The following is a 136336-nucleotide window of genomic DNA, read 5'->3' on the forward strand; positions in this document are numbered from 1 at the left end:
AGCATTCTTCCAAGGAGCAGACAGGTTGGACAAGAAACTCTCTGATGAAGTTTCACTCAAGATAATGTTTTTAAATTGATTTCACGTAAAACTGGGGAAAGTGCTGGTGCAGAAACAGGACACGGGACAGAAGTGACTAGGCCCTGTCTGAGAGAACAGCTTGCTGGGAGCGGGGTCCTCCAACACCAGTGCAGAGAATGATGTTATTTGATCTAAGTGTCCTGACGACCCAGACTCTTCTGGAGAGAGCCCGAGAAGTTGTGCCGGGAGCACGGAGGAACCCTGAGCAAGCAGCCGGGAGAGCCTTTGGGGTCTTGGAGGAGGCGCAGGGCGAAGACACGTGGCTTGGCCATTGGCTCAGGAGCGTGGGGGGAGGGCCAGGCAGGGGTGGGCCTCAAAGGGGATTTTGGCCTGACTTGTCGGTTTTGCTTTTTCACAAGCAGAATCTACTCGCGTATTACTTATGTCATTAAAAGTTAACTTTAGAGAGGAGGCTGAGGGGTACCTCCCCGGATGTGTGCCTGGGAGTTAGAGGAGGCAGGACCAGGCAGAGCGGCTCTCCAGGAACAGCAGAGCAGGAGACACTTGGACCCTTGCAGAGGCTGGGGAGGTAGCCAGGCCTGTGCTCAGAAGGGAAGGTGGGGCAGGGAGTGAGAGGGAGTCTGGTCAGGGGCCTAGCTGGGTCCTGGGAGAGGCCAGGGAGGAGGGGCCTCAGTCTAACCCTGCCAGCACCCACCACTCTGGCAACAGACACCAGCCCCCTACCCTGACCTTTCAGAGAGTCCTTTCTCATCCTGTGTTAAAACCTCCGAAAGAGTTTACCTTACAGGCCGGGAACCTGGGGCCTCACAGCTGCTCAAGGCCCTCTCTGCCTCAAGCCGGAGATTTTCCCAGGAAAAGGGTTGCAAATTAATAACAGAGGAATTTTACAGACAAATGCCAGGGGCTCCCTTCCAGGCAGCTGTCACCTCAGCCTGGAGGGGGGCTGGTGGCAATTCAGGGGCAGGAGGGGGAGCTTGGGCAGGTGTGAGTGTAGGCAGGTGAGAGGGGAGAGGGCTGGGGGCTCAAGACTGAGGTCAGAGTCTCCGAGGTCATGGCTCTGCCCAGGGGACAAGTGTCCAACTGGGAAGCGAAGGACTATGTCCCGCGGCTGCAAACAGGGATGCAGCTTGGCGTCTGGTGGTCGTGGAGATCCCCTGGGTTGGTGGCCTATGAGGACCTTCCTTCTCAGAAGACCCTTCCTCAAGAAGCCCAGTGGGAAGGGGCAACTCCCCAGGAGGGGGCTTGGGAGTGAGGCCTGCGCTGTCGTCTGGTTGCAAGTCAGAGGGGACGGCATGGTGGGTGGGGAACTGGCAAATTTGGAGACAGTGAGCAGGGGGCAGCCTGCACCGGGGTTGGAGATCAGGGCTGGGCCCAGCCACATGCAAGACGGGAGGGTACGCCTGTATTTTCAGAGCCGGAGGGGCTTAAAGTTCCTCTCATTGCAGAGCGAAGAGGTGGAGGCCCAGACCTCTCCACAGACATAGCTCCAGCCAGGAAGTGGGGCCTCGAGGCACGCCCTCCCTTTTCTCTTCTCGCCAGGACCCTCTCTTCCGTCCCCATCACTGACTTAAGAAAGTCATTAAAAACAAATCTCCACCGTGAACTGGATTGCTTTGATCCCCCTTCATAGTAAATGTTACACATGCAAAAGTGCATATTGGCCTGTTGGATGATTACATCTCAGAAGAGCAAGAGTTAGAAGGCACCAGGTCAGCCTAGGGCACCTGGTGACAACAGTAATCGTGCCCAAGGGGGATGGGGTGGGCACACCACACCCTTCCTCCGAACTGACTCTCAAGACCAGCCAGCCCAGGCAGACACCCTCATCAGCCTCATTTCTACAGAGGAGAAGGAGGTGCAGAGAGGGCAAGTGGCACCCCCAAAGTCACACAGCATGCCAGGATGGCAGCCCTGTCACGAGCCCAGGCCTCTGCACTTTCCTGTTGGGAGCCTCATGGTGGGTGGGTGGGGGGTCTTCCAGAACTAGGAGGGAAGGGGGCCCACAGATTCCCGCTCACCCCTAAAAGGGCCCTGGAGGCTGCTGCTAACTGCCTCCTGACAGATAGAGCTTGTTGCCGCCCAGGCTGCCCCTCTCTCACTTGTCAGTCTCCTCCCTCAGTGTCGGGAGCCCAGCATGGCAGGAGTTGACAGCAGCATTCACCTTTCTCTGGGAAAGGTGGCTGCAACAGTCATGCTGCCTGGCGTGGACTGGGCACTCACCTCTTGCCAGGCCCCGGGCCAAGCACTGTTTCCTGAAATAGCTATTTCAACCCTCAGAACAAGCCTAGGGGAGGTGCTGTCACTATCACAGTCACCCCGATGGGGAGATTGAGCCCTTGAGCAGCGAGGTAGCAGGTGCAAGGCCTTGCAGCTTGCCAGAGTTGCATAAGGGGATGAACATGAGCGAGTCTACAAAAGTGCCTGAAGAGCTGAGCACCTGGGAAGGACACCAAGACGCAGTGTCCTCAGAACGCGGCCCACCAGGAGGCACTCAAGGGCGAGGCAGGGGCAAAGCTTTCCAATCTATGCACGAAGATGAGGCTAAGAGCAATCCTGCAGCGGCCACAGACCAGAGCAGAGGTGACACTTCAAGGCCACTGAGGCACGAAAGTCTGCTCCAATCAAAGATGTGTTTTCAGAGAGAAGCCATAGCTGGTTCACTTACACCAATTTTGGCCACAGTTATCGGCGCTGTCACGTAGCCACTTTTGGGCCAGACCTCTCTCCTATCAAACTGTTATGGCCGGGAGAAGCTGCAGGTGAGCACAGGTGTGTGTACACACGGGCTGCACTCTATAGAGGGCAGTGCTGATGACAGAACATGAAAGGCCCAGCCCCATGTGATGTCAGCTATGAGCAGTTCTCCAGCTGGTACTGCAGTATGTCTTTGCTGGCCATGCTGGACAAAACTGACCAATGGCACTCATGGTCTCCTTCTTTCTTTTTTCTTTAAAAAAAAATTTTTTTTTTTGGCTGCTTTGGGTCTTTGCTGTTGCACGCGGGCTTTCTCTAGTTGCTGCGAGTAAGGGCCACTCGTCGTTGCAGTGCACAGGCTTCTCATCATTGCGGTGGCTTCTCTTGTTGCAGAGCACGGGCTCTAGGCACGCGGGCTTCAGTAGTTGTGGCATGTGGGCTCAGTAGTTGTGGCGCACGGGCTTAGTTGCTCCGCGGCATGTGGGATCTTCCCGGACCAGGGATCGAACCCGTGTCTCCTGCACTGGCAGGTGGATTCTTAACCACTGTGCCACCAGGGAAGTCCCATGGTCTCCTTCTTGACACCAGGGGTAACTTGGACACCCAGAACAATCCTGGGAAAAAGCATGGGTCAGCAGTGCCCCAAAGTCTGGCCAAGAAGAGGGTCTGGTGCCAGGAAACTCTGAGGTCGGAGGGTCTGGGCCCAAGCCCTGATGGCCATCGATGGTGTGGCTTCGTCTGCGTCCCTCCAGCGCCTAACCTCAGTCTGCTCATGTCAGAAGGATGAGAAGGAGGCCTGTGCAGGGGTTTTACCAACGAGGTGAAAAGCTGATAAATGCTCTCAGAAGTGGCTGCCCACTGTCCCCCAGCTCAGGCACAGATGGTGAATGAGGACGCACAGACCTGCCCCAGTGTGGGACAGGGGCCGCACTGGCCACCCTCACCTGCTGGTCCCAGTATCTCTGGGGATGTCAGGGAGAGGGCAGGGGGCGTATGAAGTCCAGATGGATAAGACCCCCAGATGGATGTGGGGGTGGTGGTGAGTGACGCACGTGGTCCTCTGCCAGGCTCCTGCAGAAGTCACTGGGGGCCAGAACCGCCGGCCCTGAGGGGCGGGGTCAGGGCATTGCACACGTGGGTGGGCGGAGCTCTGGCGCCTCAGACAGAAGCGGGCGCTGCGGACAGAGTCGAACTAGCTGGGGAGAGGGGATTGCAGAGAGCCGCCCCCAGGGCGGACGGAAGGGTGGGCGAGGTGACGGGGTGGAGGTGGGGGCCGCCCGCCCGCCTAGCCATCTCGGGCACCGAGTGCAAAGGTGAAGCCGGTCCTGGGAAAGCCAGACTGGGCAGAGCGTTCCTGAGGAGAGCGACCCCCGCGTCCTTGCCCCGGGGGTCGCCTGGCAGCACTCCCGCGTCCAGTATGTGACCCGCGTTTCCCGCCTCGCCCGGTGCCCGCCCCTCCGCGGCAGCTCCGCGCCTGCTGCAGGCCCGGGAGGAGAGGGTCGTTGCCGTTGAGGGCGGTGGGTCTGCAGCTGGGGAGGTGGAGCGGCGGGGGAGGGAGGGGCAGACGCCCCCATCCTAGAAAGGCTCGGAAACAGCGGCAGCCCATCCCCCATCCAAACCCGCAGCGTAAAGGGCCGTGGCTTTTTCGACCGGGGCGGGTGGCACCGTGTCACAGAGGGTGGTCCCGAGCCCGCAGCGGCGAGGGGATGGGCGGCGACGCGAGGTGCGGGCGCGGCTCGGCTCAGGTTTCCGTTTCCCGTCTTCTCGCAGCGCCCCCTCCCGTCCCCCGGCCCCTCTGTTGGCGCAGGGAGAGCCCGGGCCCCGCCCGCCCCGGGCTGGGACTCCTGCAAAGGGTCCCGCGCTCCTCCCTCTGACCCCCGAGAAGGCGCGGTCCGACCCGGGTCTGGGGTCCCCGGGCGCCTCCAGGGACCCTGCCCGCATCCCGCGAGCGCGCCCACCCACCCATGGGTCTCGGAGCCATCCTGAGGCAGTCGCTCCCGGCTTGGCACAGCAGCGCCCCCCGCACCGATGCCCCCACCCCGAGCGGAGCCGCTGCTCTGCGGCCCAAGTCCGTTAGGCTGGCGCCGCAATCCCCGCCTTATGGGCACCGGGTCTCCCCACCCGGCGGCCCTGAACCCCGTCTCCTGCGGGTTCCGCCCGGAGAGCGCCCGCGCCCTTGCAGAACGTGGGGTCCGAGATGGGAAAACACTCCGTAATCGGCCCAGCGGTGGGCGAGGCCAGACAATAGCCTCTGCTCAGATCCGCCGCCCCAGGACTCCCGATGCCCCGGTGCCTACCGGACACGGTGCTGGCCATGGTGCTGGCGGCGGTGGGGTTGCGGAGGCCGGAGAGGCGCGGGCGGTGGCTGGAGCTGCAGTCGGCGAATGCTGCAGTGTCGGGGAGGGGAGGGGGCAAGGGAGGGCAGGAGGCGGGAGCAGCGGGGAGAGGGAGGGAGGGAGGGAGAGAGAGAGAGAGAGAGAGAGAGAGAGAGAGAGAAAGCGCCTGGCTGTTGCACGGGCTGCAGCCGTCAGAGGGAGGGGATGATGGGAGGGGAGAGATCAGCCTGGGACGCAGAGCTGAGCGCTGCAACCCGTTGCCCATCCTCCCACCGCTCACCACTTGAAGCTGGTGCCCCCCCAACCTGGCTTTGTGCACTCCCCGGGGGGGTGGCGGAAACAGCCCCCAATTCCCCAGGGTGGGTGCAGCAGGAGACGATGGGCCTCAACATCAGAGTGGGGTAGGAGAGCTCTTCACTGAGGCCGGTGGAGGCTGGGAGGTGCCTTCTGTGCGCCCAGGCTTGTGCTGAGGGCTAAGCGAGTCATGGATGGTGAGGGTGGGGGCTGGTCTGGAAGGCCTCCAGGGGCATCCGAGAGCAGCTCCTGAGGCAGAGAAGAGGGTAAATTGATGTGAAGAGGCCTAGAACAAAGGCTTTGGAGAGAGACGGAGACTGGAGCCAATCCCAGCTCTGACATCTACTTGCTGTGTGACTGAGGGTGAGTTTCTGACCTCTCTGGGCCTCCATTTCTCGGGTGTGAGATGAGACAATGGTGTCAGTGCCCAGGTGGTGTAGGAGAGATGTGCACACTTGGTGGCGTCCTGCCCCTCCCCCTGCCAGACTCAGGGGTTTGGTTGATACCCCCAAAGGCAGAGCTGTTCCCGCAGTGACCATGTCACCTCTTTGGTGGTGGGGATGGGAAGTCAGGCAGATGGAGCGTCATTCCCGTTTTAGGGATGGAGCCGCTGAGGCCAAGAGAAGTGCTGACTCCACAAGCAATGAAGTCCTAGAGCCAGAGCTAGATCTCTGGGAAACCTCGGGAACACACAGAGAGATGAGGAGGGCCCAGGACCTCTGTGTGCACACACAGCAAGCATGTGACTGGTTAACATCTGTCCTGTGGTCCACATGGGGTCTGGTCCACCGTGGGAGTCCCACAGAGCCTGGCAGAGCAGACACTCAGTGCGAGTTGGTTGACTTGCTCGAGATCGCAGTGCCTGCTGAGTGGGCTTGCTATGGCCAGCCTTCTTCTCCCCTTCTGCTCACCTCTCAGGACTCAGTACCACAGTATTTACGTGTTATAATTAATAGGAGCCTGGGCAGGAGTCCCTATGCACAATGTGTGACCAGGGTCCTCAGCTCCCTTTCTGGCCCAGGAGTTTGCCAAGTCTCTGGGTCCTGGACTTCCCTTCCTTGGACTTCTGTGGGGGAAATGCCATTACTCTCAGAAGATGGGGGGTGTGGAGGTGAAGAGTGGGACTCCTGGCTCTGGGACTTGCTGCCGTCTTCAGGAAATCTACTAACCACCCACCCCGTGCTTCCTTTCCTCACCTGTAAGGAGTGGGTCATAAAAGCACTTATCTCAGGGGTCGTTGGAAGGACAACCGTGTTAATGCCTGCATGGATGGTACTGAAATGTGTGCCTAGTGAGCATTCAGCAAGTGTGTGGCCGGGTCTCCTCTTCTCCAAGCTCCCTGCTGAGATAGACACTCTACTGTCCCCTCACTGGAACAAGTGGGTGTGTGTGGATGCCAGTGTGCGCCAGGGGCTTCCCCAAGCATGATCTCACACACATCAGCCTAGACACTCATGTGGCATTAAGGTGCCATCAGTGGGAAAACATCTGGACATTAAACAGCCCACGAGACCCTCTAAAATCAGCCTTGCCACCTGACTGTGGGCTGTCACTTCAGCGTCAGTTTCTTCCTGGTGCTCTTTGAGGCATGCTGGGGTCACCTAGACAAACACTTCTTTTTTTTTAATATTTATTTATTTGGTTGCGCTGGGTCTTAGTTGCGGCTCATGGGCTCCTTAGTTGTGGAATGTGAACTCTTAGTTGCAGCATGCATGTGGGTTCTAGTTCCCTGGATCAGGGATGGAACCTGGGCCCCCTGCATTGGGATTGCAGAGTCTCAACCACTGCGGCACCAGGGACGTCCATAGACAAACACTTCTGACCACACAGAGCTGTGCAGACCCCTGGAACCTCCCTGTTGACTGCCAGCTGGTGCTGGGTGCTGGGGGTTCAAAGGTCCCGCCCTGACCAGTGGGGGACATTGACCGTTAAAGCGGCTGGACCTAGAGGACAGTAAGGAGAGGAACTGGTGAGGCTCTCAGGAGCCGAGTCACGGGCAAGGGGCAACCATTTGCGAAATTTAAGGAGCGTGATCAGCTCAGACTCGAGTCTTTAAAAGACCTCTGGGTCTTTTGAGAAAAGGGAAGCCACAGGAAACCTGTTAGAAGGCTTGTGCTGTTGTCCGGGCAGTTGTCCAAGGGGGCTTGGCCCGGGGGGAAGTGGAATGGAGACCCTGGTGGGGAGGGAGGAGACGGCGGGACCCCAGGTTCGTGCCCGCGGGCGAGGAGGTGCCGGTCACCGGGCTCAGGGTCAACTGAAGGGGCGGGTGGGACGTGGAACGCTGCGCGCCAGCAGAGCGCGGACCCCGAGGGAGGGGACCAGTTTCCGGCCGGAGCACTGCGCAGCGGACCGGAATTGGGGGCGGAAGTGCGGCGCGTTCACGCATGACTGCGCGCCTCAGCCCGCAAGGTCGGACCGGCTGCCTGCTGAGGACGCGGTGGTGGTGAGTCGGACGGACTGGGGGGAAGTCCTGGAGATCCCGGTCGTGGAAGGCTCCCCGCCGAGACCCTGGCACTGGAACCTGTGCCCAAGCGGGGGCTTCCGCAACTGCAACTCCCGGCAGGCCCCGCGCAGCCCTCGGGCCGCGCGCTGGCGATTTTGGCGCGCTGCATTGTGGGGCGCGTAGTGCCCGGCTCCGCGCTCGTGGAGGGCGCCGGGTCCGCGGGAAGGGCGGCCCGGCGGGGTTTAGGAGCGCGGGCTGTTAGTCCGAGTGTCCATGCGAAACCAGGCCTCGGGGGGCTGAGTGGTTTGCTGGACGCCGCACGGATTCGCGTCCCAGGTCAGAGCAGCACACGTGCTCTTTCGCTGCCCACCTGGGAGGGATGGGGCTGGTCCGTGGAGCGGAGAGTTGGGAGCCGCAGGGGCGGGGGGTCCCGACCGGCCCAGGCTGGGGGCGCTCCGCTGGGAACTGGCCCCTCAAGCTCTGGCGGAGGTCAATGCAGTGTTATTGCGGGTGGAGCACGTGGAGCTGCATCTGGCCCCTCTCCTGTCGCCTCTCCCGGAGCACGGTGGAGCTGCCTGGGGCGGGAGAACAAGACAGGGCCGACACCTGTCCGAGCTCCTTGTGACAGGATGTCACAGGCTCGCCTTCGGACCTGTCTGCGGAGGCACTGCCTGAGGGGACTGGTGAAGTGGCCTGGCGCTCGGGAAAGGGTCGCTACAAACAGTCTTGTCATTGCAGTCTCTGCCATAGGGGCTCCCGTGGAGAACGTGTCCCAGCGGCACAGGCTGGCATAACTTACCTGGAGCGTCCGAGACCCTGAGATGTTCGGAGAGGGGTTTGTCTCGCAGACCCACACAGCCTGCGTTTCAGCCAGCTTCTGTGTCCGCCCGAGACAGAGAGTAGGCCAGTATGCCCAAGATAACCCTGAATGGTGTGACAGTGGATTTCCCTTTCCAGCCATACAAATGCCAGGAGGAGTACATGAGCAAGGTCTTGGAGTGTCTGCAGAAGGTGAGGCTGCAGACTGAGGGGCTTGTACCCGGGGGATGGGTCAGAGTGGGTAGAGCCTCAGTAAGACCCAATGTACACGCACTGTTCTATGTACACCGGCCAGGTCCTCCTGGAGAAGCTACCCTTCTGGACGTGGGAGTCGACCATAAATAGGGCTCATGTTTTAGGTGGGGTAGGAGAGATGCTAAACAAATAAACAAAAAGGATAATTCTAGACCGTGAGGAGTGCTGTAAAGAAAAGACATAAGGTGATAGACTTCAAAGCGCCTTGGGGGGGGCCTCTCTGCGCAGGTGGAATGTGAGTGAGGCCAAGCGATGAGGGCGTCCAGCTGAGGGCCTGGAGGAAGTATTTGCACACAGAGGGACAGGTGGCGCCCAGCCCTCATTAGGGGAGGTCGTTAAACCTCAGGGGGTGCAGCCTGCTTTCTGCTGGGTTTCTGGGCATGCTCTCTTGTACCTGCCCGAGCCCCCAGCCCTTGAGGGCTGCCTCTGTAGCTGGGCCCATGTTCCCACTCCTGCGGCAGCTGGGGGCAGCTTTGCAGACATGGCTGTGTCGGCCCAGGTTTCCACTCAGGCTACCGGCCGAGAGCTATGTGGACTGTCAGGCTCCATGCAGGTAGTGTAACTGCTTGGATCCAGAATCAGAGTCAAACTCCCATTCTGGGGCTTGACCGAATTCGTCATCTTCCTGTTTATATTAGGCTGAAAAGTACCGTGGTATTTTGGGTAATGCTCTGTAAATTGTTTGCTAATGAGACCTGGTTTGGTCTACAGCTTTTGGTTTGAGAGTGGAGAGGTCCTGCGGCATTTTACGTCCCCCGCTGAGTGGGGGCAGAGCTGCCCCAGGGGCTGCAGGGCTTGTCTCAGGTGGGCTGTGTGGTCTGCGGAGCCTGCCCCTGCTCCCCCGTGACCCTGTTCCCCACCCCATTTAGAAAGTGAACGGCGTTCTGGAGAGCCCCACGGGCACGGGGAAGACGCTGTGTCTCCTCTGCAGCACGCTGGCCTGGCGGGAGCAGCTCCGAGACGCTGTCTCTGCCCGCAAGATTGCCGAGAGGGTGTCAGGGGAGCTCTTCCTTGACCGCGCCTTGGCGTCCTGGGGGAACGCTGCCCTGGAAGGAGATGTCCCAGGTGCTGCCCCTTTTTGCCCCTTTCCTGGTCCCGGGCTGGGAGACGGGGAAGGAAGGGGGGTTGTAGCTGCCACGTCATTTCTCGCCATCCTGGCTGTAAACCTAGGGTCAGAGCCTTATGGCCAAATGAGGACCCTGCAGAGACCCGCTGCACTCCTTCCTGTAGCGAGTATTGGGCATCGATGCTTAGCTGTCCCCGGGCCGAGTTAGCTGAGTGCCCCGGGTTAACTGCACACGTGGGCCGTGACCTGTCCTGTTCCCTTGTGCCGGGCAGTGTGCTACGCGGACGTCCCAAAGATCATTTACGCCTCCAGGACCCACTCGCAGCTCACTCAGGTCATCAGTGAGCTCCGGAATACCTCCTACCGGTAGGTCAGGCGGCGTCCACCCCTGCCTTGGGGTCATGGGGGTGTTCTGCCTGGACCCCACCCTGGGGTCGCGCCGTGCTCTGGCTGTGGGGCTGCCGCCCTGAGCTCCTCGCAGCCATCAGGGTGTCAGCTGTGGGCGTGGGTCAGGGCAGCTGCGCGGGGGAGGCCCTGCCCCGTGTTGGAGCCCCCAGCACTGCTGCAGGAGGGTTGGTGTCCCCTCCCCGCCGGCCTCCCACGAGAGGGAGGATGCAGGTGGCAAGGTCTCCCCGAGGCCTGCCCCAGTCTCTCGGCCTCGCCTTGGATGCTGACTCAGAGCAGGCAGTGCCATGGTGAAAGCCCCTCTCGAGCCTGGGGCGGATTTCCGCCCCAGCCACTCCCTCTGGCTGCCCGGGCGTGTGAGCCAAGCTTCCCTGGGCTCCCGGTGCAGCCCACGTGGCTCCTGCCGCTGGACAGCACTGGGGCCCCCGCCCTCTGATCCTTGGGCCCCCCAACCGTCTCCTCCACCAGGCCCCGAGTGTGTGTGCTGGGCTCCCGGGAGCAGCTGTGTATCCATCCTGAGGTGAAGAAGCAGGAGAGTAACCACATGCAGGTGGGCTCCTGGGGCTCCCAGCCTGGCCTTGGTGGGTCTGCTGCTGTTGCGTGGGTGCTGCCCCTGGGGGACGGAGGGGTAAAGAGCTGGCGGGGGTGGAGCTGGCAGGGGGTGCCTGGCTGGGGCAGGGCTCGGCCGTCACACGAGCCCAGACCTCATGTTCACCCAGGTCCACTTGTGCCGCAAGAAGGTGGCAAGTCGCTCCTGTCACTTCTACAACAACGTGGAAGGTGAGAAGGCTCGAGGTGGTGCGTCCTGCCCACGGAGAGCTGCAGGGGGCGTGGAGTCTGGGCGCCTCTGAGGGCTGGGCTTAGCGGCCTCCTGGGCTGCTGGCTGCTGCCCCTCAGCGCCCCGCCCTGGGCTGTCGAGGTGCCTGAGCTCTGTCTCCTGACGACCAGCATTGGCGTGCGTGCAGAGGAGCTCACGCGGTGGGGCCGAGGAAGGGCCTGAACCGTGCCAACAGCATGCTTTGTGCAGAGTGCGTGCTCCCTTCTGGAGGGCTGGAAATCGGGTGCCTGCCAGTCGGGGGTGCCCACGTGAGCGGCCCCCAGTGCCCCCTGGGCGCTGGGTCTCTGGAGAGCATTTCACTCGTGGTCTCAGCTGTTCTGGGGGAGTCGGCCAGGGAGGGGGTACTGGAAGCTCCTCCACGTGTTTTTCCCTTTGCTGATTCTGTGGTGCATCCTGTCACTGCCGCCTGTAACTTGGCGGGTGTGACGTGCCCTGAGCCCCTGGGGTCCTCCTAGTGACTCCTCCAGCCTCATCCAGAAACGGATGAGAGTGGAAAGCGCAGTGTTTGTGACAACGGCCGGCCCAGGTGCGGCGTGGTTGTGTGACCGCAGGTGCCCAGGGCCCTGTGAAGGGGACCCTTTGTCTCCTGTCACTGGCTTTCTTGGGGCCCAGAGTGGAGGGGCGGCACTGGTGCCCTTGCCTCCGAATTCCTGCTTTTCCGCCTGTGGCTGCCCTTTGTGTCTGTCAGGACTTCTGGAGCCAGAGGTGATGGCAGAGAGGCTTCTCTGTGGTGTGGCCTGGGGGCGGGGTCACGCTCCTGTGGGGTCAGGGTTCCCTCTGTTTCCTGCCTCAGGGTTGGGACTCAGACCCTGCAGTGAGCCGGGCCCCAGAGAGTTCACATCGGTGATTCTCAGGGCACCAGCGGGCTAGGCCTGTGCTAGGCAGTGGGTCAGGACAGCAGTAGGTCCCAGAGGCCTGAGCTGGGAGTCCCAGCGCCCTTGGAGAGAGGGAGGGGGGTTGCCTGATGCAGGCTTGGGCTCTGGCGGGCCGGCTGTGGGGAGGGCTGCACGGCTTGGCCTCTGGGGTGATGACCCAGGGTCCCAGGCTCATTCCTCACTGCCTTCCCCTTGGCGGTGTCCCTTGGTCTGGTGGCGCCGAGGACCCTCAGGACAGCAGTGAAGTGTAAGGCTGAGGATGGCCTGTGGCAGCTGTCGTGGCCCCGGGCTGGAGACTGCTGGCCGCCAGCTCTGCTGTCCCGTCGGCGTCAGGCCTGTGGGTGTTGGGTCGCCTGAAGGCTGCTCTCTTGTCCTCGTCCCCCAGCTGCTCGGCCCTCTGCCCTCAGTCCTGCCTTCCCACGGGCCCTGGTGTCAGGCCCGTGATGCTCGACGGAGCCGTCCCCCCTTTGCTGCACTGTGGCTGCCTCCCCTGTCCTTGTCTCTGGCAAAGGGGGTTCCAGGTGTCCTGTTGGCCACAGGCCAGAGCCGTTAGGGTGTGAACCGCTCCAGCCACCTTTCCACAGCAGCTTGGAGTGGCCAGCTTGCCCACTCTGCTGGATCAGCCCTCACCTGCAGGGTCCTGTCCCTCACCTGCAGCACCCCTCACCTCATCTGGAGGGTCCTTGAGGAGGGAGGGGCCGGGAGGCCAGGGGACGGGTGGGAGCTGGGGGGAGCTTCCCATCCACGGTGGAGGCACCCTTGGAGCTGCTGCGTGTTGGGCCCCTGGCTGCAGGCCCCTCCCCGCTGCCCCAGGCCCTGTGTGGCAGAGCAGGGGCTGTCCCAGCTGGCCTGCTGGCTCCGGCCTCTCTGTCCCCTCCCCAGTCCCTGCCCCTGCTCTGCTGTACTCTTTCTGCCTGTTCATCGAGGGCATCCACTCACCATAAACCGGTGCCCCCCGGCTGTCTCAGCCTCCTTTGCCAGCTGACGCACGGGATGCAGTGGGGTGTCTCCAGCAGGGGCCCAGGCCTTGGAGGGGGAGAGGAGTGGGCAGAGACCCCAGGAGGGGTCTGAGAGGCGTGCAGAGCGGAGCCCTGCCTGGCTGCGTCCCGCGGGGAGCAAGCAGTGTGGCCCGGCCAGGCCCCCCCCCCACTGTCCCTTCCTCTTCACTGCCCGCTCTTCCTCGCCCCCCCTCCCCAGCCCCCCTCGCCCCAGCTAGGTGACTGAGCTGTGGGGCCGGCCTGCTGCAGAGCGTGTCGATTGGCTGGTCTGTTGCTATGGTGCTGCTGAGTGGATGACTCTTCTTCCTTCCCCTGCCTGCTGTCTGGTGGGGGCACCCTGGGGGCGGTCACTGCAGAGGGCCTGTGTGTTCTGGTCTGTGCAGTTAAGGGCTGGGCCTGGTACCTGCCCCAGTGGAACTGGGAGCCGGGGACCTGTGTCCACATGGGGCTGCCCTGAGACTCGGGGTGCTTATTAGAGGAGACCTTTGCTCCCATCTGCTGGGACAGGCCTGGGTGTCGCTGGGTTATAGTACTTGCCTGGCCGATTCCTACGGGCCCAACTGGGGGGCCTGTGTCCCTTCTTGAGGCCCGTCCCGCCCAGGGACACACAGCCAGCAGGGAGTGGGGCCTGTCTGGGCTGCATCCTGAGGAAGGGGCCCCAGGGCCGCAGGGCTTCAGGTGGGCTCTGCGCCTCCCGCCCGGGCAGCACAGGCAGTGACAGCAAGTTGTTTCTGCTGCTGGCTGTGTGGAGCCTGGCTTCCTTAAGAGGGAGACTCTGGGCTTGTTCTTGGGGGGGTGCGGTGAAGCGAGAGGAAGGGACTTGCTGCCAGACTGAAGCCTGATTGCAGGGCAGGTGCCGCGGGGCTCATGGGAGCCGCCCCGGCCTGGAGAGGGTCTGGTGGTGACAGGCTGAGGGCCGGCCCCCACCCCACCCCACCCCACCCTGGGGTCTCCTCTTGGTGTTCAGCCTCAGGCCTGCATCTGCCCAAGGCACAGAGCAGGGCTCCCTTGGGACTCGCTTTAGGCTTGGCGCCCTCCCCAGGGGCTGCCTGTTGCCAGGAGCCATTCCATCCCGGGTGCCTCCCGCGGTCTGGGTACTCTGGACCAGAGAGCCTGTGTTTACGCCCGCCCGTGTCCCCAGAGAAGAGCCTGGAGCCGGAGCTGGCCAGCCGCATCCTGGACATCGAGGACCTGGTCAGCAGTGGGACGAGGCACAGGTAACCTGCCAGGGCTGGGCTCCCTCCACGCGCACAGGCAGGCACGTTTCTCTCCTGAAGCATCGGAAGAAATGAGACGCTCCTTCCCAGCCCCCAGCCCCCTGCCCCCGCCCACTGGGCCTTTGTTCCTGGGACATCCAGCTCGTCCTCCACCTGACACTGCCCCTCCTCTCTGAAGCTGGCTACGACCTTGTAGCTTCAGGGCTCCTGTTGGGTGACACATGCCCGACTGCCCTGCTTCTCACCATCTCATCCACCTGCCCAGGATCAGGCTTGGTCTTTTTGTTTTTGTAGATTTTTAAATGAGTGACCCACTCACACGGTTGAAAACTGATGGTGTGAGGGGTGGCCGGCAAGCCTTCCCGCTGCCCCAGGCCGTGGCTCTCTCGCGCCCCGGGGAACCCTCCCAGCCTGCACTGTGTCCCAGCACCTCCTCTCCCTCCAGAGTGTGCCCCTACTACCTGTCTCGGAACCTGAAGCAGCAGGCCGACATCATCTTCATGCCCTACAACTACCTGCTGGACGCCAAGGTGAGGCCTCGGCCTGCGTAGCTGACGGTGCCTGATGGCAGGGCATGTCCCAGGCTCAGGAGGGGCCGGCGGAGCCCGTGCTGGGATCAGACCTTCGCTCGGAGCCAGCGCTCGGAGCCACAGCCCCTCACCAGCCCGAGGCTGTGACTCGTTCTGAGCTCTGGGAGTGTGTGGCCTGGTAGGAGTGAGGGGACCCCGTGCAGCCGGGGTCCCTGTCCCTCTCTCCAGCTGGACCCCGCGAGACCGCCTGGGAGCATCGGCCCCAGCCTGGCGTCCTCCTCTCTTGCTGTAGAGCCGCCGTGCATATGGCATCGACCTGAAGGGGGCGGTCGTCGTCTTTGACGAAGCTCACAACGTGGTGAGTGTCTGGGTGGCCTTCCCGACACCCCCTTCCTCCAGCCCACTTTCTTGTGCACAACAGCTGGGCCTTTCTGTCCAGACCCCCGCGTCCCACTGTCAGGACCAAGCAAAACTGGGCAAGGTGGGCTGCCGACCTGTGCCTGCCATTTGCACGCAAGACCCCCAGACCCTTCCTGCCATCTCATTCCTTCTCTTCCCTGTTGTCCCTGGTGGCTGCCTCCCTGCTGCCTGCCCGCCCTGCCCCTCCTGTCCTGTGGCCTGTGTCAGGGCCCAAGGACCGTGTCTCCAGGAGTGGTGGACCTTGACCAGAGCACTGGAGGAAGGCCACCTGGGGAGCCTGGAGGGGTCCACAAGAGCCTGGCATCCTCAGCCTCACGGGGTTCCAGGCAGTTGTTGGCATGGGGACGGTGGGCCCATGGGCCAGACTCGGCTTTCGAGAGAAGCTAGAAGCTAGAGTTTAGTGGGAAATTTTCTAGCTATAAAATGTAGGCAGCTCAAGTAAAATTGTTTTCAAACACTGTCTGGGCCAGACATCCATCTCTCAGTTTGAGACCCGGCCTTGAGAACACAAGGGGCCTCTTGCTTCCCCTCCCTCTGCCCCCCGTCACCTCTGCCTCATCGAGCCCCGTGACGGGTGTGCTCGGGCTCACAGGAGAAGATGTGTGAGGAGGCCGCGTCCTTCGACCTGACGCCCCACGACGTGGCTTCGGGACTGGACGTGATAGACCAGGTGCTGGAGGAGCAGGCCAAGGTGGCGCGGCAGGCGCTCCTCCCGGAGTTCAGCGCGGACTCGGCCAGCTCAGGTGCGCTCGCGGGCAGGGACCGCAGACCAGACGAGGGGCCAGTCTGCCCAGGGCCCTTCTTTCAAGTCTGCCTCAGGGGCAGCGCCAGCCTCTGTAAGAGTCTTCTTGGCCTCACAGATGGACGTGGGGAGGTGGGTACCGCCCAACCTGTCAGCACTCTCTCAAGTCCTTTTCACCGTTTCCCCGGGGGTGTGAACTTGCCTCTACTGCATAGAAGTGAAAACCAAGGGTGTCAGCCGTAATGACGTTTTGTAAGGACCCGCAAGCGTCGTCCACAGGAACGGCGCTCAGCGAGTCATATCCCGCATTTCCCTTTTGCAGCAGTGATTGCAGCGTGTGTAGAAATACTTGGTGGACGCAGTTGGTTTGTCCAGACATTCTGCGTGGCCTTTGTTAGTGTTAGGAATCCACCTTTTGCTCGCCAGACCACTTTGTAGCAAGCGTTCCTACTGTCGAGTTGCTGCAGGTTCATAGCATTTGCACCCGGCCCTTTGGACGTCACCCACGTCCCGTCGTGTCCTTCACGCGAGTGTGGGGCGGGGCGTGAACAGCCTCAGCTTCCCGGTCCCTTTACAGTCACACACATGGGCAGACTCCAGAGGGCGCAGAGGCCCCTTCTCCCGCCAGGCCACCTGCTTCAGCCCCCTCTGCGAGGGTCTCCGGGCCTCCTTTGACACACTCACAGGCTGTGTTGGGGGAGAGAAGGTTTGTAAACGGCTTTGTGTGTTTAGCACAGAAGTTCTCAAACGTGTTGGCCTCAGGACCCTTTATGTCTTAAACTTTACGTTCTTTTTTTTTTTTGCCGTACACGGGCCTCTCACTGCTGTGGCCTCTCCTGTTGCGGAGCACAGGCTCCGGACGCGCAGGCTCAGCGGCCGTGGCTCACGGGCTTAGTTGCTCCACGGCATGTGGGATCTTCCTGGACCGGGGCACGAACCCGTGTCCCCTGCATGAGCAGGCGGACTCTCAACCACTGCGCCACCAGGGAAGCCCAAACTTTACGTTCTTGAAACATACTGAGCTTTGTTTATGTGAGTTACATCTATGGATAATTAGCGTATTAGAAGGAAAAACTAAATAACAAACTGTTACGTGGCAATTTCCTAGGGCTGCCTTAACGAAGTACCACAAGCTGGGAGGCTTCAACAACAGAAGTTTATCCTCTCAATTCTGGGGCTAGACGTCCACGTGTTGGGTGTCAGCCAAGGTGGCTCCTTCTGTGAGTTCCCGGGGCATGTGCTCCAGGCCTCTCTGTCCCAGCTCTGGCAACTACTGGCAGACCTGGGCTTGTAGACGCCTCACTCCAGTCTCACTCCCATCTTCACATGGTGTCCTCTCTCATAGGGACGCCTGTCACTGGTTGAGGGCCCAACCCAGTTCTCTAGGACCTTATCCTAACTGACCATATCTGCAAATAAGGTCACATTCACAGGGGTCAGGGTTTAGGATTTGAACATAGCTTTCTGGAGGACACGATTCAATCCATGACATGTTAACATAAATAACACTTTTTTGGAAAAATAACTATATTTTAAAAATTAGAAGAGTGGCATTATTTCAGTTTTGCAAATCTCTTTAATATCTGGCTTAATGCAAGGTAATTGGATCTTGTAACTTCCTGCTTTGGCTGACGTGATACTACGCGCCATGGCTGTATTCATTTCCTAGTGCTGCTAAAAGAAATTTCCAGACTTAGCTTAAGGCAACTCAAATGTACTACCTCATGGTGCCCAGAAGCCCAGGATGGGCCAGCAGCGCTCTTCCTTCTGGAGTCTGCAGACGGGGATCCGTTTCCTGGTCTTTTACAGCTTCTAGAGGTGCCACGTTGTTTGGCTTGTGGCCCCACGTCTCCGACCTCTGCTTCCTCGGTCTCCTCTGATTCCGTAAGGACCCTGCTGTTCCATTTTGGGCCACCCCAGATGATCCAGGGTTATCGCCCCATCTCGAGGTCCTCAACTTCATTGCATCTGCAGGTCCCTTTTGCTGCGAAGTTGACCTATTCATGGGTTCCAGGGATTAGAACGCAGACACGTGTGGGGACCAGTATCAGCCTCTGGGAAACTACACTGTATATTTGTGAGAGAAAGAAGGAAAAAGGCAAATCGTGTACCCATAGGAAGAGCAGTAGTGGCAGTAGCAGCACCACGGAAATAGGTTGGCCCTGCGGCCGTCCTGGGCAGGTCTCGGGCCAGGTCCCTTGGCCTGCTGTGCTCTGCTGCTTAGGTATCCTCGTGGACGCATGGTCCTTGCTTCACCGTCTTTACCTGCGATGGGAATTTCTAAGTCAGCTGCTTTCGACCCCGAATGCATGTACATGAGTAAATAGGTCAGCGTTTCTCCAGGGACGTATCTAGGAATGGATTTTCTGATTGACAGTCACGTGCATCATAAACCTTGCTGTTTTAAAATTGTCTTTTACTTTTAAAGTTGGATGTTGTTTTAGGACTTTTTTTTCTTTTGAAAGCCCAGTAATTTTGCTGCAGTTTGTCTCAGTGTTGATTTTCCGGATCGACGTATGATGACCTCTTTCAGCCTGTAGTTCCAAGTCTCCTCTTACCTGGGGGGATGTTGTCCCACACGGCAGCGCTCACGGCCCGGCCTTGGCTTCGGTTTCTGCTCCAGGAATCATGTCGTGTCTCTTCCACCTGAGTTCAGAACCTGTTACTCTCTCAGATCCTTTTGTCTCTATTTTTCTTTTTTTTTTTTTTTTTTTTTTTTTTTGCAGTACACGGGCCTCTCACTGTTGTGGCCTCTCCCGCTGCGGAGCACAGGCTCTGGACGTGCAGGCTCAGCGGCCATGGCTCACAGGCTTAGCTGCTCCATGGCATGTGGGATCTTCCCGGACCGGGGCACGAACCCGTGTCCCCTGCATCGGCAGGTGGACTCTCAACCACTGCGCCACCAAGGAAGCCCTCTATTTTTCTTTGACTTATAAAAATTCCCCTTTTTCACTATCTGTTTCTTTTAAGACGATGTGGCTTGTATCTACTTTTGTGTTCTTCTAATTTAATCTTTATTTCTCAAGTGTTTTTTTCTCCTAGTTGTCTCTGAGTTCTGTTGCTTCATTTCTGAGCTTTAGAAAACCTGGCTCGTGTCGTCGTTTCATGTCTTTTTTTCTTTTTAATTAATTAATTATTTATTTATTTTTGGCTGTGTTGGGTCTTCGTTGATGCGCGCGGGCTTTCTCTAGTTGTGTCTAGTGGGGGCTACTCTTCGTTGCGGTGCGCTGGCTTCTCATTGCAGTGGCTTCTCTTGTTTCAGAGCACGGGCTCTAGGCACGCGAACTTCAGTAGTTGAGGCACACAGGCGCTAAGCACAGGCTCAGTAGTTGTGGCGCACTGGCTTAGTTGCTCCGCAGCATGTGGGATCTTCCCGGACCAGGGCTCGAACCCATGTCCCCTGTGTTGGCAGGCGGATTCTTAACCACTGTGCCACCAGGGAAGTCCCCGTTTCATGTCTTCTATCCTGTTCCGACACCGTCATTTTCTGTTTTCTCACCAGCTCACAGATAACTTGCTACAGCTGCTGCGCGCCTTCCCCAAACCCCGCAGCTGATCCTCTGCCCCATCTGACCAGCCCCCCACTGAGCGGACAGGTTCCCTGTTTCTCTGCCTCCTTCAGGGCGGTTGCCGGCCTGACACCTTTACTCTGTGTCTTAGCGTGTGTTTCCTGAGAACAAGGACATTCTCTTTGATGATCCGATCATAAAACCAGCATCCGTACTGCACGCTCGTCTAATCGGCAGCCGCATTAGAATTTTCCCAGCTGTCCTCGGTAAGGCCCGAAACACAGCCACCCCTCTGCCCGGTGCCGTGGTCTCCGGGCCCGTGAAGAGAAAGGCTAGTTACTTTGTCGACTGTCCTACAGTTTGGATTTGTCTGCTGTGTTCTTGTGGTTGGATTCAGGTTTTGCATTTTGGTGGGAATACCGCGGACTTGCGTCGTCTCGCAGGTGATGTTGGTGGCGTTAACTTCAGTCTGGTTACGTGACGGCTGCTGGGTGTTTCTGCTGTGCGGTCGCTGCTTTTCCATTTGTGATTCTGAAGTCACTTGTGGCATCCATTAATGAGTCGTCCCTGAAGTCATGATTTCCATGATGTTTGCAGAATGATGAGTCTTCTTATCCTCTCGTCTTCTGCGTGAGGTCTTATACTAACCTCCGCATCCGTGTCAGCATGTGAGTCCACGTGCTTAGGCACTCACCCCACGCCCGTGTGCGTAGAACTGTGAGTTCACGCTCTCCCCCACCCCAGTTTTAGTCCAGAACCACGCAGTTACTCTTTTCTCCTCCCTTTCCACGTTTGTAACGCCTTTTGTGAGGAAACGAGCTTTCATTTTTTCTCAGTATCGTACTTAACTTGTTTGATCCTAGAACCCACAGACAGTTGTTTGAGAATTGCCAGCCCACCCACGATAAATGAACATCTACTCACTAGGTTTAACGTTTGTTCACGTCCTTTTCGTCATTGGTCTGCGACCACAGAGTGAAAACGCTCACTCAGAGGCTCCTTGGGTGGTTTCTTGCCGCTTCACTGGGGTCATATTATTCATTTTAAGCTCCTTTGTAATGTTTATATTTCATACTCCATTTTTTGCCGTTTATGTTGATCTTGTTTATTTATTTTTGGCTGTGTTGGGTCTCCGTTGCACGTGGGCTTTTCTCTAGTTGTGGCGAGTGGACTACTCTTCATTGCGGTACACGGGCTTCTCATTGCAGTGGCTTCTCTTGTGGAGCACTGGCTCTAGGCGCACGGGCTGCAGTAGTTGTGGCACGTGGGCTCAGTAGTTGTGGCACACGGGCTTAGCTGCTCCGCGGCATGTGGGATCCTCCCAGACCGGGGCTCGAACCCATGCCCCCTGCATCGGCAGGCGGACCCTCAACCACTGCGCCGCCAGGGGAGCCCTCCTTTGCCTTGTCCAGGACAGCTTCTCAGGCCCCCCTTGGTGGTTTGGAGGAGCGCTGCTCTGGCGTTGTGTAGAATGCCCCTTCATTGGGGTTTGGATTTGTGTGACGTTTCTCCCCTGGACGTACAGGGCTGTGGGATTTGGGGAGGAAGGGCTCAGATGCGCAGGGCCCGCCTCATTGTATCTCATCCAGGTCCCTGCGGTCAACTCCGCATGACTTATGACCTTGATTGCCAGCTGAAATCGGCTTTGTCAGGGGCTCCAAGTTACTCGTTCCCCTCCTTTCCACACTGTTCTCTTTGGACGGAGGTCACTCTGCACAGCCCACACCTAAGGAGTGGGGTTATTCAGGTGTCAATCTCCATGACCCTGCGTTAGGCGGCAGCTTCTTAGAAGTAACACCAACAGCACAAGCACCCAGAGAAAAAATAGATAAACAGGACTTAACAAAACCAAAAACGTTTGTGCGCCAGAGGCCACCATCAAGAAAGCAGAGACACCCCACGGAACAGGAAGAATTTTTTGCAAATAACATATCTGATAAAGGATTTGTATCTAAAATAGGGAGGAAACCTTTTAACGACTCAACAAAAAGACAACCCAACCCAGTTGAAAAATGGGCGAAAGTTATGAATAGACGCTTCTTGAGAGGCACACAGATGGCCAGTGTGCACGTGGAAAACGGAGCCCATTGGTCACCAGGAAAACGTAGCTCAGAACCATGTCCATGTGCATAGCCACAGGGTCTCTCTGAAGGTGACCGCCCCCCTCAGCTCAGGCTGCTGCTTCCAGGTCAAGTTCCAGCCGTGTGGGTTCAGAGCCTCTTCTGTCAGTGTCTTGCCCTCCACACCAGCATCCTGGCTCCTTAGGACAGGGTGGTGGAATTAGAAGGATGCAGACTTGTGCATTTGCGCTTTCCTTTGCCCAGGGCTGAACTTGGAGCTGGAGGACCTCGCGAAGCTGAAGAGTAGGTGCCCCTCCCCCCACCTGCCGTGGCCTGCCCCCCACAGCCCCGCCCTGAGAGCCTCTAACCCCACAGCGATCCTGCTTCGTCTGGAGGGGGCCATCGACGCCGTGGAGCTGCCTGGAGGTGACGGCGGCGTCACCAAGCCTGGGAGGTGAGAGACCTAGCAGGCGGCTGTGCTGGGCTCTGTCCCTGCAGCATTCCACCCCACGTGGCCTGGAATGTCACTGGGTCAAAATCCAGAGAGTCTTTCCGTCTTGGAGGTCCGGGAGGGTTTGGTCATTGAGAGTGTTGGCACCGCCACCCTCTCCTCTGGTTCACCTCTCTGTCTGCACTGCAGTTGCCTTTTAGAACGAGGCACCTGCCTCCGTGCCACCTTCTGTTAGGACGAAAAGTCACCTGGAACGTCTGAACGTCCCACAGGCCTCCGAGCCGCAGGGTTTGTTCCCCATGGGATGGTGGCCTGGGGCAGGTGTCACTCTCCTCGGTGCACCACTGCCAGCTGCGCTGGGACCCAGGCCCAGGTCTGTCGAGGCAGGGAATGTTCTGGAGCGCTGGGCCGCCTGCCTTGTCCCTGAGCCCCATCTGCTCCGCTCTGCTCAGGCCCTCACAGGGCCCGGTTGCTTCCCAAATGGCCCTGACGCCTCCCTGGCTCCCACACCCACAGGGCTTCCTCTGCAGCTTCCACTGCCCACCCTCCCTCCCGACTCTCCAGAACTGCCTTTTGGGTGCCCTGCCCAGAGCCACCACCTCAGGGAGGCCCTGATGACCTCCTCCTGGCCCCCATGCGGAGCCCGAGCCCCGAGCCCAGGCCTTGTTCTGGGTACGCCAGTCTCCTGCAGGCCACTGTCCTCCCCGCTGAGGCTCCTGAGGGGAGAGGCCTTTCACCTCCAGGTTTGGGCCTCCCTGGAGGCCCAGAGCTTGTTTCTGGATGAAGGAAACTTAAAATGCTTTTGGCTGTTAGGTTCCCAAAGTGCAGCCTCATCTCCTGCCAGGCCTGAGCTGCCTCTTTCCTCGTAGCTACATCTTTGAGCTGTTTGCCGAAGCCCAGATCACGTTTCACACCAAGGGCTGCATCCTTGACTCCCTGGACCAGATCATCCAACACCTGGCAGGACGTGAGTCCCCGGCCACCGTGTGCCCTGTGGCTGACTCCTTACTCAAGGGCGCAGCCTGACAGGAATTTGGCCCATGGAACTGCCTTTCTGATTCGGATGTTGAGATCTTAGCATGTTTGGTGGCGTGTGTCCTGTAAAGAGCGGCCTTCCCTGTTCAGCCCCTTTTAGGAAAGAGCGGTGAGGGGCGTGGGTGGGGCAGTGAGCTGTGGGCCCCACCATCCTCTCCCCCAAACCTCCTGCGCTCTGTTTCTGCCCAGAGGGCTTCCATGGGCCCGCTTTCCAGAGGCTGTGCCACGGAGCCCTCTGGTCTGACCGGGGGCGCCCAGCCTTGCCAGGCTCCTGGGCTCTGGGCAGCCCCAGCCTTATCTGGCTGCAGAGCCGCGCTTGTCCCACTGACCCGCGGGAGACCCACTGGGAAGACAGGGAGAGGCTGCCCTCTGAGGGCCCCTCAGCTGGAGAGAGCCCAGTGGACGGTCAGCACCCGCTGCCCCTACAGGTGCGGGGCTGTTCACCAACACGGCAGGGCTGCAGAAGCTGGCAGACATCATCCAGGTGGGGACCGCCGCCACGAGGATGTGGTACCTCCTTTCCTTTCCCGGTGGAAGCTGGCGGGGCTTCCTTCTGCAGAGCTGCGGAAGATTCTAGACGCGGGGAAGGATGAGGCTCCCCCAGCACACGCTTCAAGTCCGCGCTGCAGGGCTGGTTTCCTCTCGCCCCAGCACCGCCGCAGGCCTTGAGGGCGGGGCCAGGCGGGGGGTGGGGGGGGGCCAGGCGGGGGCGGGGCGCCTAGGGTGAGAGTCTGGCAGGTCCCTCCAGTTTTCAGACAGGCCCAGCGGCTCCTGCCCAGCCAGCTGCCGCCTGTTCTCCAGTTTCTCGCTGACACAGCGTTTCAGGGGAAAGTTAATGCAGAAGCCCGTACTGGAGCGGGGGGCGTGGACTCTGTCCCCCAGCCCCTGTTGCGTTGCTGGGCCCGCCTCGCCCAGCGGGTGTTGAGACGAGGGGTGAGTGTGTCCCGTCGACGCCCACTAGGTGGGGCCTGGGGCTGGTGTTTGGAGTCAGTGGGTGGTCTGCAGGTCCTCTGGGCCAGGCCGGCCTCAATCTGGGCTTTGGGATCCGCTTGGGGGTAGGGGCAGCCTCCAGGGCTCACCGAGCCCCTCCTCTGCCACGTGCAGACCCCACTTTCCCCAGGCCAGGCGACCAGGGGAGCTGTCACACGCCTCAGGGCCTCTGGATGTGACCACTTCCTGCCCCTGACGTGCCGTCCCGTGTGTCCAGCTGTCCTCCTCGGGCCCAGCTGAGCCGCTTCCTCAGCTCAAGTGGACAGGCCAGGGCCTGCCTGCCTTTGGCTGCGTGGCTGCCCAGCTGGCCGCTGAGCGCCAGTCTGAAGGTTCCGGGCACTCCAGCCCCTCCTGCGCCTCGCGGGGCCTCCTCGCTGGGCCTTTCTGCAGAGGCCCCTCGGCGGCTCTTGGTCCTGGGGAAACCGGGGCACCCGAGGCCCCGTGTGGCACGTGCGTGGCTGCGCACGCTGCACGGGGTTACAGTGGGGTGCTCCTGGCTGCAGACAGGCTCAGTGGGCTCGAGGCCCTGGGTGACCTGCCCTGCAGCGCGTCACTCTGTCGCCCCCTCCTTGTCTCTCCCCACCCCTCGCGGTGCTTCCACGGCTACATGACACCTTCCACACTGCCCGCCAGGCCTGCGGTCGGCCTGTGCAGGGCGGCATCCCCGGGGCCCCTGACCGCACTCACAGGTGCTCATCATGATGGGATGTGGGGTGAGCACCTGCTGGGTCACACTTCCTCCAGCTGGAGGGAACATGACAGGCTGGTGCGCAAATATGGCCCGTAGGCAGCTTGGGCAGCAGAGGAAGCTGAGTCACCCGCCAGGGGCTGCTTAGAGCAGCTGCTAAGGGAAATTCCAACCCAATGGGGTTAGTGGTGTTCGGGTTCCAGAGAGTATGGAGCAGGGAGGGACCGTGCAGGCCCGGAAGCGAGGGTGCCCCGCCCTGCCGGCCTGTTCAGCTGCAGGGACCCTTGAGGAGGGCGGGAGGACGGGCAGAGGGCGCCACAGAGGGAGGGCCCGCCTGGAAGGGACAGGGCCTCCAGGGCAGGGCCGGGGCGCCACAGCTGGGGCTCGGGACTCCCTGGAGACCCAGCAGTACTGGTGGGTCACCGCCCGGGGGGCAGAGGCCTGGGACGCTCGCTGCCCCGGCCGGAAGTGATGGAAGGAGGGGGGCAGAGCCCGGGCCTGCAGGATGCCACGCTAGAATGTTCCTTCTTCTCCGTGACCCCGGCTGCTCTTCCAGCCCCATCCCCGCCTCACAGTTGGGACGGAGCCCCCAGGGTGGAGTGCAGAGCCGGCCGTGGGCAGGCAGCAGAGCCCAAGCCGGGGAGGGGGGCTGCAGCGGGCTCCCCCAGGGCTACAGCTGCACCCGTGCCTGCCACCTCCTCGCCGCCGCCCACCCGTGTCTGGCACTTGGACACAGGGCAGCCACACCGCTGTCTGCAACTCCTGGCCATCCCTTGAGGTGTGAGGGCCGCTCTGGGGCCACAGTGCAGGGGTTTGCAGGGGAAGCCATGGCCCCAGAGTGGCCTCACCAGGCGGTGTGGCCTCCGCTCCGGGATCAGGTCCAGTGTGTGTGGTTCCGCCCTTGCAGGCGGACACTTTGGTGAATCGCGAGGCCAGGTGTTTTGCTGTCTGGACGAGGAAAGTGGTTCTCGAAGCTCCTCTCGCCCTTGGAACTTAACAGGCTGCACTGTACCCGCAGGCCGTGCTTCTGGGCCCTCACGTGCAGGGCCATGGGGTGCCCGCTGCTCCTCCCGACCATGCGCCCACATCCCCTGGGCCTGGCAGGAGTTTGCTGAGAACAGGCTGCTGATCCGGGCTTCCAAGGCCTTTCCTGTTTGTAGGAAGATTTGGTGGGTGAGGCTCCTGCCCATGGGTGCTGGTGGTGCCGGTCTTCTCTGTTTTCACGGACACCGGGTAGAAGTCGTGGCCTCAGCCTCAGCCTCTAACCCAGCAGAAGGCGCCTGGGAGTGACGTGAAGACACGGGGCTGTGGAACACGCCGTCCCTTCTGAACGTGTCTTGGCCTTGTTTCTACCAGCCGAGTGTCAGAGTCAGAGTGTTCCCTTTCTGTGAGGAGCCTCTTGGGCTTTGGTCGGGATGCCTTGGACTTTCGGGTTATTGTGGGGAGAGCCGGGGCTCTGTTCTCCAGGGCGACCTCACAGACTGTTCCGGAGGAAGTGACGTCTGTCTCTTGCTTTATCTCCAGTGTTACATACTTTTTGTTGCTGTTGTGAAAGGGGTCTTTTTAACTCACTGGTGCTTGTGTGCCAGAAAAGTGTTGACTTTTATTTGTTGGTCTTGTGTGAACCTATCTTACTAAGTTTTCAGTTCTAAAAGTTTGTTGTTTGGTTTTCTGGATTTTCTAAGTAGATGGGCCTGTTGTTTGTAACGGCTAGTGTGTTGTATCTTCTGCCCCCATATTTATCCCTCTTGTGGTTTTTTCTTGGCTCGTTGCATTGGCTAAGAGTACAATTCTGCTTATTGTACTTAGGTATTAATTTCATCCTATTACTTCTCCATGTAAACGGGGTTCCTTTCCCCTATCCCCTGACCCAGCCCTAGGGGAGAGCGGAGAGGGCGGGCTGCTGACCTGGACTTGGTCCCCGTGACAGCCTTGGACTGGCTGCCGAGGAGGGGCCTGCAGGGCGGCTGTGTCTCTAGTGCGCGGGGCCCCTGAGGGGAGGGGACAGGCAGCTCCGGCTCCTTAGCCTGGGGTCCTGCCCCAGGGACGCTGTTGGCTTGGAAGCAGGGGCAGGTGGTGGCTGTGTCCTGAGTGTCCATCTGTCCTGTGTGGGAGGGACTCAGCAGGAGTGGCAGCCTCTAATGTGTCCTGCTGACTTTTTCCCTCATCTCTGCTGTTCAGATCGTGTTTGGCGTGGACCCTGCTGAAGGTGGCCCCAGTGCCGTGGTGGGGCCGGGGTGTCAGTCCTACAAGGTGGGTCTGCTTCCTGGATGGGGAGCTCCCAGGCCGCGGTCTCACAAGGTGGGGCTGCCTCCAGGATGGGGGCTCCCGAGTGGGGCCTAGGACACCTATCCATTCCACCTCTCCAGGTGCACATCCACCCTGATGCTGGTCACCGGAGGACGGCTCAGCGGTCAGATGCCTGGAACGCCACGGCAGCCAGAAAGCAAGGTACGGCACCTCAGGTGGCTGCGACATGCTCCCCCTGGGGCGGTGCCCCGTCCAGCTATGGGCTCCCAGCCGCCTGTCGGTCCAGCCTTCTCCAGGTGATTCCCCACCTGCCCTCTAAGAGTCAGAGCTGTCAAAGTGAGAGACCTCCGAGGGCCCGGCGGCCCGGGGCCTGCCTGGAGTTTCCACGGGGGTTGGCCCCCAGACCCCCGCTGGACAGAGAAGCCAGAGCACCCCGAGAGCGGGCTCCTGGCTCCCCAGTGTCCTCCATGGTCACTCCTGTCCTTGCTGGTGCAGGGCTGGCCCAGGACACTGTGGACTCAGAGCCGCGCTTCCATCCTCCCCACTGAGGGGGGCAGGTCCCATCCCAGAAGTTGGAAAGGCTTCTCTGGTCCCAGAAAGTGGTTTGCTCTTTTGTGGGAAGTGTCCCTGCTGACCTGTGACGTGGTCTTGACCCGAGAGTCACAGTTTGAGCATCCGCTTGTGCTATTCCATCTCCTGTTTCCAGAGCCACTGGGAGCGCATGGGAGGGCTGGCGTGTCTGCCTGCAGGCCGTGCTCTGGCATCCTCCCTGGCTGGGCAGGACGTGTGTAGGAGGTCGCCCCTGGCTTCCTGCCTCCAGGGGCTGTGGGCCTCTGCCCCTCCCTCTTCTGCAGTCCCACCCGGAGTACAGGCACGGGGAGGCCGGCTCCTCACTGAGCCACAAGGACTAGGGTTGGGGTAGGCTGACCTCTCTGGAAGTGACTTCAGCGTCCCCCTCCCCCGGCGCCAGGATGCTGGTGGGCTTCTCTGGTCTGCTTCCTGCTCCTGGGACCCCGAGGGAGGGCGGGCAGGACCCCCGGGGAAGACTTGTGCACCTGGGCCCCAGGGCCCAGCACCGCCTTGGGGGACACACGATGGCTGCTGGGCAGGCGGCTTGGGCCTCACACACGTGCCCCCGCCCCCCGCAGGGAAGGTGCTGAGCTACTGGTGCTTCAGCCCTGGCCACAGCATGCGTGAGCTGGTCCACCAGGGCGTCCGTACCCTCATCCTCACCAGCGGCACACTGGCCCCCGTGTCCTCCTTCACCCAGGAGATGCAGATGTAAGTGCTGACCCTTGGCCCCCCCCGGGGGGGGGTCCCGAAGCCAGCCCCCCGCCCTGGGCTGCCGGGGTGCTGGGGTTCAGGATCTCACAGGGGCTACCCCCTGCCTCCCTCCAGCCCTTTCCCAGTCTGCCTGGAGAACCCACACGTCATCGACAAGCACCAGATCTGGGTGGGGATTGTCCCTAAAGGCCCCGACGGAGCCCAGCTGAGCTCCGCCTTTGACAAACGGTAGGGCGCCTGGCGGGTGAGGCGGGTGGCCGAGTGCCAGGCCCCTCATGGCAACAGCCCCCCGGTTCCTTGCAGGTTCTCTGACGAGTGCTTGTCGTCCCTGGGGAAGGCACTGGGTGAGTGCCCATGCTGTCCATTCCTGGGCCCCTGCCCTGTTGCGAGGTCGCCCGCCCCCGCTCCACTCCCTGTCCTGCCTGGTCTTCCTGGGGCTGGAGGGGTCCTCTGCTGCTGAGCTGGCCACGGTGCTTGCAGGCAACATCGCCCGTGTGGTCCCGCATGGGCTCCTGGTCTTCTTCCCTTCCTACCCCGTCATGGAGAAAAGCCTGGAGTTCTGGAGGGTGAGTCCCTCCTTGCAGTGTCTTCTGGGGGCGGGAGGGAGCCCCAAACAGCCAAGGGTCTGGCAGGGCTGGGCCGCGTGTCTTTGAGAAGGCGTGACGGGCATTCCCTCTCTGCCTCCTCCCGTAGGCCCGCGACTTTGCCAGGAAGCTGGAGGCCCTGAAGCCCCTGTTCGTGGAGCCGAGGACCAAAGGAGGCTTCTCTGAGGTCTGGGTCACCGGGGCTCCCTCCCCCTGGCAGCCCCAGGGTGTGTGTGGCCAAGATCCTGCTGGCCTTTTAGGAAGTTGGGGCTTGGGGACGATGGCAGCAGCTCTGCGCCCACCCCGCAGCCCCGGGGCCCCTGGGTGTTCTGGGCACGGCAGGCAGGCACTGGGTGCTGGCTCCGGGTCAGCCTGGGAGCCCATGCCACAAAGGTGCTGCTGCAGCCCTGCTGGCCTGCCTCCTGGCTCGGACGGTGCTTCGTCTTGCAGGGTGATTTCTGAGGTCTTGCTCAAGGAGGCGAGGGGCCAGGCCGGGCTGACCAGCCTCCCCTTCCAGGTGATGGAGGCTTTCTACACGAGAGTCGCCGCCCCCGGGTCCAGTGGGGCCACCTTCCTGGCTGTGTGCCGGGGGAAGGTGAGGCCTCTGAGGTCCAGGTCCCACACACCTGGCTCCTTATCCCCGCCTGGAACCTGTGCCTGAGGGGGGCCGCACCGTGGGCAGGAGAGGCTGGTCACCTCCCTCAGGCCCCATGTCCAGCAGACACAGGAGGGTGTGGCCCTGCTGGTCGTGTAGGGCCGGCCCTCGGGTCCTAGGCTGGGCATTGGGGCCCACGCATGGGCAGTGGGCAGGTGGGCCGGAGGAGGTGCTGAGAAAAAGAAGTTGGCTGTGGGATTCTGGGAGCGGTGGACCCCAGGTACAGCCTGGTTCGAAGTTGGAGGTCTCTCCCACCCTGCCCATCCTGGGGGCCGTGGGGCTGTGAGGGCCCAGGCATGGGTGGGCCCTTAGGGAAGGTCTTGGGCTTGAGTGGAGGCAGATGGGGGAAAAGAGTGCCCGCTGCCTCCCAGGCCAGCGAGGGGCTGGACTTCGCAGATGCGAATGGCCGTGGAGTGATCGTCACGGGCCTCCCATACCCGCCCCGCATGGACCCCCGGGTTGTCCTCAAGATGCAGTTCCTGGATGAGATGAAGGGCCAGAATGGGGCCCGGGACCAGGTGAGAGGCTGTGCGGCTGAGGGTGGGCAGGTGGTGCTCAAGCCCCCGTGGCTGAGGCAGCCCCCCGCCCTGGCCCTGCAGTTCCTCTCCGGGCACGACTGGTACCGGCAGCAGGCATCCAGGGCTGTGAACCAGGCCATTGGGCGGGTGATCCGGCATCGCCATGACTACGGGGCTGTCTTCCTCTGCGACCACAGGTGCAGGCCCGCCCTCCCCCCACCCCCTCCCCGCCGGTGCTCTCGGGCCAGAGCCCTTGCCCCCGGACACCGGCTCTTCCCTCTGGTGAGTCTGCCAGGGAGCTGGGCTCCGAGGCAGGCGGGGCTCCCGGGCTGACGGCCCCACCGCCCTGCAGGTTCAGCTCCGCGGACGCCAGAGCCCAGCTGCCCTCCTGGGTGCGTCCCCACGTCAAGGTGTACGACAGCTTCGGCCACGTCATCCGAGATGTGGCCCAGTTCTTCCGCATCGCTCAGAGAACCGTGAGTCTTAGCGCTAGCTGGCTGTACCCTCGTGTCCCGCCCAGGGGAAGGAGCAGGGCGGGACCTCCACAACCTCCTGTGAACATCTAGATGCCCATGCTGGCCCCCCGAGCTGCTGCTCCGAGTCTGGGCGAAGGAGAAGGCACTGCCTCGGTGGCCGTGTCACCCGGCCCCCTCCGCACCAGGAAGGCCACAAGTCTGGATGTGCACGTCCCTAGCCTGAGGCGCAGACACACGGGTGCGTGTGGCTGGGCGACACGGCCGGTTGGGGCCCCACAGGGTGGAGGGCGGGGTGCCTCCCGCAGGCTGGTGGCACGCTGGGGCCGACGACTAGAGTGCCCAGCAGGCGGTGGTGGACTTCGTCACCCACGCGTGCTCCCGCAGGCTTGCTGGTCGCCGGGGACGCCGAGGGCAGCCTTTGTGTGGAGTACCAGCAGGAAGCCGTCCAGGCCCGGCGGAGGCCCGTGGGGCTGTTGGCCGCCCTGGAACACAGCGAGCAGCTGGCCGAGGGGCCTGGGGACGAGGCCCTGCCCGCGGAGGAGGAGGTGCGGGGGCCGGGCTCCCTGGGGGGGGACACGGATGGCTCGGCCCACCTGGGCTCAGGCACCACCGTGCTCACCCCTGCACACCTGCTGGTCGGGAGGGCAGGGGGGTCTCAGCAGATGCGTGGTGGTGCTGTGTGCGTGCCCCGCCCCGGCACAGCCCCCCGCCCTCAGCTGGGCCCCCAACACACCCCCGTGCTGGACATGGTCCGCTCACTTCCCGCTCCTGCTGTGCCCGAGCCTGGCCCTTTCTGGGAGCCTGAGCTGCGGCAGGACCTTCTGCCCTGGGGCCTTTGTCCAGAAGCCCATAATTCCCCAGCTGACCTGAAGCTCCCCACTTCCCGCCGGGCGTCAGTGCCCGCCCCCTGCTGTCCCGCCCTCTAGGCCCAGGGCGCAGCTGCCCCACTCGTGTTTCTCATCCCTTCCCGCCGGTGCCCTTCAGTTACTGCCACGCTGCTGCCCGGGACCTGCTCTCACACTTGGTTCCCTGCAAGGGGCCGAGGGTACTTCTCCCGCCCTGCCGCCCAGGGCAGTGTCAGGGCTTCGGGGCCCTGAGGGCCTGTGGGACACACCTGTGTCGCCCTCAGGCCCCCCGCCACTCCGCCCCGTGGGGCCCTCGTGAGAAGAGGCCAGCGGAGGAGCAGCGTGGCAGGCGGAGGAAGGTCAGGCTGGTCGGCGGCCCGGTATGTGGACGACCTGCAGACGGCGGAAGTTTGGTGGGTGCCTCAGCCGGTGTGGCTCAGGGTGGTGTGAGGTGTGAGCGGGCCAAACCTGCCCAGTGGCCTGACTCAGCTGTCCCCGCTGGGGGACAGGTTCTGCAGGCGCTCTGCAGGTGTGCCGGCTGGAGCCGGGGCCCAGGGGAGGGGGCAGCCGGGCCTGAGGGTGGGTGCAGGGGTGGAGGGAGGGCAGCAGACCCAGGGCCCGCACCAACCCCACCACCGGTGTTTGGCTGGATTCACTTCCTCACAGACGAGCTGCTTGTTCTGCGGATCCCACTGTCACCCTCCACCTGCCAGGCTCATGCTGTGCCAGGGCCTGGCCTGCTCTGATCCCGTCCCTCTTCTGCTTTGATATTTTACTGTGAGAACATCTCACCTCCACTCAGCTCTCAGAACCAGCACGGGGTTCCCATGTGCCCTTTGCTGCAGTGCCACCGCCTGCCTCACGTCTACTCCTCCTTACTGGGGTCCCTGGGCAGTGCGCCCCCCTCAGGGCAGACCCTCCACACTTTGGAGTCCTGCACACCTGGCAGATTTGGGCCTTTCGTTTTGTGTTGCTTTTTGGTGGGGTGGTCGGGTCCATGCAGGCCCGTGGGCTCCATCCACAGAAGGTGCTGTCTTCCCAGCTGGGCAGGAGCCAGGCCTGGCCCTTTGGCAGGTCTGGTGTGGGGCCTGCAGCCGGGCTGGCTCCCCTGGCCCAGGTCAGGCTGGGCTGTTGGCACGAACGTGGCTGGTGAGGTGCCTGCGTGTGAGGCACGTGGCGTTCCCAGCCTCGGATGAAAGCAGTTAAGAGCAGCTGAGTTACATCCTAGAAACTCCGGAAAGCCCCAAATGCCAGTGCCTCTGTCCGCCACCCTTGGCTTCTGGGAAGAACCAGGTGGTGCCCGGGGGACTGACACTGAGGAAGTGGCCTAGGTGCCAGGGGCCTGGGCCTCTGAGGGCTGAGCTGGGGGGCAGCCTGGGAGCCTGGAGGGTCCTTTTCGAGGGTCCGGGATCAGGGCTGGGGTGTGCAGCACAAGTAGGGCACGGGGCTGTTTGAAGTCCTGGCGTGTTGAGAAGTGTCCCCTGCTGTGGGCACCGGGACCTCAGCAGAGGAGGCACCGCCAGCCTGCACTCTGCCTCTGCGGTGCTCAGCGGGCCTGGCCATCTAAGCTGAAGCTAGCCGGGGGGTCCCCTGCCAGCTGGGCCAGGCCAGCTAAGCATCCTCCCCAGCAGCCCCCGACGGCAGCTCGCTGCCCCCGCAGATGGGGAGCGTTGGCGCCTCCTGACAGGCACCGGCTGTGTGTCGCAGGAGGGGCCAGAAGCCGGCGCGGACACAGGCAGGGCCAAGCTGTTCATGGCAGCCGTGAAGCAGGCGCTGAGCCAGGCCAGCTTCGACACCTTTACCCGGGCCCTGCGGGAGTACAAGAGCACCGATGACCTCGCGGCCCTGGCCACTCACCTTGGCCCCCTCTTTGCCGAGGACCCCAAGAAGCACAGCCTGCTCCAAGGTGCCTTGGCCAGTAGAGGCTGCCCACTTGAGGGTCCCAGCCTGGGGGCCACCAGGGTCCCCGGTTGACCTGCAGAGGTGTCGGTGGGGACCCCGTGCGGTGGCTGCAGGCCCAGACCCCGCCCCTCCCCACAGGCTTCTATCAGTTCGTGCGGCCCCACCACAAGCAGCAGTTTGAGGAGGTCTGCCGCCAACTGACGGGCCGAGGCTGCAGCTCCCGGCCCGAGCATGGCCTTCCCCGGAGGCAGGGAGCACGACCGGCCCTGGACCCCAGCGGTGAGGCGGGCCCTGCCTGGGTGGGACCCTCAACCCAGACCCTGAGGGTGGGTGGCACCTGGCCCTTGGAGTGGGTCTTCATGTGGCCCAGCCTCCCTGTTCCTGAGGCTGACAGATCCGTGCGGGGGGCCCCACTTTGGGGAGGTGTGGGCCCCCAGAACACACATGGCCCGGGCCTCCGAGGAGGACCTGCGCCTGGGGAGTCGTGTATGCACAGGGGTCCTGGAGCCCCGTCCACCCCCATCTCTACCTGGAGTGGGCCCTGCACGTCTAGAGCCTGGGAGTTGCTGTCCCCATTTATTAAGGAAGAGCCCATCTCTGGATGAGACTTCCCCAAGGACGGGAATCACGGGGCCCCTGGGGTTGGAGATTCCTGCCTAAGTCACCCTTCTGCTCCCTTCTGGACTGCGGTGTCCTTGTGCCTGCCCCCCACTTTCCTGCTCCCCGTTTAAGGCAGGGGAGGAGGCCTGCCTGCTCCCTCCTGTCGGGGGCCTCCAGCAGTTGTCTGAGGAGAGTTTGAGGCCCGGTCTCCCCTTGGACAGACCCGTCCCCTCCCTGGTCATGCTCTGGACCCTCAGGGACCAGCTGGGCGCCTCCTTGTCTCCGTGTTTCTTCAGGAAGGAGGGAGCCTGACCCCAAGCTGACCGTGTCCCAGGGTGCAGCCAGGCAGCTGGACCCCCACGAACACCTGAACCAGGGCCGGCCCCACCTGGCCTCCGGGCTGCTCCCTGCAGGTACCTGGTCCCTGAAGAGGCTTTGGACCAGAGCCAGGAGCAGAGGGAAGACCCTGGCGGGGAGGAGTCTCCTGGAGCCGCTGTGGTTCTGTGCCCCCAGAGCAGGGGAGGCCAATGTGATTTGCTGGGAAGCTGGTGGACTGAGATGTGTTACCTTCCCACCAGGAGACCCCAGCCGCCGGCCTCCTGAGGGGTCCGGAGCCCCCGGAGCAAAGAAGCACCTGCCCGCTGTGAGTGCCTACCTGGCAGATGCCCACCGGGCCCTGGGGGCCACAGGCTACAGCCAGCTCCTGGCGGCGCTGACCACTTACAAGCAGGATGACGACTTCGAGAAGGTGGTGGCTGTGGTGGCCTCACTCACCACCGCCAAGCCTGAGGACCTGACCCTGCTGCAGAGCAAGTGGCCCGCGTGGGGGGCGGGGGGGGGCGGGCAGTGGGGTGGGCGGCAGGGCCACGCCTGAGCGATGCTCCGCGCTCCCGGCAGGGTTCGGCATGTTCGTGCGCCCTCACCACAAGCAGCGCTTCCGGCAGACGTGTGTGGACCTGGGCACCCAGGCTCCAGGACCCTGGGAAGGGAGCCCTGCTGCGCCTTCTGACCTCGTCTGTGAGGCTCGCGGGACAGGTAGGGCCGCCTGCCTGCCTGGTGCTCCTGCCGCCCTGTTGCCACAGCCCCCCTCAGCCCTGGCAGGGTGGGCCTCAGGGAAGTGCCAGGCACCCCTCGGACTCGCTCCCTCCTGTTTCCAGGCCCCTCACTGCCAGAGAAACCCCCCGGGAAGACCCAGAGCAAGAGCTTCTCCTTCCTTACGCAGAGGCCGGCTCGGGGGGCGGGGGCTCCCGGCCAGCCCCCCAGTGCCCCCTGCGGGCAGGCACAGTCCGAGTGGGGTAGGTCTCGTGGGAGGGGCTGCAGGGACCATTGGGAGTGGGGGCCCAGCCCAAGCAGGCCTGTGGCGCTCACGTCAGCCCCCTTGCAGTGGGCTTGGTGTGTCCTGGCTGCAGGGCGGAGGACGTGGTCCCCTTCCAGTGCCCCTCCTGCGACTTCCACTGCTGCCGGGCCTGTTGGCGACAGCACCTCCAGGTCGGCAGCCAGACCCTGTGGACCCGGCCCTGTCCCCTGTGGATGTGGCCTGCTGGGCGTTGCCCCACATGGCGGGCTGAGGGGCTGGGGTGGGCAGTGGGGTCTGGGAAGGTGTGTCCAGCGCCTTCTCTCCACAGGTCTCTAGGACGTGCCCGGCCTGCCATGCTGCCACCAGAAAGCAGAGCCTCACGCAGGTCTTCTGGCCGGAGCCCCAGTGAACGTTGAGACCCTCTGGGCGCTGCAGGGTCTGCGGAGGCTGAGGCCACCCCTGCCTGGGGCGCAGCCTGGACACTTGCCTGTCGGCTGTGGGTGGGCCAGGCCTGATACCAGAAACCCCTTGGCCAAGAGCGCACCTGACGGGGAGGCCAGTCCAGTGTCCGTGGGGAGCCCCCTGAGACGGCTGCAGGATCTGGGCCCCCTGTGAGAGGCCCCGAGGCCACCTTGGGGTCTGGGGTGGGTCCACTGGAAGGTGCTTCCCCAGAACTTCCCTGACCGCCAGCCTGTGGGTGGAGCCCCAGCAGGAAGGAGGGGAGCCCTGCACCTTCTGTCCCGGGGACCTTCCAGGGACCTGCTTGTTCCTCAGGGGCCAGGGTTCTAATAAAGCTGCCGGCACTGCTGGGAAGCGGTCTGTGTGGCCCGGCCTCGGTGGTGGGGTGGGGGAGCCTGGAAGGAAGGAGGCGCCTGGGCAGCCTCCCTCGCACCTGGTTTGTTCAGAGCAGGAGCCGCTACCCCCTCCACCCGCCGGTTGCCAGGCCTGGTAACGGGGTCAGGAGCTGCTCGTGGTGCTGGTGGCCTGCACGGGACCGCCCTGGCACTGGGCTCTGCGGAGGGAGAGGTCAAAGCCTGGGCCCCCAGGTGGCCGACCGCTCCCCTCAGGCGGGGCGGGGCTCCGCGGGGGCGTGGCGAAGCCAGCCCTTATAGGACGCGGCCCGGGAGGCCGCTGCCACTCCAGCGAGACCATGAGGCCCCTGCTGTGGCCGCTGCCGGCCCTGCTGCTGGCGCTTGCGGCGCGGGGGACGGCGGCGAGCGCGCCGACCTACCCGAGGCGGGACGCGGAGACGGGGGAGTGGCTGGCGTGCGACAAGTGCCCCCCGGGCACCTTCGTGCAGCGACCTTGCGACCGGGACAACCCCACGACGTGCGGCGCGTGCCCGCCGCGCCACTACACGCAGTTCTGGAACTACCTGGAGCGCTGCCGATACTGCAACGTCATCTGCGGGGAGCGCGAGGAGGAGGCGCGGCCGTGCGGGGCCACCCACAACCGCGCCTGCCGCTGTCGCCCCGGCTTCTTCGCGCACGCCGGCTTCTGCCTGGAGCACGAGCCCTGCCCGCCCGGCGCAGGCGTGGTCGCCCCCGGTGGGTGCAGGGCGGGGCCGCGGCGCCGGGCCCTCCGCCGAACGGAGCCAACTCGGCTCTCCTGACGCCGGCCTCCGCGTTCGTCCTCAGGCACCTCCAGCCAGAACACGCAGTGCCAACCGTGCTCCCCGGGCACCTTCTCCGCCAGCAGCTCGAGCTCGGAGCGGTGCCAGCCCCACCGCAACTGCACGGCCCTGGGCCTGGCCGTCAACGTGCCGGGCTCCCCGTTCCACGATGCCCTGTGCACCAAATGCACGGGCTTCCCGCTCGGCTCGCTGGAGCCGGGGGCACCGGGTGAGCGGGACGGGGGGCGCGGAGGCCTCGGTGGGCTCCTGGGAAGGGCTTCCGGAAGTATGGTGGGGACAGCCTAGGGGATGCCGTTGGCTGAGGGCGTCAGCGCTGGCGGGTGATGCCGTTTCCCGCCGACCTTGGGAAACAGGCTCCGAGAGCTTAAATGGCTTGCGGGAGGGAACGGCAGCGAACGTGGCGGGTCCCCTTCACGTCGCATCCCACCCCCGGCATCGGCCCACGAGCCCCGCCTCCTTGCCGGCCGAGTTTCCCGCGGTCGCCCCGGCTCCTCCAGCACGGCTCCCGCCTCATCCACTCGTTAGTGCGCGGGGATCCCTCGGTCCTGTCCCTCCGGAACGTGGAGGGACGCTCACGGCGCGGTGGCAGCTAGTCGGGTACGCCCTCGCCTCTCTCTCCCGCAGGGACCGAGGAGTGCCAGCGCGCCGTGATCGACTTCGTAGCTTTCCAGGACATCTCTCCCAGGAGGCTCCAGCGGCTGCAGCAGGCGCTTGCGGGCCCCAGGGCGCGGAGTCCGCCGCCGCCGCAAAGGGAGGACCGCGCGGCGCTGCGGCGGAGGCTGTGGCTGCAGCTCACGGAGCTCCGAGAGGCGCGGCCCGGGACGCTGGGGGCGCGGCTGCTGCGGGCGCTGCGCGCGGCCAGGTTGTGCGGGCTGGAGCGCAGCGTCCGCGAGCGTTTCCTCCGCACGCGCTGAGCACTCTCCCCGTTATTTATTCGCTCCCGGCCCGAGCTCCCCGCATGGGCGGCCCGCAAGTCGCACCTAAGGAGGCTTTGGACCCGGCTCCTGTGGCGTTAAATTTATTTTTCATAAAGCCGATTGGCAAACGAGTGTGGTGTCTGGCCAGCGCGCAGTGGGCACATCTCGCAGGGGTCACACCTGGGCAGGCTGCCCGGGCGCGGCCTGCTGCCTTCCCCCCCCTCCCCACCCCGACTGGGACGGACCCTCGATGGGGGAAGGGTTGTGGGAGACGGGGACAGCGGGTGGCAGCCGTCCCCAGGCCTCACTGCGTGATCCTCCCCACCCCAGTTGTGCTCTCAGTGGTTAGGATGGTGTGGAGGGAGGGTTGCCCAGTCCCTGGGCTCTCACCGTGGAACAGAAGCCAGCCCGGAGTGGTCAACACGCCAGCCCGTGTGTCCTGGGGCACCAGGAGAAGTGTCCCCCTCGTTACCCCTCCTTTGGGCTCCACCCTCAAAGCAGCAGGGGATTTCCCAGCAAGGGACCGGCCAAGACCTCCCGGTAGGACAGCGTGTCTCACTCGCTTTCTGGGAAATGTCGCTTTTCCCTTCTGGGGCAGGTTTGGATGACGGCTTGACTCACCAATCCAGGGGAACTCCCAGTCCTGGCCTGGCAGCCCCCTGCCAGCCCCGGAACCCTCTGCCTGACCCCCAGGAAGGGCCCCAGGGAAGGCAGAGTCACAGCCCCCCACTCCCCCATGACTCACATCACCTGCAGCTGATCCCCAGCCCCAGCCCTGACTCATCCCTTTCCCAGCATCTCCTCCCGGGCCCCATCGGGGAGAGCAGCTGGGACTGTGACCCTCAGACACGAAGCCACCAGGCCTCTGGAGGAACAGTGGACAGGAGCCACTCCAACTGTCTTTATTTCACCCACAGCTAGGCTCATGGGGGGTTGGCAGCTCCTGCAGGGGCCGTGTGGGAGGGTCCTGAGGACCAGTCTTGCCTGGAGGGCCTCTGCTCCTGGACACAGGCCTGAAAAGGGCTTTCTAGATGGCTCACCCCAGCCCTGAGGGGGACCCCGCCCTTCACCGCCAGCTGGAAGCGCAGGCCCAGCACACCACCAGCCCACCCCAGAGGTGGTAACTGTGGTCATCCTAGGTGGGTGGCAGGCAGGCTTGCGGGGGGTGGGGGGTGGGGTGATGCCCACTCCCAGCACAACCGCCTAGCTTTACCGTCCTTGCTGGGGATCAAAACAAGGTGGCTGGGCCAGTGGAGGGGGCACACAGCCTCCCAGGCAGGTCTCCCGTGCCCTGTCCTGAGGCTGCATCAGGACAGGGACGGAGGCAAGCCCAGGTCTTCCTGAAGCTGACACCAGCCCCCCAGTCCGCCTCCAGGATCAGAGGGGACAGAGGCTGAGGACAGCCGTGGCCCCCCGGCCCCCTCCGTGGGCACGATGTAGCCCTGGGCACTGTGAAAGGCCCCACACCTCTGGAAAAACCCAGTTCCAAGCAGCTGCCCCACAAGGCCCCATGAGGGTCCAGGCCGGCAGGCCTGCTGGAGCAGCAGCTCCAAAGGGAGTGGTGGCCTGCCAAGGCCTCACCCCAGGACCCCAAAACTGGGCCTTGGGGGCGGGGCCCAGGCCCGATGTGAGGGTCTGGTGGGGTCCCTGCCACCCCAGCTCCCCTCGGCAGAAGAAGCCTCCGGATGCCTACGCTTTTCTAGATACAGAGAAAAGTTTGTCTTAGAAGAAAAACAAAGTAGAACCACCACAAGGCAAAGCCAACCCAGCCCCCGGGGGGATCAGCGGCGGAATCAGCAGGAGCTCTTCAGGACGAGCGGCGGGCGCCCTGGGCCGGCTGTGCCTATGTGATGTCCCGCTGCCGCGGCGGCCGGTGCACGTTCCGCACGACGCACTTCACCATCCACTCGATGCCCTCGCGCACCCCCTTGCTGTGGAGACAGTGGGTGTGAGGCGGGGCCAGCCGTGGCCCCCGGCGCCCAGGGCAAGCCCCACTCACCCCGTGAGGGCCGAGCAGGCCTGGGTCAGGCAGTCGCGCCTGCCGATCTTGGAGGCGCAGTCGCTGAACACAGTCTTGATGTCGGGGATGGAGAGGCAAGTCTGGGGGAGGCGAGGCTGCGAGGATCAGGCTCAGGCCCGGCCCCAGGGCAGCTCCTAGAGCTGCAGGGGGCACCCCGGGGCTACTCCGTCCAGGAGGGGTCCTGCCTGGCGAGCCGCCTCAGGGGAGCAGGTGTCAGGGAAGGTCTACAGGGAAGCAGTGCTCAGGGCCCCCTCCACGCGGATGGCCCTGCACCACCAGTGGTCAGTGGTCCCAGGGGATGAGGCCAGCACAGCTGCTGTGCTCAAGGACAGCAGACAGGTCGGGGTCAGGGCTGACTCCCACCCTGGTCCCTCTGCATTTTCTTTCCAGAGCTTTCTTTCACCTGGGTCTGCCCAGCAGGAGGCTCCCACTGGCAGCACTGCGGCCAGAGGGCTGGCGGGGGGTGGGGTGGGGGCTCTGCCCCCAGGGCAGCCATGCCCTGGTGTCTGAGGAAGGCAGCAGCCCTCCCCTGGGAGAGGCGCCCTGTCCCCCGGGAGTGGGGCCCACTGGGCCCAGGGGCTCACCTCAATGTCCTGCTTGTTGGCCAGCACCAGGATGGGGACACCGTCCAGCGCCTCGCTTGTGACCATCTTCTCTGGGGCGAGCAGAGAGGAGGCAGTGAGCGCCCTTTGTCCGCCTCTGCCCAGAGGTCCCCAGGCCCTCACGGACCCCCTAGAGGCGTGGACACACTCAGCGGGGCCCTCCTGCCCTGGTGCCCTCCCCCTCCCCCACCCAGCCCAGCTCTGGAGGCGGCCTGGCCAGCCGCACACACCGAATGCTCGCTTGGACTCGGACAGCCGCTCCTCATCCGTGGAGTCGATGACGTAGATGACACCGTGGCACTCCGCGTAGTACTGGGCGGGAGCAGAACGGGGTGCTGAGCCGCAGGCACCCGGCCACCTTGAGGCAGCCCCCAGCTGGAAGACCCTTCTGGGGTGCTTCCTGGGGGTGGGGAGGGAGGGCAGAGTGGAGAGGCGCCCCAGACCCCCCGGGCTGGGGTGGCCACCTCCCTCACCCACTTGCCGGGTGCTGTGCTCCGAACACCGCTTCAGCCTCCGCTCTTAGGACCCACCCACACCTGCTGGCCTGACGGCAGCCGGAGGAGGAAGGCTGGGGCTTGGGGTCTCAGCAGGCCTGGGGGTGGGGGCAGCGGCGGCTTGCCGTCGGGAAGCCACGGAAAGCCCGCCGAGGGGCGAGTCCGGAACATTCACAGCAGCTCTGCCCCCTGCGCGGGACAGAACCAACACCTGAGCCAGCGCCAGCGAGCTCGGAGCTCTGCAGGCTGGACCAGGGCCGGGAGGGTGGCTGGCCCTGGGTCCCCTCCCAGCAGCGGCCACACAGGAGCCACCCCGACACTTAAAACCACCAGAGCCCGGGGTATGGGGAGAGCTATGGGGGGTGAACGGCAGCACCCCTGGGAAAGGACAGACACACGAAACGGGCCTGGCAAGTCAGCCTTTTGTTCCGCTCAGAAAAGAGTACAGAAATGCCCACACTGGCGGAGCGGGTGACGCCCCCACGCGCACTCCAGTTCCTGCCCAGCGTTTTCCCAAGAACCGGGAACACGCACATGTCCCACAGGGCATGACGCCAACTTGTCCCCGCCCCCCCAGTACAAGTCAAGCCTTTGTACCTGCACTCGCTACAGAGAAGGAAGCCCGACACGGGTGGCCTCTGGGTCTGCAGACCACATGTCCTACACCCGGGGCCTCTCTGGCCAGCCTGCTGGGTGACGCAGGGCCAGGAGCTGCGGCCCAACCGTGGAGGCCTCCGAGGCAGGAGGGGACAGCGTGGGGTTTGCAGCGAGCCAGTGAGGGAATCACTGCTCTGCCCCTGGGGCCCCTGTGGTGGCAGGGGACTTCAACCCATGTGCAACCGGGCCCCAGCAGACGGGCCCAGGTCCACCGCCACGCCCTCGGGCATCGCGTGACGGCCAGGCAGCAACGGCAGGGATAGGGGCGGCACCCCTGGGGCTTAGAGTGAGCCCAACCTGGAGGTCAAGGGGCTGCCCTGAGCCCGCGGCAACCGCCGTGCCCAGACCCTGATGGTGATATCACCTGTGGCCTCGCGCTGGAGGGCTCTCGGCTGTGGCCTGGAGGGACAGAGGCCAGAAGTCACCCCTGTGGCAGGGCGCCAGGGGGTCTGCTTGGTCCACAGACCTGGCCTGAGGCTGGCACGCACACAGACCCGTGGGCAGCAGTGTGCGGCACGAGCGGAGGTGTGGGTGGACGGACAGTAGTGGACACGCGAGTGAAGACCCGCCAGACCGTGCCGGATGGCACGGGGGTGGGGGGCAGGCCCCATAACAGCGGCTCAGATCCAGAGCGGGAGCAGAAGCCCCACTTTCCACTCCTCCTGGTGACTCAGAGCTGGGGTTAGGGGTGTGGTCACCTCCGTGCTACCTGCTCACAGGGGCCAGCAGGGCGCCCACCCTGGCAGGGGCACCTGACGCCGTAGGCAGGCGGCAGGGCACCCACTCCACCCGAGTCACAGAGCACGCGAGCAGCCCAGGGTCCCTCCGAGACGGCAGGCTCAGCGATCGGGGCTTAGCCCCTCGTGATGAGGCAACGAGGCCACGCCACCAACAGATGTGGAAGCTGGTGGGGGGATGGGGGGGCACGACCAACCCAGTTTCCCCTCAGGAGGAGCCAGTCCCCAACCAGAGGCGTGTGTGTGCGGGTGCACCTGTCACCGGCCGTGGCCTGGCTGCCGTGACAAGCAGCGCATCCAGTGCAGATCCCCTTGTTGGCTCCTGCAAGACCCATTCTGACCCATAAAGAGCCATCTGACCATGTCACAGCCACCCAGGGCAGCCCACCGTGGTGACCTGCCACAGGGATGGAGTCCCAGCCAGCTTGGCCCGACATGGGGCAGCATCTGAGATGACCCCACCCCTGCCCAGGCCTGCATCCCCCCCCATACACTTGCACCCCAACCTCTGCCGCAGCATCTGCCTCCGAGACCCTTGCCTATGACAGAATATCAGGACCTGTCTCACACTCGCACGTGAGTCTAGAGTTTGCACAGACAGCCCCTAGCTTGGGTGTGCTTTGGTCCAACTTAAATGGCCACAGGAGGTCTGTCAGTGACCTTCTGGCCGCAGGATGGAACCTGTCCTCTTGGCTGGAGGTCAGGACGAGGGGGACACTTTGGGAGGAAAAAGGAAAAGGTGACCAGGTACGTGCTGCTGGGGTCAAACCAGAAATCAAGACCAGGGCATGCGAGCCACCGGCAAGTGCTGGGATGGGCACATTTGCCCCCAGAATCAGGGTGAGCTTGTCTGAGCTTGTCAGAGTGCCCCTGGCACTAGGCTGTACCCAACCCACCACGTCAATCCATTGGGAGGGGGCTGAGGGAAGAGGCTTGTCCTGCCCTGTTCTCTGCTGGACCCCGGTGCCTGGCACAGGCTGAGCTGAACACCGACTCCAGTCTCGAGGTCTCAGAAACGCTTCAAACCTACCTCGAAAGAGGAGACACGTGCTGTGGGCCGTGGAGGACACCCTCCCCTGATGGGGAAGGGGCCACCATGGAGGACAGGCCCTAAGCTAGGACTGAGGGAGGACCCAGTAGGGGAGACTCAGACCCCGGTGCTGCAGCTGAGCACCAAACAGGCGTTGCGTCTCCCCCAGGTCTGCTCCTCGACCATTCTTCATCTCGTCCCGTTCTGATCAGCAACAAAATCTCTAAGCCAAAAGGAACCGAGTTTGTCTCTGCTCTTGGGGGGAGTGACTTGGGAACTGGGATGGAGGCGAGCCTCAGGAACCAAGTGGGTGACGGAAGCCGCCAACAGGAAGAAAAGAAGGGGAGTCCCAGGCCTTCTGAGGAAAGGCAGGAAGAGACCACGGTGCCAACTAAAGAGATGGCACGACAGGCAGGCCAGGGAGTCGATGTGGCATCCGCCCACCTTACCTTGTCCCACAAAGACTGCAGCTCCTCCTGCCCCCCTAAGTCCCAGAACATGAGGCGGGCCTTTCCAAAGTCCACAGTGCCGACTGGGAAGAAAAGGAGACAGGTGAGGCTGTGGCCTTGGTCCCTGACACACGGGCTCCCAGCCCTCCCGGGAGGACCAGGCGGTGCCGGCGCTCCGCGATGCTGGGGCCAGTGGGAGCCGGAGCAGTGGCCTCACCCTCGGCCTCTGTACACTGCAGCATCCTCAGGGCTCTGCCCCTCAAACCCACAGCCGTAAAGGACCCCCTTACTGTTTAGGCCCACAGTGGTAGTGATTTTGGACAGACTCATCCCCTTGTAGTTCTTGTTGAACCGGGTCTTTGACTGCTCCAAGAAGGTCTAAGGGGAGAGACAGAGAGAGGGGTGACGTGAGAACTGGGAGACTTCTCATGGCTGCTTCACAAATACCCCTACTTGGGCCTATTCCTCTAAACTGAAACAAAACAAAACAACGTTTTGCTTTTAAAGCAGCTAGCGGTAACTGTCCCATGGTCTTAAGCGGAGTTCGGATCCTGTATGGGTACAGAACATGCAGCTAAAAGCATAAAACCAACAGGACCATGGGGCAGCGGGGGAGTAGGGGTGTTGACACGGGACCGCACGTACCGTCTTCCCGGCGTTGTCCAGACCCAAGATCAGAATGCAGTACTCATCCTTCTGGAACATGTACTTGTACAGGCCTGACAGCAGCGTGTACATCCTGCCCTGAGAACCCGAGATCGGTCACGGGCGAACCGGCCCGCACCACGCCTCCCCAGCGCCCCTCAACGGGCAGAGGGTCTGTCTGCCCGCTTGACCGCTCAGAGCTGGAGCCCTGAGCGGGGCTCCTCCTGACCCGCCTTCCCTCAGCCCAGCACTGCCGCCGCCGCCTTCGCCTCCGCAACTGCTCCCGCCTTGGCCCGGAGCTCCCGGCGCCCTCGCTCCCACTCCCGGCCCGGCCAGGGCGCTCCGCTCGCAGGCAAAAGGCGGCCCGTCCCGCCCCGCTTCACCCCGAGCGCAGCCCTCGCTCCCCAGCCCGGGCTCCCCTCGGGCTTCGCTCCGCTCGGGTCTCCCCGCGAGCCGCCCGCCTCGCACCCGGCCCGCCGCGGGCGCCTTTCAGAGGCGGGGCGCATGGGTGCGGGTGGAGGGCGGCGCGGACAGACTGCGGACCGGCCGCCGGGCCCGGGCCCAGCTCCGCTCGCCCTACTCGACTTACTTGCGCCCGCCCGGCCGGGCCGCGGAGCCGGGGAGCCGAAGAGCCGGCGGAACCGCAGCGCGCCTGGCCCTCTGACCCCACGCTGACCCCGCGTGGCGCCCGACGGGACGCCGGCTGGCCACCCGGGGAGGGGCGGAGCCGTCCCGGCGGCCCCCGCGCCAGGCACTTCCGGCGGCGGCGCTCGGGCGGAAGTGCCTGTCGGTTGCGGGGGCGGAAGCGGGCGCGGGGCGTCTTTGGCCGGTGAGGCCGGCTGGCCGTCTGTGGCGGCGGCCGGGAGACGGCGCAGAGGAGGGCCGGAGGCGAGGGGGTCTGGGCCTGGGCCCTTGGTGGCAGGCCGAGCGGGGGGCGGGCGGCGCGGGGCCCGGGGGGTGGGCCCGGCCGGGGGCATCGGGCTGGGACGCAGATACCCCGGAGGAACTTGACGGCAGCTCCCGGGAAGGGAGCGGAGGCCGTGGGGCCAGCGGCCAAGGGCTGGCTCTGGCTCTTTTTCTCGGAGGTGGAAATTTCTCTCGGCCCAAACGGGAGGCAGGGCGGTTGACGGTTCCGCAGGCTGTCCGCCGAGGGCGGCGGTTGGCCAGCGCTCAGTACTAGCCTCGCGGGGACGGCCGGTCCCGGGTTCATCCGGCTTCTCTTCCCCGCATCTCTGGCTCCCACGCCTCCCCTCTGAGGACCCAGGAACCCGGCCCCTCCCGGCAGGATGGACGAGGAGAGCCTGCAGACCGCCCTCCGGACCTACGACGCGCAGCTGCAGCAGGTGGAGCTGGCTCTGGGCACTGGCCTGGATCCCTCGGAGCTGGCAGATCTGCGCCAGCTGCAGGGGGACCTGAAGGAGCTGATCAAGCTCACTGAGGCCAGCCTGGTGTCCGTCAGGAAGAGCAAGCTGCTGGCGGCGCTGGATGGAGAGCGCCCAGCCCAGGAGGATGCTGAGTACTTGGCTTTCCAGGAGGCCATTGCTGAGGCAGTGGAGGTGCCAGTAGCCCCCGAGGCAGAATTGGAGACTGTTTCTATGAGAGAGACCGGGCCAGGACCCACGGAGCCTGGGCGGGAGGAGGACGAGGGGGAGGACGAGGACGGGGCAGAGCTGAGTGGGAGGAAGGTGAACGCCCCCTACTACAGTGCCTGGGGCACCCTGGAGTATCACAACGCCATGATCGTGGGCACCGAGGAGATGGATGATGGCTCTCCGGGCGTGCGCGTACTCTATCTCTACCCCACTCACAAGTCCCTGAAGCCTTGCCCGTTCTTCCTGGAGGGGAAGTGCCGTTTCCAGGAAAGCTGCAGGTAAGGCCTGGGTTCCCGGGGCCCCTGGGGTCGTGGGGGGGGGGGTTGATTGCACACAGGATCAGGGGCTAGGTGGGCCCTCTGGGCTTTGAAGTTTTGTGCTTCTTTGCCCAGCAGAGTGCTGACAAGAAGAGACCGTGGGGGACAGGGGATTCTTCTAGCAGTGTCCTTGTTTAGGTGTTTAGTTGGATTTTCCCTGGGTAGATGAAGAAGTATGGAAGGGCTGATGTTGAAAAGAATGGACTCCCCCCCCCTGCCCCCATCACCAGTTTTATTCTTCAGAATGAAACTTCTGAAATTTGCTTTTTTTTTTTTTTTTTGCGGTACGCGGGCCTCTCACTGCCGTGGCCTCTCCCGTTGCGGAGCACAGGCTCCGGACGCGCAGGCTCAGGGGCCATGGCTCACGGGCCCAGCCGCTCCGCGGCATGTGGGATCTTCCCGGACCGGGGCACGAACCCGTGTCCCCTGCATCGGCAGGCGGACTCTCAACCACTGCGCCACCAGGGAAGCCCTAAAATTTGCTTTTATTATAGAAACTTGATTATAGAAGTTGTCAAACACATGTGAAGTTGGAGGGAGTAGTGTACAGGTTGCCCGTGCTCCAGCTTCAGGCGTCATTGTCTGTCAAGATCGTGCCAGTCTTGTTTCAACTCCTCCTGCCTCTGGATTACCTTAAAGCAAGTTGTAGAAATTACTGGGCTTTCCCTTATAAATACTTCAGGATACTACCCTAACCTGAGCGATAAGGATGTTATTTTAAAAACTATCTTCGTGTCGCCGTCACACTTAACACAATTTAACAGCAATACATTGTTCGTATTCAAATTTCCACAGTTGTAATGATGTTGCTTTTTGCTTAAGCACATGACTTTAACTTTGCTTCTTTTTACTTTTTCTTTGCAAAGAATACTTATCGAGATTTCCAATAGATGATTTTCTTTTTTAGCCAATAGTCCAGAGTAACTTCCTTTAGTTCTTCCGTTGTCTTATTTCTTTATAGATTCTCGCTGGGCCCTAAGTCTTATTTGCTACATTTCCCCCTTTTTTCCTTTCATTCCCTGTAAGTTTTGTGAAAGGCGTAGCGTGCATACAGGAAAGTGCACGACAAATCAGTCATAAGCCTCCTCCAGCTTCCACAGGGTGGGTGCGCCCCTATCCTCAGCAAACAGTCATGGAGCAGAGGAGGGAGCCCTCCATCCTTTCTGCCACTGGTCCCTCCGGAGGGTTCCTCCCCGTCCCTGTGCCATGTCCTGTGTGGTGATGAGAACTAACGTGTCCCTGTGCTGCGTCCTCTGGGCAGGCACTGTTCCGAGGGTTTCATGCGTATTAACTCACCTGGCAGCAGGCCCGCCAGGTAGGCCGTAAGGCTGCTGTGGTCGCTGGGCCTCCCAGGCAGCCAGGCTCTGAGACGGGCCGGCTCCCCTCTGCTGTGGTCTCAGCTGCTGCCTGCTGTCAGCTTTAGGCCCAACCCATGCAGCCCACGAACATGCCCCTCACCACCACCCTGGTCTGATAGTTATTTTCTTGCATTTGTTTTGGATTTTTAAAATTTACTTATTTAAAATTTTATTTGAAAATTTTGTTTTAAAGATAAAATAGCGTTGAAGCACCCTGTGGCCCACCGCTCTGTCGCAGCCCCTCCCCTTCTTGGGAGGCTCGTTGGCACATCTGTGGTGTGTTTCTCTCTAGTACACATGAGACCTTTATAGACACGTGTATCTGTGAATAGGACATATTTGTGCTTTATTTTCTAATTAAGTGGTTAGCATGCAGGATGCTTCGTTTTGCAGCTCTTCTCAGAGAGCGTGTCTGTGAGAAAAGTCCACGTTGATGTTTATAGAAATATTTTGTGCATTTTAACTGCTGTGTTATTTTCCTCATGAATATGCCACATTTTATTCTGTCTCCTGGTGTTTCCCAGTTTGTTTGTTTTTTTTAATTTATTGATTGATTGCTGCGCGCGGGCTTTCTCTAGTTGAGGTGAGTGGGGGCTACTCTTCATTGAGGTGCACGGGCTTCTTATTGCTGTGGCTTCTCTTGTTGCAGAGCACGGGCTGTAGAGCACAGGCTCAGTAGTTGTGGCGCACGGGCTTAGTTGCTCCGCGGCATGTGGGATCTTCCCGGACCAGGGCTCAAACCTGTGTCCCCTGAATTGGCAGGCGGATTCTTAACCACTGCGCCACCAGGGAAGTCCATTTTCCCAGTTGTTATTTATTACAAACAACGTGCTGTGAACATCCTAGTGCACATCTTTCATCCCTGGTGAGAATGTCCCCAGTGTGTAGCAGTGTGGAGAACACGCGCATTTTCTGTCCTTGTGCGCCGTACGGTTCCCAGTCCCTGGTCTGCTCCGTAGTCACCCTCGGTCACGTTCTCTTACTTGCGAATTCGTGCCCACTGAGAGCTGGGGAGGTGATCTTGATTGAACTTGTATTTCCTTGATTATTAGCAAGATTGAGCATTTTTTCGTACATTTGTTCTAACTTCATCATTCTGTCTCAATGTCCTTATCAGTAAAAACAGAGATGAGGATGTCTCTCGCAGTTGTTGGGAGAACGGGATGCGTTAATAGAAGTAAAAGAATATTGAACAGTAGCTAACATGTAGTAAGGACACAGTGAACTTCAAATTTTTATCTTGTTATTGTAAAATAAAATCAGAGGAAGTAAAGAAGTAGCATGAGGAATCATTGTAACATCCTAGTACTCGCTGCTCAGATCAAAACTACAAATTTGCCAATTACCCCATGAGCCCCTCTGTTTGCCTCAGCCCAGACACAGCCTTCTCCCTCTGCCAAAAAGAAGCACTGTCTCGACTTTTATGATAATCACTTCCTTGTGTTCTTTGTTGCTTATCACTCAGGTGCGGCCGGGTGTAAACGTTGTAGTTTAATCTTGCTCGCTTTTTAAGGCTGCTGAGTCTGCACCCCGCCCCCCCACCCCTGCCTTTCCTGGCCTCACAGTTTCACTGTTGAAGGACCAGACCCTTTGACCGTCACCGACCGCCCTGGTGCAGCCCAGCATGTTCCTGTGTTCACCGCAGGCTGGCATCTGGATCCAGGGACCTGGTCACACTCAGGACCCCCAGTTGGGCATGTCTCTAGGTGTTGTGCTTTCGTCAGGAGGCACCTGATGTATAGCTGCCAACGGTGCTCAACGCCGAGATCCACTGATACAGTGTGGATTGCAAAAAAGAGCTCTTTAATTCTGTCAGTTCATTTACTAGCCGAACGTTATAGAGAGATGCCTTTCCTTGTCTACAATTTGGCTATCTAGTGGTACAGATCATATGGAAAAGGCAGGGTAATGCCGGACTTTTCTGTTTTGTTTCCTTGGTTTCCAAGATAGCAAATTGGTTCTCTTTTCATCCTGAGGTGATAAATTGGCTTTTAAAAAATATTTAATATCCATATGGACTGATGGATTTAAATATATTTGATGAATTTCAGTCCATGAAGATTCTGATCTTTTTCTTTTTTTTCTTTGTGGTACGCGGGCCACTCACTGTTGCCTCTCCTTTTGTGGAGCACAGGCTCTGGACGTGCAGGCTCAGGGGCCATGGCTCACGGGCCCAGCCGCTCCGCGGCATGTGGTATCCTCCCGGACCGGGACACGAACCCGTGTGCCCTGCATCGGCAGGCGGACTCTCAACTACTGTGCCACCAGGGAAGCCCAGATTCTTATCTTTATTGAGACTCAAATTGTCTCACCCTTGTCAAGTGGGAGCTTCTTCAGGTTGGCTCTCACATCCTTTTGACACAGCCCCAGGAGTCACGGTTTCCCACAGTCATCTGCATTCTTCCTACCCCAGACCTGAAGGCACCCAAGTCTCCAAGAAGCCCTGGTTTCTTTTAATGGGAGATGGTATTTCACAACCCACAGTGGGGGCACTGGGATGTACTTTGCTGCTAGTTGGTTCATTGCTGTAGGCTTTTTTAGCAGACGGACCTAGGAAATATAGGTGGACACACACTAATGTACATGTTAGTGTATATGTACCCATACCACATACTTATGTTTTTAAGGACAAATACTTTGTGAATTTATACTGATATTTCCAATTCAAATTAAGGATTGCAGTGTTTCTACTTAATCTTTTCTGGATCACATCCGTATTTCCTTCTTTATGCCAGGACTCTGGTTCTCAAGGACATAGGGAATGATGGGCTCCAAAGGACCCATAATTAATTTGTTTTATCCCATTTTACACACACAGGACACTCAGAATAACATTCATTCATTCTTCCATTATGATGATTGAAAACTGTTAAAAGCATTTTTACACGTACTACTACCCACATTCTCCCTCTGTCTTTGTGATTGCACTAGACCTGCGTTGTTGGATCTTGTGGCCGTTACAGCCATTGTTTCCCTTTTACTCCCAACCTTAGTTCTAGAAGGACCTTTGCATTTCATGCTTACCATCATTCGATCTGTTGGGGTCTTTTTAGCATTTCGGTTGTATGAGACTCGTTTTCTGGTAGGTTCTTCAGGAAGGACTCACAGGAATAATGTTTTCAGAGATCTGACATGTTGATTAGGTTCTGTTTGTGTCTTTTATACTGGAAGAGCAGTTTTGTTGAATACATTAAGTCCCCTACATATGAACGAATTCTGTTCTGAGAGTGTGTTCGTAAGTGCAATTTGTTCATAAGTCCAACAAAGTTAGCCTAGGTACCCAACAGACACAATCAGCTATATAGTATTGTACTGTAATAGGCTGTTAGTACTTTTCACACAAGTAATATAGAAAAAATAACACAAAAAATAAAACATTTTAAATCTTACAGTACCTTGAGAAGTACAGTAGTACAGTACAACAGCTGGCATGCAGTGGCACATTTGCATCTTTGAAAGTTCGCAACTTGAAGGTTCATATGTAGGGGACTTACTGTATAAGATTCTTGTCTCGTATTACTTTCCTTGAATATTTCATATAACTTATTCTATTTTGATATAAAATATTGTTGAAAATTTCCCTTGTAAATCACATGCTCTAATGGTGTAAGGGTCCAGCTTCATTCTTTTGCATGTAGGTATCCAGTTTCCCAGTACCATTTGTTGAAAGAACTGTCCTTTCCCCATTGAATTGTCATGACACCCCTGACGAGACCTGACTGATGTGTGGGGGGGGTTATTTCTGGGTTCTCTCATCCAGTTCATTGGTCCACACCAATGGACTGGATGTGTTTATGCCAGTACATACTGTTTGGATGACTGTAGCTTTGTAGTAAGTTTTGAAGTCAGGAAGTACATAGTCCTCAAACATTTTTTCTTCTTCTCAAAGATTCTTTTGGCTATTCAAGATCCATTCCATTTCCATATGAATTTTAAAATCAGCTTGTCCAATTCTGTGTAAAAGAAGATTGGAATTTTGATAGGAATTGCATTGCATCTGTAGATCAATGTGGGTAGTATTGCCATCCTAATAATATGAAGTCTTCTAATTTATGAACATGGGATCTTTTTCCAATTATGTAGGTCTTCTTTAATTTCTTTCAGCAATGTTCTGTAGTTCACAAGCCTTGGTTAAATTTATTTCTAAGTATTTTATTCACTTTCATGCTGCTGTAAATGAAATTATTTCATTTTTAGATTGTGCATTTATAGTGTATTAATATGCAACTGATCTTTCTATGTTGATCTTATATCCTATAACACTATCAAATTCATTTTTTAGCTCTAATAGGATTTTTTTCTGGATTATTTAGGGCTTTCTATATATACAGTTATGTCATTAACAAATAGAGGTACTTTTGCTTTTTTTTTTTAATTTTTTTTTTGGCTGCATTGGGTCTTCGTTGCTGTTCTCGGGCTTTCTCTAGTTGCGGCGAACAGGGGGCTACTCTTCATTGTGGTCCGCGGGCTTCTCACTGCAGTGGTTTCTCCTGTTGTGGAGCATGGGCTCTAGGCACGCAGGCTTCAGTAGGTGTGGCACGCGGGCTCAGTAATTGTGGCTCGCGGGCGCTAGAGCGCAAGCCCAGTAGTGGCGCACGGGCTTAGCTGCTCCGTGGCATGTGGGATCTTCCCAGACCAGGGCTCTAACCTGTGTCCGCTGCATTGGCAGGCAGATTCCTAACCACTGTGCCACCAGGGAAGCCCACTGTTGCTTCTTCCCTTCCAATTTGGATGGCTTTTATTTATTTTTCTTGCTTAACTGCTCCGCCTAGAACTTCCAATACTACACTGAATAGAAGTAGCGAGAGCAGCCATCCTTGTCTTGTTCCTGATCTTAGGGCGGAAGCACCCAGTCTCTCACCACTGAGTGTGATGTGAGCTGTGGGTTTTCCATAGTTGCTGTTTATCAGGTTGAGTGTTGTTTTGGTTGTTTTTTTTTTAAATAAATTTATTTATTTATTTTTGGCTGCATTTGGTCTTTGTTGCTGTGTACGGGCTTTCTGTAGTTGCGGCCAGAGGGGGCTACTCTTTGTTGTGGTGCGCGGGCTTCTCATTGCAGTGGCTTCTCTTGTTGTGGAGCGCGGGCTCTAGGGGCACGGGCTTCAGTAGTTGTGGCACGTGGACTCAGTAGTTGTGGCTCGCTGGCTCTAGAGCGCAGGCTCAGTAGTTGTGGCACACAGGCTTAGTTGCTCTGTGGCATGTGGGATCTTCCAAGACGAGGGCTCAAACCCGTGTGCCCTGCATTGGCAGGCGGATTCTTAACCCCTGCGCCACCAGGGAAGTCCCTGAGTGTTTTTAACATGCAAGGGTGTTGCATTTTTTCAAATATCTTTTGTATATCGGTTGACGTGCTAGTTTTCTATTAATGTGCTCTGTTTTATTGAATGGCTTTCATGTGTTGAACCACCCTTGCATTCCTGGGATAAACCGAACTGAGTTGTGGTGTATACTCATTCTAAATGCTTGTTTTCTGGTTCAAGTTTTTACTTATTCTGGAGTGTATTTTCGTGAATGTTGTGAAGCAGATGATCGAGTGGGGTGTTGTTGGGGTTTTTTGTATGGGAACCAATTTTTAATTTTTTTCTTATGAAATCCGTAGTGTGTGTTTTCCTGCCTCATGGGTAACACCTCCCCTGTCCTGCATGAAGTTTGTTGTATGAGAGGCTCTTCCTGGGTGCACTTCGTTCCATTGATCAGGCTGCCTGTGCTCTTGGTTGACGTTTGTTTCATGGACATGCCGTTAACTACTCCCCATGGTTGGGAACTTAGGTTATTTCCAAGTCTTTCGTGTTTGGGTCACATCCTTCTGGCTCAGTCCTTACATACTTTCATTATTGTTGTTTTAGGGTCATTCCCTAGAAGCGCTTGCTGGATTAAGGGAGACACCAAATTTTAGGGCTTCTAAGAGTACCAAAGATTCCTGCAGGGAGGTTTAGTTGGTGGTGTCTGTAGTGTCTGGGTGTGTTGAGGGGTGTTTGGCCAAATTCACCGAGTCTGGGCATCTTTCCTCGGTTGAAGAGGGCTTTTCAACCACTGTGCCCACTGTAGGACACGTGGGCCAGTTTTGCAGCTGCTGGTGCCACTGGCCGTTGGTGGTACCCTGGGGGTCTGAGGACAGTCAGGGGTGAGAAGGAACTGGCGAGAACCCCGCCAGGGAGGCATCCGAGGCCACCTTTGTTTGCTCCTGGAAGGTGACTGAAATGCCTTGTTTCCTCTCCTTTCTCCCCATGGACTCCACCTAGGAAGCCAGCCACGGCAGGGCTGGCTGTGTGTCCGGAGCGAGTGCCTGTCTTCACTTACTCTCATGGGGTTAGAACCGCTTCCTCCTTGAAATGGGGGCACAGCAGGAGATGTGTGCGTGGTTGCTTCATGTCTTTATTTGGCAAAGTTAAAGGTTGCAGCCCTCTGTTCCCACTTCCTCCCCCACCTCCTCTCTCCCGGTTTTCATTTTGGTTTCACTGTTTCACTGACATCTAGAAGTCAAGGCAGCACTGTTACAACAGCTCTTTCTAATTGGCTGGGGAGGACTCAGTCCTGTGAGAGCACGCAGACACACTTGCCTTGATGACCTGTTGTATCTGGTGGAGAGGCGCCGGGGAGCTCTCTTCACAAGGATGTCTACCAGCCATGTGTGTGCCTGTGTATACATGACTCTAGCCCAGAAGGCTGGGGAGAAACTCGAAGCATCTTTTCCTCAGGGTACCCAGGTCCATCCTGAGAGTGAGAGCACAAGCACAAGTGTGTGTGTCCATACATATGCATGCACACATGTACACATGTATGCACACGTCCACACACGTGTGCAGGTACATTGCATACGTGTGTGGGTGAGTGCTTGTGTATACTGTGTGTGTACCTATATGTGCACACGTTTGTGTGCATGTGTGTATGCACGTGTCATGAGTATATGCGTACCTGTGCATACTTGTGTGCGCGTGTATGTGCACACATGCGCACATGCATGTGTTTGTGCACATGTGTGCATGCGTGCATAAATGTGTGTGGGTGTGTTGTGCATGTGTGTATGTGCGTATACGTATGCATGTATGGGCATGGATGTGTATGTGTGTGCACATGTGCGCATGGGTTGTGTGCATACATGCGTACGCATGTGTTCAGTGTATATTGTGTGTGCACGTGTGAGTGGGTGTTGTTTGTACACACGTGTTCAGTGTATATGCGCGTGGGTGTGTATTGTGTGCGTGTTTATACACGTGTGTGTTCAGTGGATGTGTGTACATGTGTGCATGGGTGTGTGTGTCATATTTTTGTACACACGTGTTCAGCAGATATGTATATAGATGTGTGTGTCTGTCTCCCCGTCCATCCTTCCTGTCCAGGCGGTGTCCAGGCAGGTAGACGGGATTCTCCCGGCTCACGGGGCCCTGGTGGCCGTATCTGAGTCTGCATCCCTATGGCCCTCTCTGCAGGTTCTCCCATGGGCAGGTGGTCTCTGTGGATGAGCTGCGCCCCTTCCAAGACCCGGACCTGAGCTCCCTGCAGGCCGGCTCTGCGTGTCTGGCCAAGCGGCAGGATGGCCTCTGGCACCCAGCGCGGATCACTGGTGAGGCTGCCCGGGGCCTCCCTGACAGGGTCCTTTCTGGGAACCCTCCCCGTGTGTCACACGTTAGTCCTGCCCCACAACTCCTCTGTTTGGGCATTGGGATCCCACCCCACGCCCAAGAGGAGCAAGACCCCGCCTTGGCTCCGCCCTGCTCCCAGCTTCCAGAGTGGCTCCTTCCATGTGTTGAGGCCACTGCCCTGCTGCCTCTGTGCCCCCCAGATGTGGACAGTGGCTACTACACGGTCAAATTTGACTCTCTGCTGTTGAAAGAGGCCGTGGTGGAGGGGGACAGCATCCTGCCCCCGCTGCGCACGGAGCCCGCAGGTTCCTCTGACTCAGACGGCAGTGACGTGGACGACCCCAGCTATGCTCGAGGTATGGCTGCTGCCACCCTGAGAGGCTCCTGGCTGGCAGGGTCCCATACTGTGGTCAGTACGAGGACGCACTCGGGGCAGGGGGCAGACGCGAGGCCCCCACAGCGGGCAGGGGAGATGAGAGGGTGCGTGATGGGTCTGGGGCAGGTCCAGAGACCCACAGATGCAGAAACCCAGAATGATGACAGTCCCACGCGAGCCACAGGAGTAGGTGGGACGCACAGGAAGGGACGGTTTCCTGCAGGGCATGGGGACCTGGCGGGTGGACAGAGGAACTGGCTAGCAGTGTCTGGCCCTCCCCCAGGGGGGTGTCCGCCTGGGATCTGTTAGCCAAGTTGTCCATGCTGATGGAGGGGAGGACTGAGCCGCCAGGTGGAGGCGAGTACTGCTCTCTGTTAAGAGAACGGCAGCACCCACCTCCAGGGAATAGGATGGGGGCCACCACGTGACCAGGCTGTGACCCTGAAGTGTGGAGAGGGCTGGGCTCTGCCACAGGCTCTGCCTGTTGTGCTCACCACACAGCCCTGGGCAACTGGCAGGGAGCCAGGGGTGCCGGGGATTGGCCATGGCCCAGAGCTGAGCTCTTGGGCTAACCTTGGCCAGAGCCCAGGATGCCCCGTATCCAGCTGGGTTAAGCTGTTGCCCTCTGATGCCTGCAGTGGTGGAACCTGCTGCTGCTGACCCCAGGACCTGCAGCTCCGCCTTCGCCGGCTGGGAGGTGCACACGCGGGGCATCGGCTCCAGACTCCTCGCCAAGATGGGCTATGAGTTTGGCAAGGGTGAGTGTGTGCTGCACGGGGGGGTGAAGGGCTCCCTCAGCACGGCCCCAGAGTCCAGTGGCAGTGCCAGCTCGGTGTACCCCCAGGTCTGGGCCGGCATGCGGAGGGCCGGGTGGAGCCCATCCACGCTGTGGTGCTGCCGCGAGGGAAGTCGCTGGACCAGTGTGCGGAGATCCTGCAGAAGAGGACCAGGGGCGGCCAGGCTGGCGCCAGCAGGCCCCCAAAATGCCGGGGCAGAGGGGGTGGGCCTAGGGGCCGCCCACCGTCTCGCAATGTGTTTGACTTCCTGAACGAGAAGCTGAAAGGCGGGGCCCCTGGGGCCCTGGAGGCGGGGGTGGCGCCCCCAGGAAGGAGGAGTGGCGAGGAGGTGTACCACGCCAGCAGGAGTGCCAAGCGCGCCCTGAGCCTGCAGCTCTTCCAGACGGAGGAGAAGATCGAGCAGACCCAGCGAGCCATCCGGGGCATCCAGGAGGCCCTTGCCCGCAATGCTGGCCGGTACGTGTGGGCCCTGCCCGAGCCACGCCGCACCCCTGCCCGTGGTGCCTGGGTGAGAGCTCGCCCCGACCTGAGGGCGGTGGGCCAGATCTGAGGAGGGGCTGGAGGATGATGGGCAGTGCTGAATGGCGGGCCCTTCCCCAGGCACAGCGTGACAGCAGCCCAGCTGCAGGAGAAGCTGGCGGGAGCCCAGCGGCAGCTGGGGCAGCTCCGGGCCCAGGAGGCGGGCCTGCAGAGGGAACAGAGGAAGGCGGACACCCACAAGAAGATGACCGAGTTCTAGGGCCCCGACATGTGGCGTGGACAGAGCTCAGGGACCCCGGCTCCCGCTGCCTTCAGGAAGACCAGCTGTCGCTCGACAGCTAGAATGCCACCGGAAGAGGGGCCAGCCCTCACAGTTGGCCTTCTTGCCGGCCTCGGGCATGTGGCCACTGCTGAGAGGAGACAGGCTGCAGGGGTCCCTGTCAGGTCCCTTCCTGACACTTCCTTGACCATTGAGCCCACCTACCAGTGTCCTGGGCTGTCTCCTGAGCAAGGACATTAAAGTGACTTTGTTGCAGTGTCTTTTAGTAGAGGCTCGGCTGGCTGTGGGGACTTTGAGGAGGAGGGGTCTTTGCACCGGGTCACGGGGCTGGGCTGGAGGGGTCCTGAGTGAGGGTGCTGCCCAGCACCCTGCCCAGAGGCAGAGGGCCCGGGAGGACGGGCATCCTTGCTGCTCTCCCAGATGCGGTCACAGCCTAGGGTGCCCCCCACATTGCCTGACACCCATAGACAGGTGAGCCCGGTGCTGCAGTGATGGAAGGAGACCGTGGCTGTGCGGGGCCAAGAGGGAGTGCCGTTATCGAGGCAGGAGGACCCGGTGGGGCGGGGGGGTGTTGGCACCCTGGGTCGGTGCCCGCCTGTTTTGTCGCCCACATGCACCCACTGCATCGTGGGTGGAGACAATAGGATTTAGGGCCTCCGATCAGCACCAGCTCGCAGCACACCCCTGCCAAGCCCCGTCTAGGCCCCAGGCAGGGCCACGGCAGGTGGGTGAGGCTGCCGTGGCGGCTGTGTGGGAAGATGCGGCGTGGTGCACGGGCAGGAAGTTAGGTGGGGAGCTGGGCCAAGGGCAACACGAGGCCTTGCGGCTCGAGGTGCCCAAGCTGCCCGCCACCCTAGGTGCTGAATGGGCCCTACCAGGTCAGGGCATTGGGACCTGGGCCCTCTGGTGAGGAAAGCCCACTCCCTGGGTCTGAGCAGACTGGCCCCCACTTTCGGAGATAGCTCCACGCTGCTGGCCCCTCACCTCCGGCACCTGTGCCAGGACTCCAGGAAGCGGACGTCCGATGGCAGGGGCAGTTGGAGGGGAGGGATGGAGAGCCAGGGGTGGGGTGGTCAGTGTCCAAAGCAGCCCTTCCTGCCTGCTGACCCCCAGCTTTCCAGCCTCCCAGGGGGTCAGTCTCTAGTGGACAGCTAGGGGGCATCACCTGGACAGGAGCCATGCCTGGGCAGGACATGGCTGTAGGTGAGTCTGTGGCCTGTGGCTTGCTAGCCTGGGGTGTGACCTGGGGGCCTCCCCGGCTCTCAGGTTTGGCCTCAGTGACCACAGTGGGGCCTTGGCCAGGTCCCAGCTGCCCTGCCCCTCCTCAACTGGCCGTGCTTGGCCATCACTTGAGTCATCTTTGCCAACTCAGGTCCTCATGGGGGCCAGACAGAGCATGCCTCACCCCTCAACAGCAGCCCCTGCGCAGAGGCGGGAGGGTAGGCGCTGAGGCTGTGTCCCCTCGGCCTCCATAGGAGAGAGGGGCTGCTGAGCCCTGGGGTTTCCTGTGTGCTGAGTCAGAGCACGGGGTGGGGGACCTTTCGGCAGCACAAGGCGCGTGCGCACGCACGCACGCACACACACACACACACACACACACACACACACGTCCCTACTGGCCTTGGACTGGAGGCCGACGCCTCTGACCCGCACCTCTGCCTCCCCGCTCTGATGACCCTCTTGCACCCAGGAAGCGGGCACAGAGGCAGCTGTCTGGGCCACAGAGCAGTGTAATGCCAGCAGAAGCGGTGAGTGCCAGGGTGTCCCTGGGGCCAGCAGGGCACCGGCCAGCCTTCCTTGCCCCCAGTCACTGCTGAGACGACCCTACCACTGCTCCCTCGGCAAGTCGGACACCAGACTGCACGAGCTGCACCGCAGCTGGCTCTGCAGCAGAGGTGAGCTGGTGGAAGGGCTGGGGCCTAGCAGCAGGCAGGCGTCCCCGGACCCCTAAGTAATCTCTGCCCTGCCCCCACCCTCAGCCCCACAGCCTGCCAGCATGGATCTGCGCCCACAATGGCTGGAGGCGTCCAGAGGCACGACGTCCAGGCCCCCGGCAGCCTTCCCACACCAGGAGCTGCCCCTGGTCACGCCCTCCACCGGCCCTGAGGCCACCTATTCCAACGTGGGGCTGGCTGCCATCCCCAGGACCGGGCTGGCAGTCACCTCTGGGGTGTGGGCAGGAGCACAGCTGACCAGCAGCTGTGCCAGGCCCGGTCCCGAGGCCAGACCCGTGGGGGCTGAGTATGCGTGTGTCCAGAAGCTCAAGGGAACAGATAGGGGCCCCCGAGGCCTGGAGCACGGGAAAGCTGAGGCGACCCCAGCTGCTCAGGTGAAGTGAAGGGTGTGAGGTAGGGTGGGCGGGACTGGGCAGATCCTCGGCCGAGCGGGTGGTGCTGAGCCCTCCCTGGACTGGCTTCCTCTCTCCAGGTGGACATCCTGTATTCCAGGGTCAGCAGGCCTAAAAGGAGGGACCCAGGACCTTCCACAGACCAGCCAGGCCCCAAGGGTGGGGAAGCGAGTTTGGCTCTGGGGAGGGACCTGGCCTACGAGGTCCTCCCTCTCAGGGGCCTGGGCGTGGACAAGAGCCTCCTGGAAAACGTGTATGAGAGCATCCAGGGGACGGAGGCCCCCGGGCACCTGGAACCCCCCCAGCTCCAACTCCTACCAGGAGAGGACATGTGCAGGGCATGGAGACCCCCTGCTTCCTGTCTAAGCCTGGGAAGGGGTCTTCATCCCCTCTGCCCTGAACACCCAGGTACAGATGATCCTTCCTCCAGAGTGGGGTGCGCCCCCTCACTTCCCACAGAGTCCCCTCCCCCACACGCGGCTAACAGCACAAATTCCGGATAGCAGTGCTGTCAGCCTATGGGGTCCCTAGGATCCTGGCTGCCATGTCCTCTCTAGGGCAGGGTCTCAATAAAGCTCCAGCTCAGGGAGCATGAACACTGCTATACCTCAGCCTGCTCTTCTTGAAAGCCTGGGAGGCTTGGCGGGGTGGCGTCTGGAAGGAGTGAAAACCTCTCCTTGGGAATGGGCTTCCTCCCGCTGGGGGTGCTGGGTACCTGCGCCCTGTCACCTGGGGCCGCCGGCTGGTCGGGCTCAGAAGACCGAGTGGGGAGGGAAGCAAGCCCTGGCGGGCGGTCCTCAGGCCGAGGGGCTCCTCCGAGCGGTGAGCCGGCCCACAGGGTGGCTACCCCAAGGTGGGACCTGAACCCTGAACGACAGGGAAGGCTCCGCCACCCAGCCCCTGGAGTTACATAAGGGGCGCGGGAGGTGGGCAGTCGTGCGTTAAAGAATAACCTGCTCCCGGGAAGGCCGCCAAGGAGACGCGGCCTCCTCCCGGGTCCGGCAGCTCGCGCAGGGGCATCCCTCGAGGAAGCCGGCCCGCCCCGGCGACGGGGGCGCCGGGGCGGGGGCCGTCGGGCGGGCGGGCGGCAGGAGCCGGGCCCCCTCCCGGAGCGGCGCGGGAGCGGCCAGCGCGGGAGCAGCCGGCCAGGGGCGGGGTGTGGCCGCGGGGCGGTCCAATGGGCGCGGGGGGGGCGGTCCAATGGGCGCGGGGCGGTCCAATGGGCGCGGGGCGGGCGGGGCCTCGGGCCGCGAGGAGGGGGCGGGGCCGGCCGGCAGCCTCCGGGCGGCGCGGCGCGGGCGGCGGCCGATCCAGGGCGGGGGTCGGTGGCCCGGCCAGCCCGGCCCAGCCCGGCCCGGCCCGGCCCGGGGCCGCGTCCGGAGCGTCCGCCCTCGCCGCTGCAGCCTCGGTAACCGGCCGGCCATGGAGGCCGAGCGCCCCCCGGCGCCCGGCCCGGGCTGCGGGCGCCCCCCACTCCGCGCCGCCGGCCGGGACCCCGCGGCCGCGCCCGTGTCGGTGCCCGCGCCGCCGCAGGTACCGGGCTGGGGGCGCCGACAAAGTTCCCGCTGCGAAGATGGCGTCGGGCTGCACGAACTTTGGGCCCCGGGGCGGGGCGGGCGGGGGCGGCGCGTCGCCGCGCGTGTCCGTGGGTCCGGCGGGGCTGGGCCGGCGCCCGGAGCGCTTCCCGCCGCGGCGGCCGGGGGCGGGGCCGCACCGGCCGCAGCCGGTTTGGGGGCGGGCACCATCGGGTCGGGGTGGCGGTGGGGGTGGGGACTCGGCCGCTGCCCGCGCTGAGCCGGCCGCGTCCGCAGGGCCCTGCCGTGGAGTTCGCGCTGCCGCAGGAACCGGAGCCGCGGGCCGCGGATCTCGGGGCCCCGGGGGCGGGGGCGGCGGGGCCACCGACGCCGTCGGCGCACATCCCGGTGCCAGGGTATAGGTGAGCCGGGGTTCGCGTGCCAGGCCGAGGGGGCGTGTGCACCCGTGCGCCTGTGTGTGCAGGGGTGGTGGATGGGGCGCGGGCTGGAGCCTTCCAGACCCCACCCCTGCGAGGGGCGCCTCGGTGGAGGGCAGGTCAGCATCCTGAACTGGGTTTCTGTCCTTGCCTTTCGGCTCTCCAGCCCTGGAGGAGTTAAGCAGAAATGACCCATGTATCAGTATGCCTTGTTCCTCCCCAAACCCTGAGAGCCAGAGCGCAGAACTGGGAGGGGGCGCCTGTCAGCCTCTGTGCCCAGGAGGCTGTGAGGCCCGCGTGGAATCGACTGTCCAGGCATCCCGGGGCCCCTGATGGCTGTCTCGCCAGCTCTGTCTGCAGAGAGAGAAACCCTCCCAGGTGCCTGACACCCCGGGCTGGCTGCGCAGGCGGGGGCGGGCCCTGGCCTTGCCCGCTGGGGCCCAGGGACCCGCTTGTGCTTGGAGCCCAGGCTCCGCTGGCTGCTGCTGGCTGCTGGCTGCTCCCGCCCTCCCAGGTCTGGCGCTAGGCCCGCAGCTGCTGTTGCACAACCCTGGTTAATGTGTGATTGCGGGGAGGGCTGGCCTGGCCTGGCCCCACCGGCGAGGCCTCAGACCCCTGTCCAGCAGCAGGGTCTGAAGGAGCCATGGTGGAACAAAGCCCAGGCTGCAGAGAAGTTGGGCTTTGGAAAGACCCCAGCCCAGGCTTGTTCCCGGTGGTTCCTGGGGATTCGGAGCTCGGCAACCCGAGCTGGAGGTGGAGCTGGGCCTCCTGCCCGGCTCCTGGAGTGAGGGAGCTGGGTGCACACACGTGCCCAGGCCTGCACGTGTGCCGGGACGGGGACGGGCCTGGAGTACTTCTTGGGCCCTACCCACCCCTCCACCCCCCATCCCCATCTCCTCCAGAGCCCCCCCAGGAAAAGCCCGGCTGGACGAGGTCATGGCTGCTGCAGCCCTCACAAGCCTGTCCACCAGCCCCCTCCTGCTGGGGGCCCCGGCTGTAGCCTTCAGCACAGGTGAGACTTAGAGGCCTGGCTTGGGGTGGGGGGTGCCGGCAGGGCTCAGGACCACTGTCCCTCCAGGACCCTACAAGCTGCTGTGGGGCAAGCAGAGCCGCTCACCTGGAATGCCATCTTCTAAGTGCATCCATCTCCTGAGGCCTAAAGCGACATCAGGACCCCCACGGCCCCTCCGTGCGGCCAAAGCTGCAGTGCCGCAGGCCTGCAGGCCTCCGTGACCTGTCCATCTCCACCTGGCTGGCCAGGCAGCTCCCCACCCCGTGCTCTTCTGGTCTTCCTTCTCTGTGCTGGAGAGGCTCGTCCCCGGGCTGCCGTGGTCAGCTCCTCCCGGCCACTACCTCGTCCAAGAGGTTCTTTGCCCTCCAGGCTCACCTGTGGACAGGTGAACAGGCGGAGGTTTTGCACTCAGGGACTCGTAGCCAGCAGCGTCTGCAGCACAGCCGTGGCCCCCAAAAGTCCTGATGCTGGCGCCGGTGTGTGTCCGCAGAGCCCAGCTTGGAGCCTCGGAGGGAGGCCCCGGTGCGGCCACCGGGCAGCAGCGGCAGCAGCGGGGATGGGGGCTGGGGCCCGGCCAGTGACCAGTCCTCTCCATCTACCCCGTCGCCCCCGCTGCCACCTGAGGCAGCCCACTTCCTGTTCGGGGAGCCTGCCCTGAGGAAGAGGAAGGTGAGCCAGGGCAGCCCTCGGAGCGGGGTGGACGTGGGGGGCGCCGAGGCTGATCGCCCCCTGTCACCCAGAGCTCGCTGCAGGGGCTGTTCCAGTGTCTGTGGAAGCGCTGCGGGAAGGTGCTGAGCTCGGCGTCAGGGATGCAGAGACACATCCGTCTGGTGCACCTGGGGTGCGGCGGGGCCGGGGGTGGGGGGGGGCGGGGGGCGCCAGGCAGGCCTCTGCGTCAGCTCGCACCCCACCCCCCGCCCCCCAGCAGGCGGCAGGCAGAGCCAGAGCAGAGCGACGGCGAGGAGGACTTCTACTACACGGAGCTGGATGTCGGCGTGGACTCGCTGACCGATGGGCTGTCTGGCCTGACCCCGGGGTCCCCCACGGCCTCCGCGCCGCCCGCCTTCCCCCGCCTGGAGCCGCTGGAGCCCCCGGCCCTGCCCAGCCTGCTGCGCCCGCCCGCCCTGCCCCCACCCCCGGTGCTGAGCTCCCTGCCCGCCCCCCAGGTGTGCGCCAGTGGCCCCGCTTGCCAGGTGGGTGAGGCCTCGGGTGGCTCTGGAGGGGCGCGAGGCCACAGCGGTGTCTCCTCTCAGGGCTGCCTGGCACCCGTCCACCCGGAGCCGCAGCCCATCCCGGTCAGGGCCTGCGCGCCCGCCCTGCTCGCCAAGCCCGGTGCCAACCCGAGGTGCGTGTGTGTGTAAAGGGGCCGGGGAAGGCACCGGGCAGGAGGCTCCCGGCCCGACAGCACCCCATGCCCCCCATGTGTCCCCCAGGAAGCCCCGAGGTGACGCCAGGAAGTGCCGGAAGGTGTATGGCGTGGAGCACCGGGACCTGTGGTGCACGGCCTGCCGCTGGAAGAAGGCCTGCCAGCGCTTCCTGGACTGAGCCCCGCCTGCCGGGGCCTCTCCTAGCTGCAGGGTCTTCTTTCTAACCCGGGGGGGGGGGGGGGGGGGGGGCGGGGCGGGCCCCGGGCCCCACCACTCAAAGTGCCTCTGAAGAAACCAGCCTCTTGGCCTTTTGCACTAAAGCCAAACCTCACAGCTGTCCCCTTGGCCTGGGGTCCCCAGGGGTGGCCGCCCCCCACCTGTCAGCCCTGGACTTGTCAGGGGTGTGACGGGCCCCGCTTTGGGGCCACATGGGGCCGTCCTCGATGCACTTTGAGGGGTGTCGGGGAGGGGGCGCCCCTGCCCGCACTTAATCTGACTGTTTGAGGGCCCGGGTGCACATTTGTACCGTGTTTGCCAAGCTCAGGTGTCTCACGTCTGGGCTGAACCAGGCGAGGAGTAACATTAAAGATTCGGGATTTTTCCAAAAGCTGTGTCTGCCTCCTGGGGGGAGGGACACGGAGCCGGGACCCCGCCATGGGCAGGGATGGCGGTGGGCAGACAGGAGGCCAGCAACCAGGCCACAGAGGGCTGGGGGTGGGGGTTACTCTCTGGCCCCCTCTGCCCAGGGTGAGGCCGGAGGAGGAGATGCTGTCTGAAACACACACGAGGCATCTGCTCAAGCAGCAATTTCCCAGTTTATTGAAAGTGATCGCTTTGCAAGAAAGTCTAACTAATCCCGTCACAGAAAGGAGACCCACAGGCGGGCCCGGAGTGCGCCCGGCAGACAAGAAATCTCAAGACCACTAGGGAGGAGGTGCTGTTGGCCGTTGACGGCTCCGGGGAAGCAGGCGATGGCCGTGATGTCCCACTGACCAGTTACAAAAGACTCCCCCAAATATGAAACACATCTCAATACAAACACAGGTTTATAATAATTCATATAAAGTCGATATAATATAGATTATCCCCAGAAAAAAATCAACAATCTTCAAACACTGCCCTTTTTCTGTTTTGTTTGTGTTGACAGGTTGAAAGCATGTTGAAAAAATAAATATTTAAGAAAAGCACACACACAGCGCCCTCACTACAAGTAGTTCTAAAAAGGGCCACATACAAAACACAATATAGGATCTAAAAAATAAAAACACCATTAAGTATGGCTTTCTTAAGAGTTGCACATGTCACAGAATGAGCGAAAATAAGATTATCTTTCATATAATATTGCAAAAAGTTCCAGTTTTTGCATTTTTTCAGAGTTCTCTTTTTTAAAAAGGAAGATGTGCAAAGTTGGAAGCAGTAGCTGTGTTCTTTCAGTTGAGGTCCCTATCCAGTCCTGGCAGTGTTGTGACTGTTCCCAAACCCAGAGTTCAAGCATACAACCCGGTCAGGATCCAGAGCTTGATACAAAATCTTGGTTCCCCGCCCCTCCCCCACCCCCAAAGACCTTGCCGCCTGATGGACCGCGTCCCACATCGGCGTTGCAGACACCAAACACAGACGCACACAGACGGAAAGGTACAAAATGTGAGATGTGATCTACACGCTTTTCCGCTTCATAAAAAAATATTTATTAGTTTAAACATTGATTTGGGAAAAAAAAAAAGATCACGTTAAAAAAGAAACCTTCGTTACACGTCTTTCCCTCCACGCCTCTGGAGGCGATGTGTTCGCCTGCATCTCTGAAATCCAGCTCTCGAGTTAACCGCACACGAGAATAGTGAACACGCGGGGCTCGGGGGCGGGAGGTGGGACCCTTGGTTTTCCAGGGTATTGTTTTGAGGAAGAAAATGCCCTTGTGGCACTGAGGGCCCCGTTAAAAGTCAGCCAGGACGGTCCAGAGCGGGAGTGAGCAGGTCCTGAGTGTGGCGCAAAGGTGGCCCGGGGCGCGGGCGGCGGGCTGAGAGGTGGCCCCGTACAAAACCCAGAGACGCTTGGCAGCAAAGGTCTGGTTTCCAAACGCATTTGATAAGAAAGTAAGTCTGTTTATAAAAGGGGTTAGAAAGTGGGGGAAAGGTGCACAGTGGGAGCCCCACTGAGGGGCTCAGCTGGGCCCCACTGTGAAAGGCAGACCGGGGCACCGGCCCCGGAGGCACCCCAACCCGCCCTGGGCTCCTGCCCCCGGCCCGGCCCGGCCCTTCCCTAAGGATGCCGGCGTTGAGGAGTTCGCAGCGTCCCCAGCTGAGGATGGGAGGGCAGCCCTCTTCTGACTGAGAGAAAGGTGGCTATGTTTAAAACAAGGCAAAACAAAAAATGAAGCTGCGACGCCTCCCCGGGCAGGGCTTCAAGGACAGCACCCGTCCGTGTCCACGCAGCCAGCCACTTACTAAGGAGGGTTCTGTGGGATTTGCCTTTCTCCACCTAGAAAGAGTAGATGGGACCCGGGAGAAATGCAGTAAAGCCATCCGGCTTGCGGCTGGGGAGAGGAAATCAAGCCAGCGTCTCCTTCGGCTCTAGCTCAGCACCCGAGGGCCCTGGCACGGCGTCCCGCAGGGGCTCCCAAGCGAGGCGCGTGGAGGGGATGGAATGCACGTGTCATGAGCCTGAAAGGGAGGCGGGCCGGGGTTGGGCCCACAGTGTCCTCACAGCACACGGCGGGACCCCGGCTTCGCAGAAAAAAGATAGAGAAGGGGTCGCAAGCGTGTTTAAAAGACGGCGAGGGGGCTTGGGAAGAAACCAAAGGAAAGACACGTCTGCGAGTGTGGTCGAGCGGGAAAGATAACACCAAACAGAACCATGTCACGTGCCAGCCTCAGTTTCCTTAGCTACTCACGGAACTGGGGCCCGAGCACCGGGGGAGGGGCGGCCCCCGCAGGCGGCGTGGGCAGCAACGAAGGCAAGCCGCCCGGAGCGGTCAGCAGGAGTGGTCTGGGCGCGGCAGGGCGGGAGGGGCGGAGGGGCGAGCCGGCCCGGAGAAGTGCACACAAAGAAAGAGGAGGCCCCTACGGTGGGAGCACCTGGGCCCCTGCCCAGCTGCCTCGGGGGGGGGTAGCACCTGGGCCCCTGCCCAGCTGCCTCGGGGGGTGGGTAGCACCTGGGCACCCGGGCCGAGGTCGGCTGCTGCTGTGTGTTGAGCACCAAAGCCCAGAGGCGGGGGGGCCGCGGGGCTTTCTGGACGCCAGACCTGGATCTCGCAGGCTGCCACCGGACGGCACAGCCCTCGAGGGCGGGGGCAGTGGCAGCCGCCAGCAGTGACCCCACTGCTGAGAAGGGGGAGCGGAGGCGGGGGGACTCGGCCCTGGACGGGCCCAGGGTCAGGAGAACTCTCCTAACAGCTCCCGGACCCGGGCCTCGGGGCCACACTTGGGACCACAGCCAGCGCTGGCCCTTTCCGGACCACACGTCACGGCGCGTCCGACGCCAGACCGGTGCGTCCTGGGCACCCCTGATGCCCGCCCCGCGCCCCTGCTGGGGGAGGTGACAAGGGCTCTCCCTGGGCTCAGACCCGCCCCACGCGCGTCCCCAGCCCCACTCGCTGGGGCAGCGCCCGCCTCTGAGCCCCGGGTGTCCTCGAGGGGTGGGGGAGAGCAGGTGAAGGGGGCCCGGGGCGCACGCAGGCGGGGGCGGCCGCGGCCCAGTGCCCGGCCCAGCCTAGGAGATCCAGGTGAAGTCCTTGTCGGTGCCCCCGGCAGGGCTGCGAGGCCCCCGCGGCGAGTCCTCGACCTCCCTGTCGTCCCCCAGTAGTGCGTCCTCGGGGGCCAGGCCCACGTCGTCCTCGTCCTCGCCCAGCTCCTCTTCGCCCTCGCCGCGTGGGTCCTCGGGGTCCTCCAGGTACGGCCCATCGCCCGCGAACAGCTCAGGAGAGCCCTCGGCGCCGCCGCCATCCAGGGGCCCGGCCCCGCCGCCACCCGCGCAGTCGGCACACACGCCGTGGCGCCGCGAGCCGTGCTTGATGCCCACGCTGGCGGCCGACATGAACACGCGGCTACACAGCTTGCACACGTACTTCTTGTCCTTGCTGTGCACCTGCGGGGGGACAGCGGTCAGTGCGGGGGGACGATGGTCAGTGTTGGGGGACGATGGTCAGTGTGGGGGGACGGGGGGATGGCGGTCAGTGCGGGGGGACAGCGGTCAGTGAGGGGGGACGATGGTCAATGTGGGGGACGATGGTCAGTGCGGGGGGACGATGGTCAGTGTGGGGGACGGCGGTCAGTGTGGGGGACGGTGGTCAGTGTGTGGGGACGGTGGTCAGTGTGGGGGGGATGGCGGTCAGTGCGGGGGGACGATGGTCAGTGCGGGGGGACGATGGTCAGTGTGGGGGACGGCGGTCAGTGTGGGGGACGGTGGTCAGTGTGTGGGGACGGTGGTCAGTGTGGGGGACGACGGTCAGTGCGGAGGACGGTGGTCAGTGTGGGGGACGGCGGTCAGTGCGGGGGGGACGATGGTCAGTGCGGGGGGACGATGGTCAGTGTGGGGGACGATGGTCAGTGCGGGGGACGGCGGTCAGTGCGGAGGACGGCGGTCAGTGTGGGGGACGGTGGTCAGTGTGGGGGACGGTGGTCAGTGTGGGGGACGATGGTCAGTGCGGAGGACGGCGGTCAGTGTGGGGGACGACGGTCAGTGCGCGGGAAGGCGGTCAGTGTGGGGGACGGCGGTCAGTGCGGGGGGGATGGCGGTCAGTGCGGGGGGATGGCGGTCAGTGCGGGGGGACGATGGTCAGTGCGGGGGGACGATGGTCAGTGTGGGGGACGGTGGTCAGTGCGGGGGACGATGGTCAGTGCGGAGGACGGCGGTCAGTGTGGGGGACGGTGGTCAGTGTGGGGGACGATGGTCAGTGCGGAGGACGGTGGTCAGTGTGGGGGACGGTGGTCAGTGTGGGGGACGGTGGTCAGTGTGGAGGATGGCGGTCAGTGTGGGGGACGGCTGTCAGTGCGGGGGGACGGTGGTCAGTGTGGGGGACGGTGGTCAGTGTGGGGGACGAAGGTCAGTGCAGGGGGGATGGCGGTCAGTGCGGGGGGATGATGGTCAGTGCGGGGGGACGTACTGTTAGTGAGTGGAGGGGGAGGTCCGGGTGGCCCAGAAGCTGAGATCTGGGTGGGTGGGGGCAGTCTGCTAGGCTGCTCAGACCCCTAGCCCTGGCCGGGGGCCGCTGCACAAAGCCGGAACACGCAGAATTGCAGGTGCCGCCAGAACTCCCCCCACCCAGAGGGCTGCTGGGCACTAGGCCGGCCGTGCCCCCCCACCCCGGGGGCTTGCTGCCCCCACACCTCCCAGCGAAGCAGGCAGAGCGCTCACCTCTGCCCGCCCCCCCGCTTTTGCCCCATGAGGGGATGGCCAGGGCTCTGGCGACTCCCGGCTTGGGCCTGGGGGGCCTGGGGGCACGGGTGATGGGAGCCCAGGACAGCAGTGACCGAGAGGGACTCGAGGCACCTGCCTTCTGGGAAGCCGTCAGGACAGCCGGGAGCTGGGCTGAGTGCCCAGCCCGCGGGGCGGCAGGGTCGGGGGTCTCAGGGGGACCGTGATTGCTGCTTGAATGCTGCCTCCTGCCTTTCTGAATTCTCCAACCGACGGGCCTGGCCGAGCGCCCTTGGCTTCCCAGCTCAGCGGTCCCGCAGACCACCGTGAACGTCTGCCCCATCACAGCCTTCCCTGAAACCCGACCACGAGGACCTACGACTGCTGCCAACCAGCCTAGGCAGGCGAGAGGCCGGATGCGCCCTGGTCGGACGTCAGGAGGAGCTGGGCCGCCTCACAGGTTCTGATTCCAGAAACGAAACCTCAAGTCACTCGGCTCCCGGGACCCTTCCTGGGTCTTTTTCATTTGTTACATTTTAAACCCAGGGCTTCCGGGACCCCAGTCCGGTCACAGCAGGGCTGGGCAGTGGGGACAGCTCCCAGGGAGCCACGGAGCCTGTCCTCCGGGACCAGATGGCTGGACACTCGTCCCAAGGAACACATGGATGGGCGGGGAAGGATGTGGGCGCCGTGGAGACCCAGAACTCGGCTCCACAGGGAGGCGGCTGCTGAGACTGCCCACCCACCCCCTGCCCCCTGGCTAAGCCTCCCGGGGCGGGTGGGGCAGGAACAAGCTGCCCTTCTGCCGTCAGGGGAGGTTCAGCTGCCTCCCAGCCCTGCAAACCTGCCCGTCGGGGGGAGTCCGCCAGCCTGGGCCCTGGCTCCGAGGGCTGCCTCCCCCTCCAGCTTTTCCACCTGGCCTCAGGGAGCCTCCCCGGGGAGCCCAGCCCCAAATGAGGCCCAGGCCGTGGGCTGTCCCTCGCTCCCTCGCGTGGCTCACCCCGTTGGGGCCACCCCTGAGGTCTCGCCTCGGCCCCCCTCGCTGCAGGGATGTGGCCCCTCCACCCCTCCTGCTGGTCAGAGGATCAGGGTGCTGCGGGGGTCCGGCCCAGCCCGTGTGGCCCTGAGGCCCCCTCACTCATGACATCACCCCAGCGTCCTATCCCCACCCATGCCCCAGCCGCCTGGCCTCCCTCGTTTCTCACCCACCCAAGGGTTCCTCACGCTGTGTTTTGATGAATCTGCCTCCCTGTTTCAAGGGTGACCTTTTCTATTACTTCCTGGCCAAGCAAATTCATCTGCGCAGCACCTGTTCCTGAGCTGCGAGCCAGGCCGTCAGAACCTTCCAGGGGCTGCTAGGGAGAGAGGCCAGGGTCCCACGGCAACTGCAGGGTGGGGCACGGAGGAAGTGGCCACGTGGCAGGAGCCGGGGGGCAGGGGCAGGGTCCTGGCAGGTTAGGGAGCACCTGCAGAGGCCGGGCTGGAGCAGAGGGGGTCCCAAAGGGGAAGCTGAGGAGTGGGGCTGCGGGGCGATGTGCTCACCTGCCCTTCTGCACCTGGGGCCGGGGGCAGAGCTGCTCAGGAGGGATGTGGGCTTGGGGTGCCTCCCCGCTGTCCTGGTCTTTCCCACTGCCGGGCGGACCCCACTTCAGGGCTTCCCGTGGCATCCTGGACAGCCCAGGGCCCCATCCTGCCCGGACACCGCAGCCCCATGCAGAGCGTGCCCTGGACCGACCCTGTGCTGACCACACGCTGACCCCATGATGACCCCATGCTGACCCACGCCGAGCCCCCACTGGCCACATGCCGGCCCCACGCGGCCCTGCGCCCGCTCACCAGCGTGTGCCGCTTCATGTGCTCGCGCCGCGTGAACTTCTTCCCGCAGATCTCGCAGGGGTAGGGCCGCTCGCCCGTGTGGGAGCGCATGTGTCTCTTGAGGATGCACTGGTGCATGGCCGAGAAGCTGCAGTAGGGGCAGCGGAACTTCTTCCTGATGACCGTGAACTCGTTCACTGCAAGACAGGTGGCGGCCAGTCAGCCTGCGGACCCTGCACAGCCCATCCGCCGCCCGCGCTCGGCTGTCCCGTGGGGCTGGGGGTCCAGAGCCTCCAGTCAGCCTGGCCCAGAGCAGAGAGGGCTGCTCCCACGTTCTAAGAAAGCACGCTCCTCAGATCAGCCATACCTCCCGTGTCAGCCCCTAAAACACACGAGGGCACGCGCGGAATCAAGACACAGGAGCGCGGACCCGTCTCCGCCCCGTCCACGTGTCCGCACGGCGCAGCCAGGGCAGGGGTGCCACCTGGTGGACACGGCCCAGCGAGAGGCCACCAGCCCCCGATGCACAGCAAGCTGTCCCTCCCCATGTTTCGGGGATACCCTGGGCCCCCGGGCCGGGGCCACATTCCAGGGGGCTGGGGGAGCTCAGGGGTTGGGGTCCATGGGGTCAGTCCCGCTCTGCGAGGCCCCCGGGCACTGGGCAGCTCACCCCGAGTGACGCCCTTTGTGCCGAGCACCCGCGGACACCACAGTGACCCCCTCTTGAGCCTAGGGGCATCCATCGAGGACTCGGCCCTAAGGCCTCCCGGGCTGGTCGTCCCCAGCTCGCCAGGGCTGCTGGGAGCCCCCAGGTGCTCGACAGCACTTCGTCCGGGTGGGGAGCCCGGGTCCATGTCTGCTCTCGGGCCTCTGGAAGCGGACCCAGCCCTCACCCCACCCACAGCGCTCACCGGCCACACCCCAGCACCTGCACCCAGGGGACAGACCAAGGGTCCCGACGGTCAGGCCAAAGGCAGGCAGGGGGAGGAAGGCACAGCAGCAGCGGGAGCCCCGGTCAGACCCCACGACGGGTCCGTGCCTGCCGGGCCCCGGCCACGCCCACAGCTGCCCCCGGAAGTGCCAGAGGGAAGCAAGAAAACAGAGGCTGCAAGTGACGCAGCCCACGGCGTGCGGAGAAGCCGGGGAAGCCAAGGTGACCAAAGCCGACCCCTCTCACTCGAGGGAGCCGGCCGGGCCGCTGCACAAACGACGGGACGGCTCCATCCTGCCCAGCTCCCCCAACCCCGGGCCACCCCGCACATCACACAGGGGCAGGGCCCTCGCCGCCATCTCCGCGAAGCGTGAAGCGTGCCCCAGGCCTCCAATCCATTCCGGTGCTCAGACCCAGCCCCGGGCAGGTCGCCATGGAAATGGTGCCAACTGGAAGGTGCACTGCAGTGACACGGAGCCCAAGGCCCTGGACGCACCCAGGTCCCCTGAGCATCAAGAGGTTGGCGCTCACTCTGTGCCTCCATCCCTGAAACACACCAGGCAACACTGGGTGTAACGTTTTATTTTGCTTCTTAAGCCGTACATTTTCTCCTGAGACATCTTAAAGGGTGCCTAAATAATCAAGCAACCAGATTTCTTGATCTTCCAGAACACGGGTCAGTGAGGCCGTCTGCAGGGCCTGCCAGGAGCCTGGCCATTCTCATGGACCCAAGAGCTCTCACTCTGGCATCTCCCGCACCCACGGATGGCAGGCACCAGGGACACACCGCCCAGGATGACCCCTGTCCACGCGCAGGCCAGACAGCTTCACCAGGGGAGGCCATCACGGCCGCAAAACGGCTGTGCGGACCCCATCACAGCTCATGACCGATGCCACCCCCGGGGCCCAGCCGCCCGCTTGCCTGACGGTGTCTGTGCACCCAGAAGGGGCCCCACGTCCCCACAAAGGCTGGGCAGTCACCAGGTGTCTCTGAGAATCCAAGCCCTGTCCCAAGAAGTAAGGCATTTTCTCACGTGGAGGCGCTTTCGACATGCATGTGGCTGGGAGCTGGGGCAGACGAGAGGCAAGAGGCGTGGACAGTCGCCCGTACCCCTTCACGCAAGGCGGCCACAGTTCACAGCATGACGGCTGTGACCACATTTGCGTGCTACGATTTTTAACTGTTAAGTTCTTGAATGTGCGAGTGCACCATGATTTGTTCAACAAACATGTAACGTGTTTCCATTTTTTTACCCTTGTGAACAATGCTTCAGCAAAGTGCTTACAAAGGAACCTTTGGCCCTGGAGAGAAATCCTGAGAAGTGGGCCATGCCGGCCGTCGGGCCCCATGGGCCACGCACCCTCAGTCCTCCCGAGGGCCAAGGCCATGGTCCGGTACGCGGGACACAGATGGTGGTCACCGCTGTTAGCAGAGCTGCTCCCTGCAAGGCTGTAGGCCGGGGTCCCAGCTGCAGGGGCGACCAGAGCATCCAGCAGCTCTTGGACCCGCGAGGAAGCAGCCCTTCCCGGGTGGCAGCTCCAGCCTCCCCACGGAGGGCCCGCAGACAGGTGGGTCCGGGTGAGGGTCCAAGACAGGACAGAGGGAAGGGCACCTAGCCTGGCACGTCTGGATGGACCGCACCTGGCAGCCCCCACTCTACGTCTCCCTTCCTGTCTGACCACCAGGCCCGGCCCAACCCGCCTGGTCGACCAGGCAGCAGCACGGCCCTCCACACCTGCCTCCCGCCGGTTCCCCCAGCACAGACCCCGGTTTTCACGTCAGCACGGAACACAGCAAGTGCACCACCCACTCTGGGATGGAAAAGGCAGGTGAGGAGACAAGCTTTTAGGTTATTTTATTTCAAATAACTTTTTTGAGTTATTTTCTGCTTTCTATTTTGCTTCTATAAACATAAAATTAAAATCTGCCTTATTTACTCTAGCCTGCATTTAACAATTCAGACCTACATGTTAAAAAAACACTCATCTCTGAACATAAGTGCTGTACTTTTTCCCCAGAAACACAGTTGAGCTGCGCGAACATGAGCGTGACCCCCGCCCCACGCCTCCACTGGGCACACAGCTGCAGGCTTCTGAACCTACTGCGCCATCAGGGAAGTCCCAGATATCCACAAACTGGGCAGCTTAAAGCACCAGACACCTGTCCTCTCTGTCCTGGAGGCCTTACATCTGAGGTCAAGGTGTGGGCAGGGCCGCACTCTCTTCAGAGGCTCCAGGGGAGGGTCCTTCCTGCCTCTTCCAGCTTCTGGAGGCCCAGGCGGCCCTGGGCTTGTGGCTGCATCTCTCTCGTCTCTGCCTCCGTCTTCTCGTAGCTTCTCCTCTGTGTCTGTGTCTCCTGTCTCTTATAAGGACACCCATCACTGGATTTAGGACCAACTGGATATTCCAAGGTGATGTCATCTTAAGATACTTAATTTAATTATGTCTGGAAAGACCCTTTTTCCAAAAAGGGTCACATTCACAGGTACCAGGAATTAGGATGTGCACGTGTCTTTTGGGTGGAGGGCACCATGCAACCCACTACTTTCATGAACAGTACTGAGGAAGGTTTTCATTGACTGTTATGATTAAAATAACTTCGCATTGGGCTTCCCTGGTGGCGCAGTGGTTGGGAGTCCGCCTGCCGATGCAGGGGACACGGGTTCGTGCCCCGGTCCGGGAAGATCCCACATGCCGCGGAGCGGCTGGGCCCGTGAGCCATGGCCGCTGAGCCTGCGCGTCCGGAGCCTGTGCTCCGCAACGGGAGAGGCCACGGCAGTGAGAGGCCCGCGTACCGCAAAAAAAAAAAGAAGTGCTTAAGAAACTTTTGCCCATCACCATGATCACAAGCACCACCGTCCCCTGCTAACCACATTTAGGTTTGTGGTCATTCCCATCTTAATTCTGAGGCAGGAATCAAGATTCATCCGCGCCAGCATCCAGCTCACTCGGGTCCCCACGTTGGAAAGACCACCCGCCCCAGCGTCCTTGACAGGGGCCCACGTCACGGTCCCGTCAGACCCTCACCCACGGCCTCCTTGCCTGGCCCCCTCGGCCGCTGTCAGGCTGGGCGTCTGCCCCTCCTCCCCTGGAGCCCCCGCTGTCTGCGTTGACCCTGTTCCCAGTCTCTGCACCCTGCGGCGTCTGGGGCCCTGTGACCGCGGCAGCGCTGCCCTCCCGGGGCGGGGGGGTGGGGGGCATTCCAAGAGATGACAAATAACCGGGCTGTGAGCACAGCTTCCTGGCGACCAAGCCAGAGCCACCCTGTCCTCTACCAGCTCTCACACTCTGAGTCACAATCCCAGCCTGATCACCCCACGACCAGACAACCAGGGGCAGCCCCGTGTGCCCAACGGGGCTGCCCTCTGCTCAGTTTTGATACACCGTGTTTTTCAGGGAAATTGCCCATTTCTTCCAACTTGTCAAAGGTATTAGCACAAAATTGTTCACGATATTCTCTTACTATCATTCTAACATCTATACGATCTTAGCAATGATCTTTTTTATACCTTTTATTGACAATCAACTTCCCTCTCTTTTTGCAGATCACTGTGATAGGAGCTTGTCTGTTTCATTCATCTTTCAGTGCACCGGCGTTCGGCTTTGGTCATTTTTCTGTTGTCTGTCTGCTTTCTGTTTTATTGATATTTGCTCTCTGTTTTGCTCCTCCAGCTTTCTTTGGGTTTAATTTGCTATTCTTTTTCTCACTTCTTGACCGCCCAAATTAGAACTTTCCTTCTTTTCTAATAAGTGCAACTAGAGCTATACATTTCCCTTAAATACCACTTTAGTGTATCCTACAAGTATTGATATGTTGAATTCTCATTATCATTCAGTTCAAAATATTTTATAATTTCCATTGTGACTTATTCTAGTATCTTTCTATTGTTGATTTTTTAAATCTAATTTCACTGAGGTTAGAGAGCACAGTCTGCATGATTTCATCCTTTGGGATTTGCTGAGACCTGCGTCACATTCCCGCTTGGTCTATCTTGTAAATGTTTCCTGTGCATTTGGAATGTTCTACACTTGTTTGGTGCAATGTATGACTTGGTTAACCATGTTGTTATAGGCCAATACTTCTCTGAAAAAAGATGCAAAACTCCTGAACAAAATAGCAAGCTGAGTCCAACTATATAGAAAAAGAACAGCATCTTGTGACTCGGTGGGTTTATTCCAGGAATTCAAGGTTAATATGTGAAAACTGTGTCCAAACCTTCTCCATCCTTACTGACATTCTGTATGCTGATCTGTCAATTACCGAGGAAATTTGTTAAAAATTCTCAACTCTAATCGTGGACTTGTTTCTTCCTCCTTTTAGTGCTGTCAACTTTCACTCCATATATTTGAAAAGCAAGCCTATGCATTTCAGGGTCTGCGTTTCCCACTGAACTGACTCTCTTGTCATCGTGTAGTGGCCTTAGAGCAACACCCCTCCCAGTTTACTTTGCTGCTGACATCAATAAGCCTCTTTAGGCTGGTGTTTCCTTGCTTTCTCTTTTCTATCTTTTTGCCTGAAACCTTTCTGTGCTCTTATCTACAAAGCATGTTATCTACAAACAACAAATTTTCTTTAAAAAGCAAGCTGATAATCTTTTCTTTTTCCTGCAGTGTTCAGACCATTGGTAATAACAGGCTTATTAGTAGAGTTGGGTGACGTCTACCATCTCCCTATGTGTGTTCTATTCTGTCCTTTTATGGCTTTGTTCCTTTAAACTTCCTTGCTTGTTGCCTTCATATTAATCACGTATTATCCCATTCTTCTCTTCATAAGCCTTTGAGCTGTACGTGATGATTTTTGCCATTATTCATTGCAACTTTGTAGAAAAGGCAAGACTCATCCAACGGCCAAGCTCACCGCCCCGCCCCCCCCTTTGTGCTGTTTGTGTCATGCGTTATGCTCCTATTTGAGTCAAAAACCCCACAAGGAGCCGTAAATATTGCCTTAAATGATTAAGATCTTTCTACAGAGGGCTGGTTTTTAGTACTTCTTGTCAGCCGGCAATGAATCCCCTCGGTTTTCTTTTCTTTGTGTGACATTGTCATCACGTAGCCTTGGTCTCTGGGGGATACTTTTGCTGGGTATAGAATACTGGTCTCGGCATTTCTGCAGCGCCTCAGAGACTAGCGCCATCGTTTCCATTGAAAAGTCAGATGTCAAGCTCGATGTTGTTCCTCTTAATGTCTTTTTCCTCTGGCTACTAAGATTTTTTTTAAAAAAAAACCTTTATATTTTTTAATATTTATTTATTTATTTTTGGCTGTGTTGGGTCTTTGCTGCTGTGCGCGGGCTTTCTCTAGTTGTGGCGAGCGGGTGCTATTTTTCAATGCGGTGCGCGGGCTTCTCATTGTAGTGGCTTCTCCTGTTGCAGAGAATGGGCTCTAGGTGCACGGGCTTCAGTAGTTGTGGCGCATGGGCTTAGTTGCTCCGTGGCATGTGGGATCTTCCCAGACCAGGGCTCGAACCCGTGTTCCCTGCATTGGCAGGTGGATTCTTAACCACTGCGCCACCAGGGAAGACCAAGATTTTTATTTTTGTCTTTGGTTTTCAGTAGTTTGACTACAACATGCCCAGTTTTGTTTTTTGGTGGTTGTTTTATTTTAGTGTTCATCCTGCTTTGGGTTTGCTGAGCTTCTTGAATCTGTGGATTGATATCTTTCATCAGTTTTGGAACATTCTCTGCTATTGTCTCTTCGGGTACTGCTTCTGCTCCATTTTCTCTCCTCTCTCCTCTGGACCCCAATTACACATGTATTAGACATTTGCACTGCCCCTCTGTGTGTCTTTGCTTGTCCCCATGCTTTTCTTTCCTAAGCTTCAGCCTGGATCCTCTCCATCGCTCTGTCTTCCAGTCTCCTCATCCTGTCTCAGGTGGTACCCAGACTGCTGTATACTACTTAATGGATCCCAGCCTCACACATTGTATTTTCAGTTCCAGCATGTTCGCTGGACTCTTTTTTACAGATTCTTCCTTCCCTCAAGGACTGCAGCCTTCACATCCCACCTGCACTGATTGCTCCCCAGGATGTGTGTGTGTGTGTGTGTGTGTGTGTGTCTATATTTGTGTATATGTGTATGTAAGTGTGTGTATGTATGTATATGTGTGCGTGGTTTTGGGAGGCCAGCTTTTCAGGTAGTTTTTGCCTGGAGGGTAAGCCCAATACAAGCTAGTCATGGTTAAAACTGGAAATTCAAATTTTATTTCATAATTCTTTCTTTAAAATAAATTAGTGCCTTTTCTTAGCTCCTGAGTTATGTGCAACCACCAAACTGACAATGATCCAGACTGGATTCTTAAATATTTTAAATGCAGTCTAAACAGTCAGTTAGTATCCCCAATCAAGTAGGAGTCCCCATTTCTACACACATGCACACACACCCTACAGCACATGGCTGGTACCCGAGTTTGTGAGGTCACCCAGTCACATTTTGTGAAAGTGGTAATAGGCCAGGAAGCCCACAGTAAACTTGTAGACATGGAGCAAGTTTTGTGGCAGTAAAGAGACCTAAATTACCAACCTTTTATTATTGCAATCCTTTGTATTCAAGAAAGATTAACATTACATATTGATAAATTTTTCAAAACTCTTTGAAATCAATTCCTGAGCCAGGATATTTCAATGAGAAATTCAATAAAATGTAAGCAATGGAATACCTAAATGAACTTGCTTAAAATTTCTTATGTTGGATGACAGTACTGTTTTAAAGGAAATAATATTAGAACTAAGAACAAACTCAGGGGCCATCTATCTTAAAATGTTTCCTATGTTCCCATCACTTTACCATCTATACATCTTTTTTAAAAGAAAAGATATTATCTCTCTTTCTCTCTCTATCTGAAAAAGAAATTCAACTCATGTAAACTAAAAAATGCACCAAAACAGTTCATTCATTTCTCCCACCCCCACCCCTGGAAATCACCAAACTGTTTGTTCTCTGTATCTATGCGTTTGTTTGTTTTTTTTGCTTGTCTGTTTTTGTTTTTAGATTCCATATGTAAGTGAAATCATACAGTATTTGTCTTTCTCTGTCTGACTTATTTCACTTAGTATGATAAGCTCTAGATCCATCCATGTTGCTGCAAGTGTCATTATTTCATTCTTTTTTATGGCTGAGTAATATCCCACGTGTGTGTGTGTGTGTGTGTGTGTGTGTGTGTATACACACTGAATTTTCTTTATCCATTCATCCACTGATGGACACTCAGGTTGTTTCCATATCTTGGATATTGTAAATACTGCTTCAATGAACAAACCTATTTCTTTTAGGTACAATGGAAACTTTCTGAAACTTCTTCATTATTTTAAAAAATTAACAAAGCCTTTTTGCACAACAGTGCGGGGCCTCTCCACAGGGCAGGCTTCCCTGCAGGCGCAGGTCATGCTCCACCCATGCAGGGAAAAGTCCCACAAGCGAACAAGTAACAGGGAAGCAGCCACAGGGTCGCATCCCTGGGGGCGCAGGTAACCCAGGGCCCAACATGGGTGGTGCACACGTGCATTCTACAACAGCGTAACCCCGTCTGGACACACAATCTCTGCGACCTAACAGCCAAAAATCCCACCGTGACCAGCAAAAAAGGAAAGGAAAGCTTCCTTTTCTCAGAAATGTTGTTTATATGCAAACAGGCACTTAATAAACCCTCTCAGAAGGAGTGACACCACCGACAGGTCTTTGAACTCCCAGGGACACTGCTCCGGTGAGGTCACCTTGGCAACAAGCATCCTGGGCCTCTCTCAAAGCCCAACTTTTCTCCATCTTCAGAACTCATCTAATGATTATAAGGACTGCAGGGACTAGGGCAGGTGGGCAGCCTGAGCTGCACGTGGACCACGCCCTGACCATGGCCACGGCCACGGGGGGTGGGAATGGGCCTGGCAACTCCAGGAATTCGGAACCTGGAATGGGCCGCCTGCTTCCTTCCTAAGTCCACCTGCTGCTTGGCCAAGGGTCCTGGAGTCGCTGCACCCTCAGCCACCCGCAGACGTGGGCCCAACGTGTCCAGGGCGGCTGGACACCAGCAGGGACAATGTGCTGTTTCTGAGAGGCAGCCAGTTTGGTAACTCTGTCTCCCTCACATGCGGCAGGCAGGGCACTCCGAGGCCGTGGAGGCTGGGCTTCATCCTCACATCTTTCTGGAAGGTAACGGGCTCAGAGACATTTTGTTCCAAGACCTGGCACAATCCCCACTGCCTGGAGGCTGGAGGTACACCTGTCCTACCTGCCCACCACTGGGCACTGAAAGGCCTTCACCAGGCCTGGTGAAGGATTGGGAAGTGACCGTTCTAAAGGCTCACACCGACGCCTGGTGCCAGCTCTGCCATCACCTGCTGGCCACCTGAACCCGACGCCAGGCTGCCCGCGGCACAGAGGCCCGTGCAAGCGTCCGCCCCCAAGTGCCAAGCGCCTGTTCCAGCCTGGCCGCCTCAAAACCATTGTCCGCAGCGGAGGCGTCCGTCTCCTTGGGGTTCCTTAGCTGACTTCAGGGTGGAGCCCTGGGCAAGTCCATCGAGGCCGTGAAAGTGCTCCTGGCCACACAGTGAGCCAGAGGAGACCCTGGTCATCCTGGCCGGGCCGGCGGACCCCGTGGAAACCCCAGGCACCTGCTGGAGCCACCTCCGGAGGGGCCCGTCCCTCGGCCCAGGCCTCCCGGTCCGAGGGACGTCGACCTAGAAGGAGAGACAGATGAGTTACAGGCCGTCGGGACGCGATGGAATCGGGAAGATTGGAGTGCAGACGCGCTCCCTACGTCACCCCCTACTCACCGTGTCCCCGTCCAGTCACCGCACGGAAACCGCCACGCGTCTGGAAAGGAAGCTGCAGTTAATTCTTGATGAACGGACGCGCGAAAACTCCACGTCAACCGAACGCCTGCCCCTCCCACCAAAACCATCCTGTTTTCAAACGCACGGGGAATAGCATTTGATTTATTTCAAATTACAAAATATGTGCTCAAGCTCTCCCTCCTTAAATATTTTTTCCTTCAGGGAAACAGTGGAACCTAACAGACCTGTCTTTAAATAAGCAGCTGTGACCTGAGGCACAGGAAGTGGATCTCAGACGCCTCGGGACAAACACGCAGCCGTCGGCACCGGGGCAAAACCTGGTGGAGACGGGCCGGCGCTGCTCCGTTTGAGGAACTGGGTTTTTAACCTGCTGCTGTATGAGTCTGTATATTAGGGGGGAAATGCCTCCAAAAACTATTTTAATTTAAATATCAAAACAAATTTAACTTCATACAACATGTTGCAACTATTACTGCAAAGCTGACACCTGTGTCACTTTGAGTGACATGGGGCCGAAGGGATTATGGAGCAGAGGGTGGACGGGAAAGCAGCTGTGACCACACAGGCTCGCCCAGGACATGCTGAGCACGCGGGTTCTGGGGCGCCATGCCCGTGAGGACATGCGCGGTGGACGGGCATCTGGCCGGGGCTGCCCCGACGTGGCTGGCCGCCCTCCCGTCTTACCTGGGCTGGGGAGGTGGCCGGCTCCCTGGGCTCCGTCTGGCCGGTCCCCAGAGCGGGCATCCCGGGCTCTGAGTGCAGGAGGGTGGAGGGGCTGGAGGGAGGTGACTCGGGTTGGCGCCAGGCCCTGGGGACACAGGAAACGAGTCTCACCCACGTGAACGGACACCAGCTGGCGGGCTGTAGAGAGTTCAGGAAGCACCGTCCTTGACTATCCTGCGGTGAGCCGTGCGCTGCCATGTGGCGAGGCCCGGATCTCGTGGGCGAGGGCGTTTGGGGGCTTCTAGCAGCTCACCACTCCCAAGCGCCAGGGTGTCCACACGTGACTTGTCTGGGGCGGGATCTCTCTCCCAGAAGCAACGTGATTGCAATGGGGTGTCTGCACAGAAAGTCAGAACCCGTGGCGTGGACGTGGCACACGCTCACCTGCGCTTGAGGAAGGATCTTCTGGAAAGTCCTTCGTGGTGTGTCAACCTGACTATTTACCTAAAAGGGTGGTAATACTTCCATCAAATGCCCTTTCATAAGAGATTGCTTAAGATTCCAGGATCAAGCCAGACTCAAGTAAAGTCCTTGACCATTTTAAACACCAGAAGGAAATACTCTTTCAGCCACAATCAGAACGAACTCAGCTGCCACTGTCCCCCGATAGATGTCGGGGGCGTCCCCGGAGAAAAGCTGGGCGGGGGAAGCCCGCAGCTGGTGGCCCCCCGGTCCAGGGCAGACCCTGCCCGCCACCACCCCAGGTCTGAGCTCTCCTCCGTAGCAGCACATCCTTCCAGCCAGACAGGGCAGCACTGCCCATCGCCGTCAGGAGGAATCCTCAACTGCTGCCGGAGCCGTGGCGGCGACGTGCGCAGGACAGTCGGGGTTTCTGGGAGTTTGGGGACGGCGCCGCCCCTCGGGCACTCAGCCCCCAATACCCAGGGCGGCTGCTTCATCTCCACTTCATCCCCGTGAAATCAAAGTTACTCATGTTCTCTCAGCATTTTTCAAGGTCCCTCCCGGATCAACACACACCCACAAACACAGCTCAGGGAAATAGCTCCATTTGTGTGCCATGAACATGCTGGTCACGGTTTCTATTCAGTGAACAGTGACTTTAACCGGTGGGATGCCAGCCGCCTGTTGCAAACGTAATAAGAGCAAAAGAATCAACTTAAACCGAATCAAAACAAAAAGTACAAAAGTCCTCTTATGGAGAAATCAGTTAAACAGTGATGATCCAGCAACGAAACCATCTGTGGAACTTAATTGCCAAGCCAAACGCTATCAGACTTGGGAAAGCAAGGAAACTCGGTTTTTCTCAGAGGCTCCAGAACCTTCCAGAAAGGACCATCGGTTACGGCTCTGCACAGCCTGCGGATTTGCTGCATTTAATTTGAACATCTGCGACCACCACCCCTTTCTTCTTCAACACTGCATGCCCGGCAGGCCACGCTGACACACTGCAGGGCTCGCCACCTCAAGACCAGGACGACCCAGCAGGGCCGAGAGCCCCACTCAGCACACCACACAGCTGCCACCATCAGACATCACGACGGGGACGTGCCCTCCCCCTGCTCCTCCAACCACGAGTCATGGCTACTGGGACGTCAGTCCTACGGCCCCCCAATATCACAAAACGAAAGACTCAGTTCTGGAAAAATCTTGTTAACAACCTGAGGAGCCTGGGGGCCGGAGCCAGGAAATAGCCCCCCCAACGCCCTCGAACCGGACCAGGGGCGAGGGACCCCCAACACAGCAGCGCAGGGCTCCCATCTCCCTTCCGGGCCTCCCCAGAGGAAGTGCGCCAGGCTCTGCACCCACCGAGCTTGGGGGTGTCTCCATACTGGAGCCCAGGGGGCGGTGCCACTGCTTTGCCGTCAGTAGTGCCCAGTGTGAATCCAGTTTTCTCCTTTGAACATGTTTTTAGGTCCCCTGTGCTCCCCGGACTGGGGGTCGCCTGGGCTCAGGGCTCACGTCGCCACTGGACGGCACCCAGGAGGGGTGGGCAGCACCCAGGAGGGGTCTCCCCATCCGCACGTTCCCGTCGGGCGACCCCTGACAACTTCTGCAACTGAACGGAAACCGTGGCCCATCTGGAAGCAGAGCGGTGGCAGGGGGTGAATGCAGGGGCTCTGGGGGGCCTGATGCTTTGTCGCATCCGTGCACAGAAGCCGGCGCCTGTGAACTGAACGGCACAGAGCAGATGCGCCCACGGGCGCTCCGCAGGGGCCGCGCAGCCCCGGCTCAACACAGGAAGGCAGCTCGCCACCCCTGCCCACCTGCCCGCCAGGGACGGAACACCTGCCACAGGGAGGTGACCGCACAGTCTTGGAAAATGAAGTTCTTCTCTGGATACTTCCATTCCTCATTTTAGTGTATGCCCAGAACAGGCAGGTTTTCCTTAGGATGTAAGAAAAGAATGTTCTAAAACAACCCATTCCTCCAGCAAGCCCTTCAGCCTCTCTGCCTGAGGGAACATGGGAGCCCATGCCTGGCCCCCTGGACACAGCCCAATTCACCAGCTCCCAGCCGCCAACTTCTCAACCCTCTCGTAAGGGCAGAGCTAACAAAAAAAGTGGGAAATTTAGAGTATTTACAGCAAAGAGGTTAAAACATAATAGAAATAACAAAATATCAAAACCCACTAGTCGACTTCACCCCGGGTTAGTCACGGACGTACTAAAAATAGAGCGGATGGGGTTGTACTCCCCCGCGCCCAGCTCCCTGCGAACTGCGAAGGGGGGCATGTGCGCGCACAGGGCCTGGGGACGTGCCCGGGGTGCTGCGGCTGCCCGACTGCGTGTCCACTGGGAACAGACCACCCGACAGGGTCACCGCTTGCCCTCTGACTCCGCCCAGCTGCCCCACCTGCTGCCAGGCCGGGTCTGGGCCTCTGCAGGGACAGGGCCGGAGGACGGGGGGGGCCCTTGGAAATGGAGAGCATCTCTCCCTGTGCCTCACTCGTCCCAGAGCCCCACAGTCAGACCCCTGGCTCACGGCTAACGGCCTGACCAAATGCGGGTGCACCGGTGCTTTCGGGCCACCCGGACGCCTGCCCCATCCCTAGCACAGCTCTGCACAGAGCACCAAAGGCCTGGGGAACAGGCCCACCCCGGAGGAGAAGGCTGCCAGACACGGGGACAGGAGGAGAAACACCGAGAAACCGTCCCCCTCATGACAACGCGGTTCAGCCCCGGAGGAGCTGCTGCGCCTCCCGGGGCCTCTGACACGTGGGGTTCACTCCCACCAACTGGGAGCGTCCAGAAAGAGCCAGAACAAGTGTCCAGCGCTGCAGTTACACACCCAGCCTGCTCCTTCCACGACGTCTGTGAAGCTGCCCAGCCGTCCCCTCAGCGGGACGTTCACCTGCGGACTCGCCGATTCTAAACCCCAGATACTGCAGATACCCCAGGACCACCTCCTCAAGCTATCAGATCATCACAAACCCAACAGTTTCTGCTGACAAGTTCAGGGTTTGAGCTGAGCGGGAAATGGACTAATGTTGTGGAGCGTTTATCAAACACACTTTGCTTACGTGTCCCGCGTTTCACGTTCACAACTGTGTGAGTGACTCTTGCCATTCCCATTTCTCAGATGCAAAAAATGAGGCCTAAGCGGATTTTCTAAAGTGTGTCCAACAGCCTCGGGGATGCACCCCTGGATCTGACTTCACCGCCAAGCCCTACAACCGCCCTGGCGTCCCACCTGCCTCGGACCCGGCACAATAAATAAAGAGAACGTGATGCTATTCTCCACGGTCAGACTTTATTAGCCACAAGCAATTTTCATCACAACCCTTAGGATATTTTAGTGCTCCTGAAAACAAAGTCGTGAAAATATTGTTTTTAAGGTTAGAGTAAAAATGAAAGACACGCTCCCCAGACCCCCAACACTGGCTGCAGTTTTCCCCTTGCTTCCTTCAGCGGTGCTCAGGGACCCACACACAGCCCCGCCAGCCGTACACGCTTGGACCGCAGGGCCCTGGGACGGGGCCCTTCCCACGCCCTCTGCACTCAGAGCCGCCTGTTTTGGGGTGTGTCACTCTGCCCCGAAGAGGGAAACGGGGCCACACCCGACTCTCCCTCACAGACACCAACCCAACAGAGCATTTCTCTCGGGACGCCGGAGACATGGTCACACTGCCCCAGACACCCAGGACCCGGGCACCCAGGATGGATGGTGTCAGGGCACCCGAGCCGAGGGGGCGTGGCACCCTCCCAGGCCGGCGCCTGGGGACCCTCGGCCAGCACCGCTGCACCTCATCCGCTCCTTAGGGTACCCTGTTATTTGCTGTGAGCAACTGGAATTTAGCTGGAGACACTCAAGGTGTAAACACAACACCCAAATCCTTGATAAATTTCACGTTCCCGCAGCACTGCCCGGCAGGAAGCGAGGATCTGCAGCCTGGCCACGCTCCCCAGGCAGGACGAGTCGGCACCGGCAGGGGGCGAGGCCAGCAGAGGGAGCCCGAGCCCGGCACGTCCCAAGGCCTCCCCAGCGCAGGGGTCCCTGTCCCAGGCCCGCACGGCCCAGCACTTGTCAGCCCGCTCAGGGTTTAGGGTTAGATGCCTTGATTTCAAGTATGAACGTTCGCACAGGCACTCGGCCGCTTCCCTCCCGGTGCCCCGACAGCGCTGCCTCCTCTCCGAAGGCCCCTCGACCGCCACGACCCACACGCACGCACCCTCAGCACATCCCGTTGCGGGCTGAGGCGCGTCACTCCCGCCCACACTGCACGCCCGCGCGGCACTTACAGGACAGGGAGTGGGTGCCCTTGGGCAGGTACTCCAGCAGCAGGGAGCTGTCGTCCGCCAGCACGTCGGCCTTGAGGGCCAGCAAGCTGTTCTTACTCATAAGCGCCGCCCGCAGGTTGGCCACCGCGGTGGCCTGGTGCAGCGCGTCGTCCTTCTCCGGGGTGAGGGGGGCTCCCAGGTAGCTGCCTTCTCCTCCCAGGAGCCCCTCGTCCACATGCGCGTAGAGCTCGGGCCTCTCCCCGCGGCTGTCGGAGCTGCTGGCTTCAGCGACGGTCAAGTCCGCGTCTGGGGAGGGAAACACACGTTAGAGACCTCGCCCGCGACTCAGGACCCTCCGAACAGCAAGCAGGCAAGTTTAGGAGAAGCCGAAGCCACGAGCGTCCTGAACCCCAGCGGCCTGGCCTCAAGCCCGATCCCGGCCCGATGCGAAGTCCCAGGACAGTGGTGACATCACAGCCAAGACCTCGCGTGGGGCTCAACCCAGAACCCGGGGATGGACGCCCACCCAGGACAGCGGGTCTGCGCCGGGGCTGAACATCGCTCAGAGAAGGGACAACACTCAAAATGGACCAAAAAGCCCAAACTACACAACTCTTAGAAAACCTCCGCGGCCTCAGGCTCGGCCACGGGTTCTCAGCTGCGACACCAAAAGCACAAGCACTACAACAGATACTAAACTGGACCTCGTCAAACACTAAACCCCTGAAGGCCTCGAAGGACACCATCGACACAGTGAGAGGATGCGTGGGAGAGAACATCTGCAAACTGCACACCTGACACGAGAGCCCGTCTAGACACTACAGAGGAGTTTACTGCTCCAAAGAAAGACAAACACCCCAGCTTAGAAGCGGGCAAAGGACACGAACAGATATTTGCCCGAAGAGGACACACAAACGGCCAGTGAGCAGTGCTCGGCGCCGTTTGTCACCAGGGAAACGCGACTCAGCGCCAGGACGCCGTTCCCACGCCCTCTGCGACGGCTGCCACCCACAAGTGCCAACGGGACGTGGGACCCTGGAGCCCTCCAGGCTGCTGGTAAAGACATAAAATGATGCGGCTGCGGTGCAAGAGCTTAACGGGTCCTCAGAAGGTGGACACCAAGTTGCCACGCGGCCCGGCATTTCCACTGGTGGGAGGACGTCCAAGAGGGGTAAGACCCGCGTCCACGCTCAGAGCAACAGCACCTTTGACGGTCAGAAGTGGAGCAGGGCGTCCCTGGTGGCGCAGTGGTTTAGAGTCCGCCTGCCGATGCAGGGGACGTGGGTTCGTGCCCCGGTCCGGGAGGATCCCACATGCCGCAGAGCGTGAGCCATGGCCGCTGAGCCTGCGCGTCCGGAGCCTGTGCTCCGCAACGGGAGAGGCCACAGCAGTGAGAGGCCCGCGTACCACAAAAAATAAAAAAATAAAAAATAAAATAAATAAATGAAAACTGGGTTTGGTTAAAAAAAAATTTTTTTTAAAAGAAGTGGAGCAGCCCAAACGCCCACCTGCCGATGAAGGATAAGCACAGAGGAATATGATTCACCGTAAAAAGGAACGACGCGCCGGTGCAGCCTACGATGCAGGTGGGCCTCGGACACGTTATGCCCCGTGAAAGGGACAAACACTGTCCGAGTGCACCACGTGGAATACCCAGAAAAGGCAAATCCACGGGGACAGAAGGAGACTGGGAGCTGCCAAGGGCCAGGGGAGATGGAGGGGGCAGGTCCTGGGGTGACTGTTACGGGTGCAGGTTTCCTTCTGGGGCGATGAAAATGTTCTAAAGTCGACTGTGGTGACGGCTGCACAGCCCCGTGAATAGACGAGGACCCAGCAAACCACACACTCTAAATGGGTGAGTCGTCAGCAGTGGGAATTACATCTCAAGAAAGCTGCTACTAACAGAGGATCTGTGACCACCTCTAGCTCAGGGCCGCACAGGCAGGACCGGGAGCCTTCTGTACCATCTGGGCCACGGAGGTGCCCCCAGAACGGGCCAGCGCCAGACGGACCCCAGGGAGAGCTGCTGCCTGGCCAGGGCCCCCCTGGAAACAAGTGGTGACTCAAGAAATCAACAGAAATGGGAAGGCAAGACCATTCCCGAGAGGAGGGGAAGGCAGGCGGGGGAAAAGGGATGGGCCCCCTTCTCCTCCCACCCCCAGGCTGTCTTGGGAGGGGGCAGCGGGGTCACTGGTGGCAGGGGGAAGCTGGGCAGCCTCAAATGTGGGACGGGTCCGTGAGCCGGTCCCGGAAACGACAGGTCCCTCCTCAGAACCCAGGGAATCAGGGCCCAAGGCTGCGGAAATCAGAGAGACCCCGAACCAGCCTGAGCATCAGGACGGGACACAGCCTCGTGCACCTGGGAAGTGGGGCCAGCAGGTGCCAGGTGGCACCACAGGGGGCCCCATGTGGTGGTTCTATGGCTCCTCCCACAGACACATGCTTGGAGGTGAGCGGAGGGTGGTGGGTGGACCGCCCGCTCACAAAGCGCAGGACCCGGTCCGCGGAGCCAGGTGTGCAAGGCAAGGACGGCGGGGGCCTGGGGGCGCACGAGCTCCCCGCAGAGACCTGCACGCCAGGGCGGTGCTGAGCGCCGAGGCAAAGACACAGGCGGCTCCAGAAAGCTGAACCGAACACGACGAGGGCGAGAGCCCGGGGGTCCTCCCCAGGAGACGCGGGAGGACAGAGGGTCCCCTCTGTCCTGAAGGGGCTCAGCCAGCCTGCCCCATGACGGCCCCCAGAGGGCAGAGCGACTTCCGTGACGAGGCCACTCCTTAGCCGCCTTGATGGGTGCACGAGAAAACTCAGACCCAGCCTGCTTCATGGTGCGCCTTCGTGTTGGAGGAAATTACTCGAAGCTGCAGAACCAGAGGGCACGGAGGCAAGAACCACCATCAGCCAACCCACCAGACTCACCCAAAATGCCTCAGACAGCTTTCACACAACAGTTCGATAACTGCAAGAGACTGGATTTCCAACTGTGGTCCTTGGACAGGAGTCAGGACCAGAACCGAAGAGCCAGAGTAGGCGGTGCCAGGAGCCAGGGCCCCAGGCACCCTGGGGACACATGGCCACTGACCGATGTTTACAGACACTCCCGAACTGGAAAGGGACATTTGTCCACGCAAGGTGCATAGGAACTGGGTTTTGGGGTGTGGGGTGGGCCCACCTCAGCAGAGCCCCTCAGGTGTCGAGCGCCCTGGGGGCACTAGGGCCCCGGGGAACAGGCTGAGACATCACAGGGGCCCCAACCAGGGGCGTCACGTCCCACGGGGCAGCACACCCTGGGTGCCACCACCTGGATGGGTCTAACCTCTCCCCAAGGATACGAAACACTCAGGACACCGTTGAGGTGTAGTGTCAGGCTACTGCTGGCCGAAGCTCCAGAAGGATACTTTCTTCTTTTCAAACTATAAGCCTTTTCATATTTTCCTGCCAATTCCTAAATGCTATATCAGCACTGACTTTGCATTTCTAGCCACTAAGTGTAGGGATTAAATCAAACTGAGATGAAGGCTTTGCCTCTGTCTGCACGGGCTCCTGTAGGACTTAAGCGGTTCTCAGTTCCGGGGCTGGAAAGGCCAGGATCTGGGTCCAGCAGGGCCCTGTTCCTGGCTTGCAGACGGCCACCTGCCCGCTGGCCTCACCTCGGTGGGTGGGCGGACGGAGGGCAGGCTCTGATGCGACGCAGATGCCGAGGGCCTCCGTTTATCCTGATGACTTTCTCACCGGCCCCATCTCCAAATACAGCCACACCAGGGCTAGGGATTCAACACATGAATTTAGGGGACACAAACATTCAGCCCATAACAGACTGAAAACTAAAAAAACACCAGATTTCAAAACCAAAATTTTAATGAAATTATATTAACAGTTTAAGTTCAAAAGCGTGTTAAAGAAATCAAGATTAGCTGAAAGATTCCAACCACATGTGAAAAGCTAAAAGTTGGGTTTCGAAAAAGGATGTCTGGGGTCTGTTACTGAGAACTGCCGTGAAACCGTGAACCGGCTGCTAACTGCCGTGAAACGAGGGGCGGGGGGGACCGGCAAGCACGAGCCACAAACACACTTCATGGGTCGACGCTCTGAAGATGCTCGTGGGTGAGCGGTGAGGGTCCACGAGATGTAGGGTGACAGTGAAGGGAATGAAAGCCGTCGACTGAAAAATTCCCACATGAATATTTATGACTCAGGAAAGGTACCACCGTCCAGGGAATCGAGACCAGACACGCCTGTGAGGTGTCAGGCTACCTGCGGTCACTCCGTGTCCTAACCTGGAGCCCTCGCGGGTCCAGTGGAGAGCCAGCTGCACAGCCCCAGCAGCTCGTGGTAGGACACGCGGACACGCTCTCAGCGCCCGAGTGCACCCTCCATCTCCCGAGCCTTGCGGTCTGTCGGCCAAGCACCCAGGTCGAAATTCAAGCCCCCAATTCTGGAAACAGCACTTGGGACGCCTCCCAGTATAGCGACGATACCAGTCCAACGGAGCTTGGAAGGAACTGGTCATTCTGAAGATGAGAGTTGTGAAGGAGACCAGAAGGGCTAAGGGGACTTGACTGTCCGACGTCATCTTGATGGGCCGGGCACACGCACAAGCACGGCCTAGGGCGCCCCACGCTGGCCCGGGTGGGCTCCTGCACTCACTCTGGCATCCACTTTGGAGGTGCAGGGAGACCCAGTTTCCCCGGAATTTCTTGTTCAAATGAGAAAGCGGAGGAAAGTGCCCAGAAGGGAGAGGGTGTGAGGCCGACCCTGGGCCCTCCCAGGTCCTGAGCCTCCTGCTGGGCAGACAGGCTGGGAGCCTGGCGAGGGGCAGGGGGCAGGGGTGACGCCTGGGGGCACCAGCCAGGCGCCAGGAGAGAGAGCGGGTCCTTCCCAGGCCCTTGCAGACCACAGCCTGACTTCAAAAGGAGGGATTAAGACGATGAGGTCAAAAATGAAATTCTACAAACAGAACAGGGAGTTGAAAGCAATAGTTAACATTGCAACAAATCCTTTCATAGATAAAGAATTTGATGTTACAGAAAGTCACAAATAGGCTCTTACTAGATCATTGTTATCAAAAAACTAAAACCCTTGCAAACACTCCGTGGGGGCAGGGGCGGCGCCAGTACAGCTGTCCTGCGCGTTAGCAGCTGCGGCCTTCCTTTAGCAACCTGACATTCACGGGTTAAACCCAGACTTCATTTTGTGCCGCTCTCAGGTGGATCTCAGCTGGAGCCGGGAGAGCGGGGAAGCCAGGCTCGGACCTGAGCTTCAGGAACGGCCTCCAGCCTGAGCCATCAGCCACCGTGTGTGACAGGACTGTCCCCAAGTCCCCTCCAGGCAGGGACATCTCCTGAGCGAGGACCCAGGGGCTCCTTCCTTCAGCTGCTAGAGCTCATCCACCAAGTGACAACCCTGAAAACGTCTCATCGAACATTTTACCTCGAACAGTGACGAACTCAGACTCGGTGACTCAGAAAAAACCTTAAATAGTGAGGTTAAAAAACTGACAGGGGCTTCCCTGGTGGCGCAGGGGTTAAGAACCCGCCTGCCAACGCAGGGGACACAGGTTCGAGCCCTGGTCCGGGAAGATCCCACATGCCGCGGAGCAACGAAGCCCGTGTGCCACAACTACTGAGCCTGCGCTCTAGAGCCACAACTACTGAGTCCACGTGCCACAACTGCTGAAGCCTCACACCTAGAGCCCGTGCTCCGCAACAAGAGACGCCACTGCAATGAGAAACCTGCACACCACAATGAGGAGTAGCCCCTGCTCGCCGCAACTAGAGAAAAGCCCACGCACAGCAACAAAGACCCAACACAGCCAAAAATAATAAAAATTTTTTAAAAAATGTGCAGACCCTTTGAGCCAGTAATTCAACTATAAAAAAAAAAAACTGACAAACCAGGGGCCAGATGAGGTGCGACGGGCTCGACTGTTAGCTGTGGGGCGGTGGACCCCTTCCGGGTCACCTGGTGATGCCACAGGGGGCTTCCTCGTACAGAAGAGACCACGGCAGCTGGAAGGGGAGACCGGCCACCAAGACAAGGGACAGAGTGTGTGTAGCCATTTCACACACGCGTGTGATGGCAGGAAATGTCCCCCCACCGACCGCCCAGGGCAGGGGAAAAGGCGCTCAGGGCTTCTTCCCCAGGCTGACCTCTTTTTAATAAACAAGGCAACCAGGATGAGAAATACCAACGTCTAACTGTAAAGGGCCAAGTGCTAAATGTAAAGATTGATTCTAGAGCAGAAAGGGGTTTGGGGGGGTCCTTCTTCCCGTAAGTGATACGTGATAACATTCTGAAAATTTCACTCGCTCACAACCTTTAGCTGAAAAGCTGAAAAGAGATTATAATTAAAATAAGCAGAATTTCTAAACATTAAACTAGAAGATGCTGTGTGAGCTGCAAAGTGGGGAATAAACAGATGATGGGGCACAGGAGGGAACAAGCCCAGGGCCGGGGGTGATGGACGGGGGCCGCCTCACCACGAGGGCCTGGTCAAAAGCAGACGTTCGGCTTCTAAGATTTCCCCAAATCTCCACTCTTCACGATTCTCAAATATGCTTCCAAGCTGCCTTTGAGAGGCTTCCTGCAGATGTCCCAGCCCAGCCTGCGGCCTCTCATCCAGGGAACAGGCACCCCGCGAACACAGATGTGCAAAGAGCAACGCGGCGGAACCTTCTGGAAGAGTGGAAACTGCGGGGCCGAGGCTGTCTCCCCGGGGGACTCCACCCTCCCGAGTTACAGCTCAAACCAGACCTTAGTCCTAACTTCCGCTAGATTTCACAAACAATGCAGAAGAAAGCTCAAAAAACTGTAATTATGCACTTTGTCCAAAATCTACCTTCTTACTTTATGTGTCTAAGGTGTATTATTTCTTAAGTGCTTCTGTATCCAAGCTAAAATCAAGTTACCTCATTTTCTTTAACTACCAAAATGTTTTCACCTCATAGAAGAAATTCTCTTTAATTAAAAAAATATATACAGTTAGTAAGGTAGTTCCATGGGCAGGTGGTATCAGAACAGCTGGACACCACACGCAGAAGGTGACCGTGACGGTGGGCCCCTCGCCTGCCACACGCAAAGAGCAACGCGCATCTCAGGCCTGTAGTCACACCCAATCCTCCAGGGGAGCCACAGGAGACATCTCTGTGGCCTTAGGCAGAGGTCCCTTGGATTAGACCCAAAGAGCATTAACCACAAGAAAAAAGTTCACATACTGGCCTTCATGAAAATTTAAAATGTGCACACTCAAAAGACACCGTTACAGGAAGAAACGAGCCAAAGGCTGAGAGAGAGTGCTTTCAGAGCACACACCTGACGAAGGACTTGCCGCCAGGACACTCGGAGGACGCTCTACTCAGCAGAAGACGCTTCCCCAGGAAGAGGGGTCAATGGCAACTAGGAAACAATGCTCATCGTCAGAGCGGGACCCCGGCCAGCACAGGGTGCTGGACAGCCCAGCTCTCAAACCCGCCACCATGCACAGCCCTGAGCAGAGACCGCTCAGAGGAAGACAGGGGAGGCTGGCGAACCCCTGAGAAGACACTCAGAAAACCATAATGAACCTAGGGGCAGGACAGGAATGAAGACGCAGTCGTAGACTGGACTTGAGGACACGGGACGGGGAAGGGTAAGCTGGGATGAAGTGAGAGAGTGGCATGGACATATATACACTACCAAATGCAAAATAGATAGCTAGTGGGAAGCAGCCGCATAGCACAGGGAGATCAGCTCGGCGCTTTGTGTCCACCTAGAGGGGTGGGATAGGGAGGGTGGGAGGGAGACGCAAGAGGGAGGGGAATGGGGATATTCATATGCATATGTCTGATTCACTTTGTTGTACAGCAGCAACTAGCACACCATTGTAAAGCAATTATACTCCAATAAAGATGTTAAAAAAAAGAGAAACAAAACCGTAAGGAGATGCCCCCACGCCCTCCAGAACCGCTACGATTTAAAAACAAACCAGTCCACGGTGTGCGGGACGCTGACACGAGTGTACATCACACACACCCCTGGTTTCTTGCACGCACGCTACCCGACGGCCCAGCAGCCCAGTCCTGGGAGCAATGCAGAGAAATCACACAGATACTCGTCCTGGGACATTCACGGCTGCTTGATCCTGACTGCCGGAAATCACCCAGACAACCCAAACGTCCATCAGCAGGGGTGTTACAGCAGAGAACGGAGGAACCTTGGCAGTGAAAGGATGACTGGTGGACGCACGTGGCGGCCTGAGCGAACCCTGAGAGCATGTTGGAAATCGCAGCCAGGGACAGATGAGGAGTTCCCGAGGCTGTGGAGGGAAGCGGCCCGGGGTCCCCTGGTGGTGACTGTGCGGGGCCAGCCTGGTGTCCTGGCCGTGATGCTGACACGGCAGCGTCGGGGGAAGCTACCTAACAGGCGCACGGGCTCTCGCTGCATCACTTCTCACAAGTGACTGCAAATCTGCACCATCTCAAGATGGACACAGGCGGGCCGCACAGCACACCCTGTATGACGCCCTCCCTCGCGACCCCCAGGCTGGCAGGAGGCGGGGTGGGGTGGGGGGTGTCCAGAGGTTGAGGGGATGTCTTGAGGGGACGTCCGTCATCCAAAGGCACGTGTACGGTGTGGGGAATGCGGGCTCTGGTGAGAGGCTGGCCGGAGGGCTGGGACGAGGTGCTGGTGTCGGCCCTCTGAAATTCAGAGAACGAGGTGGGTGTGGGATGATCAGATGCATAAACATGTAAACACAGCAAGACGTGAGCAGGTGGATAACCTCAGCGCAGGCAGGCTCACTTTCGTTTTTTCAACTTTTCTGTAAGTGTGAATATTTCCCCCAATAAAATGGCAGGGAGAGAGACAATAAATTATTCAAACCATACACTTGAAATCTGTGCAGTTTATTTTATTGTTTTTGTAAATTTATTTATTTTATTTTAGGCTGCATTGGGTCTGTGTTGCTGTGCGCAGGCTTTTCTCTAGTTGCGGCGAGCGGGGGCCCCTCTTTGTCGCGGTGCGTGGGCTTCTCATTGCGGTGGCTTCTCTTGTTGCGGAGCACGGGCTCTAGGCACTCAGGCTTCAGTAGTTGTGGTACGTGGGCTCAGTAGTTGTGGCACGCGGGCTCTAGAGCGCAGGCTCAGTAGTTGTGGCGCACGGGCTTAGTTGCTCTGCGGCATGTGGGATCTTCCCGGACCAGGGCTCGAACCCGTGTCCCCTGCATTGGCAGGTGTATATTAACCACTGCGCCACCAGGGAAGCCCTGTGCAGTTTATTGAATGTATATCATACTTAAAACAATAGGAAAGGGAACGGCAGTTTTCACCAAAACACCTCGTTATTATCTGTGTTCCCATGATGGTCCCCATGTGTCTGGGTCCTAATCTCTGTGAACATGTCACCTCACGTGGCAAAAGGGACTTTGCAAGTGTGACGGGAGATCACCCTGCCAGTCCAGGGGTCCCTGTCCACACAAGGGTCCGTCTCAGAGGAAGAGGGAGGCATGAGGGCCAGAGACAGCGAAAGGGATGCGGCACCAGAGCTGAGGTCCGAGTGCCACAGGGCCACGGGCCAAGGAACGTGGCGTCTCTGGAAGCTGGAAAAGACTGGGATTCTCCCCTGAGCCCCCAGAAGGATCCGGCCCTGCGAATCGGTGACATCTGGGCGAGAGATAATAGCTGGGCTGCTTCAAGCCACTAAGTCTGCAGCGATTCGTCATAGCAACAGGAAACAGACACGCCCCTAGAAACACCTCTAGGTCTACACCAAAGACACACATGCCACCAGCACCAGAAGGCAGGCGCCGAGGGTCCTGGCAGCCAGGCCCATCGAGGTCAGGACAGAGCCTACGGCTGGGCAGGGGCGGGCACCCCCGTGGGCTCCGTCCACAGCAGACCGACCGGGAGAAACCAGCACACAGGGGCCGAGTCAGGACACACTGGCTGGGGAGGTGGTCCCCAGGACGGGTGTCGGGGTGTCGGGGGGGTGGGTCATGCCCCCCTCGCCGGCTGAACATCTGGGATTTGACTTAGAAGGAGTCAAATGTGTATGTTTGCCTCCATCTTTTAAAAGTTTGATAAAAGCAGCAGCATAAAAGTTTTCAAATGAACAGTTAAAAATTACACTCACAGCTCCTTTTAAAATCTCCATTTCAATGTAAGCTCCCAAGCTGTGCTTTTAAGTGTGTGTATATAAATACACGTATATACAGCAAATACAAAATGTACGAGCATCTCCCCGGGCACTTCAACACAGCCAGAGCCTCCTCGTCCCTGGGAGGTGGGTGCCTGTGGGGCTTCGGTCCCCACCCCGGTCGGCACCCTGGGGGCGTCACTGTCACAGTGTCCAAACAGCAGAAGAAAACACACACCTGGTTGAAGAGGACAAAACCCCTCAAATTCAAATCAAAACAGGACCCAGCGAGGTGGCGGCACATCTGGGAACCAGCCTGGAAGCAGCACAGGCAGGTGGCCTCTGTGTCAGGTCAGCAGGGGGCGCCCGCGAGACCAGGAAGAGCAGAAACGCACCCCGGAGCAAATGAGCCGTCGAAAAGCTGCCAGCCGGCTCTGCCAGCACCAGGGCCCCAGCCAACCCCCACCCCTCTGTCGCGAGCGGAGCCTTGCGGGTCCCGAGCGCGACCGCGGGCCGCGCCCACCTGTTGCCTCCCAGGGGCCCCGCCTTGTCCTGACGCACCCAGACCCAGACCCTCCAGCTCCCTCTCAGGGCGGGGTCGGGGGGTGGCCCCGGGTGACCAGCCTCGGCTCCCACATCTAGATGATGAGAGACCTCAGGGGCTCTGTCTTCAGGAACTGAATTTTTCTAGAAAGTCCAGGAACTTCCATTTCATCAGAAAAGAAGCTCCACTGGCAACTCAGCAAAGCCACAGTGACGAGGATCTCCAGTCCAGGTGGTAACTCGGAAGTGTGGCCTCAGGCCAGGGCTGAGCGGCCAGGGGGGCACAGGCCAAGGGTCTCGGTCAGGGCCGAGCCCCCAGCGATCCCGCCCTCCGGGGCCAGCACGAGGGCCCCTCCCCCACCTCCCTCCTCAGCAGCAGGTACGCTCCCCTCCCGACATACCGCCCCATGAAGACCACTGCTGAGGTGTCAGGGCGGCAGCTGCCCCCTGACCACGGCCCCAAGGTCGACCAGAGGAATTCCAGGCAATTCCGCTCCTTTCTGAAAGGAAAACATCTGGGGGTACAGCCAAGGGAGGAGCTGCCGGCCTGGCTTCAGCCCCAGCATGGAGCTGCGATGGAAGAGACCCTCCGACCTGGGCAGGGGAGGGCTGGGCCCTGGCCCCAGCAGGATGGCACCTGCGAGCTTAGAGCACCCACCAGAGTCTCCAGAGGCCGCCTGCACACCCTGAACCCGCTCTGTGGTCCCCATGTACTCTTCAAAATCCCAGGACGCCAGGGTCCACCCTACCGAGGTTCAGGGATGAACAGTTCCTTCACAAGACCCACACGCTTTATTCTAGCTCAGAACTTTATTTCTGCAGATCCTTTTCGGAACACGTGTGGGATGTCGGGATGGGGCACCTGGGCTCTCCTGACACCAGCTTCTGAAAAAGTACAAGCCACCGCATTGGAGGCTCTCGGTCTTGGGATCATAGACATATGATCCCCTTGGGATCACAGGGGCCGAGGCCGGAGCCGGCAGCTACCACGGGCCCGGCCTGTGTCCATCGCACCTGCACGTTTAAACGCCGTTCCCCACAGCTGTAATCCGGAGGTACATTTCAATGGATGTTTTCTTGGAAGCTACTGGGTTAGAAAGCACTTGGCTGCCTGCTTGGAAGAATCACTTTTAAATGCGAACAGGCCCCAGAGCCCCTGACGCCGAGGTGGGGACACACGGGGGACAGGGCGGTGGTCCGCCGCAGGGCTGGCATCAGAGCATCTTCGTCAAGCGCCCTGAATGATCGGCAGGAACCGCCTGACACGTTCCTTTGGAAAAGGGCCTTTTCTCCTATAAACGGGATGAGAAGGCAACAATACTCTCCTCTAAGATGTAATAGGTCTTTAATGAAAGCACACTCTCCTCCGCTGGGGATCACAATTTATGCTTCCAAACCCCAGCCCAGGGCCAGGGCAGAGGAGTAAATGGCCACCGTGACGGGCAGAGCCATCCCACGCAAGCCCACACCTCGGGTCCTTGTCTTAGCAACTCAGGGGAAATCTCGCAGTTGCCTTGGTAACCCAAGGGATTTCAGACATTAGCAAGAGTACACCAGGAGAAGTCACTTGTTGGATTCTAAAAACACCTTCTGCTCGACAACTGCATTTAAAACATCAAACCCACAGGCTTAGGGAGCATCCTCGTTCTTAACATGCTGGTGGGCTCTCCGATCTAGAACCTCCAGCCCCGCGGCCCGCCGGACAACTCGTGATGCAGCAGGTGTAGGACAGGACGGGAAGGCTCTGCGGCCCTGACCCGCCCAGAAGGTTCCTGAAGTCAGTCCCTGTGGACGCTGCTCTCCAGGCTTTAGTCAGAGCTAAAGGGACGTTTAGTCGTCACGGAGAGAGCAGACACAGACAACCACTGTGCCGACCGCTGGCAGGGAAACAGGTGGGCTTTCTATCATCTCAGAAACTTAACCTTCTTCTGAGTTAGTTCAGTTACACTCAACGGTTCTGCGGGGGGCTTCCCATCAGGGACACTGGCAACGTCATGACCAGGGGTGGGCGGCTCCTGGCATGCAGTGGGCAGAGGCCAGGGCACTGCCGATGTCCTACAGCGCGAAGGACGCCACCTCACACAGAATCATCCTGCCGAGGGGTGGAACCCGCTTGGACTGAACCTGCAGGAGGCTGGCCCAGCGCTTGGGGCTGGGGACGCACAGGGGCAATGAGAATGAGAAGCAATAAGAAAGGCTACAGTGTCTCCTGGGGGTGATGAGAAAGTTCTGGAGATGGACAGTGGCGATGTATGTAACGCCAGTACACTTAAAGATGGCTAAAGGGGTGAAGTTCACGATACGTATGTCTTACCACAGCAATCAAGCCAGTGTATCTAGAGCCCCGGGGCGCCCTCCCAGCCCCAGCACAGGCCTAGCACTGGTGACACCTTTCAGGGCTATGCCCACGGCTCACTGCCTTCTCTCCACCTCTGTCCACCTCTGAGCCCCCACTGGGTTCCAACCTCCTTCCTGGAGGGGCCTCCCCAACGCGGTCACTTGCTGAGAAGCCTCCATCCTGCTAAGCCCCTCGTCACTCCAAACGCAGCCCGCGTGGTCCCAGCTGCCACTGGGGAAAGCTCGGTGCAGCCGTAATTAGCACATGGCATCTCGTAAACATTTCACTTGTTTACTAGCCTGGGAGACAGATAAAACCATCCTCCAGAGGGTGAGGGCCAGCGTCAACAAAGCTAGGCTAAGAGCCCTCACGGCTGACGGACTCGGGGCCCAGAAGGGGCTCCCCACCTGTGCGGTAACGCCCACCGGCTGCCCTGTGGGCGAACCACAGAACCCGCACTTGTTGGCAACGAGGAAATACCCCTCATCGGGAGGGGAGCTTGTGGCCACGGCCGGAGCCCGCACACCTGGCCGGGCCTTCCCTTCCACCCGAGTCACGCCACTTCGTGCACCTCTTCAACTTTTTAACACTGTCACGTTTAAAGCTTTAAAAATTAAGTTACGCCACCCATGTGCCTACAAGAGGCTCCACCACACCCCACGCTGGGGCTCCTTGCGGGGGTCACCCCGCCTTTCCAGCTCCAGAAACTCCCCAGCCCGGCAGCCTCGGTGTCGGCGGCCCTGGCGCACCCGCTGGGATGCGTTGGCCACCTTCCCCGTGCTCACACCGATTTGCTACGAAAGGGGGTGACCCGCGGGAAGCCACCAGTGTGAGCCTGGAAAGTTGCCACTGCATGGACAAAACGAGCGGCCCCGGGGCCACCGACAAACGGTGCCTTTGGGCTGCCCGTGACCCCAGGGCGCCTGAGCCCGGCCTGTAACAAACCAAAGGCTTACTTGAGTCTCGGCTGCTGAAGGGCCACCCGGACGTCGGGAGGAAAGATGGCAGCGGGGAGCCGGCCCGGCTGTCGTCCTCCACCTGCTGCGTGATGTGCCGGACCGTGTCTTTGTTCTTGCGGTTCTTCCTCCGGCCCGTGGGCTGCCAGCCGTCCCCTGCCGCCTGCTCTGAGAAGGAGTTCTGAGCGGCCCCATCCCCAGCGGACGGCGGCTCGCTGCCCCCGTAGTGAGCCGGCGAGAGCCGCTCCTCCTTGATGTGCAGGGGCCCGTAGCCCACGTCGCCAGGCCACAGCGGCTGGGAGGACAGGTCCGCGGGGCCGTCGGCCTTGGGCTCCTGGTCCTCCTTCCCGCAGCTGCTCCCGCCCTCGTGGCAGCTGGCGATGGCCGAGTCCCCAGAAGAGTTGGCGGGGCTCGTGCGGCGGGCCAGCCACGGGGAGATGCTCCTCCCGGCCATGACGGCGGAGATGAGGGCGTCCGCGCCGCTGCTGGGTGGGGCGCCCACCTCGAACTCCGAGAGCTCGTCCGAGGCATCCGGCTTGATGCTGATGTCCAGCGCGGCCTTGATGAAGTCGTGGCAGGCCTGCACGATGTCCGTCATCTGCAGGAAGCTGGCCGCGGACATCACCTCGATGACGTTCCTGCTGGTGAGGGCCAGGTGGGCGGAGTACATAAAGTCGATGATGGCCTTGAAGCCCTGGGCTGTGACGATGTCCAGGTGCGTGACCGTGGCCTGGTCGGACGCCTTCTGCACCTGGCAGTAGAGCGTCTTAAAGTAGCGGCTGCTGCCGAGCAGGACGTTCTTGTGGGCCTTGAAGACCTTGCCCTCGACCACCACGCACACGTCGCACAGGACGCCGTGCTGCCTCTGCTCGTTGAGCTCGTGGAGCAGATGCCGGTAGTGGGACGCGATTTCCATATCTTCCCGCCGGCTGTTCATCTGGGATCCTGGGGTGGTCTCTTCTACGGACTCTGTGGGGCAAGAACGGAAGGGTTACCCGCACGGTCGACACACACACCGAGGGAGTTAGGAGGGTGCATGGAGGGCGGCCACCGGGCACAGGGCACTCGACGGTGGGCACCTGAACCAGCGTCCAGTTTGAGGCTCACCTGTCGTCGGGCACGTGGTGCTCTGAACAGAATCCTACACACTGCAGCCAACCCTCCGAGCAAACAAATATTCCAGAAAGGAGGAGAGCACCCATCCACAGTCGAAGCGACTTTCTCACCCAAACAGAAAATCAGAACATCTAGGCCAAGTAACCCAGGGGCACCTTCATCCCTCACCCTTGAAGAAGCATCCTTTAAAAACAAAGCGACAGGGCTTCCCTGGTGGCACAGTGGTTGGGAGTCCGCCTGCCGATGCAGGGGACGCGGGTTCGTGCCCCGGTCCGGGAAGATCCCACATGCCGCGGAGCGGCTGGGCCCGTGAGCCATGGCCGCTGAGGCTGTGCGTCCGGAGCCTGTGCTCCGCAACGGGAGAGGCCACAACAGTGAGAGGCCCGCGTACCGCAAAAAAAAAACCAACAAAAAACAAAGCAACAACATCCTACACAAACAAAACCCCTAGAACAGTAAGGACTGAAGTTGGACATCCACAAACTCCCAAACTCCAGCCCAAGCCAGCTCCAGAGGGAGAAGGCCCTGTGACCAGCTCAGCCCCCAGGAAGGTATCTTTGGGGGAGGGACCCAAGGTGATGAGAACTCCCTTCGCGGTCCCAAGCGCCCGAATCATTTCTCGAGTTGGGCCCCACGCGCTGCTCTCCCCAGACTCGTTCCCCAGCTCTTTGCTGCTCCCGAAGTTTCCCGGGGCCACCGGACTGGGCAGACAAAGCAACAGAACTTCAGCGCCACCCGACTGGAGGCCAGAGCCCGACCGAGGCCAAGGTGCAGGCAGGACTCCCTCCAAAGGCCCCGCCGGGGGCTGCATCCCGGCCTCCGTCAGCTCCTGTGGTGACTGGCTCAGCGTCCTTGGCTCGTGGAAGCGTCACCCACCTCTGCCTCTGCCGCCTCCCTGTGTGCGTGTCTGTCCCAGTGTCCCCTCCTACAAGGACACGGTCCTATCGGATTAGGCCCATCCTACTACCTCAGTACAAATCACATCCAAACTAGCTCAGGTTCTGAGGCTCTGGGGGCTAGGACTTCACTGTACGAAATCTGGGGCCAGGCTCACAGCATAAGATGCCCTGCAGAAGACAGGTCGTCCCTGATAAACACACCATTTTCCAGCTGGTCAAATGTGCGGACATCCGTCCACCTTTCCTCGGGGGGGGGCAGGGGCGGAGGGCAGGGGCCACCTCATTTGTGCAACACCTTCCTTTAGACTTTACGCATCACCATCTGAGGTCACCTGGAAACACCCACAGTCCCCAGGCTGGGAGAACAGGCTGGGGAGGGTCCAAGCCTGTCACTCCCTTGTCTCCCTCGACAGCCCACCCAGCTCCGTCCCTGCCAGGCGAGAACAGAGACCCCCCACTCCAACCAGCCCCCCGACTCGAAGACCAGAAGTAAACACTCTGCTTCGATCGTGTGACAGCAGCGGGACCTGACCCCGCGGACGAGCCCTGAGGAGAGCAGGCAAGCCCAGAACTGGCTGCGGTGCTCGGCCCTGGGTGCGTGGACCACACCCGAGGGTGGTCGGCAGCCGGTCTGCCCCTCCCCCAGGGCGTGGGAGGCGGGGAGGGGGACAGACAGGCCGTCCAGGTGTGGCTTCACACCGCACACCTGGCGTTACAGACTCAGGTTAGTCAGACGCTGAGGGAGGATCCGAAACACACGTCAAACCAGGAAATCGACCATTTAAACTCAAAGCATCGGCTTCATGCCCCGAGTCTGGCCGAACATGGGGGGAGGTACTGAGAGCCCTAAGGACCCTATATTCAAGTTAGGGAGAGGCATGTTTCATCCCCTGACTTCCTATATGAATAATAAGGCTCTTTACTCACCAGTGAAACAGAGCCTAAGAATTAGGAAGAACCCTGAAAAGGGGCAGAACACCGGGGCCATTTTAGAGAAGCAACAACTACCTCAGCTGGCTTTTGCATTTCTCAAATAACTTCAACTCATATGGAAAGTTCTAAAATAAATTAATATTCAGTCAGAGCAGCTTAAAATCAGTTATGTACTTCACAGAGATTCTGTTGTAAGACAACACAATTTTCATTAGGGAAAAAAGTCACCTGTACACTAAAAAGAAAAGGCATCTAAAGGAATGATAATCAAAAACAGATTAGTCTGGGGGACTTCCCTGGCAGTTCAGTGGTTAGGACTCCACGCTTCCACTGCAGGGCGCACAGGTTCAATTCCTGGTTGAGGAACTAAGATCCCACGTGCCGTGCGGTACAGCCAAAAAAAAAAAACAGATTAGTCTGCTATGGAATCATTAAGGATACACGTAATTTATCCAATTTATCCAGGAAACTTTAAGGGAATAACTGAATTTGCATTACAAAGTTGGTTATGTCTCCACATTAGTAGGAGGTCATGAGGGTCCCACCCACCTGACCGCAGCAGAAGAGCGGCTGCCCAGTTGCATTTCAGCAGCTGTGACCCTAAGAATGGAAGCATCTGGGTGGTCATGTCAGATGATGGCCTGATAAGAAAGATGCAGGCTGCAGACTAAAGCAGCTCACCACACTTTTTCTTTGAGGGCAAGGGCAGCAGAGCATCTGCTACTGTCCGGTGAAGATGCACCTGGCCGTGGGTCACACAGCCGTTCAGGGAACACACACCTATGGACCCACACCTGTTCACAGGACACACACCTGTGGACTGATGACCTGACTGTCATCTCTGAGTTACCGGTGCTGCTGCACAGATCACAGGGCACGTTCATGCACCCAAAGGTCCACGCAGGCAGCCCTGTGACGAAGGGACCCTCAGAGAGAAGCCTGCGGCCCTCAGGGACTCCGATGCCACACTGACAGGAACAGCTAAGGCTGGCTGAGACCAAGGGGCATTTATTTGTTGCCACACCGGCACCTGAGACTTCACCAAAGTGACCCACGTGCCACCTGGAAGCCACACCATCTCTCCAGTGTTTTCGTTTCTCCTGTGGGGTCTCTACTGTCTATTTTATTTATAGCTTGCGAATCTCAAGACGCTTCAGTTTCGGACAGTATCACTTATGAAACGTGGCCACTTTGGTGCCAGAACAACTGGAACCCATGAGCAGACCACACTCCAAACGCTGCGTCGCCCTGCACAGCGCGGGGCTCGGGGCCGGCCGCCCTCACACGGGGACCGTGCCAGAGACCCCACAGCGAGTGACGGAGGGGGCAGCCGCGGGTCTGTCCTGCCCAGCGGGCAGCCTGCCTGCTGCGGGACCCATTTCCAATCTCGCAGCCTCCGGGAAGGGCGGAGGTGGTCTCCAAGCTGCCAGGCAGGGAAACTGAGGCTTGGAGGTTCCCAGAGTCCGGCCGTCGGGGAGCCGCCATCCCGGGCCCCCGAGCCTCACTGTTGACCCGAGAGACACAGGTCTCGGCTGCTCAGCACGGTGACCCGGGGCGAGGGGGCTTTGAGGTCTCCCCCAAACAAGCCGCACTCAGATGTGAGCACAGACCTGCTCTGCCAGCCTCTCTGAGAGGCAGGTACCCGATGTGGGTGTCAGGGGTGCTCTCCTGTCTGTCACTTGCAGGGTTCAGAGCCCCGGCACCTCAATCCCAGAGCACCTCCCGAACCTTTTCCCTACATCATCTGAAGGTACAGGGTCTCAACCAAAAGCCATCTTCACAAATTATCAGCAGGCGCTATGTGTCTTACTCATCCAGCGCGTCCATGAGACCACTGATGCTTCGTGGGCAAAAGCCTAATAGATCGCCAAGCCTCAGAACGCACAAGAACCATGAAACGTGGAGACTCTGCTGTGAGTATGTTTCATTTGCTGCACTGTGTGATCAAAGTAGTAATTCCGGGAGCTGGACGGGGTATTTTTTTCCTCTGGTCCCTAAGGAGCTCCACCTGGAAGGCAACTGGTTTTAATAAGAATGTAAAACAGTGGATGCAATTTGGACGTGTGTCCTGCTGCACCCAAACAAGCCCCAGGTCTGTACAGGGACCTGGGCCCCTGGTGGGCCGGCCCCTCCCCCAGGCCAGTCACCAAGTCTCAGTCCAGAAAAAGCCAACGCTGTCAGGTGAGTGCCTCCAACACCCCCAGAACCTCCTTCCCGACCCAGCTTCGCCTCCCTTCTCACTTCTGCACTTTCATTGCCCTCAATTTACACTTCCTTGAAACGTTCCTTCAGACGTCACCTAACAGGCAAATGTTGTTTTAAAGCAGAAGCAAGACACTTTAGCGCTAGAACCAAGCCGCCCCGACGCTGGTCTGCAGAAGCCAAGCTGCTGCCCGCAGGGCCAACCGGCCGAGCCCACCTAAACGGCCTTTCCACAAAGACACGGGTGACTCTCTCAATAACTACGCGGCGTGAAAGCAGCTGGACACAGGAGACGGTGCAGGAGTCCCTGCCATGAAACCGGAACCTGCAAGGCGACCTACAGGGAAGGGGACAGGAGGAAGGTCAGGGGCTGCCTGGCCTGGGGACAGCGAGGGATGGAGACCCCAGGCGTGTGCAAACCCACCCAACTACGCTCTCTGATGAGTAGTTTGTTGTAAGCAAATCGTTACAAGGTCGATTCGAATCTATTTTCATGGAAACATTCTTGTTCAGCTACAAACGTGTGCGTATCTATTGCCTTTTGCTGGGGGTCGCACCGCATCCCCCAAACTCACTCCCTGGAGCCTTAATCCCCAGAACTCGGCATGTGACCGTATTTGGAAGCAGGGCCCTTGCAGATGTAACTGGTTAAGACAAGGTCGTTAGGGTGAGCCTTGATCCGATGTGACACGTGTCCTTACAGGAAAGGGACACTGGGACACAGACACCTCACAGGGAGGCGGCAGTGTGCTAACAGTGATGAGGCCACAGCCGAGGAACCAGCAGGAGCTGGAGGGATGCCTGGGACAGAGGGGGCGCGGCTCAGAGATGGGATAAATCTGTCGTTTAAGACATTCAGCCCCGGGTTCCGTCAGGAGCCCCGGGACATAGCATGTCTACCATGGAACGCCACTGACGCCGATGGCGTGATTCGGCGTGGATGGAAAGCACTCTGACGCTTCTCGACAAGAACAGCCCGCTCTGCCTCACCGGGTGTCCCGGGGCAGAACCCAGCAACTCAGCACCGTCACTCCACGGACACCACTTCCCTCACCCCGACGGCTACGACCTTCTGAAAAACCCAAGGTCAAGACACCAACGATGGGAAATCACGTTACAACCCACAGTTTATATACATTGTATTGTCAGTGTTCACGGCTGCCTTTTAAGATTTAAAACCAAGCTCCTGCCTGGGAAGAAATACTCCACGTGCGTTAACAGAAGTCATCCTTAACTGCCTGATGGGGGTGGCTTCGCCCAAAGTTTCTCCAGTGACCACAGTCCAACGCCCTCGGGTGCTGGAGACCAGCGTGATCTCAGAAGGCAAAACTGTGCCTCCAGGATGGGCCCTGCCCCGCCCTCTCCCTTGCTGCCGCCTCTTTCGGTTCCTTCGCCTCCATCCAGGCTGGAGCGGCCCCCCACCCCGCCTTTCCTACCTGCGTAAACGTCACCTCGCTCTCAGGGCGCACACGCTGACCGCGTAGGGCCGGACACATCCTGTGACCACGGGGACCCCCCCTTCCAAGACCGTTGGGGTGGCTTCCCCCACCCCCCGCCTGCCCAGCTCTCGCTCTCAGCGAGGAAGGACCCACAGAGTCCCAGGGTCTCACCCACGTCCCGGCGTTTCCCCAGGCCGTTTCCACTTTGGCCCCTGCGGTGCCCAGGAGCCTGGAGCTGCGCTGGGTGCTGGCGCCCAGGCTGAGGACGAGGCTCCCCCAGCCACGATTCCAGAGCAGCACACAGGTGCCGCGAGGGCGCCCGCACTTGGGCAGGTGCCAGGGTCGGGGAGACTTCCCAGAAGGGGGCACAGGCCAGTCAGGACAAGGGAGTAGGCGCTGGGGGTGGGAGGGCAGGGGGAGGGCCCCAGGAGGGAGCAGCACATTGCGGGTGGCGCTGGCCTCCACACAAGGCCCCGTGAGCTGCCATTCCCGGGTTCAGGGCCTCGGGGTGGGGGGCCCTCCCACGGTGACCCTGGCCTGGGGCTAAGCGAGCCTCAAGGGGGCTGGACAGGGTCCACCTTCGCACTCCAGGTCTGCGCTGGCGTGGAGACAACACAGCGACCCCAGTGACCCAGCCGAGCCCTGACCCTGGAGGTGCCAGGCCACCGAGCCACCGCCCTGGCCGTTCCAGCCCAGCCCCAGAGGACGTGGCCCTGACCAACGGAAGAACCGCGGAAGTCGGCCCCAGCACCTCGGCACACAAGAGCCCCTGTGTTTCAGGGTGGGCAGAGTGCAGCGAGTGGTGGCCGAAACACAGGCAGCCCAGAGACGGCACAACACCTTGGGCGTCTGGCGGGAGAGAGCACGCGACAGTGAGATGGGGCAGGGCCAGGGAAAGACCCCGCAACCAGCCAGGGCAGTGCCAGCGTGGGCCTCAGGGGGGCACCAGCCACCAAGACCAAGAGCCCAGGGCCCAACACACTGAGGGGAGACCTGGACTCTCAGGGGAGAGCAGCCCCCCCGGGGGGGGTACCAGACATCCTGATTCGGGTTCTGGCACAGGGGAGGGTGCCCAGGGCCCTGGGAACAAGTGTAGGGGCAGGGAGAGAACAGAAGAGACCAAGCAGGAACAGGGGGGACCTCCCATAAAGGCCCAAGTCAGAGCCGAGGCCCCGGCCGGGCGCGTTGGCCCGAGAGCTCTGTCACTTCTGCTGGTGGGAAGCTGGTCGGGGGAATTTGTTTTGCGGGACTGGGGAGAGAAAGAGGAAGAGGTCAGCACTTTACCTGTGCTCCCAGGCACCTCCTGCTACACTCAACCCCCATTTTGGACGTTTCGTCTCTAAACCACGCTTCGTCATAACGGGCAGCTAAACTGTCAGCTCCCTTAGTGCTCGTTTTACAGGTGGAGCGACAAAGGCAAACCCTGCTGTGGAACACAAAAGGGATGCAAGCGCCCAGCTGGTGACACTGCCTCCTCCTCCAGGGAGCCTCCAGGGGCTCCTCCCACTATGGCTCGCGAGGCGCCTCTGTCTCCCGACAGCTTCACATCTTCCCGCCGAATCTGACAGCCTCTCCACACAGGGACCACATCTCGACGCTGTCCTGGTGCACACCCTTGGCGGGGGCGGGGGGGGGAGTGGTCAACAAAACGACAGTACCGGGCTTCCCTGGTGGTGCAGTGGTTAAGAATCCTCCTGCCAGTGAAGGGGACACAGGTTCGAGCCCTGGTCCGGGAAGATCCCACATGTCGCAGAGCAACTAAGCCCGTGCACCACAACTACTGAAGCCCGCCTGCCTAGAGCCCGTGAGCCACAACCACTGAAGCCTGCGCTCTAGAGCCCGTGAGCCACAACCACTGAAGCCCACCTGCCTAGACACCGTGCTCCGCCACAAAGAGTAGCCCCCGCTCGCCACAACTAGAGAAACCCCGCGACCTGGCTGGTTGCAGGGTCTTTCCCTGGCCCTGCCCCATCTCATTGTCGCATTGGATCTTGGCAGATTTAACCAAGTTAAGATGAGGTCATAACCCAAGTGGGTCTGATGTGTCACCAAAGGGGGACATCTGGACACAGACATGCACAGAGGGACGAAGACAGAGACGGGAAGGACGTGGCCACAAGCCCAGGGGCGCCTGGGCCCCAAGAGCTGAAGAGGCAGGAAGGACCGTCCCCCAGACCCCCCAGAGGGGGCGCAGCCCTGGAGCCCTTGCTAAGAGGGAACATTTCTGTCGAGTTTGCCATCACTTTGTGGCACTTGGTTACAAAAGCCCTAGAAAAAGCCACGCGTCCACTTAAAATTTTTGTAAATTTTTCTTAAAAAGAAAGCTGATGAGCTTAACAAGGCAGAAGAATGCTTTCCAAGGGTTTTAAATCTGAGATACGCTGTGACTCGAAATGTTAACTAACACTTGTGCGCCCTGCCGCCAAGGAAAACGCAGAATCTAAATAGGAAATAACCTCAAAGCAATGCCTGTTCTCAAGCTATAGGACGGAATCTTTTGTTGTCTTTTTCAACATTTTACTTTGAAACACTTTCCAACCTAAGGAAAAGTTATAAGAATAATTTCAGAGAACTCCCACCTAACCCTTAACCAGAAACACCACTTTTTTTTTTAACATTTTGCAACATTTGTTTACATCAAGTAACTGCTGGAATCTTTAATAGGTTTTTCTCTTTTGTTTGTTTGTTTATAAATTTATTTTAGGCTGCATTGGTCTTCTTGCTGTGCCTGGGTTTTCTCTAGTTGCGGCGAGCGGGCGCTACTCTTCGTTGCGGTGCGCAGGCTTCTCATTGTGGTGGCTTCTCTTGTTCCAGAGCACGGGCTCTAGGTGCACGGGCTTCAGTAGTTGTGGCACGCCGGCTCTAGAGCGCAGGCTCAGTAGTTGTGGCGCACGGGCTTAGTCCGTGGCATGTGGGATCTTCCTGGACCAGGGCTCAAACCCATGTCCCCTGCATCGGCAGGTGGAATCTTAACCACTGTGCCACCAGGGAAGCCCTATAGGTCTCTTTTTTCTTAAAAGTTGCATCGCTGGAAAACGAGAGAAGCCACCCAACAACCCAAGGTGCTGCCTGGGAAACCCAGTACTGATGGGTCATTAGGCCTGGACCCGGGGCTGGCAGAAACGTGGTCCATCACTTTCCGGCTAGCGGCGGTGAGAGCACCACGCAGGCCTGGACTAGCACAGATGTTTGCTCTGGCATCCAACGGAATTTCAGCCACTAATCGGATGTTTCCAAGTCCCCAACTATCACTTCCGCACAGGCCTTTCAGATGGTAAACACTCATTAGATACTGAGTAAATGAAAGCTGGGTGGACGGCTGCTGGGTGAATGAAGAGTGTGTGTCCGCCACGAGGACCTGCACCACGCGGCCCTCCAACAGCATGGATGTCAATGACCCAGCAGTCCCGGACCTGACCAGGCCTCAGCAGTGAAGTGGTCACGCTGGCCCCTGATGGGGGTGGGGTGGGCTGATGCAGCAGCAGCTGGGGGCCCAGGCCAGGCCACAGGACCTGAGGCAGGGGTGTGTGATGGACACAGGAGGCCAAGGTGGGACAGACCTGGCGGGAAACGGGCCCCAGCATAGGGATTACCTGGACCCACTAGGATTCAGCTGGGCGCCAGCTCAGCAGGTGCTGTGGGCCCCGGGGTGGGGGCTCCTTCGGGGAGAATCCCTGGGAGGAGGAGCCCCTGGGGGCCAGTTCCTCCTCCCCCTGGCTGGGGCCGGGCTTGGGCTCCAGGGAGGGCCCGGAGGTTGAGGGCACCCTGTCTCCGCTCTGGCGTGGGAGGGATAGCCTCCCCCCAGGGAAGCCCCTCTCTGTCAAGTGCAGCTGGGACAGCTCCAAGGTGCTTTAAGACATGAAACCCTGATTCACGAGGTTGGACCTGGGAGTTGCCACTGACCTGGGGAGGGCCTCAGGGACGCAGGGGCTTCCCAAGCCTGCCCTGGTGACAAGTGGCTGCAGCCCACGGGTAGGGGTCCCCCACCCGACCCGGGGGCTTCGCCGTCCCTGGCACAGAACAGTGCAGCGCTTGCTGGGGGTGGGCACCCCTGTGTCAGGACAAAGCCCACACAGGGGCTGTGCCGTGAAGCAAGGTGTCCCTCTGGAACTCGTGCCCCGACTCCCAGATGTGCTGCATCTTCAGCCCCGATTCTACTTTTGGAACCTCCCCCAAGGAAATAACCCCAGCACACTGAAAACGAACAAGCCCCAACTCGGAGGAGAAAAACAATGTGCCTTCCAGGGGTGCTGAGAATTCATGAGAAATAAGTGGGCATCGGAGCAGCACGGACCCGGCACATGTGCTCTAACCCCCATCCCTCCACGCCAGTCCCTTATTCACAGACTCAGAGATGACATGCCTGTCCACCACCCACTCGCGTGGGGCCGGATGACACCAGACCGACGACCAGGAGGCAGAATTGGCATTGATGAGAGAGAACCCACGCTGACCTTCCTACTCCTACGGGCCCCGAACGCGTGTGGGCTGGGGTCACACGACGGGCGGTCCATGCTGGACTTTCACACACTTGCCTGAAAGGACAGCGGACGGGCCACCCCTCCAGGCCCAGAGCCCCGCAGGGACGCACTGTCTCATCCAGAACCTCAGGCTGCCCTGGGGCGGCCCCCGGGGACACAGGCGGCTCCCTCCTGCCCGCAGCCCCAACTTCCGAGGAGCAGAAGGAACCCCTCGCTGGCGCCCTGGGTACAACCAGCACTTTCTCCAGTATTTCCTGGGAGCCTGGAGGAAGGCGCAGGCTCAGGAGACAGTGGCCAGGCATGCTGTGCTGCCTTGTAGGTCCCCTTAAATACGGTGACATTGCTGAGTGACTCCAGGAAGGGGGGTGGCAGCCATGTGACATTTCCCACCAGGACCTTGAGCTGGACGCGTGACCACTTGGACACACCCGCTGGCCGGTAAGCACACGCTGGGCACGGCCCTGCAGGGACCCACCGTGTCATCCTCTGCGGCCGGGGCTGCCCCGGCGCGATTCTGTGCTGGCTGGTATCAGGGTCCAGGCGGCGGACAGGAACACACCCGAGAACCTCACCTTCTCAGGACTTGGGAAACCGGGCCACGACCATGAGCAAACTCCACTTCCCTCACCAGCTCGGCCAAAATCCCAGTGTCTTCCTCGTGAGACAGAAATTCTAGACCCAAGCTCCCATCACCCATCCATACACCTATTTCATGAGCCGCCACTGCTCTAGAGGGGCCAGCTCTCACACCTCAGACCCAGGAGTGGCTTTTACCCAGAGATAAAAACGACTTACCTGGGAAAAAACTAAGGTAAAATAGCTCATGCCTCCAAACAAACATTAAAATATTCGAAAGGAATAATCTTGCCAAACAAATTGTTAAAAAAAATTCCAAGATGTTCCTATACTTTAGTAACCAATGGCAAATCTAGAATTTTTCAAACAAAACTTATATAGGTGATAATTATCTTGAAAATTCCATATACGTCTCCTTGGGACTTCCCTGGCCGTCCAGTGGTCAGGACTCTGCGCTTCGAACGCAGGGGGCACGGGTTCGATCGCTGGTCGGGGAACTAAGATCCGACTGCCTTGCAGCACAACCAAAAAAAAGAAAAAGATAAAAAACCCCAAACATATACATCTCCTTAACAAAAGGTACAAGTATCTTTCACAGCAGGCAGCACATATGAAAATGATTCGTTTTTAAGTCAGAAATTCCGATGCAGACGTCACCGTCACACTTTGGACCCTGAGTACCGGACACATGGGTCCCCCTAGCCTGGCCCTATGACCCCTCACAGGATAACAGGGCAGGGCTCCTCACGGTCAGAGGATGCCACCAGCCAGACCACCACGTGGGATCAACAGCTCCGATTTTTCAACAAACAGCACAAAACAGAATAAAGATCTCAGAGGCGCCACCCCAAGTGCAACCCGCCCCGTCCCACCCCAGCAGGCGAGGGTCCTCATTCAGGGGGTGACCATGAAGGTCAACCGAAGTGACAGCAAGGACCCTGGCCTCCCAAGGTTGCGGGGCCCCCAGGCTCCTGGTGACCTTGGGACCCACCGTAGAGGGACTTCGCCCGTGAACGTGGAGGACACGCCAGGGACAACAGCCCTGTCCACAACCACGGCCGCTGGTCACCATGGGGCACCTCCACACTCATCACTGCAAGAATCAGGACTTTCAGACCAGCCACTCGACAGCCTTACTTGATGGTACGTGAAGTTCCTCCTGTTACTACAGCATGGAAGAAAGTTTTCTAGACTGTGAAGACTACGTTTCAATAGCTGCTACACTTCGTTTTCCAGTGTCTCCTACAGGAAGCAATAAAAACGCTATCCAGAAAACGGGCCACAAGTCTCACCAGCTGCCAGGGGGCGAGAAAGGCCTGGGTCCGACCTGGGAGGGCAGACGGGCACACGCGTATCCGGCCATGCAGAGGGGTCCAGAGGAGGGGCTGGGTCCTGCTTTGGAGTGGCGGCAGCCAGTACCCACCCCAGTGGCCCCGTTGGGGACCCTGGGTTCTGCCTCTGCTCCCCGCCCCACGCCCTCCCTCTGGGCCCTGCCGCATCCCTCTCCGTGGCAGGTGTCGACATCTGTCTGCCCTGTCCCTTCCCCTCTGGGACGCAGAGCAAGGACCTTGTTGGCTGCTGTGTCCCTGGTCCAAGAGCCCGGCTTGCTGCAGGCGTTGGGGTGAGTGCAGGTCCGCAGAGCGAACTCACCAATACCGTTGTCACTGGCCACATCTGCTCTACCAGCAAGGGAAGGGCAGGAGTGAGAGGTGACAGCTGGAGACACCGAAGAGGCCTCAGGAAACGCTGGGATTGAGAAATGTATGTGGTAACGTGTCAGGCAAATACAAGCTGTAACGGTGTAGTGGGTTGAATCACATCCCCCCAAAAGATACGTTCAAGTCCTGACTGCAGGGCATGTAACCTCATTTGGAAAGAGGGTCTTTGCAGATGTAACAGAGTTAAGATTAGGTCATTACGGTGGGCTCCAATTCAGCGTGACTGGTGTCCTTATAAGGAGAGGGAAATTTGGACACCAGGGTGAAGGCCATGAGAACAGGACAGGAGGTAGGAGGGATGTGTCTTGGCCATGAGCACCCAGGACTGCCAGCAGCCGCCAGAGACTAGAAGAGGCAGGAAGGGTCCTTCCCTGGAGCCTCCAGAGAGAGGGTGGCCCTGCCCGCACCTTGATTCAGGACTTCTGGCCTCCAGACCGTGAGAGAATAAAGCTCTATTGTTTTAAGCTGCCAGGTTGGTGGTCCTGTGCTCTGACAGCCCCAGGGAACGCATTTAAACAGCAGCCTAACTTACACCAACTGCTCCCCGGTCAGACGGTAGGAAAGGCGTCTGAGATGGGGCATGAGGGGTTCCCACCCAGGATCCACACAGTCCAGTCTCACCCCTGGACCCTGGGCCAGGGTGCTGGTCCCCTCCCAGCGAGCGGCTGAGGGGATATGGGGAGTGCACGTTCCCTGCCACGCAGGAGAAGGGACAAATCGTTGTCTATCCTAACAGTTACATGTCTGTTCCAGTGTGCACCAAGAAAAATATAACTGAGATACCAAACTCACGACTTCTTAAGACGAGGCGAAAGAAATGTTAAGTCAATGTGAGGTCGGTGTGACCCACGGGCTGCATCGGGTGAGCTCGAGAGCTGGCGCTCGCCCTGCATTGCTTCTCCAAGGCTCGGTGAGTCTGCTGATCTCAGGGGAAGACACCCCGTCTTTGAAGGACCACCTGTGCCCCAATGGAGCAGATCTGCCGGCCACAGCGAAGGCGGGTCCCCTGGCACTAACCCTTCCCGACCTGCTTCTCGGGCCCTCAAGGGCACTCACACACCCGGAAGTGCTCCCGGCTCCGCGGCATCCTGGGCCCCCCGCTCATCACAGAGGAACCACGGTCCCCGCAGCCACGTGGTACTGCCACCATTGGAGACGTCTACCCTCCCTCTGCTGCCGGGTCCAGGCAGGTGGGATTTCCACCCCACAAAGGAATCAAAAGCAGCAGGTGATGGAGAAGCCAGACTAGAGAAGAGAAGGAAAGAGATTTAAAAGACCACCCACCCACAGCCAAGTGTGTATCACACTGTCCAGTGGAGCTCAGTGACTTTAATGGTAAGGGATGTCCAAGGACACTGTCACCTTGTCACTCCTCGTTCTGGTCTCATTCTGCCAACAACGTAAGAAAAAAATAGGGGGAATTCCCTGGCGGTCCAGTGGTTAGGACTCTGTGCTTTCACTGCCGAGGGCGCAGGTTCAATCCCTGGTCAGGGAACTAAGATCCCGCAAGCTGCGTGGTGTGGCCAAAAAAAAGAAAAAGAAAAAAATAGGAAAGGTCAAGTACCCAATATTAAAGACCCACTTTCTTCAGGTGCCTAGTGAGCCTGTCATGATACGTGGTCCCTGAACTTCTGAAAAGTTCTTCAAAACACTCTGAGGTTGAGGAGAGAAAGTCTTCATATAAAATAAAAGCGATGAAATAACAAATGTTTCTGTATCACCAGAGGCAATGGAAAAACACCATTACTTCCGGCTGGCCAGCCTGCTCCACTTTCTGTGTGAGACGGGGCGTGGGCCACGGAGCCGGCCGCCACAGGGCTGCCGGGAAGGACCGGGTTTCAAGCGCAGACGGGCGGCTTCCTTAGAGGCCGGGGGTCAGGGTGGGTCCTAGGCCAAGGCGCCTGGCTCCCTAGAAGGGGCGACGGCCACCTGTGTGCGTGATTCTGAACATCAGACGTCTGTGACTCGACCTCGTCTGGGGCACAGCGGACATCGCTGGCCCAGGGACTGGACGGCGGGGACCTGGGCTGAGCAGCCGGTGGCCCCACGATTCTGGGAGTGCTCCCCGAGGAGCCGGCTCCCTCCTGCCCCCGAAGGAAGCAGAGTCCTTTCTGAGCTGTCTTTGAACCTCCTAAGGAAAAGGAAACTGCTACTCAGAAGCGACATTGCTCTGGATGGGACGGGATGAGAGAACAAAATACACCTGCTTCAGACTTGGATGGGGCCACAGCGGTACGCGAAGGCCCATTCTAGGCGCCTGCCTGACCCGCTCACACCAGAGGCGGGTGCGCTGCCCACTTGCCCCACACCCTTGAGCTCCCCCAGGCGACCTGGCCCTCCCCCCCGAGTCTGCAGCACGCCTGACACTCACCCTCCCCCTGCCGGTCCTTCTGGGCCACGCTCCTGGTAGCCTGTCCGTCGCCCTGTCCACCCTCTCACCATAGCCAACGCTCCAGTGCACACAGAGCCCCAGTGCCTTCCCTCGCCCAGCGGGCCCAGAGTGGGTCCCGTAGTGTGCTTCCAGAAAGCCCTCCTGTCCGCGTGCACGCCCACACCATCCCCGTGCAACTCGGCGCAGCCACCGCTGGGACTGGGGGCGATGAGCCCCGGGAGTCTGTCCGGAGTGCAGGCCGCTGAGCGCCGGGTCTGCAGCGTTCGTGTTCTGAGCGACAGTCCTGGCTGTGCTCTCCGGCCCCAGGCTCAGCCGTGGGACACCGTTCAGAGCGGCCGCAGAACACAGGTCAGACCCTCCTCGCGCCACGTGACACACGCTCAGAGGGTGACAAGCCGCCCGGGCCGTGCCGCCCACGTGTGTGTACCTTCACAGAGGCAGCTCTGGGTGCTTGAGATTCTCGAACCGTCCATCCGCGGCCCAAGACACAGAGGTGCCTTCTTTCTGCTCTACACAGAAGGGGTCTGACGCGGGGCCTCAGGCCACCACGTGGCACTGACAGGAGGGTTTTCATACACAAATGTGGATCTTTTCAGGAGAGGGCTGCACAGCTGGTCCACTCGGACAAGCAGTGCTGGGGTGTCACTTGGGGGCCAGGAAAAGGACAGCTTCCCCGAGACGAAGGGTGGTCTGTGGGCATGGATGTTCAGGAAGAGATTCCTGTGCTGAAACATGGGCTTTGGAAGACGTCATTTGAAACGACACCACCTCTCGCCCCCATCCCGACAGCTAATCAGCCCCCAAAAGCTGCCTGGCCCCAAGAGTCCTGCCCTCTCACTGGCTACCCACTCTCGGCAAAGCAGAAGTTAGAACAGAATTTGCTGCACATGTACTGGAACCGGAGGCTGGCGCCATGGGCCCATCAGAGGCGGGGGAGGTGTCAGCACGGACACCCTTTCCCTCCAAGAGTCTTTAGAGAGCCCACCAGGTGGGCTACACCCCGTCCTGCTCCGAGCTCTCACTAGCATCTGTCACCACATCAGGTCCCATCAGTGGTTCCTGTAGACTCCCGCCCCCCCCCCACCCTTCCCAGCGGGTCACCGGCCCCTCCGTGGGAACTCTGTCCCCAACCTTGCCTGAAGGCTGGTCCACAGCAAGCCCTCGATAAGGCCAAAACTCATCATGAGTAAGAAACTCTGGGAATGTCTAACATGACTCAAAAAACACACCTGTCAAAACACAACCCCCCCCCGTAAATGCTGTTCAAAAATATGGTAACACTGTTCCTCAACTTTCTGAAGTGCCTAGGTCGCTAATTTTTTAAATCCAAATAATGGCATTTAAAAATACTTAGTCATTTAAAAATCTAATAAGAGTTAAAGGCACTGTTGAGAGATACTGAAGGGGGAACGTCGCATAAATCACACTAAGGTCGGATCTGACTGGTCTAGCTTGAACTTATCCTTTACTAGAACAACTTTTCAGTCTGTTAGAAACAGTTATTTTTCTTTTCCATGATTTCTCCGTCTACGAGCAGAACCAGAGGACGTGTTCTGTCATCATCAGCAAACCAGAACACGAAGCCCGGGGACGCACGTGTCAGGCGCACAAAGTACTGAAGCTAGAAAGGCAGAAATGATCCCACCGTTGAAGACCCCACAGCTGCACTGGTCACACCAGAGCCGGAGCCAAGAGCAGAGGACATGAGAGCCAGGATCAGAACAAGACAACCGTGTTGCAAAGACCAAAATGAGTCTTGTGGCCTCAGTAGCGATTTGTCAATCATCTGTGTATTCTTGGGAGTTAGGCCATTCACGCACACTTGTGGCAAGAAGAAGAATCTCTTTTGTTCAGGGGAGGGAGCAGATTCACAAGGGAATTCTTGACAACCTACCATCACTCAACCGATTTCAAAGTAGAATACGTTCAATCAGAGAGAAGAAAAAGCTTTCGTTTTTATGAGAACATGAAGCCCCCAGAACGGGGCACAAGAACTCTCCGCCCACTTCAACACAGAGGCCAGGAGGGCACCTGGGCACATGAAGCATCAGCAAAATGAGGAATGAGTTCAAGTTCACGGCTCGCGGAGCCTCTGCTGAAGATGCTCTGCTGGGCTGTCCTCAGCTGGTCCAAGACCTCTGGTAGAGAGCAGAGCAGAAGCACAGCTGCCCCAGAAACACAGACCACAGGGACACAGTGGCCCAGTTTCCCTTAATCTGAAAAACCCCACATAAGGACAGTGTTGGAAAGTTTGTTAAGATTTGGTTTAACGTGTTTGCAAATAACACATCTTCTGACTGTAAAAGGGTGTCCTTCCAGGTCCCCAGAGGAGCCTCACCCATTCTCAGGGTTGACCTCACCTTCCTGTGCCCCCTGCCCTGGGTGACCGAGCAAGGACACAGAGCGCCCAAGAGCCCCTGCAGCCAACAGTCCGCCAGTCCTGAACATCAGAAACTGGACGTGGAAAAACAGCTCATTTTCAAACACGAAGCAGCTAAACCTGAACAGAACTGATCTCATCAAAACAAAATTCTTTCATGCAGGGTGATGTCAATGAGGCCTAATGAAATCCTGTCCGGAGGCTGGCCTCCAGGAAGGCTGAATTTTGGGTTTAGCCTAAATGCGTCCATTCCACCACTCCCTAAAGAGAACTCTCACAGCAAACTCCACACACACACCTCCTTCCCTTCAGGAAAGGATATAAAAATAATTACTAGCTTTTTAGGGGAACACAGTGTCTAAGTTCCTACTTAAATCCAGTAACTTCTGCCTCAGTACGCCCCTCGTTTAGTCCTTTCTGTAATAGCAAGGTGTCCCAAAGTTTCCAGTTCACAGCACCTAAAACTACCATGAAATATAGCAAGGAGAAGGAAGGAGTCCACTATGATAAAATTCTATTGTTTACTTCATTATTCATGTGAAAAACCCTTCCGTAAATTTGCCTTTGGGGAACAAACTATTTCCCACTCCTGTAGAGTGGAAACACTGCTTTCACAGGCAGCACGCAGGCCAGCGACAGAGTGAATCCACAGTCTGCTACCCAAAAGGGAAGTTAGCTTTGATGATAAATCCAGTATGAAAGATTCTACAACCGATACAATTAAAACGCACGCGAGGACTCCGCACAGGTGTCTGCGCCCAGCCGGGTTCGCTAAACCCGTTGCCTAATTAGCATTTCTGTAAACAATGCTGATAACAATCTTGCCTCCGCAATCCACGACAAACGCGTCGCTGAGATTGGAGCACGGAAAGCGTGAGGAAATTCGCTGCGAATCTCAGTCAAACTTTCTTTTGTTTGTATTTCCTCGGTGTCAGAAAATATCAGCTCTTCGCCCATTTGGTTTGTACCCAGGCTCCTCCGTCCAGCCCTATTGTGCGTGCTCCGTTAAACCTACAAATAATGAATTTGTTAGCAGGGGTGGAGGAACCCCAACTAGCCAGAATCCTCCTCCTGGTGCAGAAAATCCCCCATTTGCCATCGGGATTGAGTTGTCAGACAGTGACTCTTGCTACCCTGTGAAACTGACATGTCTATTTACAGAGAAACAAAGACGCTGCTCGCGGCGGACCCCGCTCCCTCCGCGCGCCCCGTCCGCTCTGCGCGCCCCGTCCCCTCCGCGCTTCTCTAGCCACCCGGCCTCGAGGCCCCTGCGCCCAGGTTCAGCCAGTAATTAAAATGGAGACGAGGCCGGTGCCCGGCTTCAGGGGGAGACAATGACCCCCAAGGCCCGGCGGGGTGCGGGGAGCCGCCGCGCCCACCTCCCGCAGTTCAGACTCCGGGCAAACTCGGCGCGGGCGGGTCCGGGTGCGGCTCGCAGGCGCGGGCGGGGGGCGCGCGGGGCGGAGCGGGCGGGGGGCGCCAGGACGCCCCCGGGCTGCCTCCTGGGGCCGGGCGTTGACGCAGCAGAAATTACCAGCTGGAAAATTCCCCTTTCGGAGGTGACGGGGGAGGGACCGCGGCGGCGGCGGCGGCAGGAGGCGCCGAGGGCGAGGGGCGCGGGGCAGCCCCGTCGCCGCCTCCGCCTCCGCGCGCAGCCCCGCGGGGACCCCGCGTCGCCCTCGCCCGCCCCGCCCCGCCCGCGCCACCGGAGCTCAGGGAACGGAGGGGGCCGGGCGGGGGTCGCTACCACCACCCCCGGAGCCGCAGCCGGGCGCGCCGATCGCCTTCGGGAGGGCGCCCCCGCGGGGCGGGGCGCGGCGGGGCGCGAGGGGCAGGCGGCGGGGGCGCGCCCGACTCGGAGCGGCCCCGGCCCGGAGCAGCCGACCCGGCTCGAGCCCCGGCCCCGCCGCGATGCGCCGGCCCGGCCGCGGACAATGAGCCGGCGCCGCTTACCTGTGACCCCATGGGGCGCGGGCGAGGGCGGGCGCCGCGGCCGCCGGACCAGCGCGGGTGATCGCCGCGGCCGCCGGGCGAGCGCTGCGTCCGGGCGGGTCCGAGCTGCGCGCTCGCCTCGGCTGCTGTGTCCGTCTGTCCGTCCGTCTGTCCGTCCGGCCGGCGCGCGCCCCCGCGCCGCTCCAACCCCGCGGCCCCCGCCGCCCGCGCGCGCGCCCCGCCTGCGGACCCTGACCCCGCCCCCCGGCGCGCGCCCGGCCGCTGCTGATTGGCCCGCGCCCCGGCCCCGGCCCCGGCCACCGCCCCGGGCCCCGCCCCGCCGGCCCGGCCGCCGCCCCGCCCCTCGGTCGGCCGGCTCCGCTCGCGGGGCGGAGGGGGCCTCGGCGGGGGTCGGTTCGCCTCCGCCCCCCCGTGGGCGGCCGGACAGCGGAAGTGCGGGCTGGAGCTCGCTCGGCATTGTGGGAAGCCCCCTCTGCGGGGCTGGCGGGGGGCGGGGGCGGCGCGGCGTGGGGTCTCCAGGCGCTGGAGCCCCTTCCCACGGGGACCCAGCAGCCGGGAGACCACCGATGGGAGACGCGGGTCGGGACGAGGGCAACCCAACCCCGCCCGTACTGCGCCCCTGTCTTTGCCCACACGCCTGTTCCTCGGGGGCGCGGGGTCCCCGGGCCGCAGACTGTCCGCGCCCCTCAACGCACAGACGCGCCGCGCGTGTCTCGCAAACTTCGCGCCTTCCCCGCCGGTTGTGCTGGCTGCGCGCTGTGCAGAGAAAAAGCGCTCCCACGGCGCCCAGGGGCTCGGGGCCGAGCTGTCGGGGACCTCGGCGCTCCCAGCGAGAGGCGCACCGCGGGGCAGGGGCCACGGGACGGTGCCTGCCACCGGGGCTTGAGTTTGGCCAACTGAGGAGCATCGGCGGCCGCGCACGCGTCGGTCCTTCCCCCCCCGCGAGGTCTGTCTGGGGGGTGCGGGGTCCTGCGAAGCAGCGGGTGCCCCGCTTCCCCCGCAAGCGATCTCGAATCGTGCTGCCCGAGATGGGCCCTGCGCGTCCCTTCTCGCCCACGCTGTCCTCGAGTCCTCGGGCGGACAGAATGGGAAGCGTGGCCCCGCATTCTTGGCTGGCCTGTGCGGGGGCAAAGGCCACCTCGCTTCCTCTCCCGGACGCGACGGTGGGAAGGGAGGTGAGCCTGTGGCTGGCCAGCCGCGGCAAGGGAGTCGAGCACGACCTTGCCATCCAATGGGGAGGCGCCGCAGGCCGTCTGCGCCCTACCTCCCTATGGGCCCAGCGCCGCGGAATTCCTGGGAAGGTGGGAGGCGGCGGGCCATTATGGATGCTTTCTCAGGATGTGTAAGGAGGCATTCACTGGGCTGCTGGGGGAGGGCAGGCTTGCGGGGGGGGGGGCGGTGTGTGGATTCTCCTTGAGTGAACAAGGGCGGCCGCGGTCTGGCAGCCAGCGATGAAAGGCTGGGACACTCCCTCACTGCAGCCGGCGCCTGGAAATGGCTGTGCAGACACCCTCACCCCGCTCCCCGCTGCCTGCGCTGGCCCTGCCGGCACAGGGCCCCTCCCAGGCCTTTCCTGAGGAGGATCCCGGGTCTGGCACCGCAGGCCCACGTTTCCTGGGCCCTCTCAGGTGGGGCTGGGTACAGCCATCCTCGGAAGTGGCTGCCTCTCGGCCTCCAGGAGGTTCTGGCCGGTCACTCTGTCCTTCCTGACGGGACGGAGGGCACTCTCTGCGGGGGTCCTCCCCCACCTGCCTGCCTGGAGTGCAGTTGTAGCCCATGGAGCAAAGGATGCTGGGGAGACTGAGGAGGGCAGCCTGCCAAACAGAGGAGGACCATTCCCCTGATGGCTGCCCCCCACCCCCGGAGAGAGCCCCCCTCACCACCAAAAAGGTTCGACCCCCAGATACTCTCCAAGGAGAACAGCATTGCTAGGATGCCGCGTCCATCGTCCCTGCAGAACGGAGAGCTGCAGAGGCTGCCTTGGAGCACACAGTGGTGCTTAGCCATTGCTCAGGAGGCCTGCCCACGAGAACCTAGCCTCTTTCGCCAGTACCAGGGCTCACCCCACCTGTTAGCTAGCCTAGGGCTTCTGGTCTTGGTAGAAAGTCTTACTGAGTTCTGGAATGAGTCCCTGGGGTCCTGGAATTCTCTCTCCCCTTCCCCTGCCCTGCATGATGATGAATCGACCCTCCCGACCCCAGCAGCCCTGCCAGTGACTGGGGACTGAGAGTCTCGTCTCTTCTCTTCCAAGAACAAACAGAAGGGCGAGCAGCCTGAGGATGAGGCTGACAGACCACAAAGGCAGAACCAAGGACCATCCCAGGGAGCTCTGATCAAGCCTTGCCTAAAACTGAAGACAGTGAAGCTTCTGGGAGCTAATAACCCCCTATCATAGGAAGGAAGGGAGGGAGGGAGGAAGAAAGAAAGGGACAAAGGGAGGAAGGAAAGAAAAAAGAAAGGGAAAAGGAAAGAAGGAAGAAAAGAGCCAATAGTAGCAGCTGTGGCCTCTCAGCAGAGCTGGAGGAAGAGGGGGGTCATGCGGCGGGACTCCCTGGGGCCACCTGGGTGCATCTGCTCTGATGGGGAGATGCTGGCAGCACAGACCCAGGGGCCCCACGTTCATCAGTGCCCAGGCTCGGACTCACAGCGGGCAGATGCCAGGCTTGGTCAAAAAGCCTCCACTCTTGCTGGGGTCCCCCGGACCCTGGAGCAGGTGACACACACTGCACTTCACCCCTAATACTGGCATAGACCCTAGGAGGGATCTGCACCTGACAACCAGTGGGTCCTTCACCATCAGTAGAAATGTGGCCTCCATGAGGGCAGCTCTGCCCCGGAGGTGGCGCTAGCGATAGGCAAGGACCAAGCATGTGGGGTTGGCCTCAGTGGCACTCTTCAGCCATGGCACCCGGTGTCCAGAGGCAGCAAAGCCAACAGATGGGAGTCTGGGAGGGCCTGGGGAATAAGGTGCCTGAGATGCCACGATGAACCAGACGTGGTTCCTGCCCCTTGCTTCGCTGGAGGACAAGACAGATGAACAAATGGATGGTCAGTGGTCCCTGCCACACGCTGGTCCTTCTGCAGGTTCACCCCCAGCCACATGTGTGAGCGTTTCTGGAGCCTGCCCAGGAGACGCCTTGGGGGCCTGGAGAGATTAAGCATCCCTGAGGCCAGGGCTGGGAACCCAGGGGCCGAGGTGCAGAAGCGGTCAGGCCCGCAGATGTACTTGCCGATGGCTGCCCCTCTGAGCGCGCTGCCTTCACCCCCACCTGCAGACCCCGGGGCCGTTGAAGGGCAGGCTCAGTCCCGAGAGCTGCCTGGCTGCCAGGGCCCCTGCACCACGTGCTCAGCCAGCCCTCCACCTGCCCTCCACCCCCACTGCGTGGCTTCAGGGGGCAGAGTGGTTGGGAGGGGACCCAGCCCCACACCGGGGGCTGCTCCTGTGAGGCAGAGCCCCAGAGGCGCTTTGGGAAGAAATGTCCCTTCACCTCTCCCTTCCTAGTGTCCCCCTGGGCCAGCCCCCTCGCCAGGCCCTTCACCCCCACCCCCACCTCCCCCCAGGCAGCGTCTCCCAGTCTACCCCAGCTGGGTTCCCTAGGGCTGTCTTCATGGCAATCACTGGTCAGGAAACCTGCCTGTTTATCCTCCAGCCAGTGGTGTTGCTCAGCCGTCCCCATGGCAACAGCCCCGGGAGTCCTGCCCCTCCCAGGAAACTGCCCAGAACCTGTCCCTGTCCTCTCCGAGCCCCTGCTGGAAGCGGACAGGGAGGGAGAGAGGCTGAGGGCAGGGCAGGAGACGCAGCGTAAGGATGCCCGGGCTGCGCGCAGAAACCGCCTCTGCGCGTCATCCCGGGCCCCGCGGGTGGACTGGGGGCCCGCCCTGGGCTGCAGCAGAGCCCCACCCGTGGGCCGGGGGCCGCTTGCCTGAGGCTGGAGCCTGCTCCTGGGCCTGGCTCTGCCGTGTCTGGTGCCAGCTGGCCCTGCCCTCCTGCTGGGCCTCCCCGAGAGCTCCCTCCAGAGCCAGCGGCTACCTGCCAGGCCCACGCCTGCTCCACCCCAACTGTCCTCCCGGCCTGCGCCCCTGCCAAGCCCCACTGCCGCTCCAGCTGCCACCGCCAACTGTCACCCCGTTCCATTCCAAGCGCTCACCCGCAACCGTTCTTCCAAAATGCCACTGCCAAATGCCAGCCCCCTCCCTTCCTGAGCCCCCGCCCCTCAGCCCCAGGCCCGCACCGGGGCCCTGCCTTCCCGACCTTCACTCCAGACGGAGGCTGGGCCACACCTGCCGTGTGCCTGGGAGGGGCTGGTGTCAGAGGGCAGGGGCAGAAAGCTGGAGGTGGGGTGGGGCGGGAACGGGGCAGAGCAGGGGGGCGGCAGGGGGCGGAGCCGCCGTCCCTAGTGCCAGTGCACAGCCAGGCCAGCTGGGGGTGGGCGGCAGCCTGGGCAAGCCCGGGGGCTGTGGGTGGAGCTGGTGCCTGTCCCTGCGGGTCTGTGAACAGCTTCGCCTGACCGCTGACCTTGTCCTCTCCTAGCACTTCACCTCCCACCCCACCAGGCCTCTCTCGGGGGCACCAGCCCGCCCCAGGCCCCCCCCCCCACCTCGCGCCGGCCGCCGCGGGCCCTGCCCCCAGGGCTCAGCTGCCTGAGGCTGGCCTGAGCGCGGAAGGTGGCAGCGGGCTACCCGCTGGGCTGGCCCGGGTCACTTTATCATCTGACCCCACCACCTCTGCGGCTCCAAGTCTTCTCCTTGCCGCCCCCCTTCCTCCCTAAGCCCCCCTTTCCCCGTTCATCCCTGTGGAGGCGTCGTTCCCTGAGGACGCTTCCCTGATCCCCGCCCCACCCCCCACGGGGGGTCTCCACAGCCCCCGCTTCCCCTGGGCACACGGCAGGCATCCTACCCAACTGGGACCTCGCTTGGCCCTGGGAGGAAAAGGGAAGACAGGGCCCGGCCGAGCCAGGAGGCACCGCTGCCAGCCGCAGGTGCGGGCCTGGGGCTGTAATTCCATCTCAGGCGGGCTCTGGAAACTGGGAGGCCGCGGGGGAGCAGCCAGTCAGCGCTGGAGCAGGGCAAGGGGGCTGGGGGCCTCCGTCCCCGCCGAGGAACGCAGCTGCTCCCCGGGGCCACAGCCACGGAGGCTCGCGTTGCAGAAGCTGGTGATGGCTGCAGATAGCCATGGGGGGTGGGGGTGGGGAGGGACACCGGGCCCTCCCCAGGGTCCTGTTCGGGAGCCGCCAGGCGGGGACGCGAAGGGGGTTGCTGGGGGCTGCAGTCAGCCGGAGCCTGACCGAGCTCCGTCCTGGGAGGAAAGGGCGGACGGGGCACATTTTCCGAGCACCTACTCTGTGCCAGGAGTCTCCCCATGGGGTCAGCTGGCCCAGCTCCTGTGCTAGGGGCTGGGAGGCGGAGGAAAAGGAGGTGATGAGGGGCCCTGTCCCACCTGGACAAGGTACAGGCCCGTCCCCTCCCATCAGAGGAGGGTGTTCTGGGGTCCCTTTGGTGGGCTTGGAGAGGCCCCAGCCCTGTGCGGTGCCAGCCCACTGCCTCGGCCTCGTCCATCCATCCATTCACGCACTTACTCAGCAACATTCATGGAGCACATCGAACCTGCCGCGTGCCACGTACGTCCCAGTATTGGAGAGCAAGACAGGACGCCTTTTATTCTGGGAAGGAGCCAGGCGGCGAGCAGGTCAGCTGAGAGGTCAGCCAGGGTGGACCCGGGAAGGGGGGTCCCTGGAGACACGGCCATTGAGAGGGCGGGGCAGGGAAAACACAGGGGGAGCGTGTGGCAGTGCTGGTAGGATGGAAGGGCTCAGAAAGCCAAGGACAGAGGGACACGGGAGCTGATGGGAAAGGTGGCTGGAGCCGGGGCCATCTGAGCATCAGAATAACGTCCCGCTGGATGTGTCACAAAGCACGAAGTGACACAGCCGACGTAAACGCAGGGCCGTGAGTCTGGCATCCTCCAGGAGGTGGAGGCGAACACACACACTCCTTGAGCGTGGAACCACCTCTGAAGAAGAGGCTGGAAAAGGGAAAGTGAGGGGCTTTAGCGGGGAGAGACCTGGCAGGCAGCCTCCTCGCCAAGTGATCAGGGACATCATGGGACATCAGGCCCCTGATATGATGTGACAGGAAGGGTCCCTCACCTCTGCTGCTGTCTTCCCCCCAGCTCATAACCCTGGTGTGATCATGAGAAAACACATCAGACAAACCCAAACTGAGGGACATGCTACAAAACACCTGACCAGCACACCTCAAAACTGTCACGGTCATGAAAACAAGTGCTGTCAGACAAACGGTCCCAGCCCAGAGGAGCCTGGGGAGACGTGAGGGCCCCGCAATGTGGTGCCCTGGATGAGGTCTTGGAGCAGGAGAGGGACGTTGGTGGAAGAACGGGTGAAATGCAAGTAGGGTCGGAGCCGCACTTAAGAGTTGCAGTTACCCAGTTACAGTGGTAACCCTGTTACCACTCAGGGTTGCAGTGGCAACTTTAGGGGAAGCTGGGCCGGGGGAGGGGCACACAGGAACTCTGGGGACTCCCAAATGTCCCCGCTTTTCCATCTACCTAAAATCAGTCCAAAGTAAAAAGACCCAACCAATCAATGGGACAAAACCTCCTCCTTCAGGCCTGGGGCTCGTTTTCACTTTTGGATCCAAAGACTCCGGCGGCTCCCAGTGTGCCCACGCTCAGGGCGCAGCGGCCAGGGGTGTAAACCCCGGACCGGGAAGGACTTGCCCCAACGCCCTGCCGCGAGCCTTGACCCAACCTCAGCCTGGCCTCCACTTGCACCCGTCATGTCCCTAAAGGTGACTCCAGCCCCCCACACTGTCTTTTTGCTCAAAAAATCCCAATATTGGGGCTTCCCTGGAGGTCCAGTGGTTAAAACTCTGCACTTCCACTTCAGGGGGCACGGGTCCGATCCCTGCATGCCGTGCAGCATAGGCAAAAAAGAAATCCCCATGCTGCCAAACCCCAAAATGTGCTTTGTCCCAGTCTGTTCTCCCTTTGAACCCCCTGCATCTTTGTCTCAGCTGGAGTGGAGTCTCTCCCCGCTGCAGGAGACCGCATGAAATCCATCTCGCTGCCTCGAAGCCTGTCCGGGGCTGTTTCTGTTGACAGCTGCCATGAGCCTTCGTCATGCCTGTGTGTTTGCACACATGTCTGTGGGCTCCTCGGGTGTGTGTGTGTTGGTGCATGGGTGTCTGTGTGGGTCTGTGTGTGCTTGTTCAGAGGCGACCGCCAGGTTTGTACAAGAGTGTCTGGGAGTGTGTGTCCTGCTTTGCTCACTCCGGAGGGAACCAAGCCCAGTTCTGGACACTGGGCAGGAGGTGGTCCCGCCCAAATCTCTGGAACGAGGGCAAGACGCCCTCCGGATGGGAAGGGGGGGACGTGGCTGTGGAGGTGAACAGCATGCAGCTTGAGCCGGGCGGGGGGAAGTCCTCGCTGGGCCAAGCCCAGGTCCTCTGGGGGGGCGATGACCTCAAAGGCCACGTGGGGACATGTGGCGACTGCCGGGCAGGAGCTTCTGGGGTTTTCCACAGGCTGTAGGTCCCGTCACAGACTTTTGAAGAGGAGACGGGCTCGATCGAATGATCCAGAGATGTGTTTAGGACGAGAGCTGACGAGCCCTGGGTGGAGTGGACGCGGTCGATGAGGGAGAAGCGGGGGGAGCTGCCTATCCGCTTGGCCACAGGGCGGCGGGTGCCTGTTCAGGGGACAGGAAACCAGAGTGGGTGTGGGCGCGGGAGACACGCGGGTCTGTGGAGCAAGGCCAGGGCTGCAGGTGCCCAGCGGGGGCGGGGAGGCCTCGAAGGAGAGGAGCTGGCTTGGGTGCCTCTGACCCTGGGGCACGCAGCCCACACCCCAGCGTGGCTGGGGTCAGGGGAGGTCATGTGGCAGAAGGGTGACCGCAGGGCACTCCTATCCCCTGCTCAATGGGGTTTCAGAGGTCGCTTGGGCAGGGGTCCCGTGCAGAGCCCTACCCTCGGGTCACCTGGGCCCTGGCGGGTTGGGGGGGCTCCCACAGCTGTTCCTGGAGGGCCGCCCTGGCTTGGACCACCTTCTCCAACCAGCCTCAACCTCAGACCCCGTTAGTCCAGCCAAGACTCTCTCCCCACCTCGGCTGAGGGGTGGGGCACCAGAGTCCGTGCTGTGGGCCTCAGGGGCCCCCATTAAGATGGGGCAAACTGACCTCCAGTCCTGCCCAGGTGGGGCCAGCCCCCGAGGGACCCTTCCCTCACCCTGGCCCAGCTCCGGGATGCAGCCAGCCCCACCACAGCTGGTGACACTCCCTCCCACAGGTGCCCCACACAGCCAGCGTCCAGGGCAGCCCAGCCCGAGGGCAGCGGGGAGCACCTGAAATGAAGTGGAATACACCCCACCCTCCACCAGACCTGCGGACAGGTAGGTCCCAGGCCCACACACCTGCTGTGGACGAGGGAGACTGCCAGCTGCAGGGGCACCATGCCTGCGCTTTGGCTTTGCCTGACACCAGCTTCACACGCCAGCCCGCCAGGGCCCAGATGCGGCGGTTCTTCTGCCCCAGGGCCTTTGCACCTGCTGTTCCCTCAACCTAGAATGCCTTTCCTGCTCCTACCCACCTGGTGGTTCTCAGCCGTCCTGAGGACCCACTCCCAACCCTGCCCCCCAGCCCGCCAAGACAGCTGTGCACTCTCGCTCTGGGAGAGTGGAGCCCGCCCAGACAGGGCTCCACTTTGGCCTAACGCCTGCACTTTTTGACTGTCCTTCGCCCGTCCCTGTGCTCCATGAGGGCTTGGCCATGTCAGATTCCCTCTTGTGTCCTGGGTCCTGAGGGGCCAGCCTGGCCGGAACTAGGATCAACGCCCACTGTGTGATTTTGGGTAAATCACTTACTTCTCTGGGTGACAGTCTGCACCTGAAGAGCCCACCTGGCATAGCTGAGTGGGCTGAGCAAGACGGCAGGACACAAAAGCGGCCCCAAGGTGCCACCTCCCTTGCCAACATCGTTATCACGGGGCTTAACAGTCACCAGGGCCAGGTGGGCACGATAAAGGGCCCGGGCCAGGCGGGCACTGAGGGCGGGCTCCCGGCTTTCTGCTGCGGTTGCCTTGGATGTCCTGGGGGCACATCTTCCTGACGGGATTGAGGCTGGGGTCACCCTGGGCTGCTGCTGGGAGCCCCAGGCAAGGCGGACAGGCCCTGGGAAGAGGCCATGTTTGCCTGGTGTTGGGAGGTGAGTGAGAACTGCGGGGCAGTTTTCCTCCTCTGAGCCCTCAACCCCACACACCCAGGAGAGGGGCGGGGCGGGGGAAAGCCGGGTGAGGGGGCTGGAGGGGCTCGGGGCCTTTGCCTTGGAAGGCCCCTGCCTGGGGGGAGCTGGGAGGAGCAGCCATCCCACCTGGTCTGACCAGCCCCACCTCACTGCCCCCAGACCCGGCCAGGACCCTCAGAGACCATCTCTGTGGCCACGCGTGTGCCTCTATGTTTCGGGAGGGGTCTGGGAGCGCGAGAGCCCGGTTCCCCAGTCTGTGGCTGCTGCTGCTGCTGCGGGCTGGGCTGCGCGGGGCTCTGCTCCCTCCTCCCCTGGGGGGTCCTGGTGCCGGGGTGGTTTGAAAACCAGAGCCTGGAGGCCTTATCAGACCACAGGTTTTCCTGAGGAAGGAAGGGTGGGTGTGGGCCGCCGGGATGGGACACCTCCTCTGGGCGTGCCCGCCGGGTGGAGGGCGCATGGGCGCTGCCCTCCTGAGGGGGTGGAGGACAGCCTCGCCCCGGGAGACCCTAGCCCAAGGCCCAGCCCGGCCAAGAACAAACAGACCCCAGGCTGGAGAGGCCCTAGGCCAGGCCTCGAGTCTAGGAGCCCCAGAGTGTGCACTCGCTGAAAGCAGGAGCAAATTGTAGCATTTCTGGGAGTGTCCACAGGACCCCACAAGAGCCTCAGCGAGAGCTGTGACCATTCCAACCGCAGCTCCACTTCTAGGGGGGCCCAAGGAAATACGTGCTCAGGTTCACAAAAACCACACGTCCCAGCATGTTCAAGGACCCCCTCTTTGCAATAGCCCCGAACTGGAAAAACCCACTGCCCACCAGCAGCAGAGTATGTAAGTGAAATGCAGCTTGTCACACAGGGGACACTGGACAGCCAGGAGGACAGCCACCTGTGACTCCCGGCTCCACAGTGGCCTCGCTTCCACGGCAGGCCACCTTCAGAAACGGGCGGGACAGCTAGTAGGGTCAAACAGCGGTAGCCTTTGGGATGTGGGCCCAGGGGGCCTCCTGGGCTGGCCATGCCCTGTTCTCCTGTTTCGGGTGCTGGTGAGAAGTTGTGTTCAGTTTATGAAAATTCATTAACTATGTACTCAAGGTATGTGCACGTTTCCGTATGTATGTGGTACGTCAATAAACAGTTATACAAAAACCCCCAAATCCTCCACTGACCCCTCCCTGAGGGAAGATGCTTTCCTGGCGCTGTCTGTCCTCTTCCCTCCCTGCCCTGACCTGCCTCCTACCTGGGGCTCCAGGGAAGTGGGGGCCAGGAGGGGGCAGCCCTGGAGCCCCTCCTACCTCTGGGGACTGAGGCTCTGCCAGGCTGTCTGCCCCAGGGCCTTCTCCGCTTTCTCAAGGGCAGGGCCCCAAGGAGCCCCAAGGCGGGGGTCCCGCGGCCTCACAGGTGGGGCCGGGAGGATGTGTGACCCGCCCTGCTGGAGCCGGGCTGGCTGGCCTCGGAGTGCTGGCGTGGGCCTGGGACACCCGCCCTCTGCCTGCTGGGCCTGGGGTGCCTCCCGCCCTCCGCCCTCCGCCCTCCCCCCGCGGGTGCCTCTACCCCTTCCGCTTCCAGAGGCCCCGGGGCTATTTTTAACTCGCCAGAGCTGCTGAAGGTGGACAGAGCCTGGGGGTGGGGGGGGGGAGAAGGCCCAGCAGCTACCTTCCTGCCACCACCCCTCCCGGGGTCCGGGCTTCCTGGGGGGGGACTGGTCATTCTTGACCTTAGAGGAGAAACAGCACACTCCACGCCACTTATATAGACACACAGAAAGGCCACGTGGGTACCCCAAGGTGCAGACACGTGCCCGGGATACAGAGTCGAGCACACACGCGTGTGCATGCACACACAGGCACACATGCACGTGCAAACACACACGCATGGCCCAGGGACATGCTCGGAAACATACCAGATGCACGGAGACTCAGACAAATACAGGGACACATAGACGGTCTCCGCCCTCCCCAGACACCTAGCCCTCCTGGAAACACACACACACACACACACACACACACACACACACACACACACACGCAGGCACACAGCACAGACGCTGGGGGTGCAGCGAGGACCCTCAGGCCACATTCTAGACTGATGTGGGAGGGGCCTACAGGTGCAGGTGCTCAGCGCACTCTGTTCCTGCTCCCCAAGTACCAGCCAGCATTCCTGAGCTCTCAGCACCGTCCCTGCCGAGATGCCGCACCCTGGCCTCCCCCTTCCCCAGAGGAGGGGCAGGCTTGCGGCAGGAGCCGCTGAGCTGACTCGCAGCCTCTTCCCCCGCACTCTGGCCACGCCCGCTCAGGACAGGAAACCGAGAGAGGGATGGGGGCGGCAGCCCATGGCGCTGTGGCCTCAGGGCCTCCCCTTCCTAGCCCTGCTCCCCACTTCCCCTCTCCTCCCCTGGCCTTTGTTCCCTGGAGCAGCTCACCCCCCACCCTGCGGGGGAACCAGAGTCTATCCTGGAAAACCCCAGGTGCTGGGCTGGGGGCCTCTGTACGCTGCATCCGGGTCCAGGGGGAGGAGGAAGCCCGGAGGACAGACGGGGCAGGGACCCATTGGCCAGGGGGCAGCCGGTTGGCTTCCAAATCCCCTCCACCCCCCACACCCCCACCTCTGTCCCTGGAGGCCCCAGAGGGATGGAGGAGGGCGGGAGCCGGCCTGGAGGACAGGACATCCTCTTGGCAGGACACAGGACGCCAGGCCGGAGGTTCCCAGCCCCAGTCAAGGCCACAGGGGGAAAAGGCCACTGGGGCTGGGGCTCACCAGTTCCGAGATGGGCCCGGGCACCGACGGCTGTGACTTCGGGAAGGACAGCAGAGCCAGCACCAAAGAAACACCCCAGTCCCTGACACTCCCCCAGGCCCCTCCTGGCCCGCCAGTGTGTGGACCCACCCCCGGTGGCACCAGGCCCAGGGCCCCTCCTCAGGGAGCCCCACAGGTCACGGGAGAGGCCAGAAGGCCCGGGGGTCACCGTCGCCTGCGCCGTGGGGAGCCCCCACCCCCGGTGGGAGCCCACTCCTCCATGTGAATCCCAGGGCCCAGGGCCCAGACCGCAGGCCGGCCCAGCCCTCCCCTGCCCAGGACTAGAAACCCAGGGACAGTCAAGGTGGGGTGAAGGCCACGGGGACCCCTTGCTCCTGCACTGCCTCCCGCAGCAAAGCAGCAGCCCCCCAAGCGTGGCCCCCCAAGCTGGCACCGTCAGCCCACGGCTGACCGTCCGCTCAATGGTCTGGGAGCTGACGGTGCCAGGATATCACGGCATCCAGGCTGCCTGACCGGGCAGCAAGCCTGCGCCTGTTGGCCAGTGGTGAGTCCGACACAAGTGCCCGCTAGCCATTCACAGACACTTCTGCCAGCCTGTTCTGGTTACCTGGGTGGGAAACGATGTCCCATCTAAAAACAGCCTATAGAAATGAGTTACCTCAACGCACAGCCTGAGTCTGGATCTGCCTCTGTTCACCCGAGTTAAAATCACCAGAGGGGAATTAACCATGGACTTAGCTCGTGACCCAAGAGGAATGACACCTCTGCCAGGGAGACAAGGCCAAACCCAGCCCTTACCGCTCCCAGCCCTCGGTTCCGTCCCCAGCGCCTCCGCACGCTCTCCTTGACTCCAGTCACAACCCTTAACGTCTTTTGAAAAATGAGGCTTTATTGGAGTATAATTTATATACAATGATATTCACCAGTTTGAAGCATACGATTTGATGAGCTCTGACAAACAGTCGTGTAACCACCCCCACTATTATGATACAGAACATTCCCATGACCCCCCAATCCCCTCAGCCTCTTGTTGTTCATTCTGCCCCCGGCCCCCCGGCCCTGCCCTGCCCTGCCCACCATTGATCCGCTCTCTGTCACTATAGTTTTGTCTTTCCCAGGATTTCACACAAACAAAGCCACGTAGAACGGGGTCTTCTGGTCCCGGCTCCTTTCCCTTAGCAGCGATGCTCATTCTGCGCATCAGTTATCCACTCCTCTTCTTTCCAGGGTGTAGACGGACCACTTGCCAGCTGACAAATTCATTTCATTTCTTTGGGGTAAATCCCTAGGAGTGGGATTGCGGGATCATTCTAATGCTCGTTTTCTAAACCTTTGAATGTGTTTGTTTTCACTCTGCCCCACTAGGCTGTAAGCTCCCCAAGGGAAGAGACATCACCTGTGTTGCTCATCGCCATGACCAGAGCCCAGTGCAATTCCGTGCCAGGACCATTGCCCACAGAGTGAGTGAGTGAATGAACCAGTGATGGTGGTGCCTGGGACGGTGGATTTTGGTGATGCTGATGGGAAGAGATCATGGCGCTGAGGGCGATAGAGGTGACGATGGTGATGGAGGTGACTGTGGTTAGGGGACAGTGACAGGGGCTGCTGGCCGTGACAGAGGTGGTGTCGTGACGGTGAAGGCTAGAAACGCCTCCTTTGCCCTCCATGGAGACGTCGTGAGGGCCCTCTTTGGATGTCCCCTCCACCTCCCCACCTCCAGACACCCCCAGTCCCCCACTCCAGAGTCACACCTTGGAGCAAGTTGTCACCTAAACCTCCACCCACCCTGAAGCGACTCTTCCCACCAGCTCCCGCTGTGGCCACACCCCCACTCGCCCACAGCTGTGACATCTCACCAGGAACAACCCTCCTTTCTCCCGAACACTCGGCTTTCCCCTCTCCTGGCTTCCTCCTTATCCTGCTTAGAATTCATATTTTCTCTCGAGAACACCAGAAGTGTTAGTGTATCCATCCTCTCCTGGTACCACTCTCTCCTTGCCAGCGCCTAAGCCGCTGCTCTCCGCTCGGAAAATCAACCGGGAGGCTGGTGCCACCAGAAAGCAGACCGGGAGCTGACCCTGACACCCGGCCCACGCGCTCCCCCCAGGCCGCTGTGCCCGCCGCTCACACAACCCCCCTGGCTGGCCCCTCCCTGCCTACCGGAGCCTTCCTCCAGCCTAAGCCCCGCCCCCGCCCCCAGCCCCTCCTTCACAAAGCAGTGACCGCTCTGAAATGCAAACGTGAGTCTGGAACTTTCTTGCTGAATCTTTCAGTGGCTTCTGAGAAGTGCCATCCTCTCAAACCCCTCTCCCCAGTTGACCAGGCCCCACGTGATCTGTCCCCCATTCCTGGCCTCATTCCTGTACCCCCGCTCCCAGGCTCCAGCCACACTGGCCTCGTTCTTATTCCTCCAGGATGCCAAGTTCCCTTCAGCTCCAGGCCTCTCCCAGGGCCAGGCTGCAAACTCCTCGCCACCTTCCTGGTCTCGTCTCCTGCCCTCCCCACTCCAGGCTGGCGACCACCCGGTGTTCCCTCCCGAAAAGCCCTCCTTCAGGCCAAGCCCTTACTTGTGCTCAGCCAGCACCCGGGGCAGCCGTGGACCGTGCCGTGCTCAGCCCTGTCCCCCACCAGCAGGCCCTCCGTGAATGGTGCTTGCTGGGAAAGTGAGGGGGGATTGGAGGCGGGCTGTTCAGCTCACCACCAGGCGCAGAGATGACCGAGGAGGAAGAACGAGCTCCATCCGGGCTTCCTGGGGGCCAGGAAGGCCAGGCCCAGGCAGTGGTCACCAGCTGGGATATGGGGGACCCCCCCCCGGGATGCGAGGCCCAACCCAAGGGACCTGGGAGACTCCTGCCCCACGCGGGTCCCAGGCACCGCCTGGGACTTTCCGGGGGGCTGTGCCATTGAGGGAACCTTTGCTGCCAGGGCCACAGGGCACCCGGGCATTTCCTGCCCAGCCTCACTCCCCGAGGCCAGGCCCCAGCCCTGTGGCCCCGCTCCTTCCTCCTCCGCCAGGGGGGTTTCCACCCAGCCTGAGCCCCGCTATTTTTAGCTGAGGGAGAGGGACCAACTCCTGGCCCCACTGCTTCCCCTGAGGGAGCATGGGCAAAATGAGGGCTGGGCGCCAGAGGCTGGGGAGTTGACCCCCTAACTCCCCACACCAGGGTACACCTGGGCAGCCCAGGTGGCCAGTGCATGGGCCCAGTGGGCAGGGGCTCCAGTCCTCGGGTGGGGTGGGTCCAGGGCCTGGGTGGGCTACCGCCCACTTCCTGCGGCCTCGCCCCAGCACTTCAAAGGCTGCTGGCAGCCCTGTGGTCACTCCCGGCTCCCACGCAGCTCAGCCTGAGGGGCGGGCCCGGCACAGGAGCCCCGGCAGCTTCAAAGTGGCTGGGTGGGCAGCCCTGCGGTTAGATCCCCAGGGCGGGTGGGGAACAGGAAGCGGGGGATAAGGGGGCCCTCTCTGCTTCTGTGTCCTCCCCGCCCCACTGCCTTCCTGGGTGGGCTTAGGGCAAAGGCCCAGACACTTTCCTGGCCCCCAGATCCTGTCCCGGAGCCAGGCCGCCGGGGGTGGTGATGCCTTCATGACTGTGTGATGTGTGTGCGGTCCAAGTGGGCTCCCCCCGGAGGGCAGCCCCCTAGAGAAACCTCCGGCGCCAACGTGGGGCGCCCCTTCTGGACCCCTCAGGGCCCCGGCTGTGGCGAGGGGGCGCGGATACCTTCCCTTCCGCCCCCTCCCCCCTCCGTTCTTGCCCCACTTTTCTGCCTGAAGCGGGGCAGCCGGGAGGGGAGGGACGGGGGAGAAGGGCCTGCCTGTCTGGGCCCGGGAGCGGCCCCGCCCACACCCTCCACGGAGGTGGGCTGGATGGGCTGCGGTGGGCTTGACCTCGCGCCAGCTCCCCAGAGACCGGCGGGGCGAGAGGGGCGGGGAGCCAGCGCCTCCGAGCAGCCGCCCCGAGCTGAGCAGACGCTGAGAACAGAGACTGTCTGTGAGCAGGCGGGGTGGGGGGGGTGGAGGAAACTTCCAGGGTCCCCTGGGGTCAGCTCCAGGACAGTTGCCATTTTTAATCTGCGCAAGAGACTTAGAAGGAGCCGCGAGGGCTGTAACCTAGATCCGCTCAGGAGGTGCCGGCAGTGCAGCCCAAGGAGAGCCCCCTCCCCCAGCTGCGTACCCCGAAGAGTAGAGCAGGCCCTGTGCCAGAGACCCCAGGAGATATCGGGGGCCTTGCAGGGTCCCCCCTGCTCTGGGCTG

The 136336-nt window shown here is 60.3% G+C and overlaps 7 protein-coding genes across 10 annotated transcripts; 5 read left to right on the forward strand and 2 right to left on the reverse strand.

Annotated features, from left to right (window-relative positions):
* Window positions 1–7747: 7747 nt before the first annotated feature.
* On the forward strand, window positions 7748–35904 carry RTEL1 (regulator of telomere elongation helicase 1). The gene is made up of 36 exons (XM_082856982.1): window positions 7748–7809; window positions 8560–8820; window positions 9753–9948; window positions 10222–10315; window positions 10823–10904; window positions 11074–11134; window positions 14207–14282; window positions 14728–14812; window positions 15105–15170; window positions 15825–15975; window positions 21808–21846; window positions 21919–21997; window positions 22864–22961; window positions 23458–23513; window positions 26889–26960; window positions 27077–27158; window positions 28106–28238; window positions 28356–28469; window positions 28545–28585; window positions 28722–28807; window positions 28935–29012; window positions 29343–29420; window positions 29852–29998; window positions 30080–30195; window positions 30351–30474; window positions 30565–30712; window positions 30859–31019; window positions 31604–31732; window positions 33027–33225; window positions 33360–33500; window positions 34118–34234; window positions 34400–34672; window positions 34719–34856; window positions 34979–35116; window positions 35206–35309; window positions 35447–35904. The coding sequence occupies exons 2-36, from the start codon at window positions 8719–8721 to the stop codon at window positions 35525–35527; spliced, it is 3885 nt and encodes a 1294-aa protein (XP_082713108.1). The 5' UTR covers window positions 7748–7809; window positions 8560–8718; the 3' UTR covers window positions 35528–35904.
* Window positions 35905–36268: 364 nt separating this feature from the next.
* On the forward strand, window positions 36269–37776 carry TNFRSF6B (TNF receptor superfamily member 6b; the record flags this gene model as incomplete). The annotated part of the gene is made up of 3 exons (XM_082857088.1): window positions 36269–36665; window positions 36756–36959; window positions 37376–37776. 3 exons carry the CDS (start codon window positions 36269–36271, stop codon window positions 37663–37665), a joined length of 891 nt encoding a protein of 296 aa, XP_082713214.1. The 3' UTR covers window positions 37666–37776.
* Window positions 37777–39152: 1376 nt separating this feature from the next.
* Window positions 39153–44959, reverse strand: ARFRP1 (ARF related protein 1). 3 transcript variants are annotated; one of them, XM_082858070.1, is made up of 8 exons: window positions 44892–44959; window positions 44303–44401; window positions 43948–44035; window positions 43658–43740; window positions 40521–40602; window positions 40273–40343; window positions 39668–39768; window positions 39153–39599 (listed from the first exon to the last, which is right to left on the reverse strand). In XM_082858070.1, exons 2-8 carry the CDS (start codon window positions 44393–44395, stop codon window positions 39512–39514), a joined length of 606 nt encoding a protein of 201 aa, XP_082714196.1. In that variant the 5' UTR covers window positions 44396–44401; window positions 44892–44959; the 3' UTR covers window positions 39153–39511. The 3 variants fall into 3 exon arrangements, 2 of the variants coding, with proteins under 2 accessions (XP_082714196.1, XP_082714197.1); XR_014326833.1 differs by having other exon boundaries at window positions 39572–39599; window positions 40273–40338; XM_082858071.1 differs by lacking the exon at window positions 44303–44401 and having other exon boundaries at window positions 44892–44949.
* Window positions 44960–45295: 336 nt separating this feature from the next.
* On the forward strand, window positions 45296–57296 carry ZGPAT (zinc finger CCCH-type and G-patch domain containing). Its single transcript, XM_082856906.1, has 6 exons — window positions 45296–46172; window positions 55000–55133; window positions 55353–55508; window positions 56167–56286; window positions 56373–56781; window positions 56926–57296. Exons 1-6 carry the CDS (start codon window positions 45589–45591, stop codon window positions 57062–57064), a joined length of 1542 nt encoding a protein of 513 aa, XP_082713032.1. The 5' UTR covers window positions 45296–45588; the 3' UTR covers window positions 57065–57296.
* A 967-nt stretch (window positions 57297–58263) lies between these two features.
* On the forward strand, window positions 58264–60303 carry LIME1 (Lck interacting transmembrane adaptor 1; the record flags this gene model as incomplete). Its single annotated transcript, XM_082857863.1, has 7 exons — window positions 58264–58288; window positions 58458–58524; window positions 58776–58833; window positions 58893–58980; window positions 59065–59414; window positions 59513–59710; window positions 60271–60303. 7 exons carry the CDS (start codon window positions 58264–58266, stop codon window positions 60301–60303), a joined length of 819 nt encoding a protein of 272 aa, XP_082713989.1.
* Window positions 60304–60752: 449 nt separating this feature from the next.
* SLC2A4RG (SLC2A4 regulator) lies at window positions 60753–64351 on the forward strand. Of its 2 annotated transcripts, XM_082856376.1 has the most exons (8): window positions 60753–60965; window positions 61244–61368; window positions 62286–62395; window positions 62886–63064; window positions 63136–63236; window positions 63321–63561; window positions 63649–63740; window positions 63829–64351. In XM_082856376.1, the coding sequence occupies exons 1-8, from the start codon at window positions 60855–60857 to the stop codon at window positions 63938–63940; spliced, it is 1071 nt and encodes a 356-aa protein (XP_082712502.1). In that variant the 5' UTR covers window positions 60753–60854; the 3' UTR covers window positions 63941–64351. The 2 variants fall into 2 exon arrangements, with proteins under 2 accessions (XP_082712502.1, XP_082712501.1); XM_082856375.1 differs by having other exon boundaries at window positions 63324–63740.
* Window positions 64352–67470: 3119 nt separating this feature from the next.
* On the reverse strand, window positions 67471–100951 carry ZBTB46 (zinc finger and BTB domain containing 46; the record flags this gene model as incomplete). Its single annotated transcript, XM_082858311.1, has 4 exons — window positions 99994–100951; window positions 86071–86355; window positions 70951–71126; window positions 67471–67845 (listed from the first exon to the last, which is right to left on the reverse strand). Exons 1-4 carry the CDS (start codon window positions 100928–100930, stop codon window positions 67471–67473), a joined length of 1773 nt encoding a protein of 590 aa, XP_082714437.1. The 5' UTR covers window positions 100931–100951.
* Between the last annotated feature and the right edge of the window lie 35385 nt (window positions 100952–136336).

This window comes from Leucopleurus acutus (genome assembly GCF_964270905.1).
Source record: "Leucopleurus acutus genome assembly, chromosome: 16".
In the NCBI taxonomy this organism is placed as follows: domain Eukaryota; kingdom Metazoa; phylum Chordata; class Mammalia; order Artiodactyla; family Delphinidae; genus Leucopleurus; species Leucopleurus acutus.

Bases quoted from the DNA above. Each gene is read 5' to 3' on its own strand.
- RTEL1 (XM_082856982.1), top strand. From the start codon at position 8,719: ATGCCCAAGATAACCCTGAATGGTGTGACAGTGGATTTCCCTTTCCAG. The intron at 22,962-23,457 runs GTGAGTCCCCGG...CTGCCCCTACAG, and splicing joins CATCCAACACCTGGCAGGAC to GTGCGGGGCTGTTCACCAAC. The intron at 31,020-31,603 runs GTGCGGGGGCCG...TGTCGCCCTCAG, and splicing joins CCCTGCCCGCGGAGGAGGAG to GCCCCCCGCCACTCCGCCCC.
- ARFRP1 (XM_082858070.1), bottom strand. From the start codon at position 44,395: ATGTACACGCTGCTGTCAGGCCTGTACAAGTACATGTTCCAGAAGGAT. The intron at 44,036-44,302 runs GTACGTGCGGTC...CTCTCCCCTTAG, and splicing joins TGGACAACGCCGGGAAGACG to ACCTTCTTGGAGCAGTCAAA. The intron at 39,769-40,272 runs GTGAGCCCCTGG...CGCCTCCCCCAG, and splicing joins CCAACAAGCAGGACATTGAG to ACTTGCCTCTCCATCCCCGA.
- ZGPAT (XM_082856906.1), top strand. From the start codon at position 45,589: ATGGACGAGGAGAGCCTGCAGACCGCCCTCCGGACCTACGACGCGCAG. The intron at 55,134-55,352 runs GTGAGGCTGCCC...TGTGCCCCCCAG, and splicing joins GCACCCAGCGCGGATCACTG to ATGTGGACAGTGGCTACTAC. The intron at 56,287-56,372 runs GTGAGTGTGTGC...GTGTACCCCCAG, and splicing joins GGGCTATGAGTTTGGCAAGG to GTCTGGGCCGGCATGCGGAG.
- SLC2A4RG (XM_082856375.1), top strand. From the start codon at position 60,855: ATGGAGGCCGAGCGCCCCCCGGCGCCCGGCCCGGGCTGCGGGCGCCCC. The intron at 62,396-62,885 runs GTGAGACTTAGA...GTGTGTCCGCAG, and splicing joins GGCTGTAGCCTTCAGCACAG to AGCCCAGCTTGGAGCCTCGG. The intron at 63,065-63,135 runs GTGAGCCAGGGC...CCTGTCACCCAG, and splicing joins CTGCCCTGAGGAAGAGGAAG to AGCTCGCTGCAGGGGCTGTT.